This window comes from Mytilus californianus, unplaced genomic scaffold, assembly GCF_021869535.1.
Source record: "Mytilus californianus isolate M0D057914Y unplaced genomic scaffold, xbMytCali1.0.p SCAF_2, whole genome shotgun sequence".
In the NCBI taxonomy this organism is placed as follows: Eukaryota; Metazoa; Mollusca; class Bivalvia; order Mytilida; family Mytilidae; genus Mytilus; species Mytilus californianus.
In genome coordinates, this window is record NW_026262668.1 from 118,869,830 (window position 1) to 118,985,366 (window position 115,537).

The window sequence follows — 115,537 nt, forward strand, 5'->3', positions numbered from 1 at the left end:
TGTATAAAGTTATATAGAACAGACCAAACACACTTGATGTATAAAGTTATATAATAACAGACCAAACACACTTGATGTATAAAGTTATATATAACAGACCAAACACACTTGATGTATAAAGTTATATATAACAGACCAAACACACTTGATGTATAAAGTTATATAGAACAGACCAAACACACTTGATGTATAATAAAGTTATATAATATCAGACCAAACACACTTGATGTATAAAGTTATATAATAACAGACCAAACACACTTGATGTATAAAGTTATATATAACAGACCAAACACACTTGATGTATAAAGTTATATAGAACAGACCAAACACACTTGATGTATAAAGTTATATAGAACAGACCAAACACACTTGATGTATAAAGTTATATAGAACAGACCAAACACACTTGATGTATAAAGTTATATAATAACAGACCAAACACACTTGATGTGTAAAGTTATATATAACAGACCAAACACACTTGATGTATAAAGTTATATAGAACAGACCAAACACACTTGATGTATAAAATCCTTGATAAGTGATTTTTAGAAAAGCTGAACAAATTCATACGAAAATTGTGATATAAAAAGTTTTTTTTTATCAACTCTATCGATTAGCTATTATTTATTTTTTTTTTGTATCTCGTATAGATTTTCTAGATTAAAAATGTGAGGTTAAGGTTTTAAATTGGAGCATATGAAAGATAAACCAAACGGTTGCCGTTGTTCTATAATACGTCGCAATGCTTTTCTTTTCTTTTCTTTTGTTTTTTTTTTGGGAGGGGAGGGGATTTGTATCTTTTGTGAGAGCACTTGCAACTGCAGCTCATATCAATATAATTATTCTCCCAATTAGAAGACAGATCTACTGTTTTTATTAGCATTTCCGTTAATATTCCTCTATTGTGAACCGTGAGATGGTTGGAATCGAAAAAGAATGATGACAGAATTCTATCTGCAGATTTGTAATGTTGAACGTTCACAGGAATGATGACAGAATTCTATCAGCAGATTTGTAATGTTGAACGTTCACAGGAATGGTGACAGAATTCTATCAGCAGATTTACAATGTAAAACGTTCACAGGAATGGTGAAAGAATTCTATCAGCAGATTTGTAATGTTGAACGTTCACAGGAATGATGATAGAATTTTATCTGCAGATTTGCAATGTTGAACGTTCAAAAGAATAGTGACAGAATTCTATCTGCAGATTTGTAATGTTGACCGTTCAACAAAATGATGACAGAATTCTATCTGCAGATTTGCAATGTGGAACGTTCACAGGAATGGTGAAAGAATTTTATCAGCAGATTTGTAATGTTGAACGTTCACAGGAATGGTGACAGAATTCTATCAGCAGATTTGTAATGTTGAACGTTCAAAAGAATGGTGACAGAATTCTATCTACAGATTTGTAATGTGGAACGTTCACAGGTATGGTGACAGAATTATATCAGCAGATTTGTAATGTTAAACGTTCACAGGAATGGTGACAGGATTCTATCAGCAGATTTGTAATGCTGAACGTTCACAGGAATGATGACGGAATTTTATCAGCAGATTTGCAATGTGGAACGTTCACAGGAATGGTGACAGAATTCTCCCAGCAGATTTGTAATGTTGAACGTTCACAGGAATGATGACAGAATTTTATCTGCAGATTTGCAATGTTGAACGTTCAAAAGAATAGTGACAGAATTCTATCTGCAGATTTGTAATTTGGAACGTTCACAGGAATGGTGACAGAATTCTATCTGCAGATTTGTAATGTTGAACGTTCACATGAATGGTGACAGAATTCTATCTGCAGATTTGTAATGTTGAACGTTCACAGGAATGATGACAGAATTATATCTGCAGATTTGCAATGTTGAACGTTCACAGGAATGAGGTCGTTAGACAACTACAAAAGACCAGTAAGAACATTCTTTTTTGATTTTTTTTCATTTCCATTTTGATATTTATTACTTCCAAGTTGACATTTCTCGGTTCTATTTCTCAATTTGAAAGTCAGAAATGTCAAGTTTGAACTGAGAAATGTCAAGTGAAACTGAGAAATGTCGACTTGAAACTAAAAATTGTCAACTTGGAACTGGGAAATGTCGACTTGAAACTAAAAATTGTCAAGTTAGAACTGAGAATTGTTAAGTTTGAAGTGAGAAATGTCAAATTGAAAATGGATATTTTAACAACAGCATACCCCTACCAGTCTTTCGTAAATAACTGATGTAATATTACATTTACTACACTGTATGACATGCTTTTCTTAAAACGCTATAATGAATTAGGTCACAGCACATCATTAACTCTACCAAATTTGTATTTCCAACTCTTTTTTGTTTGTTTGTCATCCTTGACCATGCACGATCTGTTATAATATCAATTAAGGTCTTATGTTTGTTTAGTCAATCTTAACGCATTGATGGCAAAGAAAGCAGAAAAAAATATCCATTGTCTTTCAGAAATCAGTTTGATTTCATTTTGAAATTGTTTGTTTACAAATCAATACTAGTAGTAAAATTATCACTAGAATGAACTAAAAATGAAAGCGATTACAAATGGGGCTTAATAACAAAATAAGAAAATAAATTCAGAAATACTTGTTTGGCGGCCAAAAACAGACGAAATGTGTACATGTCGTATGTTCAATAGAGTCAACGGAAGTCTTTTTGTAGTAGATTTTGTGGAAAACTTTTGTCTAAACAACAAGCATAGTCATGAAATAATCACTGAATAAAAAAGGGAAATTAGATATCAAGAAAAGACGCACAACACCCTGACAAACAAGACAAACAGACAAACAATTGTCTACAAATCCTACACAGAAATCAATTGAACAACATTGATACGCAGGTTCTCCAGGATACTCTGCTGTATCCCCTCCGGATCCACTAGTGATACCAGGGAAACGCAGGTGTTCCAGGATACTCTGCAGTTTCCGCTCCACTATGGATACCAGGGATACGCAGGTGCTCCAGAATAATCTGCATTTCCCCTCCACTAGTGATACCAAGGATACGCAGGTGCTCCAGGATACTCTGCAGTTTCCCCCCCTTTAGTGATACCAGGGATACTCAGGCGCTCCAGGATACTCTGCAGTTTCCACTCCACTAGTGATACCAGGGATACGCAGGTGTTCCAGGATACTCTGCAGTTTCCCCTCCACTAGTGATAACAGGGATACGCAGATGCTCCAAGATACTCTGCAGTTTCCGCTCCACTAGTGATACCAGGGATTGCTCCAGGATACTCTGCAGTTTCCCCTCCACTAGTAATACCAGGGATACGCAGGTGCTCCAGGATACTCTGCAGTTTCCCCTCCACTAGTGATACCAGGGATACGCAGATGCTCCAGGATACTCTGCAGTTTCCCCTCCACTAGTGATACCAGGGATACGCAGGTGCTAAAGGATACTCTGCAGTTTCCACTCCACTAGTGATACCAGGGATACGCAGGTGTTCCAGGATACTCTGCAGTTTCCCCTCCACTAGTGATACCAGGGATACGCTGGTGCTCCAAGATACTCTGCAGTTTCCGCTCCATTAGTGATACCAGGGATTGCTCCAGGATACTCTGCAGTTTCCCCTCCACTAGTGATACCAAGGATACGCAGGTGCTCCAGGATACTCTGCATTTTCCCCTCCACTAGTGATACCAGGGATACGCAGATGCTCCAGGATACTCTGCAGTTTCCCCTCCACTAGTGATACCAGGGATACGCAGGTGCTACAGGATACTCTGCATTTTCCACCCCACTAGTGATACCAGGGATACGCAGGTGCTACATGATACTCTGCAGTTTCTCCTCCACTATTGATACCAGGGATACGCAGGTGCTCCAGGATACTCTGCAGTTTCTCCCCCATTAGTGATACCAGGGATACGCAGGTGCTCCAGGATACTTTGCAGTTTCTCCTCCATTAGTGATACCAGGGATACACAGGTGCTTCAGGATACTCTGTAGTTTCTCCTCCACTAGTGATACTAGGGATACGCAGGTGCTACAGGATACTCTGCAGTTTCTCCTCCACTAATGATACCAGGGATGACAAACAACAGTCTGCAAAACAAAACATAGAAAAGTAAAGAAAAAAACTGGGGGTGATCTCCGACGCTCCGGTAGGTTGAGTAGATCCTGCTCAACATGTGGTACCCGTTATGTTAATGCAAACCTAGTGATAAGTCTAATTCGGTTGGTCACATTAGAGAAAAACTGGACGGTATTGTGGTTAAGGCAATTGGAACATATCCGTAATAATCTGTGAAACAGATATTTCATGACGGTCAACCAACTCGTGATGTTGTCAGTACAATTTTTTGAAGAACTGACTTCAACTTCACCACTTAGAACTATTGGTTTAAGAGTTTCATCGTAAAGAGCAACCCTCTATCGAGGAAATCGTGATAAGAAATGTAAACTCTGGGATATCGTATCAAATGGAAGATATAAACTCCATATACAGGCACTTGTGAAATGTTGCTACATAGAGATTGAAAGTACACAATTGGCAGGCCAAAATCATCTCTTTTGTCGTAAAGTTTCGTTTTCAACCAATCGTAATTGTCAATTTCTAGATGTAGGTCAATATATGAGGCACACTTAACTTTACTAGAACACAAACAATGGCATTACAAATATAGCAAAAATACAGAAAAATAAAACAAAGGCAACACGAACCCCTTAAAAATCTAAGGTTGCACTCAGTTGAACCCATTAAAATCTAGGGTTGTACTCAGTTGCTTCTTTACCATTCATTGTCACCCAGAGAGCATGATAAACTGTCTCACAATAAAATAATGTTCCACAACAGTTTGAATGTGATAAAGTATGAATATTTCCCCCACAGCCACACGGACATTGGTATGAGAAGTTAAGAGAGTATATACTATAGCCTACAGAAATCAAACTAGTAAATTACATTTTTTTTAAATACCTAGATAATTTCAGCTAATTTTACACAACAAACAGAAAAAAATGTACATGTACAAATAAAATTAAATGAATGTAAATACATATTCACCATAATTTAAGATGAACACACGACCTTTTATTCTTAAAAAAGATCTTGAAAATCATATTAATTTTTATAAGGATGAAAATCACACAATTTATCCATAAAAATCAGAAAAGCAAATACATCAGACAAAAACAAATATAACGAGACATATGTATTCATAGGATCATATAAGAACCACATCATGATAAAAATGAAAGATCCTAAACAATAAACAACATTACAAATAAATCTTTGTTATGACAGTTCAAGTCGATAACAATTACTAGTATACATTGTGAAATCATAAATAATGCCGTTGATTTTCTCTTTTGACTAGTTTCACATTTTTTCATGTCAGTAGATATAGGAAGATGTGGTATGAGTGCCAATGAGACAACTCTCCATCCAAGTAACAATTTATAAAAGTAAACAAGTGTGGACACAGATGAATGTGGATAGTATGTTTGGATGTTTGACAGTGTTTTATATGACAAAAGGAGTTCTATGTTTTTCCTATATGGTGTTATTAACTGTGTTGCACGATGATAACCAACCTGAGCATGAGCAGTGTTGTTTATTTAATATTTAGATTTTATGTTCAAGAGGGCATGGAAGAGACACTAATTGCATTAATGACCAAATGATTATGATAGAATATTTTCCACATCTTTGATTTTGGATACATTTTGTAGCTAGGAGAGCAACACATAATAGGGTCAATTTTTCATGTGATTTTTTTTTTAAATGGGAGATGATATCTGAGAACATGATATCAGGAGGCTGTAATTCAGTGGTTGTCGTTTGTCTATGTGTTACATAATATTTGTTTTTCGTTTATTTTGTGTACATAAATAACATAAATGACTATGCGTTATGGGCTTTGCTCATTGTTGAAGGCTGTACGGTGACCCGTAGTTGTTAATTTCTGTGTCATTTTGGTCTGTTGTGGAGAATTGTCTCATTGGCAATCATACCACATCTTTTTTATATGTATTTGCTCACTATTTGTATGGTTCTATTTATATTACTTTGTGGTGGATTGTCAGTATCATTAGTAAAATATTTTGTTAAAATGTCGAAATTGTTTCTCAGATTAGAAGACATTTATTGGTTTTTAGTAATGAAAATGCCTGACATGATGATTGGGGCTAGATGAGCTAGAAAGTAAACTTCTGTGTTTTTTTTTATCAATTCTTTGATAACATCTCCTCCAAAGCTGGCCCAAGCAAAAAAAAGTTTTGACCAATATGAAAACGATATCAAAAAAAAACCTTTGTGAGCATGCTTCAAAGACTCATAACTGCTCCAAAAGTAATCTGTTAGAATTTCAAGCATGTCAAGTGGGTATTATGAAAATCTACTTAATATGTCTAAATATCAAAAAAGTTATATTCAATATGAAAAAGGTATTGCAAAATTATTCTCTTTTCAATTTTTTTTGTTATATGGATACAAATATAAGTGATACCAATACAGTATTTGTTGTGGTATGAAAGTGTAGTAATTAACATTTACTGTAACAATGTTAATTCACACAAATTAAGAAATAAACAAATGAATGAAAAATGTTGAACATGTACAATAAAATATAGTTTTAGAAATCAATTAGGCCAGATAGGCCTTATAAATTTTTTTTTTTTTTTTTAACATACTGAATGACCATTTACACTCAGGACCGAGTCATCAGTAGGCAGTACAGATGTATTAAAACAACCTAGCATCATATTGCTAGTAGCGAGTGTAGCATTGTTGGGTAAATTTGTTCTTTTTTTATAATTTGGTTAATAGACAAAAAATGTTTGGTTCAAATCATAATAAAATGCTTTTACCTCCTTATTACTTACATTGTACATAGAATGGATACTACCCTGACAAATCCTTGTACATGAGAGTTGTCTGTCAAATCTTTATTTCACAAAGAAAGAATTGCATAACAATGAACTGAGGCCAAAGCAAAGCACTTTAATAATACACTTAGACAAAGAGCTCAATCCAGTGATATACTTTGTACTACAGGTCCTTCATGAACATCCTATCCACCAAAACCATATCTCATAAACATGCCATACTACATGGTTCGATCAATAGTCCTGAAAAAGACATGAATTTTATTATCATATTTTAATTATATATACACAGGTTAAAAGTTATATACTCCAATGGCAGTCTTTCCTGCTAAAATGTCATGTATAGAATGTGATATACCATTTTTGGGTCTATATGGGTACTGTCCTTTATATTCATTAGGTCATTTTGACACAGCAAAATATATAGAAAATGTTAACTTTGATCTGGAAATTGAGTTCTTTTTCGCAAAATAAACCCACTAAAACTAAACTTTGAATGCAAAAGACCCCTAAATGGCTAACAGATATTTCTATAAAGAATAGTCCATGATGATTATTGTTATTAAAGAGTTCATGAAATGTACACCGATTCTGTCAGTTGAATGGACTAGAATGAGATAAGTTATATAAACATAAAGGTTTTTTCAACAGTTGTGGTGTAAATTAAATCAGTTTTATTTTATGGTTGACATATTTAAGTATATATGTAGATCATTGGCTTTTCAACACATTGATATTTTACAATATCGATTATCTATTTATTGTTATATTGTTGGTATTTTTCACCTTCCTAAAACAGTTGTAACGCAACATTAACGCAAGCTTAATAGATCTTGATAGGGTGTCCTCACATATTTTGACGTTGCTGAAAAATTTTGGTTGACATATGTATCCTCTTCTCATCGTTTTTCGTGCTATTAAGAATGCATACTGTCGTCACAATTTCCATTGAAAAGGCATGCATAGTACAAATTCATATGACGTACGAAAACATATGATCTGACCATATACATGTACATGTATGTATAGGTTATCAGCTTTTCTACACATATTAGCCAGTAAGCCGCAATGAACCTATTATGGCGAGTGAGTGCAGCTAATGAGCTAAAATGAATCAAATTGTGTCCTCAGTGGGGGATATTTTAAGGGATCTATATGTAGAAAACCTGATCATCTGTTTATCGTTCTATTACTGGCTTTTTCACCTCCCTAACTTGGCCTAAGACAGTTTTTACAGACGAAAGCAAGCTTGATAACTACTTCTCACACACATGTATAGATTATCGGCTTTTCTACACGAGTCATGAATATCGTAAAATGTTAGCCAGTGAGCAGGCCCGCAATGAACCTTTTTAGCGAGTGAGCCCAGCTAATGAGCTAAAATGAATCAAATTGTGTACTCAGTCACAGTTGGTGATATTTTAAGGTATCTACACAAAGAAAACCTGCTTATATAAACCTCAGTGGCGGATCCACAACTTTTCATAAAAAGGGGGTGGCCGCTGACTGACCCAAGGGTTGCCCACTCCCGTCATGCTTCCCCAGTGGCGGATCCGGGGGGAGGGTTCCGAGGGTTGGAACCACCCCTTTTTTTGGACGATCAATGCATTTGAATGGGGACACATAGTTGGAACCCCCCCCCCCCCCCCAACCCTTTGTCCCGAGTTGGGAACCCCCCCTTTTATAAAATGGCTGGATCCGCCCCTGCTTCCCTATAAAATCAACCAAATTTTCCCCACCCCCTGGATCCGTCTATGTAACTGTTTATCGTTCTGCGTAATACTGGCTTTTTCACCTCCCTTACTTGGCCCTGGCCTAGACAGTTGCTTATCTGTTTATCGTTCTGTCACTGGCTTTTTTTAGACTAGAGACTTCATGTGTACAAACCTGACGTTAAACTCGTGTACTATAAAAGAAGAGACAAATAAATTCACATTAAATCCTGTAACATTACATCTAAAGATAATTATAATCCAAAGTAAATTCTTTTACGATGTCAATGGACTAAATTCCCGCGCAAATGTCATCACTGGGATAGACCAAAACGAATTTTAGGTTTATGTATCATTCACATTCCGATCAATTTACTCAGTTAAATAAAATATATGTGTTAACTATTTTTATATTGGTTTTGAATTTAGTTAATCTATCAGAAAAAAGGATTTATTTCTCGCAGATAGCCCTCACTATACACCAACTCGACACTGAAGCTAAAAAAACCTAAAACATAATAGTATATGGAATCGTCGAAACGGATTACCTAATATTGATATAGGTAGGTGAAATATGTAGATTCAGAATTGTGTACACAGAAATAAGATCAGAAATAAAGCCCTATGTAAGGTGAAAACAATAACACAACTGTATAAAATCATTGTTTATTAAATTTGCTTGCATAAGAACCATGAAGTTAAAATTTATAACGATTACGTTTATCCTGTCAACCCCTTTTCTTCATTGCATCAAGGCTTCCGTTGCTTTACATCCAGCAGCAATTCAACCAATCGGGGAATGTTAAGTTGGGACATACCTCTATTTTTGGAAGCGTGATCTTTACATCGAGGCTTGCGTTACTTTACACCGAGGCCACAGTAGTTCGACCAATCGGGGAATGTTTATTTGGGGCATGTGACCTATTGAACTGCAGGTTTTATAATATTTTAATCGAAATTGTAGAAAAATGAAATGTTGTTAGTACATACAAAACAGAAAATGATGAATACTTTTAGTAAAAGATAATTTGGATCCGGGTTCTGTGTATTCACATCATTTGTACAACTCTCCTTACTGATGCCATTTTTTGGAATTTCTGTGACCTAAATGGTTCGCGAAAATTAATATTTTATTATATATATAGTAACCATTATTGGTCAAGGTACGGCCTTCAACACGGAACATTGGCTCACACCGAACAGTAAGCTATAAAAGGCCCCAAAAATTACTAGTGTAAAACCATTCAAACGGGAAAACCAACGGTCTAATCTATATAAAAACGAGAAACGAGAAACTCGTATGAACTGCATAAACAGACGACAACTACTGTACATCAGATTCCTGACTTAAGTCAGGTGCAAACATTTGCAGCGGGATTAAACGTTTTAATGGTACCAAACCTTTAGGCCTTTAATATCATACTATACAGTATGGGATTTGCTCATTGTGGATGGCTGTTTAGTGTTCTATAGTTGTTAACATTCACTTCCTTTGGTCTCTATTGGATAGGTGTCTCATTGTCAATCATACCACTGCTCCTTGTTCTTATAAAACATAAAAATATAAATCCACCAACAGTATTTTTATGTCTATGAACATGAACAATTTATTTAAATCAAGTCACATTCCTGAAACTCCGGAAACATTGACTATAAAACGCACGAGCAAGTGTAAAAACAATCAATTTGAAACCTAGCTAATTCAAACCATATCTTAACAAATTAAAGTAAAACAGAATCCGGAAAGGACAAAAGTATTTCCCTATCTTATTTCAAACAATGTTATTCATTGTTGAAGAGCGTATCACGTCCTGTTTTTGTTAACATCTTTGTCTATAATTGGTCTTTATTAGATAGTTGTCTCAATGGCAATTATACAAAATCTCCACTTTTAATATTGGTCCCTAAAACACTGGTACTAAAAATTGTAACCGAAAGAAGTTGATTCTAGATGGCTTTTATTATAAACCTGAAGATTCTCAAAGGAACTTATGGTAACTCTTCTGTCAAACATCGTTAGTCATGTTTCCGTCCAAACGAAAAGCAAAAATGATTACACTGCGCAAACTTATAGCTGTACATCGAACTCAGAGTTGCGTTATACATTATATAAATAACACATAGCTGAGAGGGTGATAGAGCAGATTGTTACTCCGAGAAAACATTGTCAACTGAGGCGAAGCCAAGGTTGACAATGTCTTTTCGAGGGGTAACAATCTGCTCTATCACCCTCTCAGCTATGTGTTATTTAATTTATTATACTGAATGTTCTGTTATTACTGTCGATTTAATTTCAAATTCAAAGTAATAAACTATGACGTCTTGTACATAACATCCATCCGTATTAAATAAAGAGCATACTTGATCAAGCGTCTCCGTGAAGGGTAATATAATATTTGCCATTGGATAGAGTCGTATTTAATAAAGCGCACACTTGATCAAGCGTCTCCGTGAAGGGTAATAGAGTATTTGCCATAGGATAGAGTCGTATTTAATAAAGCGCACACTTGATCAAGCGTCTCCATGAAGGGTAATAGAGTAAATTAACACCCTCGTATTAGCCAATCAAAATATGGCATTTTAACGTGAAGTATAATGAATTCAAATGAAAGATGATGTACTTCACTTTCAGACTATAACAATTTACTAGTAATCAAGTAATTTTGTAAAAAATAAAAGTTTGAGAACGACACGTTATAAATTTCATGCGTCCGAAGGTATTTTCTGGATTTACCTTCATAAGGAACGCTCAAAGCCGAATATTTGAAAGCCAAGGAATGTATAAGAACCAAAACCGTTGACGAGCTAATAAAGACCAAACAGGATCTTATAGGTTGCTCATTGGTATTGCTCAATCGGTTGTTTTCGCACTCTCAAGGTGCGTTATTTACCTATCGTGTACAAGAGGACAAAAATGATTTACAGATCAATTATAATATTTTATTGCGAGGACAAGTTTAAACAGGAAGACATTTCTAAACATTACAGCAAATATATACTTGCATTCATTATGAAACATTTAAAGAATGCAACATACCACATCTCATTATTTAAGTATCTATATCCCTTTGTTTGGTTTCATTCAACAATATTTAAATTCTTGAATATTCAGACTTTTTGTATGACTGTACATGACAGACATCATCTTCATTCACAATTTGCTTGTATGATGCAGAGGTGTGTGTTTTTATCTAATGATATGACTTTTTTTATTGTTACAAGAGAAGAAATAATGCATACGTTGGCAAATCCGCCATTCATGAATGGTAACTTCCCTAACTCCTCAGTTTTACAACGTAATTATAACCTTTCTACACTGTGAAGCTTCAATTGGATTTTAAAAAGCAGAGAGACAAAACCAGCGCGTGCAAGATCAATAGTTTTTCAACACAATGTTGTACATACTAATCATCTAATTTTTCTTTCACAACTAATTCAATATTTGTTCTCAAGTTATACATGTAATTGATCATTCCATATACACTTCATATATTCCCCATTAATAAATGATTTATATAACATATGATATTATGATGTAATCTATACAAAAACATATATACGAAATATTTGATAGCTTACAAAAAATGTACTTTGACACAAGAAAAGTTATTCAAAAACAGGCCTTTTCTCAATTTTGCAACTATTTCCATAATCTGTTTTTTTCATTCATTCTTATTAGTATTGTGTGTACTGTTGCTGTTTTTCCTTTCTTTTGGGATTGATATTGTCTTTCATTTGTTGCATTTTAATGCCCCTTTGGTATTTGTATTTTTGCTACCAAGAATAAGAAAAATAAAGCGGGAAAATAATATCATGTTTCTTCTGCAAATGACACGCGACTTAAGCAGAAAAATTCGTGCAATCAATGAATACTGACAGAAAAAAAAGGTTGTAATTGCAGAAATTAATATACACGTTTGAGAGGTAAAAATTATTTTCTGGTTATGATAATATAGGGCGACGATTTTACATTACTAGTATTTACATATTTGATAACCACAATGATTTATATGCGGATTGTACTTATAGTTACAAGACTACATGTCGATAATTATTTTGGGCGGAAAACCAGTAAATCATGGGAATTTAGATTTAAATCTCGCATATTAGGCGTCAATGTGAACAGTTGACATTTAGAGTTACCTGACGTATTCATAACATCATAAAATTATAAATATTGATTTTAAATGTTTTTTTTTAAATGTACTATGTGGGCGTGGAGAAATGTCGAAAGTATAGCGCCGGAGTACAAGGGACAGATACTCTACGACAAGTTGGACTGACATCCGAGGTCCCTGGGTTTGGAATACTCAACTCACCACATGAAAAAAAACCATAACAACAACTCCTCAGTTGAAATGTTATTCCATTAGTCACATAAAAGTAAGGAGATGTGGCATAATTGCCAATGAGACAAATCTCCACCAGAGACCAAATGGCGTAGAACTTAGCAACTATAGGTCACCGTAAGGCTTTCAACAATTAACAAAACCCAAACTGTATAGCAAGCTATAAAAGGCCCGGTAATGACAAGTGTAAAACAATTCAAACGAGAAAACAGCCTAATGTATGTACAAAACAATAAACGAAAAACAAATAAGATATACAGCAAAAAACGACAACCACTGAATTATAGGATCCTGACTTGGGACAGACGTATTAAGAATGAACGGGGCCCTTTATAGCTTACTGTTCGGTGTGAGCCAAGGCTCCGTGTTGAAGACCGTACTGTGAGCTATAATGGTTTACTTTTATAAATTTTGACTTGGATGGAGAGTTGTCTCATTGGCACTCATACCACATCTTCTTATATCTATTAAACGTTTTTACATGAAAGATAGATACTAGTACACACATACTTTTAAAAGATTATGAAAAACCGCGAAACAGAAATCAAATCCACCGTCATCCTATTTGGAAAATATTGCCACTGGCTGACATCCATTTTAGTACCTGAGATTATTCTCCACAAACTGATCACTCTTTCTGTATTCATTTATGAATTTTTAGGTGATAAATTTTAAAATATTCACAGAAGTAATATCAGAAAATTTGAAGCCATTTCAATTTTTCGTTCCGATTTTCATCCGCATGTTTTAAAAACAAAAAATGGCCATAATTTGGCAAATCTATAAAAAGTACATTTTGATTCATCTATATAAATTTATAAAATACATATAAAAGCAAAGTAAGGAGATGTGGTATGATTGTCAATGAGACAACTAGGCACCAGACAATTAAGGACGAGGGTGTGCACATATGGAACCCAACAACAAAAGAGCTGCATTTATATCACACTTTCCAATTAGTATCGCTCTCTCAACTGATTCGAACTCAAACTGTTTAGACATCAATCTGAATTCCGCGTGCAATGTGTCTTGAGCCTAAGCAAATATATATATAAATAAAGAGGTGTGATATGATTGCCAATGAGACAAATACCAAGACGTGGATGTAAGGCACTATAGGTCACCGATAAACTTGTTCGATCTCTGCCATTTGTGCCAGAAATAGATTTTTTTCTGCTTAACTCTGTCTGTGTTACAGGGAAATCACACTATTTATACTACTCATGATAATTCATTGAAATTTTGCATGTGAACAGATCATACTTATTAAGATATTTTAGGCGAAAAAAAAATTGGGGTCACCGATGTTGTTTTCGAGATATGACGTCATCAAAACTTAAAGAATCGCGTTATAACGAAATATAGAAATACCGCTCTAAATTGTTAAAAAAAGACAAACTTATTCAAAAACCATTTTTAACTGGAATAAAAACAGTCAAATGTAACTTGTACCTTATGAACATTTATTTGTCTCGGTTTCCTTACTTTTGAAGGAATTTGAACATTTCCCGCCATTTTTAATTGCTATTTATAATAGATTTTTCTTGAAATAAAAAAAAATCTACTAATGTTTTTCCCTTCAAACATCTGCAAAAGTTGCAGCTTCGGGGAAGATTTTAAAAGCATAAATAAAAAAGGGGGGTCACCGATGTTTTAAATCCGCTAAAACGGAAATAATCTTTATTATTGAATTTTGGCGGGAACTATAACCTTTTAACGTTATAGAACGACGTTGCTGGCATAACAGCATTTCTTGCAACGCTTGGGTTGAATTAAACCTTTTCACTACAAAATATAATATCATTTTTGAACATTTTTTAAGGTATTTTGATTATTCATTGATATCTTTATCAATCTATTGAATCGTTAAACATAGATACAATAACAGTTTTTTATAAAGCAATTGTCAAAGTTGAAGTCATCTCATTTTTTTAATTGCATTTGTTGTATGGGGAAAACGAATGTTTGCCTCATGCCGTATTTTAGAATTTTTGGCTTCCAGATAAAGAATCTTCTACCTCGGAAGACTGAGGGTATCCGTGGCTGAAAAGTAACACGTTCCTTTTAGACTGCAGGCAGAATAATTTCGTTACCATAATTTCACTAGCTTGTCCATTCGCACCGGGAAGATAAAACCTGAAATGCCGTGTTACAAATGCCACAAACTCAGCACGTTAAAAGAAACCTATTTTCGGTAGGAATTTAAAATTGGTTCCGTAATTACACAACGCTTCATAATTTATTCGAACTGTGGAAACCAAATTTTTTTCTGAGTTCTATCATCCCGCACCCATTTTTCATACATCGTTTCATGTTCATTGTACATAATATGCTCATACGTATATTCTATTTAGTATTACCGTTCGATTAATCGCTCAACGTTGGTATGTTATGAGAAATACAATGCATCTGATAATTTAGAGTTAATTGACAATAAAATACACATCGCCATATTGATATCAGGAACATATAATGTTCCCAGTTGATATGTATTTAAAAAAATCTTTTAATTTGTAATAAACGGATCTAGTTTTTTTTCTTGTTCTGCTACATCTATCCGTGTTTCTGTGGACATGTCGATATATTTTATCTAACTCTAGTTTTTTGTCGAGCCTTCGACTTTAGTCGAAAAAGCGAGACATAGCGATCCTACATTCCGTCGTCGGCGTCGTCGGCGTCGTCGTCGTCGGCGGCGTCCACAAATATTCACTCTGTGGTCAAAGTTTTTTGAAGTTTTAATAACTTTCTTAAACTATCCTGGATTTCTACCAAACTTGGACAGAAGCTTGTTTTTGATCATAAGATAGTATCCAGAAGTAAATTTTGTAAAAATAAAATTCCTGTTTTTCCATATTTGACTTATAAATGGGCTTAGTTTTTCTGCCAGGAAACAATACATTTACTCTGTGGTTAGAGTTTTTAAATTTTTAATAACTTTCTTAAACTATCCTGGATTTGTACCAAACTTGGTCAGAAGCTTGTTTATGATCATAAGATAGTATCCAGAAGTAAATTTTGTAAAAAAATTTCCGTATTTTACTTATAAATTGACTTAGTTTTTCTGCCAGGAAACAATACATTCACTCTGTGGTTAAAGTTTTTAAGATTTCAATAACTTTCTTAATCTATCCTGGATATGTACCAAACTTAGACAGAAGCTTGTTTATGATCAAAAGCTTGAATCTCGAAGGAAATTTTGTCAAAATTTTGTACCTATTTATCCGTATTTTACTTATAAATGGACTTAGTTTTTCTTCCAGTTAACATTACATACAGTATGGAGTTCAAGTTTTTAAAACATTTATTAGATCCATAAACTATCCTAGATTTATACCAAACTTGGACAGAAGCTTCTTACAATCAAAAGATAGTATCGAGAGGAATATTTTTATTGATTTGTTTCCTCATTTTTGTTGAGCCTGCGATTAACAGCAAAAGAAGGCGAGACACTGGGTTCCGTGGAACCCTTACGAATTTTTTATCAGATGGCAAATGAGAGTGTGGATAACCTTTGATGTAGAATAGTAGTTCGAGTTTTAATTTTACGGAAGCCGATAAGGGCCATTCAAAAAAAAAATTTTATGTCGTAATTACGACATAACATGTCGTAATAACGACATCACTATGTCGTAATTTCGACATCACTATGTCGTAATTTCGACATAACATGTCGTTATAACGACATCGCTATGTCGTAATTTGGACATAACATGTCGTTATAACGACATCGCTATGTCGTAATTTCGACATAACAAGTCGTAATTACGACATCACTATGTCGTAATGTCGCAATTACGACATAGCTATGTCGTAATAACGACATCGCTATATATATAAAAGAATATGTATTATGTTTGCCAAGAGACTAAATGACACAGAAATTAACAACTATAGGTCATCACAATGCCCTCAATAATGAAAAAAGCCCCCGCATAGTCAGCTTTAAAAGAGGGACGAAAGATACCAGAGGGAGAGTCCCCGAAATGACAGCTGTTTACAATTTAATTCAAACGAGTGAAAATAACGGTTTTAATAATGTACAAAGACCGAAACACGAATATGTAACACAGCAACAAATGACAACCACTGAATTACAGACTCCTGACCGCTATCTGATAATAACGACAACCTTATAGTTTAACTTTTCACTTTTTGAAGCGATAGGAATTTCAAAATGGTCGCCAGTAAAGGCAAAGTTTGTAGCGTAAACAAATTCATCTTTTTTTTTGAGAATATTGAACACTTTATGCAATCAAGCTTAATTAAAGTTATTCACTAGCACATCAGACTTGCACATACTAGAACTTTATTTATAACCAAGTCAAATGAGACCCAGTTGAATAGGGGAGCAATTCAAGCTCCCTGGAGCTTCTAATTATGTTTGGCATTGCAGGATCTGAATAGCCCTTGGCTATCTTAGATTTAATGCAATCAGTATGCATCAGCATCAGGGTACAGCTCATGTGCATATCATTTGCATATTTTTACAAATTCTCGAAATTTAGACAATTTCTGATAACAATTCAGCATGCCAAGGGTTAATATCCCTGAGGTTAGAAACCATTTATTTTCAGTTTTCTCTCCAATTTTGATGTTTTTTCGTCTTATTTGGGGCCTACAGAGGTTATCAAGGCTTTGGGATACGCTGGTTTGTTCAAAAACGCAACTCTCAACAAGAAACCAAATGACACAGAAATTTACAATTATAGGTCAACGTACGGCCTTCAATAATGATCACAGCCCATACCGCATAGTCAGCTATAAAAGGCCCCGAAATGACAAATGTAATACAATTCAAACGAGAAAAACTAGCGGCCTATTTTATGAACAAAAATAAACGAAAAACAAATATGTAAATTAAAGACTTGGGACATACACATACATAAAGAATGTGGCGGGGTTAAACATGTTAGCGGGATCCTAACCCTCCCCTTAAGTTTGTAGGAATAGTTGTCCTGGGGAACAGTGGTTAAAAGAACTTGGGGTACAAAGTTTTAATAGGGCTTCAATGGGGAGGACGCTTGAAGAATCTCATTAAGAACCAACAATAGCAATGCAGTAATAATTTGCATCAAGCCTCAGTAGTTACTGTACATTAAGATTCAAGTGTGTACAAATGAAGGTACAGAGATCCTAGGGTCTGAGCACTATGAGTTCAAAGTTTAACATAGTCTTTATTGGGAAAAGCTAAAAATTCATCTTATTCAGATCCTGCAATGCCAAACATAATTAGAGGCTCCAGGGAGCTTGAATTGCTCCCCTATTCAACTGGGTCTCATTTGACTTGATTATAAATAAAGTTCTAGTATGTGCAAGTCTGAGGTGCTAGTGAATAACTTTAATTAAGCTTGATTGCATATAGTGTTCATTATTCTAAAAAAAAAAAAGATGAATTTGTTTCCGCTACAAACTTTGCTTTTACTGACAACCATTTTGAAATGCCTATCGCATCAAAAAGTGAAAAGTTAAACTATAAGGTTGCCGTTATTATCACATAGCGGTCAAGAGTCTGTAATTCAGTGGTTGTCATTTGTTGCTGTGTTACATATTCGTTTTTAGGTCTTTGTTTGTACATTATTAAAACCGTTATTTTCACTCGTTTGAAATAAATTATTAAACAGCTGTCATGTCGGGGACTCTCCCTCTGGTATCTTTCGTCCCTCTTTTATAGCTGACTATGCGGGGGCTTTTCTCATTATTGAGGGCATTATGATGACCTATAGTTGTTAATTTCTGTGTCATTAAGTCTCTTGGCAATCATAATACATATTCTTATATATATATAGCGATGTCGTTATTACGACATAGCTATGTCGTTATTACGACATAGTGATGTCGTAATAACGACATGTTATGTCGAAATTACGACATAGCGATGTCGTTATAACGACATGTTATGTCGAAATTACGACATAGCGATGTCGATATAACGACATGTTATGTCGAAATTATGACATAGCGATGTCGTTATTACGACATGCTATGTCGTAATTACGACATAATTTTTTTTTTTAATGGCCCTTATCGGCTTCCGTAAAATTTAGAGTTAAAGTTCCAGTTTTATTTTTAGTTCGAGTAAGAGTTCTAGTTAAAGCTCGAGTTCCACTTAGAAACTTCCGAGTTATACTGTAAGATAGAATAAATTCTGGTAAGAGTTAAAATTTTGAGATCTGAGATCCGATGAAATTAAAAGAAAGATTGCAGTTTCTATTTTCTGTTGGTGCACCTCTCTTTCTTGAATTGTATATTCTTTTATCACATTTGTGTTTCAGTATGGTATGGTATAGCCTATATACTTTTTTTTGCCAAAACTGATTGATAGGTAATTTGAAAATAACTGATTGAATGTGTGTGCCACTTTCAGCACTCTGCTATATCATGTTGGCCATTTTAAACAAATGGTTGTCCTTTACAGTCATGATCGGAATCTGAATCTCCCTATATCACTGTGTGTTGACATGCAAGTGATCACATTGATCTGAACACGAACCTACATCTGAACTACTAGTTTTTGTTTTGTTTTTGTTTTCATTTTTTTTCTTGATTTTTGCAAAACTTTCAGTGGCAAATATTACATGAATATCAGCACAATTTTTTTTTCTATATGAGATGAATACTCTTTCACAAGACGGACCTAAATGTGAAGGTAACAGATTAGCACTCTGAAAGACATGTTACTCTACATAAATACATGTGTGTGTGTGTGTGTTAAATATTTCTCTTGTTGGAGTCTTGTAAAGCCAAATATACAGTGTGGATTTTTTGTTGTTGTTGTAGGCAGTACGGTCATCAATAGTACAAAAATAACTAGGCATAGTGATGGATATTCCCAGATTGCTCTGACGTCTAGCGGCCTTATTTTTTAACTTGCTGGTCGTACAGTTCGCTATAATTGACAGTTTGAAGAAATACTACAAAATATGATTTTTTTTTGTGCCCAAATTATGTAAGCCTGTACAAAGCATTAAAGGAAGATTGAGTATAATGTACTGCATGTATATAATACGGTGCTAAATTTTCTTTGATTTCGACAGCCAGCAACCGATGTAAAATTTTGTATGCTTCTTTTACAGTGATGTTTAACTGGCGTTATTCTTATATAATTTAATTTTGGATGTAACGCGTCTTCTGATTGGCTGACGTTGTTTTGTTTATCAGCTCATAGACATAATTTTGTCATGTGACCGTGACGTCATCAACGTTTTTTCATGGTTTACTCCGGTTTAAAATGGAATTTAGAATTAAACTATAAGAAATGACTGTAATATTTTTTCTGTCTATTCGAAATAACATAAAAAATGTGGTGTTATTCAGTGTGCACCACATTTTTGATGTTATTTCTTCATAGACAGAAAAAATATTACAGTCATTCCTTAAATAACGTTTGATATTTCAACAAATATGATTACTCTACGAATCACTCGTGTTCATGTGTTTGTGCCCCATACCCCTCTTCCCCCCAAAAAACAGAAAAGAAACAGAGAGAGAGAGGCGTTTGACACCAAAGGAACATCGAAACTCATTGTTCTTATTTACATCCCTCTGTTGGACAGAAAACTACAAATTCCGGAAGCTGTACCGTCTACGCTTACATGCTGTTACTCTTGGTATATTGTTATTCTTATTTACGTCCCTCTGTTGGACAGAAAACTACAAATTCCGGAAGATGTACGCTTAAATGCTGTTACTCTTGTTATATTGTTATTTTTTCCGGTATATTCCCACATACCGCATCGCGACGATACGCTGCCAACAGTTGGGTTACACTAATGACAGGACAATTGCCCGTATTGACCGGATGAGATATAAATAGTCAGAACTTTTTTGTTATTTGATAGATTATTTTAATATTTGAAGACCTTAGACATATTAGACTATATTTTATGAATATTTAACAAAAAAAAGTTGACCGGACGGATTTCACACTCACTGATGTACGCTTTACAATATTGAACTGATCGACAAAAAATGTTACTAGTAATATCTCCTTTGTTTTACAATATTTTTTCATACAACTAAGAAATCTGCGAGATTAATAGTTATCTTATATGAAAATTTAAACTTCATAGTAAAACAAAATGTTTTTCTAAAAAAAAAATTTAACCGGACGGATTTCACATTCGCCGATCTACGCTTTGATTATACTGAAATGATCGACAAAAAGAGTTATAAATATCTCTTTTGTTTTTAAATAATTTTTTTCTTCGTGAAACTAAGAAATCTGCGAGATCAATTAATATGTTAATATATGAAAATATAAACTTTACAGTAAATACAAAAAGTTTTTTCTACAAAAAAAAGTTGAGCTGACGGATTTCGCTACAAATAATAGAGACCAGATCAACAAAAAATGTTGATATTTCTCATATCAAACAATATTTTTCGTTGAAATTAATTAATAAACCTTTAAGAAAAATAATTTTATAAATGGCATTGTATGTAAATATTAACTCAATAATAATAATAATAATAATAATATCTTTATTTAAAGAGAGTAACTCATTTGAATTAAACCCAATCGTAAGGTAATTCAAGACCATATCAAGACCACTTTCGGCTATTTTTTTGCCATACATTTTGTCCGTTTCGAGTAGCATTTTCATTTTTGCACTTAAATCAAAACGTCATTTGCTTTCTCTTGCTTTAGTGAACGTCCCTTTGAGCGGGCCGCCATTTTAGAAATTAGTAACCTTTACGACGGACTCGAAACGGCGACGTCATAATACGGTCACGACACTATAGCGGCGCCGAGAGCGATGCGTATAAACAATAGTGTGATTTCCCTTTATTTGTGCTTGCAGCGTCAACAGACAACGTAGCATTTATTGTAAATTCCTGTAATGTTAATAGTTGGGTGATGTCGGGCGGATGGGTAGCCCCGTTCGGGAAAAGTGGATACTTAACTCGTCTTAACTCCTTCTGCAGTTTTCAACCCAGATCCTTGAAACTTCACAGAAATATTGTAGTCATGTTGAAGTTGAGCAACTGTTAATGAATTTTTATCCATTTACAATACATGGTACATGTACCAGTTTTTTTGAACCAACTCCTCTTACAATTTTGATATCGGACACAAATATTTGTTCTTTTTTTACCTGATTTTATCGTAAAACTATGAAATAGAGAGGCGAAAGATACCAAAGGGACATTCAAACTCACTTTGAAGTGTAGATTGCAATTGTCAAGTCTTCATATTGTTTCCGAAGAGACTGAAAATGGTGGACTGAATTGAAAGTTAATGGGCATCGCATGGAGAAAACCTGCGGTAGACATATCCAGACAATTGAGCTTTGTATATACTTACGTCTGTTTATTTTCAGTCTGTGCAGCACTCGTTTTCTTTTGCGATTTTCAAAAATCTAGCTATCTGAATAAATTATAAATTGTTACATCCCCCTATACAGAAGTCAAATAAAATCAATAAAAAAGACCTATTATAAAACAAAACAAAACGAAAACGAAAACAAGACAGTACAATTTTATCAATAATCATGTAAAAATGAAAAGGCTGAGATTGGCCCCACCACAGGTCAAGGTAAAAATGACAAACAGCATTGGTTAAACTAGAAAATACCGCTGCAGCAAGAGCGGCTTGAATAAAAGAAAAAATGTTATATCACACCGTGTTGCTGAGTTTTAGTTTTCTATGTTTTGTTTTTTATACTGTTGCTCGTCTTGTTTCTTCGTTTTTTTTTGTTTTTTTTTGTTTTTTTTTGCCATGGCATTGTCAGTTGGTTTTCGACTTATGAGAGTGAATACCCTTTTGGTATCTTTTGCCTCTCATTTGTCTATCTTCACAAAAGTTTAAGAAGAAAGGAACCTTTATTTCTATATCTTCATTTACTTTCAATAAGTATAAAGAAAAAAAAAAACATCAATCGGAAAAAATCTTATAAACAATATCAGAAAATGATCTCAACGAATGATTCAAATAAAATTCGCCGTCATTGGGATCTTTGCAAGTGGGAAAGAGAAAGAGGTGGATAAACTATAACATAAACTACGGCAAGCAATTGATTGACGCGTCAAATTGCCTAAAAATATAAATCAGTACATATGACTATGATACGATTTTTTTCTCAAAATTAATGAAAAGAAATTATTAGATTAAGGTTTATTACGGAAGCCGATAAGGGCCATTCAAAAAAAAAAATTATGTCGTAATTACGACATAACATGTCGTAATAACGACATCACTATGTCGTAATTTCGACATAACATGTCGTTATAACGACATCGCTATGTCGTAATTTCGACATAACATGTCGTTATAACGACATCGCTATGTCGTAATTTCGACATAACAAGTCGTAATTACGACATCACTATGTCGTAATAACGACATCGCTATATATATAAAAGAATATGTATTATGATTGCCAAGAGACTAAATGACACAGAAATTAACAACTATAGGTCATCATAATGCCCTCAATAATGAGAAAAGCCCCCGCATAGTCAGCTATAAAAGAGGGACGAAAGATACCAGAGGGAGAGTCCCCGAAATGACAGCTGTTTAACAATTTAATTCAAACGAGTGAAAATAACGGTTTTAATAATGTACAAACAAAGACCGAAACACGAATATGTAACACAGCAACAAATGACAACCACTGAATTACAGACTCCTGACCGCTATCTGATAATAACGACAACCTTATAGTTTAACTTTTCACTTTTTGAAGCGATAGGAATTTCAAAATGGTCGCCAGTAAAGGCAAAGTTTGTAGCGTAAACAAATTCATCTTTTTTTTTTGAAAATATTGAACACTTTATGCAATCAAGCTTAATTAAAGTTATTCACTAGCACCTCAGACTTGCACATACTAGAACTTTATTTATAATCAAGTCAAATGAGACCCAGTTGAATAGGGGAGCAATTCAAGCTCCCTGGAGCCTCTAATTATGTTTGGCATTGCAGGTTCTGAATAAGATGAATTTTAAGCTTTTTCCAATAAAGACTATGTTAAACTTTGGACTCATAGTGCTCAGACCCACGGATCTCTGTACCTTCATTTGTACACACTTGAATCTTAATGTACTACTGAGGCTTGATGCAAATTATAACTGCATTGCTATTGTTGGTTCTTAATGAGATTCTTCAAGCGTCCTCCCCATTGAAGCCCTATTAAAACTTTGTACCCCAAGTTCTTTTAACCACTGTCCTCCAGGACAACTATTCCTACAAACTTAGAGGGAGGGTTGGGATCCCGCTAACATGTTTAACCCCGCCACATTCTTAATGTATGTGTCTGTCCCAAGTCTTTAATTTACATATTTGTTTTTCGTTTATTTTTGTACATAAAATAGGCCGCTAGTTTTTTTGTTTGAATTGTATTTCATTTGTCATTTCGGGGCCTTTTATAGCTGACTATGCGGTATGGGCTGTGATCATTGTTGAAGGCCGTACGGTGACCTATGATTGTTAATTTCTGTGTCATTTGGTTTCTTGTGGAGAGTTGCGTTTTTGAACAAACCAGCGTATCCCAAAGCCTTGATAACCTCTGTAGGCCCCAAATAAGACGAAAAAACATCAAAATTGGAGAGAAAACTGAAAATAAATGGTTTCTAACCTCAGGGATATTAACCCTTGGCATGCTGAATTGTTATCAGAAATTGTCTAAATTTCGAGTATTTGTAAAAATATGCAAATGATATGCAAATGAGCTGTACCCTGATGCTGATGCATACTGATTGCATTAAATCTAAGATAGCCAAGGGTTAATATCCCTGAGGTTAGAAACCATTTTTTTCAGTTTTCTCTCTAATTTTGATGTTTTTTTCGTCTTATTTGGGGCCTACAGAGGTTATCAAGGCCTTGGGATACGCTGGTTTGTTCAAAAACGCAACTCTCAACAAGAAACCAAATGACACAGACATTTACAATTAAAGTCACCGTACGGCCTTCAACAATGATCACAGCCAATACCGCATAGTCAGCTATAAAAGGCCCCGAAATGACAAATGTAATACAATTCAAACGAGAAAAACTAGCGGCCTATTTTATGTACAAAAATAAACGAAAAACAAATATGTAAATTAAAGACTTGGGACATACACATACATAAAGAATGTGGCGGGGTTAAACATGTTAGCGGGATCCTAACCCTCCCCTTAAGTTTGTAGGAATAGTTGCCCTGGGGAACAGTGGTTAAAAGAACTTGGGGTACAAAGTTTTAATAGGGCTTCAATGGGGAGGACGCTTGAAGAATCTCATTAAGAACCAACAATAGCAATGCAGTAATAATTTGCATCAAGCCTCAGTAGTTACTGTACATTCAGATTCAAGTGTGTACAAATGAAGGTACAGAGATCCGTGGGTCTGATCACTATGAGTCCAAAGTTTAACATAGTCTTTATTGGGAAAAGCTTAAAATTCATGTTATTCAGAACCTGCAATGGAAATGCAGGACTTCATAATTTACACAAATCTGTACATGCCAAACATAATTAGAGGCTCCAAGGAACTTGAATTGCTCCCCTATTCAACTGGGTCTCATTTGACTTGATTATAAATAAAGTTCTAGTATGTGAAGGTCTGAGGTGCAAGTGAATAACTTTAATTAAGCTTGATTGCATATAGTGTTCATTATTCTAAAAAAAAAAAAGATGAATTTGTTTCCGCTACAAACTTTGTCTTTACTGACAACCATTTTGAAATGCCTATCGCATCAAAAAGTGAAAAGTTAAACTATAAGGTTGCCGTTATTATCACATAGCGGTCAGGAGTCTGTTATTCAGTGGTTGTCATTTGTTGCTGTGTTACATATTCGTTTTTTTGTCTTTGTTTTTACATTATTAAAACCGTTATTTTCACTCGTTTGAATTAAATTATTAAACAGCTGTCATGTCGGGGACTCTCCCTCTGGTATCTTTCGTCCCTCTTTTATAGCTGACTATGCGGGGGCTTTTCTCATTATTGAGGGCATTATGATGACCTATAATGTTAATTTCTGTGTCATTAAGTCTCTTGGCAATCATAATACATATTCTTATACATATATATATATGTAGCGATGTCGTTATTACGACATAGTGATGTCGTAATAACGACATGTTATGTCGAAATTACGACAAAGCGATGTCGTTATAACGACATGTTATGTCGAAATTACGACATAGCGATGTCGTTATAACGACATGTTATGTCGAAATTACGACATGCTATGTCGTAATTACGACATAGCATGTCGTAATTTCGACATAACATCGCTATATCGTAATTTCGACATAACATGTCGTTATAACGACATCGCTATGTCGTAATTTCGACATAACATGTCGTTATTACGACATCACTATGTCGTAATAACGACATAGCTATGTCGTACTAACGACATCGCTATATATATATAAAAGAATATGTATTATGATTGCCAAGAGACTTAATGACACAGAAATTAACAACTATAGGTCATCATAATGGCCTCAATAATGAGAAAAGCCCCCGCATAGTCAGCTATAAAAGAGGGACGAAAGATACCAGAGGGAGAGTCCCCGACATGACAGCTGTTTAATAATTTAATTCAAACGAATGAAAATAACGGTTTTAATAATGTACAAACAAAGACCGAAAAACGAATATGTAACACAGCAAACAAATGACAACCACTGAATTACAGACTCCTGACCGCTATGTGATAATAACGGCAACCTTATAGTTTAACTTTTCACTTTTTGATGCGATAGGCATTTCAAAATGGTTGTCAGTAAAGGCAAAGTTTGTAGCGGAAACAAATTCATCTTTTTTTTTTTAGAATAATGAACACTATATTCAATCAAGCTTAATTAAAGTTATTCACTTGCACCTCAGACTTGCACATACTAGAACTTTATTTATAATCAAGTCAAATGAGACCCAGTTGAATAGGGGAGCAATTCAAGCTCCTTGGAGCCTCTTATTATGTTTGGCATGTACAGATTTGTGTAAATTATGAAGTCCTGCATTTCCATTGCAGGTTCTGAATAACATGAATTTTAAGCTTTTCCCAATAAAGACTATGTTAAACTTTGGACTCATAGTGCTCAGACCCACGGATCTCTGTACCTTCATTTGTACACACTTGAATCTTAATGTACAGTAACTACTGAGGCTTGATGCAAATTATTACTGCATTGCTATTGTTGGTTCTTAATGAGATTCTTCAAGCGTCCTCCCCATTGAAGCCCTATTAAAACTTTGTACCCCAAGTTCTTTTAACCACTGTTCCCCAGGGCAACTATTCCTACAAACTTAAGGGGAGGGTTAGGATTCCGCTAACATGTTTAACCCCGCCACATTCTTTATGTATGTGTATGTCCCAAGTCTTTAATTTACGTATTTGTTTTTCGTTTATTTTTGTACATAAAATAGGCCGCTAGTTTTTCTCGTTTGAATTGTATTACATTTGTCATTTCGGGGCCTTTTATGGCTGACTATGCGGTATGGGCTGTGATCATTGTTGAAGGCCGTACGGTGACTTTAATTGTAAATTTCTGTGTCATTTGGTTTCTTGTTGAGAGTTGCGTTTTTGAACAAACCAGCGTATCCCAAGGCCTTGATAACCTCTGTAGGCCCCAAATAAGACGAAAAAAAACATCAAAATTGGAGAGAAAACTGAAAAAAATTGTTTCTAACCTCAGGGATATTAACCCTTGGCTATCTTAGATTTAATGCAATCAGTATGCATCAGCATCAGGGTACAGCTCATTTGCATATCATTTGCATATTTTTACAAATACTCGAAATTTAGACAATTTCTGATAACAATTCAGCATGCCAAGGGTTAATATCCCTGAGGTTAGAAACCATTTATTTTCTGTTTTCTCTCCAATTTTGATGTTTTTTCGTCTTATTTGGGGCCTACAGAGGTTATCAAGGCTTTGGGATACGCTGGTTTGTTCAAAAACGCAACTCTCAACAAGAAACCAAATGACACAGAAATTAACAATTATAGGTCACCGTACGGCCTTCAACAATGATCACAGCCCATACCGCATAGTCAGCTATAAAAGGCCCCGAAATGACAAATGTAATACAATTCAAACGAGAAAAACTAGCGGCCTATTCTATGTACAAAAATAAACGAAAAACAAATATGTAAATTAAAGACTTGGGACAGACACATACATAAAGAATGTGGCGGGGTTAAACATGTTAGCGGGATCCCAAACCTACCTCTAAGTTTGTAGGAATAGTTGTCCTGGGGAACAGTGGTTAAAAGAACTTGGGGTACAAAGTTTTAATAGGGCTTCAATGGGGAGGACGCTTGAAGAATCTCATTAAGAACCAACAATAGCAATACAGTTATAATTTGCTTCAAGCCTCAGTAGTTCATTAAGATTCAAGTGTGTACAAATGAAGGTACAGAGATCCGTGGGTCTGATCACTATGAGTCCAAAGTTTAACATAGTCTTTATTGGGAAAAGCTTAAAATTCATCTTATTCAGAACCTGCAATGCCAAACATAATTAGAGGATCCAGGGAGCTTGAATTGCTCCCCTATTCAACTAGGTCTCATTTGACTTGATTATAAATAAAGTTCTAGTATGTGCAAGTCTGAGGTGCTAGTGAATAACTTTAATTAAGCTTGATTGCATAAAGTGTTCAATATTCGAAAAAAAAAAAGATGAATTTGTTTACGATACAAACTTCGCCTTTACTGGCGACCATTTTGAAATTCCTATCGCTTCAAAAAGTGAAAAGTTAAACTATAAGGTTGTCGTTATTATCAGATAGCGGTCAGGAGTCTGTAATTCAGTGGTTGTCATTTGTTGCTGTGTTACATATTCGTGTTTCGGTCTTTGTTTGTACATTATTAAAACCGTTATTTTCACTCGTTTGAATTAAATTGTTAAACAGCTGTCATTTCGGGGACTCTCCCTCTGGTATCTTTCGTCCCTCTTTTATAGCTGACTATGCGGGGGCTTTTCTCATTATTGAGGGCATTATGATGACCTATAGTTGCTTATTTCTGTGTCATTTAGTCTCTTGGCAATCATAATACATATTCTTTTATATATATAGCGATGTCGTTTTTACGACATAGCTATGTCGTAATTACGACATAGCTATAGTGATGTCGTAATTACGACTTGTTATGTCGAAATTACGACATATCGATGTCGTTATAACGACATAGCGATGTCGTTATAACGACATGTTATGTCGAAATTACGACATAGCGATGTCGTTTAAACATGTTATGTCGAAATTACGACATAGTGATGTCGTTATTACGACATGTTATGTCGTAATTACGACATGTTATGTCGTAATTACGACATAAAATTTTTTTTTTGAATGGCCCTTATCGGCTTCCGTAGTTTATAGCCCCTTCTGTATGTCTGTGTATCACAAAATTTTCAAGGTGCAATAATATCAAAACCGCGAAATATTGAATACAAGAGACGTGCCATTTTGATAAGATACCGAAAAGAAATGTCGATTGCAGCAATAATATTTATTGTTTCATTGCATTTAATAGAAAATGTGGATTTTGTGGCAAATCAAGCCAAGATTTTAACAGAAAATCTACAGACTTTATTACAGATATTTTCGTTAAAGCATTTCAAAAATAGATTACTCACTTGTATGTCCATGTTGTACTAGCGTTTATTATTTGCAAAAAGTTTTAAACAACCTTTACAATTAAAAAAAAGTCGTGCTGAGTGACTAAAGTCGAACGCACCATAGAAGGTGTGCTTGAATAGGTCGATATTTTTTACTTGTTTTTAACTAATATCTTTATTTAAAAACTTGTTTTGGGGAAATAATTGCTAGCACAGAACGCAGTAATCTCCCATCTATTAACTACCCAAATGTCAAATATAAGAGTACAAGGGGAAAGGCTCTGTATGTTCTATGAAATTACAATATGTTTAGCATTGAAACAACAAAAAGGGACATAATCCTAATATGGACTGTACAATTCGAGTTCATCTTTTTCAAGCCGACCTGGGTAGTCAAGGTCGTTAAACACAGATACCCAGTTGCTGACCTGATTTTTACATTGTACACGAGAAGTCGATTTTGTCTATTGTAAGTCAAAAAACAACATTTAAGTATCTAATCTCGTTTAAAAGAAACGCTAATACGAAAGCATAGATTTTCACAGGGGCGTTTCCAGGATATTTGAAAGAGGGGGCGTAGAATACAATTTGTTGCCGAGCGGAGCGAGGCGAAAATGTTTTTGGACCTTTTTTTGGCTAAAAAAACATAAAATAATTGTGAAATGCACTAATGTAACAGTTCCTGACTTGGAGCATGTATATTTTATAGTTAAAGTTTCAGGGTTTGATATTTTTTATGCCGAATTCTCTCCATTAGTTGTCTATGGTATATTAAAATGATTGGATGGATCTTAACAGCAGTAGACCAATAACGAGAATTTCCAAATTTTAGGGTCTAGGGCGTTACTTTACATTTCAATAGTCCTAGGCCAGGATTTTATGAACAGGAGGCGTAATTCCGGTTGCCCTGGTATAGGGTCCATGAGAAAGATCAGAAGCTCCTGGATTTCAACAATTTAGCATCAAATTATGAAGTATCATAACAGAATCCATGATAGACAAATTGGTGAAAATAGTCTGACTAAAAGGTTATATGAAATGGGCATGAAAAATGAAAAATAAATCTTTAACGATAGCTTTTTCTGAACTTTTGATATATATATATATATACCTGTTTTGTTAAAATATACCTTTTCACTGTTTTGGTCTTTTGGAAAATGTTGTTTGTGCTGTATTTAGACCCCTTTACCAAGAAATTTGTTTTGCATGCACACGTATAAAACTTGCGGTTTTTATCCAGCGCAATCATAGGTTTGAACGTTGTTTTCAATTTAGTAGATATAAAAAGATGTGGTATGAGTGCCAATGAGACAACTCTCCATCCAAGTCACAATCTATAAAAGTAAACCATTATAGATCAAAGCACGGTCTTCAACACGGAGCCTTGGCTCACACCGAACAGCAAGCTATAAAGGGCCCTAAAAATTACTAGTGTAAAACCATTCAAACGGGAAAACCAACGGTCTAATCTATATAAGAAACGAGAAACACTTATGAACCACATCAACAAACTACAACTTCTGAAAATCAGATTCCTGACTCAGGACAGGTGCAAACAGTTGCAGCGGGTTTAAACGTTTTAATGGTACCAAACATTCACCCTTATCTGAAACAATAGTGTAACATCGTATTCATAATACCCCGTTCTAGATAGTCAAATCTGACCCCTTCCAATGCAAGGCGAAAAAAACATAACCCCATTTCAAACAATTTAGCTGAAAATGCAACCCCGTTTGTCGGAACATACCCGGTATTATATATATAACGAGTATCCCCCGGGTAGATGTTGAATGGCCATTGGGGACGTGTCACACAATTCAACCATTTCATGTATAGATTTACTTACCGCTTTGGTTGTTTAAAAAAATCCAAGTCACCCATCGGATGGGGGAATCAGTATAAAAAGAAATCAGAGTATGTGTTTAATAAATGAATATGATAAATTGCCATATTCAATACAATATAAGCAGATAACGCTAGTTTTTTTGTTTTTTTTGAAAAGGGAGGGGGGGGGGGGTACGCCCATTACGCCCTTACCTGGACCCGCCCCTGTTTCATGTTAGGTGGCAATGTAGAATTTTATATAGGGTATAGTATAGTTTCTGTTATTACTAATCAGTTGCTAAAATACAGTTACAAGGGCGTTTCTATGATATTTTAAAGAGGTGGCGTATAATCAAATCTTTCCCCCAGCGTAGCGAGGCGAAAAATATTTTGGACCTTTTTTTTTGCTAAAAAACATAAAATAATTGTGATATGCACTAATGTAACGGTTCCTGACTTGGAGCATGTATATTTTATAGTTAAAGTGTCAAGGTTTGACACTTTTTATGCCGAATTCTCTCCATTAATTTGTCTATGGTATATTAAAATGATTGGATGGATCTTAACAGCAGTAAACCAATAACGAGAAATTCCAAATTCTAGGGTATAAGGCGTTACTCAACATTTCAATAGTCCTAGGCCAGGATTTTATGAACGGAAGGCGTAATTACGGTTGCCCCGGTAGAGGGTCCATGAGGAAGCTCAGAAGCTCCTGGATTTCAACAATTTAGCATCAAATTATGAAGTAGCCAGACTGATAAATATCTCTCTATTTTAGATTAAGTTCTGGTTTCGTTGAACGACACACAGGAAACATTGATAAATTGCCATATTCCATATTCAATACAATATTAGCAGATTACGATAGTTTTTTTGTTTTGTTTTTTTTTTTAAAGGGGGGGGGGGGGCGTACGCCCATTACGCTCTCACCTGGACCCGCCCCTGAGTTATGTTCTAATTCATAAATTCAAGCGAACATAAATTATTTACAAAATAAACTCAACACCTTTGTATGGGATCAGCTCGCCTGAAAGTGTGCACCAAAGTTTTAATTTTATTAAAGACAAATGCAAATGAAAGTTCATCTGTTACTGTCTGACTAGGCCGCTACAGGTAACAAATACAAAAACCAATCTACAAGAATAAAAACAATTTTCATTATGTATGCAAATACAAATTATGAATCAAACTAAAGATTCTATTCTTACACACTTTATTATTCAAATAAATCAAAAATAACACCAGAAAAATACATTTTGTCGGGTGGGAGGTTGGGAAACTTGGGTTGCACCAAAAGCGGTAACTGAGTGGACAGTATGAAATGAAATTCGAGTGTTTGTTTATTTTGCCATCTTCTGCAGACTGGAAAAAAATGCACATCAAAATCCAGGTAAGTTTTTAATTTTCTGTAACATAAACTACATACAAATTTTATATATCTAGGTTCAGCCATGCCTTAAAACTTTCCTAGATCAATCGGTTTGTCTGTACTCAGAGTAGATTTTGTGCTGTAAACACGGCCATATTTTTCAATTCCTTTGATTGAGCCTTGAATCTGTATTAACCACAATTTTTATTCAGAAGGGGTTTTCATGTTGATAACTTTGATATTGAATGAAGAATGGACTTCCTGGCACTCGTTATAAATGATGTTAACATGAGTATTTGTGATACATAATTGATATTTTTGCTTGGATAAGTAAGTATCAAAACATCCCAATTGCATGCAATATATGAAATACTTCACCCTCTATCATGAGTCAAGTCACTATATATTGCAATGTTAGTTTTCTGGTTATATATGTTTAAAACTGATTGATTGGTGACAGCTGAGTGTGCAGCGGCAAATGTTACAGGCCTATCAAGACGATAACATGTTAATGGGATATAAATAAATTCAAATTCTTTTTTAACCTTATCACAATGCCTAAATACGGCCATATAAACCATAACAAATACAGATAAACAATGTAACCACTTTCATTTGAATCCTTTCACACAACTATTTTACTGATTGGAATTGATTGATTACAACACCATCATAAAGTATGATAAACATAATCAAATAGAGAGACGATTCAGTCTGTCAACTTGTATTTGTTCCGCATACTGACAGAAGTTCCCCTGGATTCTTTGTTATAAACAATGCCATAATATCTGTTCCTGTTGGAACAAATAATGTATACCCCTTTATTCAGTAAGGAACAAATTCTGTAATATTTGTTCAAGTGGAAAATATATTACAGAATATTTCTTACATTTGGAACTTATATTATGAAGGAACTTCTTAGTCTCGATCATCCAGACGCTCAATATGCATGACGAGACTAGGAACTTCTAGAACCTGTCCAATACAAAGAGGGATAACTCTAATATTTCTTATATGTATATGTTGTGTACAAGATGCAAGTTTGTACAAATTATAATTTTTACAGGGTTTTTGTACAAGTTATAAGATTTTGACACATACCTTTTTGCACCAGGTGATAAAAGTTTATCTTCTTAAATTTATCAGCTTAATGTCTTAAATTCAAATTTATATACTTCAACCTAACATTTAGTGCTATTCTCCTTGTCCTAAAATCGGTATTTAGACTTGGTTGTATATATATATATATATATATACACACGAGTCTAAATTGGAAACAACGTTCAAACCTATGATTGCGTTGGATAAAAACCGCAATTTTTATACGTGTGCATGTAAAACAAATTTCTTGGTAGAGGGGTCTAAATACAGCACAAACAACATTTTCAAAAAGACCAAAAAAGTGAAAAGTATATTTTAACAAAACGCATTTGACTAACAGGTCGAACAACTGATGTTCTTAAACCCTGCTGACTGCCATTGACGATTGCCAAATAAATTGATCACCAGATGTAAAATGGATCTTATAATTAATTTAATACCAAACAGAAAACAATAAACTTGCGGAAAAGATGGTATACCGCAAACATGAGGTGCAAAAATTTGTACACCATATCAGAATATTGATTTCAAACATAAAGGCGGCCAGATTATTTATGTTCACTCAGTACAATATGTATATAATATTACAATCGAAAAGAGGGATGTTATTATCCAAAATGTTAAAAGTTCTGGCGAGTGTAGCCAGTAATTTTTTTTTTTTCTTTTTTCTAAGATTTCATATTAAAACAAAATTATATTTATACAGGTCAAAAGGAGGGGGGACGTTCACTGCGTATCCCTCAAAACAATCACTGACAATACTTATTTGCGGATTTTCTGTTAATATTGGATACCTTTGTAAATAATAACAAAAATGTATTTGGGGCAAGAATATTTATTTTCATGTGTGATAAGACAGTACATGGCAAAATTCGTATTGCATGCTGTATCACCACTGTGGTATTTTTTGTCATTCATTTTGCAACGCAGTAATGTGTTATTCTAATGTGGCTCGGCCCTTTAACAGTGCGCATATTTTAACGCATGTTACTAACGCCTTGGAAACGGTCGCTTTGAGGGGTTTTCTCAAAAATAGTTTTGACGACATTGGAACGCGGGCGTGTATGAAAGCACCCTTTCTCGATGTAAACAAACCATGCATGCAAAACGTTCTTCAAAAGCCACAAAACAGGAAATACGTACGGTTAGGACTACAGAGTGGTTTGTTCATTTTTCACATAAAAAGGATAGAATTATACATGATATATTAAAGTATAACATTAAAAAAAAAGAAAATATAAATATTGACTTGTACGACGGTATCTGGTGCGTTCGCTCCAAAAACACATTCTCACCCTACACGTTCGCTCCTTGGATCCGTTCGCACCCTATTTTCATTTAAATACTGGTTGAATATATCAAAAGATGTCTTTTAGATGTATTAGTATATATATGAAAATATTTTGCCAATGCCGCAATGTTTAACCGTAAACAAAGGATAGCGATGTAAACAACTGCATGTCACCTTTCGGCTTTCAAAAACAAGTAAAACCCATATAGTATGCTATAGTATAAAGGCATCGGGGTTCATCTGCACGCTATAAATAATAAATAAATACAAAATAATAAATAAGCTTTATTTAGAGTCGGCAAAGTATACAAACAGAGTCAACATAAGCTCTAATGGGCTTTTAACCGTTTTATCCGTTTGGCGTTTTATAACATTTTGTTACTGTCATAAATCTCTTTTTTACTTGAAATATCTTCATTTCCAAGTATTGGTGGGATCTTATTCCGGAGTATCTGAAATATTTTCCCACAGCAAAATTTTGATAATATATATAGTTACGTATTTTTTATTTGCCAAACATTTTTGAACATAACAATTCCGGAGTATGGGAAATATTTTAACACTGCAAAATTTTGATAATAGTTAAGTATTTTTTATTTTCCAAAATTTTTTTTGGACATTACAATTTTCAAACAGAGACTAAATACTTGACAGTCACACATAACATTTTTATTTAAAGAGTTATATACTTTATCAAATAATGGGCACGAAAATATCTAACAAATTTTCTCGTATCATAATTCTATGAAATTTGGAACTCTAGTACTATAACATGAGACCTCGGGTCCAATGTTTTCCATTTATAATATTTTCCTTTTACTTATTTTGCTATTTGTTAATTTTCTATTTTATGTTGTATCTATCAATATGCCAACAGAGTTCGCATTAAAAAAAAAGAAAGAGGAAATATCTAAAAACTAAAATAATTGATTAAGAATGAGTTATTATAATAGACTAACGGAACTCGAGCAACACATTTTTTATTTTACGCAGAAAAAAAAACCGGACATTTCAATAATTTGCAGTTTTCAACCTTTGCCGGATCATGTAGATGAAAATTGGTCAATAGCAACCGGGACCTTACTAGTATTCCGGCCTTATATATCGGTATATGCTATTATCCCTCAATACCACATGCTTTGCGGCGCAAAATATTTGGCTTGACCAAGTCGGGATTTTGCCTAGGGCACACATCCGCAGTCTACCGGGCAGTTCCAAACACTACCAGTTAAAGACATTATATATACACAAAATCTATACTACTTACTAGGTTCAAGAAAAGTTGGGATTGTAATTTTAAAACTCCGCCCAGTACACAGGGACGCTATAATAGTCGGTGATATTGGCAAACTTTAACTTCTGTCTTACTTTTTGACATGCGTTTTTTTTTCAAAAGGGAAGCTAATAAGGAAAGTTTTTGATTTAAAAAAATTAAAGTGGAGTGTGTCATTGCGGCATGAAATATGCATGACAACTTTTTTAAGGATGTGTGAACACTGGTTTGACCCACCTGCTAGCTGCAAAGAAACGTAATTATCGGCCTATGATGATAATATGGAGATGCAATTTTTTTTAATATTGACTTCTAAATTTGAACTTTGGTGGAGAGTTGTCTCATTGGTAATCATACCACATCTCCTTATTTTCATATCGTAGGGTATAGAAATATGACTTCCCCAATCTGACAGATAATCCCTTGCTATGACAGGGTGTTCATACAGCCGGATGTATAAATACCTCCGGGGGGGGGGGGGGGGGTAGGAGGGGGCACTTCAATACTTAATTGATAGGGGGTGCCGCTGGGGCCCCATCTTTTTCAAAAATTTATATTTCAAAAATGTTTACCTTTTCCCTATAATGCTTGGGTTTCATGTAGTGTAATGTAAGACTAGAATACCAAAGTGTTAAAAGAGAAAATTTGGTTGATAAAATCACACCCGGGAACACCAAGAAAGATGACAGACGAAGAAGTTATGGAAACTTTATTGACCTGATCATATATTTTTGATAGTTTTCCCGACCTTTTCACATATTTTCAAGCTTGAAAAGGTGACCTATTCCAGCGGCACGTCCCATCACCTTGAATATAGGAAGTGCCCCCACCCCCACCCCCACCCGAGATAAATACGCAGCCTCGTATGGTAAAAAGGAGGAATTTTGTCCATACCAAGCATGCATTGTCCATTCATTTTCTAGCGGCAGTCCATATAATTTTTGTGTTAACAAGAGTGCACAAGCTGAAATGTCTCACCTGCTTTACTAATCATCATTCATGATTGGTTTTATGTTGATATTCCTAAAGATAAAGTTTCACTACAAGTATCAGAAAAAATATTATCAATGATCATGAAAATGATCAGGTAAACCAATCCAAGCCAGCCTTACACAGTGGCGGAGCCAGAATTTTTCATGAAAAGGGAGGGGGGGGGGATGACTGCCTAAGAGAGGCCTGCTCCAGTCATGCTTCAGTGATTCCCTATATAATCAACCAATGGGCCCTCCCCCTAAATCCACCTCTGTTACAATCACCCCATTAACCGAATATTTTAAACATATATATAGTATGCCAGTAACAGACAAAACCATGAACATAAGGTTAAGTTCAGATATACCCTGCAAGACAAGCATATTTGTTTTTCATTCATTATTTTGTACATAAATCATGTCGTTAGTTTTCTCATTTGAATTGTTTTAAATTGTACATTTGTCATTTGGAGGCCTTTTATACCCAACTATGCAGTATAGGTTTTACTCATTGTCGAAGGTCGCATGGTGACATTTAGTTGTTTATTTCTGTGTCATTTGGTCTCTCGTTGAGTGTCTCATTTACAATCTTATAACATCTTTTTACTTAATATTTCAATATATACATTTAATAATCATACCATACACCAAATATAATAACCCATAGATTACACAATGTAGCATGTTAAAAGAGGACTTACATTGTACCATTGACCAATGAACCATGCAAATGTGGTCAATGGCAACTGCCAGACAGACATGTACGCCTTACATTTGTGCATCATTGCATACATATAGTTTATCTACTACATGTACTTTTAGTATTAGAAAAAAACAGACAAAAACACAAAAACATGACATTGACAAATGACCTATTGCTAACAGTATCTGATAAACAACCCTAATCAGGTAACTTTAACCTTGATCACTGATTCATGAAATGTGCTTGAGATCTTTGTAGCAATCTGTATTAATTTGAGTGCATATCTAAATTTACAAAAAAAAATTAATCTGGATCATTTTTGTGATACTGAAAATTAAGAAATTATTGTGAGGTTATTATTAATGCAAGTAATGGGACAGGGTGAATATCGCAATAATAAGAACTCGCATTCTGATAACTGAATTATAGATCTTTATGCAGATTTTTTTTGTAATCGCAATAATTTAACTCGCAATTTAGTCCATTCGTCAAAAATCGCAATAATAAATGCACGCAATAATTTCTGAATTTACAGTAGGTAAATATGTTGTCAGTTAATAGTGAGACACAAGTTTTCCCAGACAATATAACTTTTGAAATAGAAACTGAATAGCATATGGATGGAAAACAAATGCCAAATGATGTAAAATAATTCAAGTGGCCATTTAGGTCAGGTGTTGGTTAGGTAAAAGATGAGGCAAAGGCATGTGCATTTACCACAACTGCCACTCGGTATTATGATTTCTAAAATTTACAAATCTCATAGCTACCTTCTGTATTAAAGACAACTGCATATATTAAAGTTTGCATATCATGAATTGTGTTTGCAGCAAAATTCACTACAGACAGCAAAAAAAAAAAAAAATTAATTCAGCTCTATTAAAATTCATTTTTTGAAACATTTTTGATTTTTATTCCTAAAATGTCTATGAGATCAAATTTATAAAACATTTATTAGCATTGTAAATTTCAATATACTAGTAGTTGTTGACATGTATACATCATGTACATGTACAATCATTAGCTGATCAGCTCTATATTTTCATTATTTTTATATCAATATTCTTCATCAGTGTTTTTTATAAGAATCTGTATTCATCATTGGGACAGGTAGGTAAAGTAGCCCAAACAAAAAAAAGTGAGGAACAAATCATGGTAACAAATGATAACCAAATCATATGATTTCCTTATGATTTGAAAGTGATAAAATTTCACATGCAAATGAGCTAACAAATCACAACAACAAATCACAAACAAATTGCTTCCAATTCATAAGCAAATCATAAACAAATTGTCAAGAAATTGTATTGAAATCATTAACAAATCAGAGGATATTGCTTTCCTACTTTAAGCAAATCACAAACAAATTTGTTTCAAATTGTAAAGAAATTATAAAGAAATTGTTAACAAATCTTTAACAAATCAGAATGAAATAATATTCCTACCTCAAGCAAATCGCAAACAAATTGTTTTCAAATTATGAAGAAATTATAAACAAATCGTTATCAAATCTTTAACAAATCAGAAGTAAATCATATTCCTACATTAAGCAAATCACAAGCAAATCGTCAATTAATTGACATCATCATCGATTCACAGATTTAATCATTTACATCTGGATCAAAAATCTGTTCTGCCCCTGAGACCCCCAAACTTTGAAGTGCACTTGTCTTTATTTTACCTTAGCTACTCCTCTGATTGTTAAGGGGTTATTATTTCGGGTTGTCATGAGGGAGCAATTGTTCCCTCTGTGAAAAGTTTCTCTCACTTCTCCAGAATTTGAATCTAACGAGATTTGACAACATGGGCAACCACGTTTACTAGAAGGATGTCGAATACTAGTAGGCGATGGGTCTTAGTCTGGGTCCAAATCTGCTACAGCTCTATACCTGACCAGTCAACATCATGAAAAATTGGAACATAAAACTTGCCAGTGCATATTGTCTGCTGACTCGGGAAGCTACTCTTTAATTGCTTGTTTCGTTCTGTTTACATGTCTTTTACACATTTTTGTTTTTGAAAAGTTATCCAGACAGTACACATAACGAGATATTGAAATGCACAGTTTCTGAATATAAAAGTTTAACACCTTTGACATGTTTGAATAGTTGACTTACAATTGAATTCCTGAAACAATAAGTTAATGACTAAGATACTTACCACTGTCATCATTGATAGTATATCTTACGCTTCATCTTGCAACCTTCTTTGTTCAGTTAATGTAGAATAGTATTTGAAATTTGAATTTGACCTCAACCGGAAGTCAGAGATAAAGACAAACCCAGAAAATCTGAATGCAATAACATTGTTTTCATTGTAGCAAATCATCAATGAATCACACCATGATAGCTAACAAAGTTAACAAATCATTTTCAAATCATTTCCTATGATATTCCAAGTAAACAAATCATAACGAAATCACACAATTTTAGCGAATAAAGTTAACAAATCTTTTTGAAATCATTTCATACGATATTCTAAGTAAACAAATCATAAAGAAATCACACAAAAACAGAAACAAATTGCTAACAAATCATACATTTGAAAGAAATCACAAAGAAATCAGTTTTGGGAATTTGGCGAATTCTGATTTGTTTATAATTTCTTTAATGAATCGCAAGCAAATGGTACAAACAAATTGCAGAATTACGTTTTGAAAGAGATTTGAATACGATTTGAAAGCAATTTGTTCATTTATTTTTCTGTTTGGGAGGTCCTTTTGATCTTGGATTTTTTTTATGGATTTTGACAGCACTAAAGCATATAGTTCCAAATTATAGTTAATCTTGGCTTCTTAAGTGGATTCTGACAACACTTTGCATATAGACACCAAGTGTAGATGATCTTGGGTTCTCTCATATGGATTCTGACAGTACTTTGATTATACATGTAGTTCCAAGTATTGTTGATCTTGGCTTCTAATGTTGTTCTTAAGTTTCTGCACTTTACATATAGTTCCCAATTGAAAGACAAGATGATACTGGCTTCTCGTGTAAATTCTGTCAGTTCTTTGCCAATAGTTTCCAAGTAAAGTTGAACATTCCAGGATCTTTCACAACAAATCACTCCTTCCTCTTACATGTACTTGAAGCCTGAAATTAAATATCAGAGTAATTCTGTCAGAAAATCAACCATGATTGACATTTAAAAGCATAATGTAGTTCATATTTTAAATAAATGGGGAATGTGTCCATGGGACACAGATGATGCCCCACTTGCATATAAAGTTATAAAGGAGCATAACTAAAGAACGGTAAGAGTGACACTACCCAAAGTTTTACTTGATTTGAATTTTGTTGTAATAAGTAATGTGTATAAGTTTCATAACATTTGGATGAGGCAAACTAAAGTTAGAGAGCAGAAACAAAAACTTCAGCAATTTTTCCATTTGTAAAGGGGCATAACTCTAGAACAGTAAAAGTGACACCACCACTAAAAATTCAAACTTGATCTGTGTTTGTTGGTAATAAGCATTGTGTATAAGTTTCATAACATTTGGTTGAGGCAAACTGAAGTTAGAGAACGGACACCAATTTTGGGACATACGTACAGACAGACATGGGTAAAACTTAATGCCCACTCCACTACGGCATAAAAAAATGAAGAATTTGTGGCAACAATAATGAGCAAACAAAATAAAATTACATGCACAGCAAGTGTAAATAGTGATTTTGTTTTTATATATATGTTGAATATAGACTTCTCGGGGCATGCTGTTTCGATGCCAGGGACAAGTTATTTCTATGCCTAAAAATTCTAAAATGCAGCTGAGCTACATTTGTACTCCTCGTCAACCAAATTATGTCGAGGTGTCTTGTAACCTGTTTGGAATATGGGATATACAAATTTTGTGTTTAAAATACTAAGCACAAAACAATAATGAATTTTTCACCTCAAATGTATGTGTTATTTGGTAAAAAAGATAAGCCCTACGTGTATGTTTAAACCTGATACTTGACGTTATGAATTTTTTTATACAAAAGAGAGACAAGGGGGGGGGGTGTTTAATTGTAAACAAATTGTGATCAAGACGAATCCATCAATAAAATGTATTGCCTCGTACCGTAGTGGTTATAATTTACAAATCAGGCCATTAAGATTTATATTCTCAAGAAAAAAATCTAAACAATCGAACCCCTTGAGCGAGTGGACAGGGATAAGGGAACATGGGAATGAGGGATCAGGAAGCGAGAAAAGGGGGTATCATGTGCAGGTCCGTTACCGTTAGTTAGCCTGGTCTGAGTGAAAATAAAATTATCCAATTTGGTAGAAGTAAATCTTATGAAGATTATAAATAGAAAAAAACCTTTGATCTCGTGTGAGTCACTTTATTTTTAAACGATAAAAATAAACTTAATATATCTTTATTTTATTGTTATAGAACTATACTTACAAAAGCATGATTTAGATAAAAGGAAGGGTACAAACAGACTCAGGGTGGGAATGTAAAAGGACAAGAATTCGAAAAAAGGGGTGATGAATAATCTGGGAAATATATTTTGCAATTTTTTTGTCTGGGAGCAAGGGGGATGGAAGTAGAAGTTAGGGGAGAAAATTTTAGAGTAAAAGGGAAGAGAAATGGGAGTTGGGGATAGGGAGTGGTAATCATGAACCCTGTCTGAGGGAAGTTATGGGGTACCCCATTTTACAGGTTGGGAACAAACCGTCTATATGGTGTTCAGGGAAACCCCCCCCCCCCCCCACCTGGATCCGCCACTGGTGTTTAAACCTGTATAGAGGAATAATCCTTCTATAGAGGGATAATTTTAGAGGGATACAATTATCCCTCTATAGAGGGGTATTTTTGTTTAGACTGGATTTAAAGCAAAATTGGGCAGAATGGCATTTTCTACTTATTATGGCAGTAACCTGCTACATTTGATGCACCAATTGATGTACTTAATTTCATTTCACATGCCCAGTTTACTGCTAAACTGACTGAATATACAATCTACATGTATTGTACACCATAATTGAAAGCTGTGATGATCAGGTAAATTCCACTCAGTTATGCCTCACTGAACAGAATTTCTATTGTTAGATTTAACATAAAATTTAAAGGTCAACTGCATGTCCCTTTTGTTGTTGATCAGGTGTTCAGATAGGTATACAATAGATTGCAAGTTCTGTCACTTTAGCAGAAAACTGGGCATCCCAGGCCATTTTTTTAGTAAAGAAATACAGAATACAGTAAAGTGCAATAATTGATGCATATACATGTATAGTGCTATAGATTATAGCAAATATAACTAGAAAATGCCATTCTGCCCTATTTTGCTTTAAATCCAGTCTAAACTAAAATACCCCTCTTTTATCCCTCTATAGAAGGATTATTCCTCTATACAGGTATAAACACCATATAGAGGGTTTGTTCCCAACCTGTTTTACTATGCTGAAAATGGCCATCCCTCCTCTTTGACTGTTTGACACGGATATTTTTTTCAAAACAGGCTATACATGTTCACAACTTGCCAGTTAACAGGTTAAGGGTCAAGTAAACACATAAATAAGATACCAGCCATAACGATTATACATAGAACAGAAATTTAGCCCATGCAAGGTTTCAGCCGCAGTGATTTTCTACAGTAGCGAGTATTTTGAGATAACCCCCCACTTTGTATTTTTCGTGATACTGATAACATTTGGCTGTCTTATATATTAAAATCCATGTTTTCTTAGGTAATGACTCTACCTTCATCGTTGTCTATTCGCCACTAGGTCTGTTATTCATGCACATGGTCGTATTTATCAGTGCAGTATGCTGCTCAGCAATGGCGACCCTAAAATTTCTGTTGTCCGATTAAGGCGCCAGTTTAGAGGGAAGCAACTCGCGCCAGACAAACTTACCCTATTTCACCAAAATAATCAAAATTTCGCTTTTTTATAACAAACAGTAAAATGTTCATCACATTTATATAATCAGCTTTCGTCCATTGATATAATTACAAACATTATTTATTTAAAGACATCAATAAAAAAATCACAATGAAGTAATTAATGGAGTGCATTGAAATCAGACCTCATGGGGTAGAGGGGTTAAACAAAAGCTCGTAACTTTTTTAAAAGCCTGGTGACCCCCATTTTATTTTACATTAAAATGCTCGAAAAGTTCATAGCTTTGACATATCCGTTTTTAAAAAAAATCTACCGGGGAAATTTTACGAAAAATCGATTTAACCAATATTTTTAGCCTTAAACTGAAATTAAAAAATGCCAAATTTAGACATAAATCTGAAAATAAAAGGATTTTTAAGTCTAAAACAACCAACGGGAACTTTTACATTTCAAATTTAATTGTTTTTTCACATAATAATCATACTGACATGGTTCTAAAAGTCTTTGAATTTGATGTAGTGGTTATTGTTGAAAGGGTGTAAAAGTTTGGAAATAGGGTCAAAATCGCACATTTCGCTTCCATTTGAGGGGAAAACGAGCCTGGTGACCCCCTTTTTTCTTTGCATTTTTGGATTCAGCATAAAAAAATCTACAAAATATGTGAAAATAAAAAAATTCTACCGGGGGTCCTTATTGGGGTGAGCTGGGAACAGTTTTTTATGTCAATATATATGTTCCTGGGGTGAGCCACCTTAAGGTGGGGCTTGATGTTATTTTCGCGACGTCAAACTGTGACATATCGGGAAAAGATGCATTTTTCAACTGATTTTTTTCATTCAGACCGATTTTACTTGAAAACGAGTCCATGCACCCCTCTTTTTTAAAATGGCATTAGGTTTAATTACGTATGAAGATTACGTGTACCAATTTTTTATGAAAAAGTCACCGATGAAATTTTTTTAAATTAGATAAATATATGCAAGCGAATAATTCGACCTCATTGAATCCGTATTCATGTGAACTTCAATTTAACCCCTTAGCTAGGGATGGATAACGCATGCATTGTGCGTGTATAGCTATATAAAGGAAAAGAATGTCAACATTGAAAGTGAAACAAAGGTAAATCACTTAATTGACTGGTTCGATCCACTAAAAATCATTCTTATACAGGTAAAAACGATGATTGACATATTTTTTTAATCTATAATATGAAATTAAACAGACCTAGAAGAATCCAATTGCACGAGTTCGCTATATCCATTTATATATCTATATTTATGTTTATATCACTTATATGACCATCGGAGGTCTTCGGAGGTCAACTCGATATTTAATTAGATAGCGTCTAGACTAAATTACACACGAAACGAAGCTACATATTCTCAAGCCCATGCCCTGTTAATTGTTTATTTTAGACTTTTTATAATTTGGATAAATGTTTTACATTGTTACAAATCAAATGTGAGAATTTGAGTCAAATCGGTGAACATGAATTTGACAGCTAGTGCCCCTTTAATATAGGCGTGTGCCAAAATTTACATAATAAAACTAAACCACCTACGTATCATTAAATAAGATTGTACAATGTCAAAATTTATTTATTTATCTTTTTCTTTTATTTGTCTAACCTTTTTTAATTTATCTGTATTATTTCAAACAAAATGTTTCGGGATATCATTGTTACTGTTCATTATTAACTATTTAGTATTGTTCATTTTCTAAATTGTTATGATTAAAGTTTAGCTTTTAATATAGGCGTGTGCCAAAATTTACATAATAAAACTAAACCACGTACGTATGATTAAATAAGATTGTACAATGTCAAATAAACTTAGGTATAATAACACTCATATTGTGAAATCTAAATATCTTAGCTGTAATAAACACCCCTTGCACCATTAACATAGTGGTTCTTTGCCTGTATAATTGGCCTTCTACAGATATATAACTATTACTTTTTTTAATTATTACGGAAATAATAGATGACTATATTTTATCACTGCTTAAGCATTATTATGTACAAATAAAAATGTGTTTGATTGAAAATTAATAATCATAAACATGGAGAAATAAGTGAACTAAAGCATACATCCAAGAGTGTATTTAATTTTAATATTTTATGTATTTAATCCTTTTTATTTTAGTATGACTTGCAGGGAAAATTCAGATATTAAACTGTAAAGCCTCAGCTGTCATATATTAAAGATTTACAAAACGTAAGGCTGAAACTTTTAATGCTGAGTTATTACAGCAAGACGATGAATCGAGTCCTCAGAACGCTAACTTTAACTTACAATATGCTAAGTTGAATCTGTGTTATATAGATATAGGAAGATGTGGAAAGAGTGCCAATGAGACAACTCTCCATCCAAGTCACAATTTATAAAAGTAAACCATTATTGGTCAAGGTACGGCCTTCAACACGGAGCATTGGCTCACACCGAACAGCAAGCTATACAGGGCCCCAAAAATTACAAGTGTAAAACCATTCAAACGGGAAAACCAACGGTCTACTCTATATAAAAACGAGAAACGAGAAACACGTATGAACTACATAAACAGACGACAACTACTGTACATCAGATTCCTGACTTAGGACAGGTGCAAACATTTGCAGCGGGATTAAACGTTTTAATGGTACTAAACCTTCTCCCTTTTTCTGAAACAATAGTATAACATCACAACATAGAAAGACACACTATAAAATATCAATTGGAAGGCTTAACTCAATCAAAAAACGTAAATTAACACACAATGAACGAATAACTTTGATCTGTGATACCTGAATGTAAATACATAGTTAATAAAAAATATAAGGGATAAATAACTAAGGTCAAAAGTAAATAAACAAGTTGAAACAAAGTTGAAGTATGATACCACTGTGAAATGTTAAACAATATTTAGAAAATCATCACTTTTGAAAAAACCTGCGTCATATTATACACAGGTAAATGAAAATAATTTTGTTGTTAAGTATACTTCTTCTTCTGTGTGTATAAAATCTTCCGTTTATGAATACCAAGAAATTTCTTTAATATCAATAAAACTAATCTAACACTTGGTACATATGGGGTGAAAGGACATTATTTAAGGAGAAATGAAATAATTTTGATGTTCATAGTACGAAGAAGTGAAAATTTGTAGTAATTCAAAATAATCAAAGCTGGTATATAGACAAGATCCATGTTAACATTAAATAACAAAAAAAACATTACAACTAGTATCAACAGGTCAAATTAACAAGAAAGTACGATTTGAGAGTACTCGCAGTTACTGACAGCTAGTTAAAAGCCAAAACAATTAATAATAAAAAATCACCCATCAGAGACTGAAATCAACTAAAACACATCCCAGGGATTTAGTATTTTAACGTCACGAACAGTCAAAGAAGACATGACTTGTGCAATGCCAAAAATAAATGTATCGACAGGTAGTAGGATAGTTAGGAGTGACTTCTTTATAGATAAAAATGAACGTGTGTGTGTCTCTATACATTCCGTTTGAAAATAAAATACATATTTAGTTATGTTTTAATTTGCTAATGACAAATTCGATATTAGTGCCAATGTAAACTATATTCAGAGATCTAATTACAACATTGGTACGATAACCCTTACTAATAAGTTTGTTTAAAAGTTCGATGAGTTGACACGGATCACATAGTGATTTCCGCGCTTTAAGTACAATATTACCGTAAAATTTAGGATGTGAAATACCATTTTTAATAAGTTTTCTACAGGTACAGCCAAATTTACTAATTAAATCTTTGTATCTATGAAATGATTTAGTTAAAGTTTTAAGTAATTTATGGTAACGAAATCCCCGACTTAATAATTTACCAGTGATGCATTGATTACGTTCGTTAAAATCTATGACATCACTACACACACGGACATACCGAACGAGTTGGGATATATAAACACCGTATGATGGAGCCAAAGGCACATCGCCGTCTTTAAAAGGAAAATTAACAATAGGGAATGAAAAATCGTCTTTTTTGTCGTAAATTTTAGTATGGAGTTTCCCTTTAGAAATTGAAATGTCTAAATCTAGAAAAGGACAACTGCTGCTGTTTATGTTAGATTTAGTTAAAGTAAGTTCTTTTGGGTAAATTTCGGTAGTATATTTAGAGAACTCTGGATAATTTAACGAAAAAATATCATCCAGATAACGGTAGGTATTGTTGAATGTATCAACCAAATGTAACAATGATGTGTCTTTACTGAGTTTGGTCATAAACTGAGATTCATAGCAATACAGGAATAAATCTGCTATTACAGGGGCGCAGTTAGTGCTCATAGGAATACCTACTACATGACGATACACTTTATCGCCGAAACGTACATATATGTTATCTAGGAGAAAATTTAAAGCTTCAATCATATCCTCACATTTCCAGTAAGTGTATCTAGCATACTTTCCTTTTTCGTTATTACAGAAAAAGGCTTTAAACGAGTTACAGCAAATAAATTTACAATGAGATTTTTCGGAAGACCATTTTATTAAATAGGAAAACTTTTTCTTTATTAGATTGTGTGGAAGTGTAGTGTAGAGAGTAGAAAAATCATAACTGTCAACAGAATTAAAAGGACCATCAAAAGCATGTATTTTATCTAAAACCTCTAAAGAATTTATAACACTCCAAAAAAAATTAATACCATTATTTTCATAAGCTTTATTACAAAAGTTAATAACCAGTTCTTTGATAGTAGTAAGGGAGGTAGTAAGAAGTACTGATAGATTAGTAGTAGAACACTTACTAGATGCGGAGATGAAACGGAATTTAAATGTTTTTTTGTGTAATTTTGGTAACCAGTACATGGTAGGGACTTTCAAATGTTCGGAAGAGGCTTTAAGCTGGGTAGTGGCAGTGATATGCTTGTTAACGATTTGACTCTCAGTGGTGCGTACGGACTAGCTGAATGTATCTAGGAATTGATAATTTCGTTTTGAAGAACTTCCGTGTAGTATATGCGTCATACCACCACTACATTATTGGCTGCCTTGTCTGCCGGTACGAACACAAACCGCTCTGCGAGTACTTTTTATTCTAGAAATGGGAATATCATGGACCCTTTTATTAATTTCAGAATTGTTTTCAAAATGAGATATTCGAATATTAACAGTATTCATAATTTTATTCAAATAACTGTCTAGAGATTTTTTATCAGATTTTTCACGTTTGCACCAATTTTTACAGTAGGCAGACAGAGCGTCTTTAAAGACCTGACGACACTGTTTTCAATCTATTATAGATGGAGGACGGTATTTCGGTCCTTTCTTTAGAAAAGTTTTGACCTCACGGTCTTCGACGATGCTGTGGTCTCTTGTAATAACATGACCATAGGGAACATATCTAAAACTAGATGTTTCACAGTCTCAAGTGGAAGGAACATTATTTTCTATATTGACGTCTGATGTAACTGACGTATAATTAAAAATCAAACTTCTGTTCGGTTTTTTATAAGAATACGAAATAATTGGTGGTTCTATATTATCAAAATATGGAGGTATTTGGCTATAGACGGAAGAGTCATTGAATATGCTAGATAAGTTAATAAAATCAATACCTCTATTTATATATTTTAATTTAAGAAAATGTCGTTTATGATTTTCAGGTTTATCGATACTAGGAAACAGCCTGTGATGACAAAAGGCTGTAATAATACGGGTGTATTCATAAAACGGGCTAAAAAAAAAGAAATTGTATCACACTCCAGAAAAATAGCATATAATTTACTTATTGGTATCTGACCCAGTTTGCATAATACTTGATGTCTGCCATTATTTTTTATTATAGATAACAGATCAGCAAGTGTATAATTTATACGATGTTTAATACGTTGATTACGGTTTTTGCGTTTACCATGAAACCTTTTATTTCTAAGTCGTTTATCAACAATATGACATCGATAGAAGTTTTAGCTATGTTCCCCTGTCCTAATATTTTGTCATTTAGACCGAGAGGAGAAGCTGTTTGAAGTCTTTTTATCCAAAATAATTCGCGAACTTCACGTGATTTTTCAAATTGCTTGTGTGATTCTCTTGGTTGTTTCTGAACGGTTTCGAGGGGTTGGACTTTTATAAATCTAAGATTGTGACTATGCTTATCTAAATGTTGATATATCAAACTTTTGAATTTTTTGGGTCTACGAAAGCGGTAAAGGTGTTCTTGATTTCTTTTGTAATACTCTCGTCCCGTCTGTCCCACACATTGAATACCACATTTAGGTTGGGTTCAAGTAACCACATATATCAGGTTTTGAGTTATGTTGATATTAGTTAGTATTTTAATAACTCGATTCATCATCACGCTGTCTTAATTTTAAATCAATAGCTTCAGCAAAACGTTTTGTTAATCTCTGATATATGACAGCTGCAGCTTTCCAAAAACACAGAGCTGCTTTTATTTACGTCATTTAGAATTATTATACTCCATGTTAAAATGCCAGACTTTGATTGGTTAATTAATACGAGGGAGATAATTTACTCTATCCCATGGTAAGTTTACTTTTCAAGGGTGCGGATTGCTTGATAGAGCAGATTGTTACCCATCAAAACAACGTTGTCAACTTCTCGGGGTAACAATCTACTCTATCACCCAGCAGCTATGTGTTATTTGTATACTGTTCTAGTCTAGACCAGATTCTGACAGTTCTACCCTATACCAGATTCTGAAAGTTCTACCCTAGTACATATTTTGACAATTCTACCACAGATCTGATCCTTACAGTTCTACCTCAGAACAGTGTTGGACAGTTGTACCCTAGAACTAATTCTGACAGTTCTACCATAGAACAGTGTTGGGCAGTTGTACCCTAGAACTAATTCTGACAGTTCTACCATAGAACAGTGTTGGGCAGTTGTACCCTAGAACTAATTCTGACAGTTCTACCATAGAACAGTGTTGGGCAGTTGTACCCTAGAACTAATTCTGACAGTTCTACCTTAGAACAGTGTTGGCCAGTTGTAACCTAGAACTAATTCTGACAGTTTTACCCTAGAACTGAATCATATAGTTCTACATGTGTAGCCACATGTGCAACAGGATCTTCTTACCCCGGGCTTCCGGATCACCTGAGATCACCCCCGGGTGTTGGTGGGGTTCGCGTTGCTTAGTCTTTTTTTATGCTGTGTTTTGTATACAGTTCTTTTGGTCTTTTTCTTTTTTTTTTGCCATGGCGTTGTCAGTTTATTTTCGACTTATGAGTTTGAAAATCTCTGTTGTATTTTTCGCCTCTCTTCAACCATATAGAACTGATTCGGACAGTTTCAGGGTAAAATAGTTCTATGACAGATTATTCTGACAATTCTAAAGAGAGGTTAGAACTGACCTCAACATTATTGGGTCAAATATTGGCATAGCTGCATTTCACAGTAGCAATGGCAATCGTATCCCGTGGAACACATGAACAGTTGTTATGCACGGTAACTGCAACCTTCGTTTTTCAGGTCTTGAATAAATACACTCGAGGCGAGTTGCCAAATTCATTGTAACGACATTTCGTAATAGACTTTTTTTATACTTCCAATATAAACTTACTTGAATCTTTACATATTAAAAGACTATCTAACGATCTAACGAGTTGAATCCCACTTTTTTTTTGGGGGGGGGGGGGGGGGGGGGGGGGGGGTGGGGATTGTAAATCTGAAATATTTCGAAGGAACGAAATGATAAGCAGTGTGAATTCAGGAAATCTCCCGTACAAACAAAATATCTTGAGGGACAAAGTTCTTTTTGATAATTTTTAAATGAAATATCACATGGAAACTTATAACATTTTAAGGGAACGGATTTATATATATATATGTGTGTCCGTGTCCCTTACATGGCTATTTGTAAACACCGACAAAATGTATGAGGTTTTAAAATCACACTAAAAAGCAAGACAATTTTATAATAGTTAATTGATAATTATAGGACATTAATATTACATCTTGTTTTGTAAAAGATTATATTTTAAAACTTTTTCTTCATCTTTTTCGGTATATGTCTCTGTATTTTCTTAAGATTACGCTGTGTATTGATATTATGATACGTAATTAGATATTACGTAGAATACAAATACATTATCTCTCTAATTCTGTTTATAACAAAAACTTAAATACCAACATTTAGCCCCCAAGGAATATTTTACTGTACTTTTGTAAATTAAAACTAAATAACCATCTTAATCTGAGGCTTGTAAATTGGTTTTCAGTTCAGTTTTGTATGCTTCTCTCACGGTTGAACAGCATGTCATCTATCTGTGGGAATTCATCAATCTGGGTAAGTCTTTTTTTAATAACGGTTTTATGTATTTTTAACTGCATTACTTTCTACCTCTGTTTGTAAATTTAATTTTTAAAAAGTGAAGAAAAAGTTTCACATATGAAATTATAAAAGTTTGTCTTTACCGGTAATATTTTTTTATAAAAAGGATCAATTTCTTTCCTCAATCCTATTCTAATCCGAATATTGATTCTGTTTCTCACATTTTGTTTTTATGATTTTATAGAGTGATGAACAACTATCAGCTTCTGGTCCTAACTTTACGGATTGCTTTCGGAACATCGTTCCCGTATGCATATCGGTAGGATGGCTGATTCTTAGCCTACCCTTCTATATCTACAACATTATCAAACGGCAGAGACAACAAATTCCTTTGACATTACTCAGTATTGTGAAAACTGTAAGTTAACACTTGTAGTGTAGTTTCATTAAACGATATTTTATAAAACTTTCTACATAACTTGTGTGTATTTTAAAAATTATTTGTAATCCGATGATAACGTTTATTTCTAGGTAAGATATATATTTTTTTTATTTCGGTCATGTTAAAGATAACAACTCATTTGTCATTTGGTCTTTGTGAAAAATGGTCTAATTGGCAATCCTACATGTACCACATCTCCTTATTATTTAAAAAGAACAAAAAATAAAATAATGCGTACATGATTAAGTTGAATGTGAAAATATTAATATGATATATGACAGATTTTCCACACCAGAAATTATTTTCTTGTATTTGGGACCAATAGATGACGAATATAAATTAATATATATAGTTATCAGAGTTTTATTTTTTTCCCCAAAAAGTTAAAGTTACATTCAAACTTTTTAAATTGATATTTCACTCTTAACAAACTATACACTCACTAAACGCACATTTATTTACTTATTAACTATCAAACTGTACTTATTTAATTGTTTGTTTATTTATATAATTGTGACTAAACATAGCAGTTTAACTTAGAATATAGCAAAGTGCTCTCGACCAATAAAACGTCTAACGCTCGTACTTAATCATGAAGAAAGGGATTATCATTCTCTTACAAATACTAAGAATAATTGATTTATTGTCATGTGAATTGGTATTTATATGTAAAAAAAGAAACGAAAGGTGTTAAATATCCAACAACTGTAAAAACAAATTGACGCCCCAAGGATTTCCAACGTAATGTGTTACGGATTCATTTCAAATTGGAAGTAATAAAAAAAAGAATTATTTGGATTTTAACATTCAATAGATAAAGCTTCATTTCAAATCTATGTCAGCGTCTTGAGAAAATGTCCATGTCCTACATGAACAGTCTAAAGACATTACATATGTAATTCTAACTAAACATATTGAAGACCTTGTGAAGAATATAGACTATTATGTCTAAATATTAATTTTGTACATCACTTAGAGAAATGTCGTCGAAGAGTTAAGATTAAAGGAGACTTGAATATTTCATAAGTTATTATTCTTAATATGATCTTATAATTTGATTATGTAGGTTTCATGTTTTGTTGCTGCGTTCCTGTGCTTAGCTGATATCAGCGTTAACAGATCTCTTGGATATCGCTGTGACAGTTTTACAGAGACTCCATTGATATATTACGTTTGCACTGTTTTCCAGTTGTTAGCTGTTGTAAGTTAATGCACGACTAATTGGTTAATTATTACATAAAGTAAAAGTAAAACTTTATTTTTGAATCGGCAGACTACGAAAGCCTATTAGGGTCACAAAAAAAAATTATTTTTATCTCGTAATTACGCGATAATTACGAGATAAGATTTTTATCTCGTAATTACGAGATGATCATAGTTTTATCTAGTAATAATTATCTCGTATCTCGTAATTACGAGATAATTATCGCGTAATTACGAGAAAACTATCGCGTAATTACGAGATAAGAAGTTTTTTATCTCGTAATTAGGAAATAATTATCTCGTAATTACGAGATAACTATCGCGTAATTACGAGAAAACTATCGCGTAATTACGAGATAATTATCTCTTAAATACGAGATAATTATATCGTAATTACGAGATAACTAGCGCGTAATTACGATATAATTATCGCGTAATTACGAGATAAATATCGTGTAATTACGAGATAATTATCGCGTAATTACGAGAAAACTATCTCGTAATTACGAGATAAAAATTCATTTGGCCAAGTAGATTAAAAGGAGAAAGATTTTTGTAAAAGATTAAAAAAATTTACTTAATTGCATAAATGACTTTAAATGGCAATAACTCCTTAAGGGGTCAATTGACAATTTTGGTCATTTGACTTATTTGTAGATCTTACTTGGCTAAACATTTTTGCTCCTACAGTTTATATCTTTCTATCATAATATTCAGGGGCAGCATCCCAACAACGGGAAGTCTGATTTGTCTGAAATTTTTACCCTGTCATATTTGTTCTAAATGCTTTAGTTTCAGATATATTAACCATAAACTACATTTTACCCCCCCCCCCCATGTTTGATTTTTAGCCATGATGGCTATCTTGGTTGGTGGGCGGGGTCTTTGGATACATTTTTTTAAACTAGAAACCATAAGGATGATTAAGGCCAAGTTTGGTTCAATTTGGCCAAGTGGTTTCAGAGGAGAAGATTTTTGTAAAAGTTAACGGACGACGACGGACGCCATGTGATGGGAAAAGATCACTTGACCCTTTGGGTCAGTTGAGCTAATAAAAACGGGCGTTTTATCAGGTGCCCCGGAAGGGTAATCATGATCTGTATATCAATATCTATATATATATATGTATGTAATTTTATCTCGTAATTACGCGATAGTTATCTCGTAATTACGCGATAATATTGTAATAACGAGATAAAAAATTATTATCTCGTAATAACGCGATAGTTTTCTCGTAATTACGCGATAATTATCTCGTAATTACGCGATAGTTTTCTCGTAATTACGAGATATTTATCTCGTAATTACGAGATAAATATTTTTTGTTTTTTTTTGTGACCCTAATAGGCTTTCGTAGAAGACTGACACACATTTGAACATAAACTCTGGTGAGCTTTTCATCGAATATAATAACAATTACAGGGGGCGGATCCAGAAATTTTTCAGAGGATGTCACCAAAACGAACTTTCAAAATATTTCAATTTTTTTATTGATAGAAAGGTCATATTTAAGATAGTAACAAAACAAATGGTAACATAGGGTTTGCTAAATTGATTCCAATTTCATTTTTCTTCGACCGCAACTAGCTCGTTGGTCTTGTGGGAGCGTGGTCGCCTCAAGTGTATGAGGTCGTGACTTCGATCATCGGCGGGGTCCAACAAAAGACTTGAAAATACGTATTTGGTGCTCCTCCGCTACTCACGCGGTATTTAGGAGTAAGAGCAAAGGTGTGCCAGGGTAGGGTGACATGTCTTACTGCGGGATATTTCCTTGTAATCTAGCACTCTCCGGCTCAGCGTGTCGGTCGTTTTATAATTTACTACTGGACGCTAAACAGCCATCCGTCATCATCATCAATATTTTCTTTAATGTCTGCGAGCAAAGTGTAAATATTAATGTCTGAATCAAATTGCACCTGCATCATTGCTAATTCATTTTGTTATGATTCGCTTATTGCTGCACAAAGAATAAGTCCAGGAGCATGAGCTCTGTATTTGTACGCTTACATTAGATTCGGAACTGGTTACTAGTACTATCGTGCAGACAATTTTCAGAATGACAAATATGTTTGGATTTCCAAACTACATTTGTACTTGCATTTCTCAAAAAAATAAATGGATTAAAATCTTTATCAGATCAAATAGAGAGCGAGCTAATTATGCATTTAAAACTGTTTATTTTACTGCACGCAGACGACACTGTAACTTATGTCAGAAACACAAAGCAGATATACAATAACAAATAGACGCTTTAAAAGGATATTGTGATAAACGGAAGTTGAAAATCAATATACAAAAAAGCAAAATATTTAGTGGTAATTTTTTCAAAAGGTAGACGACTACAGAATGTTATTTTTAAATATGATGAAAATGAGTTACATTGTTGAAGAATTTACATATCTTGGTGTTTTATTTTCAAGAACAGGAAGTTTCACAAAAAGCGTTAAAAACGCAAGCTGAAAAAGCAACAAGGGCTATGTACGATACTTAAAAGAAGGGGAGATTACATAATTTGAACATTAAATGTCAACTAGAATTATTTGACAAAGTAGTTCAGCCGATATTACTGTACAGGTGTGAAGTGCCTGTGGGAATGGGTTACCCCTCTGTTATAGAACGTGTTCATCTTAAATTTTGTAAACTACTGTTTAATCTAAAAAAAATTCCACACCTGACTTCGTGATCTATGGGGACCTTGGTCGATACCCGCTGGATATATTTTTTATCACATTACGAACTATTATTTATTGGGCAAAGCTTGTAACCGTAGAAGAAAAGAAACTTCCTGTTATTTTATACAATCTTGTTACTGGTAGTTAAAATGGAAACATAGCTTAGTGTAGAAATGTAAAGTGTGTGCTTGTTACACCCCAGTTCTATTGTTATACTTCATAGTTTCTGTTTCTGAAACAAGTGTATATTGAATAGATCTATTGTTACGAATGACAATGGATTTTGTCCACAGGGTGTGACGAGCGGGGTTTCTGGAAACCCCTGCTTCTACATCCCGAATGCACAGTCCATTGTTATTCATAACAATAGAAATTGTTTTTTTTTTAATTGCATGAACATCAGAGATTACTAATATTGTTCACTACAAGTTATTTCAAAACATATTAAAAAAACATATTTTCAGGAAATTCCAATAGCGAAAAAGATATCTATTTTGTATTTTGAATTAAAAAAAAAAATAAATATGTCTTTGCTTGAAGCTACAATTTTAATCCCATAAGGCAATGTCTGAAAGAATATACATGTAAAGAACTTTTATTTGAATTATACATTAAAAGCATATAGTTTTCATTTGGACTAAGTCTTAATCATAAAATAAATATTAATGTTTGGATTGTTGAAGACTAATGATGGCACCCAGGGGCGGATCCGGCCATTTTCAAAAGGACTTGCTAACCCAGGATAAAAAAGGGGGGGGGGGGGGGGTTCAGCCATTTGTCCCCATTCAAAAGCATTGATTGTAAAAAAAAGGGGTTTCAAACCCCGGACCCCCCCCCTTTCGATTGTCCAAAAAAGGGGGGTTCCTACATAAGCAATCTGTATTTTTGAATGTTAAGCGTGTCCGGTCGTCGGGTTTCTTATCCAGACACACCTATCCCTCAGTATGTTCGAATATGAATGTTTCTTTAATGTTCAGAAGAAGGGGGGCTTTTTTTTGATAAAACCGTAACATGTGAAATACATTTATGATTACCTTCATTAAACTGATACATGTAAGTACTTTGGGTTATACATATTGCGTTATCTTCAGTCACTTCTGCCAAATACAACGCCCGACTCAAAATGTCGTCCGTCTTATACCCGTCCATATTGACAACTGCATACAAGGATCATGATGTATTTTTTTATGATAAGAATGCACGATACGGCCAACCTTGACCTGCAGATCCATGTTAGCACATGGAATTAACGGGAATATGCAAAACAACAACTTTGAAATTTGTAAAATCTACTCACTTGTTAAAGTTTGAATGAAGATCGTCAAAAGAAGGTTACTGGTGGGGTTTCATTTAAAAAAAAAATTCTTATTAATCATGGTTTGATATTGTCAATAAAAATGCTATCTGTTCTTTTTCATCTAATATTCCATGTAAACAAATATAGGGTTTAGCATCGGGTGTAAGTTAGTTATACACTTCCGGATACTGTGTGTCTGGATAATAAACCTCGACGGCCGGAGGCCGGAGGGGTTTCTTGTCCAGACAATCCTATCCCTCTGTGTATAACTATTACTTAATTGTGGACTATCAAATATATGGAACACTAAATTTTTTTTAGTAACAACTGGTTCTATAATACTGTTAAATTAAGATTAACTGACCAGTTTAGACAGATATGCTATGCTACTTTACAGAACTCTCCAAAAGCTCTAAATTAAAAATTAGTCAAACACAGTCTAAAATTTTAAACCTTCTTCATTATTCTAGATGACAAAAATATTGCTTCTTTTTGAAGATTTAAAACTTTGAATACCAAAATTCCTATTGAAATTGGTAGATGGCAAAATATTAAGAGGGAAAACCGTATTTGTCCTTTATGTAATTCCGGTGATATTGACGTCAAGATTCGTTATATTTTGGAATGTTCGGCAATAAATGAAAGTAGACAATTAAAGCATCATTTTTTGTAAACAGACCAAATATTTTTAAAAATTTCAAGATCTAATTAATAGCAACAACCCGTCTGAACTAACTTGTGACAAGTTGTGCACATTTATACGAATAATTAAGAATGCATAGAATCCCCTGGGTAACCACTTTATGTCTCTACTTTACATTGTACTTCAGTTTTATAATATGTATGTTTATTTATTTGTATTTGTTTTTATCATATACTTATAGAAAATAATGGTATAATTGTATCCATGATAAAACTTATTTGTACATATATTTATTCATTAAATTTGAAGAATTGCCTTAGCCGTGTGATATGACTTTTGTTATCAACTGCTTCCGGTTTATATCAACTGCTTCCGTTTCATATCAACTGCTTCCGGTTATTATCGCATGCTTTTCTGTAACGTTATCGCACGACAGTTCGACGTCATTCGGCAAATTCCGGAAAATGTACCTAAATGGTACGTTTTTTTTTAGCAGAACATAACAAAGTTGGAGAAAAAGAAAATATTAATAATCAGGAAAATATATTATTAAAAAATACAAAACAAATATTACAACAAATGCATTGTTTCAAAGTTTTAAAAATAGTTTTGTCTGTATGTCTTCTGCTGAAGTATATGATAAAAAGAACATAACATGTCGTTTTTCATATCAGACCCCTTATCAGCCCATGGTCAAAATCATCCCTCGAGCCTGTCGGCTCTCGGGCTGATAAGGGGCCAAGAGCTCCAGATAAGAATTCACAAATTGGGGTTTTTACCCACCATTTTTTATGTTATTGGGTGATAAAGTTTTTTAATTGCATTATCAATTCCAATTCACCCCTCAAGCAAATATCAAATTCGGTTTTTCACCACCAAGCTCCTTAATGTATTGGGTTTTTTCATCAACACAATATTGAATATTTAGGCATGTTATAATCACATTATATCAACCACAGATGTGTTTCCATCTTAAATGTGTTTCTTTCTTTGTATATGTGCTTAGCTGTTTTATTTGGTTTATTCACTGACGAGCAATTGTACGTTTAATTTGTGTCCCGTTTTAAACGTTCTGTCAGTTTTGTATTTTCTCAAAACTTATGTAAACTGCAGCTGGTGTCACTAGTTGGACAGTAACTAATTGCCTTTCTAGATCCCATATGATCACCCTACAGTTTATAGTTGGGGTAGGTGTGGTTAAGTGTTTAGATTTTTATGTAATATATGTGAAATTTAAGTGCTGTAAGAAAGTTTTGCCAGTCCTTTCACCTATTTGCCAGATCTACTTTTTAATAAAAATAAAAAGTAGTTCCCAGATTTAAGATATACCCCAAAACCTTGAGATTTATAGGGTGGTTTAATGATGGAGACCACATTCAACTTAAATTTACAAATAATTCTGCAACATCAAGTAAATAAATGACAATGTTATACTGCACTTGCCAATAAGACAACTATCTTAAGCATCCAGAACAATTAGACCAAAACAAAGAAAGTGTCAAGCTGCATAATTTGACGTAAAAAACGGATATATGTATTCATTCGATCATCAACTAAAATGAAAAAAAAAATATATAAACTGTTTTTGTTTAATTAAATTTACATAAATCTGGGTTAAGTTGTCCCTTATCAGAACTTTTGGTTTCCGACGCTTTCCAACTACATATCATGTCATAATTGATTTGGCCTTTCACTTTTTCCAACTGATTTCGTTTTTGACGAAACCCCGTGTTTATCGTTCTATAGCAATTAATGTTCTCGTACCTTTAAACACGCCCGTGCGTTCAATGGACGCTTCCTAAAATCACTAGCTGAGTCTTGTTATCATCATAACTTTCCCTCAGCTATCAAAAAGAAGCCGAAAACATGCTTCTATTCAATATTTTTATCGGACATTTACTTTCGTTTTAATTCATTGTATGTTATGATAAATCCCGAGATAAAAATATGACACCATGTCACACGCTAATTGGATAAACGCCGAGAAGATCGAAATGTTTTCATAAACACGTGTACTTTTTGAGCAACGGAAATTCCAACAGGGACCCATTACAGCTACTTGATGCAGGGCTCTATTTTAAGAACGAAAGGAAATTTCCAATTATAAATATTATAAAAATAGATTTACGCGACGACTGTAATCAGATAAGGGTAAATAACGCAAACGATAGCGAATAAAAGCGTTAAGAACTCATGGTTTTGGCATATAATTGGGTTTTCCTTTGAATTAATTGGGTTATTGAACCCTGCAATGGGCAAATTGCATTGGGTTTTTAATTATTTGTATTGCGTGATCACGCAAATACGCAGCTTATCTGGAGCTCTGTAAATAAAGGGGTCTGATATGAAAAAGGACATGTTATAATCTATATGTATACATTATACTTTGGTTTACGAAAATAAAGATATATATATATAAAACGTTCACTCGCCTGATTTAATCAATGTTTCTTTTGCATTTTGCTAGAAAATACAATCACATTTTTACTTCGGAAGAAAGCCCACTTGTCTAAACAAGTCGGGGTTATAAAAATCAAAAACAGTTTTAAGTTTCGAACCAAAACATGCAAGGAATTCTAGGCATTCATTAATTATTCGTATAAATTTGCGCAATTTAACTTGTTTAGTTCAGACGGGTTGTTGTTATTAATTAGAGCTTATGTTATGTCCTGGATTGTATACTATGCCGACTCTAAATAAAGCTTATGTTATGTCCTGGATTGTATACTATGCCGACTCTAAATAAAGCTTATGTTATGTCCTGGATTGTATACTATGCCGACTCTTAAATAAAGCTTATGTTATGTCCTGGATTGTATACTATGCCGACTCTAAATAGAGCTTATGTTATGTCTTGGATTGTATATGCCGACTCTAAATAAAGCTTATTTTTTATTATTTATTTATAGCTCTATTTAAATTTCGTAGGTATTTATATTTGGGCTGATTTGTGTTATTTTTCTGAAGAAAAAGGGTTAAAAGGACGAAATAAATTTGAAGAAAATATATAAAGGGTGGGCGTATAGGATTTAGAATGTTGATAATAACCAGAACGAATAACAAACCATTTAGATTTTGACACCACAATTGCGATAAATTAATGTTCGTGAAAATTTGGAAATAACCCTTAAACATTTCAAATGTAGACATATAAAATTGAAGAATGGAAAAAGTTTAAAATTGAGAATTGTCTCTTCATTTTCACACCGCACATAAAAGGAACCGAATAAGCAATGTCAAAGACCATGTTTTTTGCCTTGAGGTAAATCAATTATAATTGGATTGGTTGATTGTTGGTTGCTAATACAATTATAATTGGAAATAGAATGACACAACCAGCTCAAGTTGTCCTTCAACTTCACGTTTACTATAGCCATGGGGTGAGGCATGATCTTTTGTCTAGTTTATTAATTGGTATCATAAACACCACATCATATATCATTAAATAACCAAACGTAAGTTGATTAGCTTAACGTCCAGTTTCAAATAGTTCAAACTCCCCTCTTTAGCCTTGGTTCTACTGCTAGATTGGAGAAGTCCATGTTACAGTACTTCTATATCCCAGTCGACCCTTGGGAAACGTAATTTGAACGATCACTAGAACAGCAGTCGATTAACTGAATGTAATAAACAGCCTTAGCGGGACAAACATTATTCTCTCCTTGTTATCTACAGGAATTCAAATAAAAAAATAGGAAAATACTAATATGAAAGACATTTTTTGGTATTACATAAATTGTATATGTAGAATGTTTTAACAATTTAAGATTTACGTGGCCATTATTACACAAGTAAACCGACACAGAGGCGTCATGACTTCCTGGATGTTGTGGATATTTTGGCTGCTGTCTTTTGTTGTCAATATCATACCGCTTGTGTGGAATATTACAAATCAGGTAAATATCAGGATTTGTCTTTCACTTATCTTTACTAAACGAACATATTGATAGACGTATATAAAAGAAAACAATTGATTGCACATTATATACATTAATAAAATCAGATGTGGGATATACTTTAATGAGACAGCAATCCAACAATAAAACAAAAGACATCTAGAGGTCAAGGTACGGTATTTAACAAAAGACGCCTATAAGTGTGTGTTAAGATTTAAGGGGCCTCAATGGATGAGTGGTCTAGTAGTTCATCTACTGTATCACTAGCCTGTTGACACTGAGGTTGTGAGTTTGACCCCGAACGTGGCAGGTGTGTTTGGCTCCAATCTTAATTCACTAAAATTGCCAGTTTTTCTGCCGAAGGTCAGAAGTTCACTCCAGACACTCCGGCTTCGTCCACCAATAAAAAAATGCCTCCACGAAATAGCCAATAGTGTTGTAATTGGCGTTAAACATCAAATAAATCAATCAACCAAGTTTTAAATCGTAACGAGTCTAAAGAACTATACAAAAAATAATAAAGACTATCAAAGATCGGGCATCAGCACCAAATTTAATTCAATAAAAAAATCAACATGTACGAAAAGAAATCAATCGCCGGTTAATTATTTTGTTTTATCGGGATTAACATTGATTTGATTTTTATATTTTAATATATAACTAAGAATGGATTGTAATCTTTAGTCTTGTCGATGCCTTATTTTGGCATTGCAAAAGGTTATGCTCTTCCCTAGACTGATTATAACGTTTTTACACTTAATCAATTGGAGGTGAATTGATTGATTGCTTCGAACTAGCTTTCAGTAATTGCGACTGTTTTTCTATTATAATAACTAAATGATCTTGTATAGGAATTGTAACATTCTTATCTTGTCCTGTGCACATTTTATTTTGTATACTATATATTATTATTTCAGATAACTTGAAATTTTACAACACTCATTGTTCACGAAAAATGTTCGTCATATTTTCTTGGCTTCTAAGGAAGCGAAAAATTTTATATTTGGTCTGGAGCTAAAAATGATATTGAAATTTAGATGTAAGCAATTTTGACAACTGCCGTGCAGTCACTCCCTGTTTACCAATAGTTTGAAATCTTACCACATTCATTGTACAAGGAAAATTTTCGTCAATCAAGTACAATTGAAGATAGTTTTGGAAATCCTCTTCAGCGGTTATGCTTCAGTATACAAGTTACCTCAACAAATTGCTTGCATGACAGACCCGTAATTGGCCTTGTTTGAAAAAGCTCAATTAAAACTTAAATGTATAACTTATAAGTAATTTAACAGAGTTGGCTGTAATATTATATTTTAATTTCACGATTATTTGTTGTGTATATTATAGCATTTTTATACCTTAGTTGAAATTTTATTTTTCAGTTACTAATTTTTACAATCGATCTTTTCTCATTCTTTACATTTGTTTCAGCCAAAGTGTATTAACAGTATATTCCATTATGTGTTCTTTGTTGTAATACTTGTCCAACTGATATTATACAGTTTTACAGACAACCCATTTAAAGATGAATACGAGCATATAGGAAAGGTAAACAGAAAAAAAGTATTAGTTTATCATTGTAAACATTCAATTTAATGAGTGTTCACTTGACTTATTATTATTAATATTACTATTATAAAATTTTTAATTGACAAAAATAAATTAGGCAAGCTTGAGCATTACAATTCATACGGATTCACGATAATTCACATAAGTTATTATTTGTCGTATATTACTATCAGTATCGTTGCACAAATCTTAAGACTCACATTTGTATAATGTTTTCTTAGCTGCGTAGTATCGCCTATTTTAGACGACCAGTTACGAACAAGACACTGTACACTTCTCAGATTTACAAGAACACATTTGACAAGGGAAGTCTCGCTTAGATTCATTTTATATAGAATTTCATTCTAAGGTAAACAGTTTGTTCATGCTAGCAATTTTTGCTTTGTAGACTTCAAATCAAGCCAATTTAACAGATAAGGCTGCCTACCAGGCGCAAGGTTAAATCTAGAGAATGCATCCATACTGCTGTTATTTCTTATTACTTAGTATCCCTTTTTACGACAAATCCACAATTTAACATTAGAAATATAAAGGTGTTCCAGACTTACCGTTTTAAATACAATTTTCCTATACTGTGCATATCGCCATCCTCTATGCAGCGTTCAGCCCATTAGCTCAACAAATATATTGTGCATTTCCCCATTCTCTATGCAGCGTTCAGCCCATTAGCTCATTTATATACTGTTGATATCCCCATCCTCTGTGCAACGTTCAGCCCATTAGCTCATTAATATACTGTGCATATCCCCATTCTCTATGCAGCGTCCAGCCCATTAGCTCATCAACTATACTGTGCATATCCTCATTCTCTATGCAGCATAAAGCCCATTAGCTCATCAAATATACTGTGGATATCCTCATCCTCTATGCAGCGTTCAGCCCATTGGCTCTTTTATATACTGTGCATGTCCCCATTCTCTATGCAGTGTTCAGTCCATTAACTCGTCAAATATAATGTGCATATCCCCATTCTCTATGCAGCGTTCAGCCCATTAGCTCATCAGATATACTGTTGGTATCCCCATCCTCTATGCAGCGTTCAGCCCATTAGCTCATCAAAAATATTGTGGATATCCCCATTCTCTATGCAGCGTTCAGCCCATTAGCTCATCAGATATACTGCTCATCAAATAAACTGTGGATATCCCAATTCTCTATGCAGCGTTCAGCCCATTAGCTCATCAGATATACTGCTCATCAAATATACTGTGGATATCCCAATTCTCTATGCAGCGTTCAGCCCATTAGCTCATCAGATATACTGCTCATCAAATAAACTGTGGATATCCCAATTCTCTATGCAGCGTTCAGCCCATTAGCTCATCAGATATACTGCTCATCAAATATACTATGGATATCCCCATCCTCTATGCGGCGTTCAGCCCATTAGCTCATCAGATATACTGTTGGTATCCCCATCCTCTATGCAGCGTTCAGCCCATTAGCTCATCAAATATATTGTGGATATCCTCATCCTCTATGCAGCGTTCAGCCCATTGGCTCTTTTATATACTGTGCATGTCCCCATTCTCTATGCAGTGTTCAGTCCATTAACTCGTCAAATATAATGTGCATATCCCCATTCTCTATGCAGCGTTCAGCCCTTTAGCTCATCAAATATACTGTGGATATCCCAATTCTCTATGCGGCGTTCAGCCCATTAGCTCATCAGATATACTGTTGGTATCCCCATCCTCTATGCAGCGTTCAGCCCATTAGCTCATCAAAAATATTGTGGATATCCCCATTCTCTATGCAGCGTTCAGCCCATTAGCTCATCAGATATACTGCTCATCAAATAAACTGTGGATATCCCAATTCTCTATGCAGCGTTCAGCCCATTAGCTCATCAGATATACTGCTCATCAAATATACTGTGGATATCCCCATTCTCTATGCAGCGTTCAGCCCATTAGCTCATCAGATATACTGCTCATCAAATAAACTGTGGATATCCCAATTCTCTATGCAGCGTTCAGCCCATTAGCTCATCAGATATACTGCTCATCAAATATACTATGGATATCCCCATCCTCTATGCGGCGTTCAGCCCATTAGCTCATCAGATATACTGTTGGTATCCCCATCCTCTATGCAGCGTTCAGCCCATTAGCTCATCAAAAATATTGTGGATATCCCCATTCTCTATGCAGCGTTCAGCCCATTAGCTCATCAGATATACTGCTCATCAAATAAACTGTGGATATCCCAATTCTCTATGCAGCGTTCAGCCCATTAGCTCATCAGATATACTGCTCATCAAATATACTGTGGATATCCCCATTCTCTATGCAGCGTTCAGCCCATTAGCTCATCAGATATACTGCTCATCAAATAAACTGTGGATATCCCAATTCTCTATGCAGCGTTCAGCCCATTAGCTCATCAGATATACTGCTCATCAAATATACTATGGATATCCCCATCCTCTATGCGGCGTTCAGCCCATTAGCTCATCAGATATACTGTTGGTATCCCCATCCTCTATGCAGCGTTCAGCCCATTAGCTCATCAAAAATATTGTGGATATCCCCATTCTCTATGCAGCGTTCAGCCCATTAGCTCATCAGATATACTGCTCATCAAATATACTGTGGATATCCCAATTCTCTATGCAGCGTTCAGCCCATTAGCTCATCAGATATACTGTTGGTATCCTCATTCTCTTTTCAGCGTACAGACCATTAGCTCATCAAATATATTGTGGATACCCCTATTTTCTATGCAGCGTTCAGCCCATTAGCTCATCAGATATACTGCTCATCAAATATACTGTGGATATCCCAATTCTCTATGCAGCGTTCAGCCCATTAGCTCATCAGATATACTGCTCATCAAATATACTGTGGATATCCCCATTCTCTATGCAGCGTTCAGCCCATTACCTCATCAGATATACTGCTCATCAAATAAACTGTGGATATCCCAATTCTCTATGCAGCGTTCAGCCCATTAGCTCATCAGATATACTGTTGGTATCCCCATTCTCTTTTCAGCGTAAAGCTCATTAGCTCATCAACTATATTGTGGTTATCCCCATTCTCTATGCAGCGTTCAGCCCATTAGCTCATCAAATACACTGTGCATATCTCCATTCTCTATGCAGCGTTCAGCCCATTAGCTCATCAGATATACTGTTGGTATCCCCATTCTCTTTTCAGCGTACAGCCCATTAGCTCATCAAATATATTGTGGATACCCCTATTCTCTATGCAGCGTTCAGCCCATTACCTCATCAGATATACTGCTCATTAAATATACTGTGGATATCCCAATTCTCTATGCAGCGTTCAGCCCATTAGCCCATCAGATAAACTGCTGGTACCCCATCCTCTGTGCAGCGTTCAGCCCATTAGCTCATTAAATATACTATGGATATCCCTATTCTCTATGCAGCATTCAGCCCATTAGCTCAATAATATACTGTGGATATCCCCATCCTCTGTGCAGTGTTCAGCCCATTAGCTCATCAAATATACTATGGATATCCCCATTCTCTATGCAGCGTTCAGCCCATTAGCTCATCAAATTCACTATGGATATCCCCATTCTCTATGCAGTATTCAGCCCATTAGTTCATTGATATACTATGGATATCCCCATCCTCTGTGCAGCGTTCAGCCCATTAGCTCATCAAATATACTATGGATGTCCCCATTCTCTATGCAGCGTTCAGCCCATCAAATATACTATGGATATCCTCATCCTCTCTGCAGCATTCAGCCCATTATCTCATCAAATATACTGTTGGTATCCCCATCCTCTGTGCAGCGTTCAGCCCATTAGCTCATCAAATATCGCCATTCTCTATGCAGCATTCAGCCCATTAGCTCATTAATATACAGTGGATATCCCCTTCCTCTGTGTTGTGTTCAGCCCATTAGCTCATCAAATACTAGTATACTATGGATATCCCCATTCTGTATGCAGCGTTCAGCCCATTAACTCATCAAATATACTATGGATATCCCCATTATCTATGCAGCATTCAGCCCATTAGCTCATTAATATACTGTGGATAACCCTATCCTCTGTGCAGCGTTCAGCCCATTAGCTCATCAAATATACTATGGATATTTCCATTATCTATGCAGTGTTCAGCTCATAAAATCATCAAATATACTGTTGGTATCCCCTTCCTCTGTGCAGCGTTCAACCCCTTAGCTCATCAAATATACTATGGATATCCCCATTCTCTATGCAGCGTTAAGCTCATTAAATCATCAAATATAGTGTGGATATCCTCATTCTCTTCGCAGCTACCAGCCCATCAAATATACTGTGGATATCCTCATCCTCTGTGCATCATTCAGCCCATTAGCTCATCGAATATACTGTGGATATCCTAATTCCCTACAGCATTCATCTAATTAGCTCATCAAATATACTATTGGTATCCCCATCCTCTGTGCAGCGTTCAGCCTATTAGCTCATCAAATATACTATGGATATCCCCATTCTCTATACAGCATTTAGCCCATTAGCTCATTAATGTACTGTGGATATCCCTATCCTCTGTGTAGTGTTCAGTCCATGAGCTCATCAAATATACTAAAAATATCCCCATTCTCAATGCAGCGTTCAGCCCATTAGCTCATCAAATTCACTATGGATATCCCCATTATCTATGCAGCATTCAGCCCATTAGCTCATTAATATACTATGGATATCCTCTATTCTCTGTGCAGCGTTCAACCCATTAGCTCATCAAATATACTATGGATATCCTCATTCTCTATGCAGCGTTCAGCTCATTAGCTCATCAAATATAGTGTGGATATCCCCATCCTCTATGCAGCGTTCAGCCCATTAGCTCATCAAATATACTATGGATATCCCCATTCTCTATGCAGCGTTCAGCCCATTAGCTCATCAAATATACTATTGGTATCCCCATCCTCTGTGCAGCGTTCAGCCTATTAGCTCATCAAATATACTATGGATATCCCCATTCTCTATACAGCATTTAGCCCATTACCTCATTAATGTACTGTGGATATCCCCATCCTCTGTGTAGTGTTCAGCCCATGAGCTCATCAAATATACTAAAAATATCCCCATTCTCAATGCAGCGTTCAGCCCATTAGCTCATCAAATTCACTATGGATATCCCCATTATCTATGCAGCATTCAGCCCATTAGCTCATTAATATACTACGGATATCCTCTATTCTCTATGCAGCGTTCAGCTCATTAAATCATCAAATATAGTGTGGATATCCTCATTCTCTATGCAGCTATCAACCAATTAGCTGACCAAATATACTGTTGATATCCCCATTCTCTATGCAGCGTTCAGCCCATTAGCTCATCAGATATACTGCTCATCAAATATGCTGTGGATATTCCCATTCTCTATGCAGCGTCCAGCCCATTAGCTCATCAAATATGCTGTGGATATTCCCATTCTCTATGCAGCGTTCAGCCCATTAGATCATCAAATATAGTTCGACATCAATATTAAGTCTAAATCAATAATCCTTGCAAATTAAGACACCCTTTATCTATGAAAAATGGATTGACCTGTTGTTGTTTTTAGTCTTGCCTTTTGATGGATAGTTGTTTCAGCTTAATGTGTTCACCGAATTAGTGATTTTTAGTTCCAACTTCTAAGCGTAGGGTATCATGCAGGTATCACAGAAATCCACTAAAAAAGTCCTGCCTTGATATACTAGGTTATTTGACAAATATTCATATAAGTAATTTTGGACAATTGAATTCCGAATTCTGGTACACTTGATATATATTAGAAATAAAATATGGCGAAAAAGATGTATGTTTAAAAAAAACAATGGCGCTTAAGGACTGCAGGCAAGAAGTGAGGCTTGCCATATACTCCGAACAACCAATCGTGCGCAATAGAAAAAAAGGCCTCCTTTCAATGTACAAAACACAAATTATTTCTGGTGCACCAGTCTAAAAGTGTACCTATACATATAATTCTAAAAACAAACGCATCATAATACCAAAAAAAAAAAAAAAAAAAAAAAGACGCATTTACTTTTTGTTATGAATATATTGATTAAACATCTGCTCTATGAGAGTTTAGTTGGAAAAAGCTTGGGGTTTAAGTTACTGATCGATTTAAAAGAAGATGTTAAAATAATTCCATTTTTAAAGGTAACACGATACCAAATGACGTTACGTTATGAGTTATCGTTCCTAACGTCATTGAACAACGTTCATAGATACCAGTCAATGCACCAGGTTCCCTCGTGTTTCGGGCGGTTGACAACACAATACATGTAGGCCCTTAACACTACTCATTTGGGGCCCATTATATCTTGCTGTTCGGTGTGAGCCAAGGCTCCGTGTTGAAGGCCGTACTTTGACCTATAATTGTTTACTTTTTACACATTGTGACTTGGATGGAGAGTTGTCTCATTGGCACTCATACCACATCTTCTTATGTCAACAGACGCTGTTCTTTTATCGTGAAAATAAAATAATAAAATAACCTTTAATTTTTGGTAAACATTTTTTCATTGTAACTTTGCATAGATGCAGAATGCCGAGAGATTTGATGCAATACGTTATTTGACATTGATTGCTTCGATCGTCTTTATCCCATTCTTATTCTCATATTTTACATTTGAATATATAATTTTTTTCAAATGTTCTGTATCTGTTAATAAGCAAATATTGTGCGATTTATCTAAATATGTTCTTATGTATAACAGGCTGAGTTTTTTTTCTGGGTTGAGTTTTTTTGCAATAAATTCTTATTTATGATGCACGCCGTTTCCCGATAAATTTATTTTTTTTAAGTAGAAATCAAAATTGTAGAAACGGAGGATAATATATAAAATACTGGGAATTGTCCCACTACTAGTGCAATTTCGTTAAGAAACCCATTAGTTTAAAATAGTTGCCGAAAAACGCTGCTAGCAAAATAGAAAAAAGGAAATTTATTTGGAAAGGAATACGGATATAATTTAGCGAAAAAAGCACCGTACAAGCAGACATGGAAACTCAGACAGAAAATGGTTTTTTGGAATGGAATAAACAAAGAAGAATAGTTGAACTTTGTTATTTGGCCGCACAACTTTCCCTATTTTCCAAGTGTAACCTGTTTAGGCAAATTATTGGATTGTACATAAGAAATCCGATATGGTTTCGGAATCTTGTAAAAAATAAGTTGCCAGCACTGTTATCGTATAAGCGCAAGTTACACAGGACAGCAACATTGGAATGATGAAAAATTTAACAAAGGCTTGAAAATATGGGATGTCAACACTTAATGTGCACCCGGTTGGACGAAATAAAATTAAATCATTCAGATCCCATTACATATTTTTTTTCATTTGGAAACAAATTATTTCTCGAAATTTACAATCAAACGATTCATTAAAAAACCAGTAGCCCCACAATAAATGAATAGTCGGTGCTTTGATGAAGGTAAACCCAGAAAAGCGCTTCCAACCAGACAAATTATAAAGAGATGTTTTAGTTAACCTATATAATTCAAACGACAGAAACATACTGAAAAAACCAACGAGATTTGAGATTCATATTAATTTACGCTTGGGTGTGTTTTGTTGTTTGGGTTGGACACGATGTGCAAGTACAGATGATGAAAAAATGCACCATTTCACAAAGTGGTGAGACAAAAACAACTCATCAACGATTAACAAAGGTGCCTTTTTGGGGGAGAGGCACATTGCTGACATAAGGGTAAGAAAAAGTCCGAGGGTATTAGCAGTCTTTTAGGGAGATTTTATAACAAGTACATATACAAGTATGTATGTTAAATAAAGTGTTGGTATTTCTTTGTGTGCATAAATGGAGATGTGGGATATACAATAAGACAGCAACTGGCCAATTACCGACACACAAAACCAGACATCTAGATAACACGTGACAAATGCAGGATGGACGAGTATTTTTTTACAACTTATTTAAGATTTAGTAAAGAATCGTTGGTCCCTTGAATTTGAAAGTTAATAAGTATGTTTTTTTATAGCAAGTATGGAATCTATCAAATTATAACATCACATATTCACAACAATAGTCAGTTATCAATTATAATAGTTACATATGTCAGTCTCCTAGTACATATTTGTTACAGTCTTTAAACTTCTTGTATTTCAGAAGAAAACTCAAACCATTATGAAATAAGGAGATGTAGTATAATTGCTAATGAGACATCTTTCCATCAAAGACAAAATGACGTAGATGTTAGCTTGCTTACATTGCTACACTTGAGATCTCCCAATTACCATTCCACTATGAACTGCTTATTCAAAAAGATATTTTGTCACCAAATGCCTTATTTTGGTCCCTCGCAGAGTACATAGTCCGGCTTACTCCTTCTACATGTACAATTACATGCTTGAACTTTTATATTGCAACAAGTGTTTTACTTATATGGAGAGTGCATATATATTCTCAGGATTTTTTATTGTATAATTTTCCACGAATGTCAAAATGTTGAACTTTGTCTTTTCAAGTGAAATTTTGCATACAGTTTGCAAGGTTTGTCCGATTAACTACGCACACAACTCACACGTTTACACTATACAGAGTATACTATATCAAGAATATGTATTTTTACAAGATATTGATTTTATATATAATTTTGACCACTAATAGAATGTTTATTTTTTTTTATGTCTGCTTTAAATGTGTCTTAAAGACACAACTATTTAAAATTGTATTGTATCGTCTTGAACATGCATGAAATATTTGCCACCGGACGTTAAACAACCATCAACCAATCAATTCAAATTGTACTTGAAAATCATTGTTTACTTAATCAAATTTTTGAAGCACTTTATTCATGCATGGAAGTATCGGTGGCATCACCTTTGTCTAGTTTGGTAGGGTTAAGTTGAAGATTCATTTTTTTATAGGCTGAATGTGCGCCCGATTAGGAATAAAACTAAATCAGTAGAATTAATAGAAAATTTACGAAACCGGACAGGGGAAATGAAAACAAAATAACAAACACCATTCAGATCCCGTTACATATTTTTTCAATACCTCTGAGTAAAAATAACGTTATTCTGTATTCAGTAACGTCACCTTTTTCTGTCAAATTCTTTGCATATCGATCAACTTTGAAGCAATTTATCTGAAAACAAGGATGGTGACAAATGTGTTTCTATACATGTACGGATTCAGTTTACAATCCTTGATATTATGTTAGTTTTTAGTCTTTCTCCGTATATAAGAACATAGCCATCCATTGAATAATTCAAAAAATAAGTTAAAAAAAGGACATTTTCCCTATATATCTATGTAAATTCGTTTCCAAAATTGACGTTTTCTTATGAAAATTATAAAAGATCAGAAATAGTGACCCCCATTTTTTATTTCATATTCCGATTAAACTCGAATAAAAGAACAAGTGTGCAAAACATTTAAAAATCGGTAGATATGCAATTTGGTATCTTGTTACCTAAAGAGCATTGAGTTATTAGATATAATCTAACTATTATTCTCACCTAATACTGTATTTACTAAGTTGATGTTAGCTAATGCCCTACTTCAATGTTAGATAAGTGCCATTAACATTATGTGTATTACAGTTGGTACCTCCAAGCAACCCTCCAATTACATATATGCCCCCAGTCATGTAACACGAAAGTAACATAAAAGTCAACGCATAGTTATTTAATCAACATTAATACAAATACAAATAACTATCAGCATGTTTAGCACTCATCCTTAGTAATGCTACTGTGAGAGCGGATTGGAAATCGAACAAAAATGTAAAGCGTGCATCCATCAGCAATGTAATGTAAAGCATGGCTTGGATCTCAAAACGGGACCAAGTGTGCGGGGTCTGCAAAGGAACCATGCGCTACCGCGTCAAATTTAATACATTAAAAATACAAATAAATTCGACATTAAGACCTCAGTCTCTTTATACAGATGCCCTACGGTTGGAGGGTAAATATTCAACGAAATGGCATATTAAGCATAAACGTTTTTAAATACAATCCCAAGAGTAACTAATTAAGGTCTAACTGTAGTTTATAACTCCTCAATTATACTTTTACGGAATTTTTGTAGTAGTATTCATATCAATTTGACAGTGGTTATTGTGTAACAAATACATAAGGTTTTTTTATTGTAAATTATTTTATTACACTTCATTTGTTCTAGCATTGAACATGCACATGTAATTATGATAATTATAGACCTATAACAGTTCTACTGTGTCCTTCAAAACTAATTGATAGACACATAGCTGTACATTTTTATAAATACATAAAGAGTAAAAGTTTCCTGTTGAGTTCACAGTCAGGAGTCAGACCTATGCATTCATGTGTTACTGCACTTACCAAACTTATAGATGATTGGTAAACAAGTATTGATAATGGAGACATTACTGGAGTTATATTCCTAGATTCAAAATTGGCGTTTGATTTGATCTGCTAAAAAAAGTTGGAGATTTATAATTTCGCTAAAGATATTCTTGAAGGTTCACGTCTTATTAATAGCAGAGATTGCAAAAAAGTTAAGATGTTCAAACACATTATCTGATGCGAGAAATATGAAAACCGGTGTCCTTCAGTCTCTAGTCTAGGACCAAGGACAGAAATCAGACACAATGACAATATCTGACAAATTAACACTGATAAACAGATAAAATGTATCTATTATTTTTTCTTAAATTGAAATAATATAATTTTTGTTTATTTTGTCTCTTTTCTCGAATTGTACATGTTAGCGGGTCTTTCGAAAAAAAAATAAAGATTTTTTTTACAATAGAAAATATCCTGTTCTAATTTTAGATGGAATGTCCAGAAACTTACTCTTCTGTTGTGTCAAAGATTTTATTCTGGTGGTATAATCCGTAAGTTATAGCGCTTTATGTTAGTTTGAAGTTATAATGCCTACGCTTTACGTTATTTAGTGGTATAATCCGTAAGCCATTACACTTTACGCTGTTTTGATGGTATAATCCATAGGGGGGGGGGGGGGGGGGGGGGGGGGGGCCCTTTTTGTGGGAAAAATTTGGTTCATTATATAGAGAATCACTGAAGCATGACTGGAGTGTCCCCCCCCCCCTTTAGGTCAGTCAGCGGGCCCCCCTCATGAAATTTTGCAGTTTTTGGTTATTATCTTGAATATTATAATAGATAAACTGTAAACAGCAAAATAATTCAGCAAAGTGAGATCTACAAATAAGTCAAATGACCAAATTTGTCAATTGACCCCGCAAGGAGTTATTGCCCTGTAAAGTCAATTTTTCACAATTTTTCGTAAATTTTTGTAATCTTTTACAAAAATCTTCTCCTCTGAAACTACTGTCAGTGTCAAATTAAACCAAACTTGGCCTAAATCATCCTTAGGGTATCTTGTTGTCTTATTCTTATCAAGATGGCCACCATGGCTAAAAATAGAACATAGGGGTTTACTATAGAAGCCAATGGGAAAATTGTAAAAAAAACAATTTCAAATGGTCACAACTTGAAAATTAATTTAAATAATGATAAGGGTTCTTGAGTTACTATTGTAATACTACAATGAGATGACCTGCTTTTAATTTAACTACTGGGCCAAATTAAACCAAACTTGGTCTCAATCATTATTGGGGTATCTAATACTATTTATTATGATTTTAACCTTATTTTACATGATTTCCAAAACCACAATAGATACAGGTGAGCGACACAGGCTCTTGTGAGCCTTTAGTTTCTTTCTAGCAATGATGACACAGTGAACGAATGGATTTTTTAACTATGCTCAGTTTATTATAAATTTCATGATAAAAACGTACACTTTTAACAAGATACAAATACTTTGGAAAGCCAAATTTGTTATTTTAGTTGCGTATCCGCAGAAAAAAAACACACTTTAAAAAATAAAGAAAGTTAGACATACTTTAAAATACCGATAAAAATCGATATCATTGTTGGCCATGTTGTCTGTTTTAATTTGTCTTGTGCTTACCGATTACCCCCTTGGTCTCTCCTCTCTCTTTTTAAAGTATCATGAATCACTTTCCCGTGAAAAATACTACACCAAGGTTATTACTTCTGAGAACATGTATGATTGTTAGGATAAGCATCTAAATCCAGCCAAATGTGTTTTCCTCTTATAGTTGATGTGTTTCCCTCGGTTTTGGTTTGTGACCCGGATTTGTTTCAGTTAAATCGATTTATGACTATTGAACAGCGGTATACTACTGCTGCCTTTATTTATAATTGTATTACAGTGTCGTTACAATGTGTTACAAGAAGACAATAGTCAAAGAAGATTTGTGGGACAATTTACCATGCCTTAAGGCAGAGCCAGTTGTTGCCGAAATACAGGCATCATGGAGAGATGAAGAAAATCGTTCAACACTGGATAGGTAATTTGAATTCCAATCGCCGCCTACTTTGATTAAAATCAACTACACAACTGGAAACCGAAGCAAATATTTTACCATTTTACTTTCATAAATAAAAAAGGAACCTTGTAACGGGTTTGATTAAAATTTAAAGCTTTTAAGGGTTAGCATCATATTGAACTATATCTTTAATCATATTTCGACCTGGTTAATTCTAGCTAAAATGATAAATACAAAGACCGATAATAATATGTGTCTATGTAGGAATTTAATTGTTATGACGAATTCTTGTTAAATATTAGAATTGCTTTACAACACGATTCAAGATTCAAGATTCTTTATTTTTTATAAAGCAAGTTAATGGTAACAGAAAAGGCCATTAACATTAGAAAATATATACATCCTATACCATTACTGTATTTTCAGCCGTCAATTTGCTGATAAGCCTTCGAAGAATGGACTTTTTAAAACAGGCTATTACGAAATTGGAAAAGAAACCGTTAATCTGCAGAAGTATGACCATTGTCAAATGATTCAACCACACATAAACAGTAGTGTAAATGATAGTAATCCAACATTAAATGGCAGAAGCTGTAAACAAGAACCATCGTTACTGAAATGTGTGGTGAAACTGTATGGATATGAATGGCTGCGTGCTTGTTTTATTCAAATACTGTCAGACGCTGCAATGCTAATACAACCACTGATTCTTGCGTGAGTACAGTATATGTGTTAACTACGTTACTAATTTCACACGATAGTCACGCTTGAATGGTATGCGATGTACTTTTGTTATATTCAAGTTGATTTATTTTTGATTTGGTAAAACTGTTCATATACATGTATTGTATTGAGCATAGGGATATACGTAATATAAACTTTTGATAAATGACAAATTTTCACAAAACAGTCGATTATGGTAGGTGTAAATATATTTGGATCTTTAATATTCATAAGCATCAATTTTTCCGAAAAAAATCTACAGAAAAATTAAAGATTGATCTTTTAAAGCATTGATCATATCTGCCCCCGGCAACAGTTTTTTTTATTCGTGCTACTACAAATGTTAATAACTGAGGTGTATTTCTTGCTTGTATTTATTTATATTTTCTTTCACTCATTTGTGAATTAAAATTAAGGCATATTAATTATTTTATTATAACACGTTGGACACGTCGTTCATTAACACCCCCTTATGTTTTTACTAAAATCACTTGACAACAGACTTTACTTTTTGATCTTAAATCGAAATAATAAAAACTAAATTGTGATTAATAAATTACACCATAATTTATATTTTGCTACATGTATATACAGTAACGAAAACTGATATGTTCGTACATCTTGTCGATACTTATTTGTTGGCATTGCACAAGGTCATGCTATTTATCACGTCCATGCACTAAATCTGTTGTGTACCGATTGATATTTATTTTGGGAAAACATTTTTTTAATCATTTAGTTTTAATCTGCTTTGAACTATCTTTCAATTGCTACGAGTACTCTTAGATCGATTCTTTGTGATGTGTCAAACCCTTTCCAACTGTTTTTTTACAGCTTAATTGTTATTATGTTGTGCTGTTACACTACTGTGTCAGATTTTGGGAGGGTTCACCGCTTGCAAACATGTTTAACCCCGCCATATTCTGTATATGCATGTCCCCAAGTCAGCAGCCTACAATTCAGAAGTTGCAGTTAGTTGCTGTATATGATAGGCCGAGGTTTTGTCTCGTTTGAATTGTTTTACAATTTGTCATGTCGGAGCTTTTTATTAAGGACTACGGTATGGTATTTGCTTATGTAGTCTCTGGTGGATAGTTGTCTCATTGACTATTATATCACATCTCTTTATTTTATTTTTAAAAGAGCCAATATTTCAAAATATTGTTGTTATGATTGTTTTGGTTTAACGTCATAAATTATGTTAAACATATTGTCCATGTGATATATTCATTATTTAAAGACTTCTATGTTTTATATGTAGATTAATAGTGGAGGAAGTCCAAATAACAGATAAGTATACCTGGTATAGTGTCGTACTTGCGATACTACTGTTTCTCCTTTGTCAGCTACAATTGGTGTTTTATTTGCACGCAGAACAGCTTACTCTTAGACTTGCATTGAAAATCAAAACGGCTTTAATGGGAATGATTTATAAAAAGGTATACTATACTAAATGAAAATATAAATACAGAAAAATAAAGAATAGATAAACATGGTTGTTAAAATATAAAGAATAGAGAATACAGGACTTAGTTTAGTATATATGCATGCATTGGTTCAATAATTTCGATAAGATTAAAATTACAAATTACAAATTCATATGACTGATATTGAAAAAAACGTTTCCATCAAATGCATCGATTTGTTATATAATACTATACCGAAACTATAGCCTGAGTCCTCTTTACATTTATTATTTAATGTAATTCAACAGAGATTGCAACAGCCTTAAGGCTAATAGAGGCTATCTTCAACAAAACACACGACATATATACAAAGTAACTACAATCTATGTTACGTAATGAAAGAATTATGATTTACACATACACATATATTCATACACACAAGTTCGCAAGCATATGCACAACCAGTTAGAACTTTCCACTTTTACAAGATAATAAAAACAATGTCAGCTATATCCATATCATTTCATCGTTAGCAGAAATTATTACTATTTTACTTATACAGCTACAGTTTAAAGAAAAGTAAATACAATTAGTTACATTCCCATCTACTTTAAACTTTATGACTTTTTGTGACAAGGAAAACAACCTGTAGTTTTATTAACTAAATAATTAATTTCCAACCATTTCAGACTTTTCAAATAAAAAGCAGTGAGAAAAAAACGTATACGGCTGGTGAAATAATGACTTTGGTCTCCGTGGACTGTCAACGGATTCAAGATGCTTTCCAATTTACTCAACAACTATCATCGTTTTGTATTGTGCTTGTAGTTGGTCTCTATGAGTTGTGGAAGCCAATGGGGATATCATTTCTTGGATGTCTTGGTGTTATTCTTCTTATTTTCTTCTTGAATACAATTTTTGGAAAACTACTGCAAGGTTATTTTGAAGACATATTCATGTATAAAGGTAGTAGAATAAAAATATTCAACGAAGTCATGAATGGAATCAAGGTAATTTAATTGTGTGTAGTGTGCGAACCATTACCAGTAAAACTATAAAATTACATACTTATGCGGTTGGATGTGAAGCTCTGAATTGTTCGTTAATCGTAAATTTTATCAAAACTTTAATCTAAAATTTCAATTTGGTTTCAAGTTGTTTGGAATTTTTATATTTGAATTAAAATTTCAAAATTTCAAAAAGTGAAAATAGTTGAGAATTGTTGATACATGCAATCAACACTTCCAAGTGAAAATAACACTGTTTTGTAATCGAATATGAGTTCGAGTTGAAGTTTACATTCGTTATTTATGTGTGGTTTTAAAAATTGACGATCAAATGAAAAATTCAAATGAAAGTTCGACTCAAATTTGAGCTACTCTTTTTGACATTGCTTATGTTCTAGTTGAAGGTCAAATAAAAGTTTTAGTCAAGTTCCAGTTCGAATTGAAATTTGAAACAAAGTAGAAGTTACGAACAAATTGACCTCCAATTTGGGTGAAAGTTCCATTAAAAACCCTGGAACAAATAGTTGAAGGCCGATTTCAACTTCGAGTTTCAATTTGAGTTATTTTTTTACTTAACAGTAGACTATTTTTGCCCGAGTGCAAGCTTTATTCTGAGTGAATATATCCATATTAAAAAAAAATTTGAAAATTTGATTTCCGTATTGAATTTAAAAAAATAAACTCAAAGCCATGTTTATAAATTTTATGCCATAAAACGTTACGCTGAACTTTACATACTTTATGTATTTGATTATCAATATTGTAAATGAGTTGATACCATCAAAATCATAGAAAATCTTAATATCGAACTGTGACATTTTCTATATTGGAGATCATAATTTTAATAATTCATATATCTTACTGATATCACATATTTTTCAGCTGATTAAAATGTATACATGGGAGCCATTTTTCCTTACAAAAATAGAAAATATCCGACGTAAAGAAATTGATGTACTTAAGAAGATATCGAGAGTTACAATAACGAACTTACTGTGTGTAGATCATAGTCCATTTTTTGTAAGTATCATTTATGTTTATATAGTGGTACTCTCTCTGTAACTCGTGAATAGTTTTGCGCATGCTGTAAATTCTATTGATTAATATACAATGTAGTATCCTTGGAGAAGACGATCTACGTTGGACTAACTTGTGTCTAATCTTTTTTGCAATATTTTTAAAGTAAGCAAAAAAAACTATGTTTTAACTTATAGCTTCGAAATTATCAAATCTATCTATGTAGCATTTTGAATAGGAATTATTATTTATCAATGTTAAGCTGTATCATTTCTGCTTTTTTTTTGCAGACTTAAGTAAACATATGAATGAAAAACGGTTCTGATGCACACATATATATATAACTTGACAATTGTCATTTGTTTTCAAGTTTTGATACTATGTTTGTTTTTGAAACATTTTTCGTTCATATTCAGGAAATTTGACAAAATATATTAGAACTTATTTTGGTAAAAAGAATAACATGTATGGATGTTTTATAAAACTAAGATGCTAATAAAATATGTATTCCAAGGGGAAATGGAAAAACGTCGAAGACGTCAACACCGTGACAAAAAAATAAGATGAATAGACTAACAAACGTCCACAAAACACAATACATAATAATAAAGTTTGACTAACGCGAACCATACAAAAAAAAACCTGGCATGAACTCGTTTGTCATAATTTATGAAAATGGTAATATCTTTTACAAATTTGCCAGAATTCAGGAAGACGCATGGTTCAAACTGATATATAGTTTACATTATGCAGGTTGTTATTGCAGAAACATTTAAGCTCTTACAGGCATAACATTTTTTTGCGCTTATTTACAAATACATTTTTTATGCACTTTTGAAAATAATTTTGAAAGTCTATGACGTCATAAGTTAAGTTGACAAGTATTCATACTAGGGTCTTAATCATTAATGTAAGGACATTGTATTTTACTGTTGTTTCGTCTGCAAATTACACCCTTTCAGATCATTTTGTATTCCGTGTTAACAAGAATTACTATCAAATTCTGATTTTACGATACGCTTAAATGTTATAAGTGGTGTCTCCTTCCTTGGCATCGTCCAGGTTTTACAAAAATGGACTGGCAGAACAAATTAATTTCCTTGGTTTAATAACTAATCAATATACAATAAAATAATGCTTTATTTAAAAACACTCTTGCACATACACATTTTCTCTTTTTCCCTGTCGTTCCTTCGGCATGTGTTATTTTACATGCACCACTCTGTATTGAAACATGTGTAGAATGTTAATTACAATACCCGATATTAAATGAAGTTATAATTATTGGTTGAATAGCATTATTTCTTTTTTTCATTTTTGTTTTTTTACACATTACTCACATACGGGTATAATACTGTATGTATAAGGAATAAATGTTGCTTATTTCAGATGAATTTGTTTATGGTGCTTATATTTACCTTTGTATCACAACAACCATATACAGCAAAGAATGCATTTCTTGCATTGTCCATAATCAATATCTTGAAATTTCCTTTGAACATCATACCGTTTACACTTGGTGGAATTGCTCAGGTAATTGTTACCGTTTATCCGTGGTGGAATCACTCAGGTAATTGATTTCATCGCTTGCATAGTAAAGTTGGCATATCTGAATAACTATTTGTAATCGTAAGTCCATAACTTCAACACAACAGAATCCCACAAAGCCAGCAGGAAATTAAGTTGCCAGTTTCCGTGCGTTGGCATTCTCTTCTCCTTATAATCTTGTAAAGCAGAAAAAAATTTATATAATAAAAAAGCATGGAAACCTATATGGGTGCTACTTATCTTTTTTAATTAAACACTACAAAAAGACACTCAGTAGACACTAAAATAAATAACTAATAGGGAACCTAGATGTGCATATGCCTATACCAACTCAAGAGCCTTGTATTTTATTGCCTCTAGTTTTATCTCAATTCAATCTTCCATATGTGCCAACTTAAATTTTCAAATAGTAAAATTATCTACGATCTAGATAAAAATTAAAAATACGATTCTTTATGTTTCAAGTATTATTAAAATCGGAATTTAGAAATAATATTTCGTTATAAGCAGTCAGTTTGGCCCAAATTTGTCAAAATAAGCTCAAAATCATCGCTGATGTATTGAATCCGTATTCATGTGACCTTCAATTTAACTCTTAGCTGGAGAAAGGTTACGCATGAACTAGGCATGTTCAGCTATTAAATCGAAAAGCATGTCACCATTGAAAGTGAAACAAGGGTGAACCATTTGGTTGACTGATTCGATCCACAAAAAACATTTTTATACAGGTAAAAACGAAGATTAACATATGTTCTTAACCTATTATATGTAATCAAACAAGCCTAGAAAATTCCAATAGCACGTGCTCGCTATCTATTTATATGTATACTTCGGGTTATATGAACGTCGGCAGTCTTCGGAGGTCAACTCGATGATAAATTAGGTGGCGTCTAGACTAAAATACACACGAAATGCGGTTACATAATTATCATCGAGTCCATGCATTCTTAATTGTTTATTTTAGACTTTTTGTAATTTGAATATAGGTTTTAGTATGTTATAAATCAAATATGATAATTTTAGTCAAATCGGTGAACATGAAACTGACTGCTAATGCCCCTTTAAACGATTTTCCATTATACACACCTCTGCGTGTGACAACTATGATATATTTCTCCATTGGATAACCTCAGGAATGAATATACAGTGCACGAGATTATGAGTGTGTGTATGTGTGTGTGTCTTATAATTTTTAATAACAGTTTATAACATAAATATGTTGATGTATGTGTCTTTTAGGCATCGGTGTCAATAAGAAGAATAGGAAAATTTCTCCAATCGCCTGAAATAGATGACTATAAATGTCATGTAAAATCTCAGTCGAATTCAGGTAAGTGGCAGGTTATGAACATTAATTTCAGTTATTTTGATTATCACAGAGTTCCGAAGTGTTGCCGTCAAAGTATGACATATTCCACCAATTCATAGGAACTTAGAAACATTTTTTTCAGTATATATGTATTCAGTAAATCGACCCTTTTGATTTTTAGTTCAATGTATACAGATTCACCACATACATTTTCAGAATCGAAGTACAAATTAATCACGCAATGATAACACAAGAAAGTAAATAATCATTTTAATGATCTAAATTATAATTTTTTGTTTAGAAGTGGTGTAGTTCAAAGTCTTAATTTTCATTGATTTTCAGTGCTAAAATTATACGCTTTTCGTAAGAGCGATCGAAATTCATTTTATATAACATGTGATAGCCAGGGCAATTTTTCTCCAACTGTATTAATTATTCATTTTCGTTCCAGACTTTGCTGTCACTATCAGTAACGGAAAGTTTACATGGGACAGAAGTTGTAATCAAGTAACACTTTCAGGGTAAGTAACAAAGGAGTAATTACTTTCAGGTGAATTAATATAAGATAGAAGCCACAATATATTTCTAAGGTAAGTTATATACAATAGTCATTACAAAGTACTTTCATGTTAAGCTTTACAAATTAAGACGTCAGTAGCTTACCGATGTTCAGACCTCGTAAATCGATTAGGAAGATGTAAATCAAGGTAAAAAAAACAACCTGCGGGAATCGTATCAACTCCAAAAGGAGCGAGAGTGTGTGTGTCGACAGTGTACGCGCCTCCTGCTATGCATGCATCACCCGCAATGCAAATTCACACTCCGTCATCAAGTCAAAATCGGCAATAGGACAGAATCGGTAAAATTACAGATCAGACGACCTGACTGGTATCTAAAGATATTAGACCGCGAAAACATATCGCTCAGTGAGTTGAAACACCTACACATCGTATCGGTCAACTAATTCGTGATAATGACCATAAAACGTATGTTGTGTCGATTTCAGTCGTTCATCTTTCTGAAATACCAGATATTTCTTTCTGTTAACACAATTTGGACGATGAAAATTAAGTTCCTTTATCTAAAAAATCCCGATCCTCTTGCTGGGTATCATTTCAGTGAATGTTCTTTTCAATTACTAGAACTTTAATGTGGCGGAAGTCATCGATGTTGTGGTCGTCCTGGGTTATGAGCCTTGTTTATTTTGGGCACAATTTAAAAAAAAAACATGCCAGGTTTTAGATTGTTATATTGCAATTTGAAGAAAAAAACTGACACTATCAAAGGCCACTCGAAATATTTGTCAACACGATATGACTTCAGCTTATTCGAGTAGTATTGTATTTTGTCACAATTGGTGTACAGATCTTTAGACTTTCATATATATATATATTTATATATGTATTACTATTTGTCATTTTGTTACTATGTACGATATAAATTTGAAACTGTGCATAAAATATTTCTAAAAATAATTTAATGTATCTTTATCTAGCTTGAATACAGAAATACGAGCGGGAAAACTTGTAGCAGTAGTAGGTCTTGTTGGGTCCGGGAAATCCTCGTTGTTATCCAGCATTCTTGGGGAAATGGAGAAATTAGAAGGCCAAGTTCATGTACAGGTAATACATATAGAATTTTGCTGGTTGACTGATATTCCCAAAGGGTATCATCAGCTCAGTAGTCCGTGCTTCGGTACTGACATGATATATAACATGTTTTTTTTTCTTAACTTCTCCGTTGATTAATTATTTGAAACTAAGTTTTCAACTCCCTCAGGTAAAGTTGACCTTAGATGAATTTGGCTTTTCTTTTTAGGCCCCTTTTGGTTATTTAACCCATCACGTTTTCAGGGCTTATACTTTATGGCCTTCACATTTTGGGGTTTGAGCGTTCCTAATGAAGGTAACTCCAGAAAAGTGTTTCGGACGCACGAATTTATAAACAGTATAAAAATGAGAAGATGTCCACCAGAGACCAAGTGACATTAAGGTTAGCAAATATAGGTCACTGAACGGCCTCCAACAATAAGCAACACCCATACCACATAAGTATAAAAGGACCTGACATAACTAATTTAAAATTATTCAAACGAATAAAACTAACGGCATGATTTATGTAAAATCATTTTTTGTCTCTCTCTTTCTCCAAAATATGTTTCAATGTTTAATGAGGTCGGGATAAAGTACCGGTATTGTCTGTATCCAACTAATAAATGTAAAAATTTTCAATAAAGTATGATGCAATAAAAAAATTAAAAAAAAAATGAAAATAAAAAATTGATCTGGCGGTGACTCTTTATCTTACCGTAATAGCCCGTTGTTGTATTTTAATAAATGTTAGTCCATGTATGAAAAACAGTTAACAAAAGGACTTAAGACACAAAGTACAATTCTTTGAGCACTAACATGCAGTTATCAAAAGCTGGTTCAAAGCCAATAACAACTAATAAAAAATCATGTATCTATGACAAAAATGTCCGTCAGTACACATCAAATGAATTTAGCAACTGTACAGTAACAGTAAGAGAAACACATGATTGATCTTGTGCAATGCTAAAATAAAGGTATCAACAGAATGTTGGACTGGAAATGTTCATATCTGTGTATCAATGATATTTAGTTGTTTTAATCTATTAACAGCAAAATCAATGTTTGTACCGATAAAACATTATTCAAAGATCTCATTACACTGTTAATTTGATAACCTTTTAGAATAAATTTATATAAACGATTGATAAATTAATAAGGATCGCGTCAAAATTTACCGGCTCTTTTAACACCACCGTAAAAATAAGGATGTGGTATCCCGTAATATAGGATCTAATAAGTTTTCCAAAATTTCCAAACCAAATCTTTGTTTCAATGAAATAATTTGGTGAAGGTTTTAAGTAAATTATGGTAACGAAATCCTTGACTTAATAATTGACTAGTAAAACGTCACTGCAGACACGGTCATAGTGAACGAGTTGGGATATATAAACACCGTAAGATGGGGCCAAAGGAATATCACCGTCCAAAAAAAGGAAAAGTAACAATAGGGAACAAACAATCGTCACTAAACTTTTGTATAGAGTTTCCCGTGTGAAACTGAAATATCTAAATCTAGGAAAGGACAGGTATTGCTGTTAATATTTGATTTATTTAAAATCAGCTCCTTACTATACTTGGGCCCTAACTTCTCTGTCATTTTGTCACCGTTGAAAAGTTTCATTGGCAATCAAACACATCTTCTTATTTTTATATTTAGATTGTTTTGAAAGAGTAAATTGACGGGTGTTGCAAGTGGAGCAGGATCTGCTGACCATTTCGAAGCACCTGATATTACCTCTGGGTTTTGATGAAATTCGTGTTTCTCAGTCCTTAATTGTCTATGTAGTGTTTTTGTGGACTTATTTGTCTTTTCACTGTATTTTCGTTTTCCGTCATAGAGTTAGCCGTTTCTCTTCGACTTATGATAGATATAAGAAGATGTGGTATGAGTGCCAATGAGACAACTCTCCATCCAAGTCAAAATTTATAAAAGTAAACCATTATAGGTCGTCACAGTACGGTCTTCAACACGGAGCCTTGGCTCACACCGAACAGTAAGCTATAAAGGGCCCAAAAAATTACTAGTGTAAAACCATTCAAACGGGAAAACCAACGGTCTAATCTATATAAAAAATGAGAAACGAGAAACACTTATGAACCACATCAACAAACGACAACTACTGAACATCAGATTCCTGACAGGACAGGACAGGTGCAAACAAATGCAGCGGGTTTAAACGTTTTAATGGTACCAAACCTTCACCCTTTTTCTGAAACAATAGTGTAACATCACAACATAAAATGACACACTATAAAATATCAATAGCTTAACTCAATCAAAGGACATATTAACACCAATGAACATACACTAAACAAATAAATTTGACCTATGATACAATGTAAATACAAAATAAATAAACTAAGGGAAGAATAATAAAAGTAACATGTTATATCGGTATGAAATGTTAAATAATTTGAGAAAAACAATATGCTCGAACAAAAATATCAGCCATTTGCAATAACTTTAAACACAGGTAAATGAAAATAATATTGTTGTTAGGTATACGTGTATAGTTCCAATAGAGAAAGGAAATATTTTTACAAAATAAATAATTTTGATGTTCATAGTACGAAGTGAAAATTTATAGTAATACCAAACACTTATCAAAGCTGGTATATAGACCAGATATAACCCTGAATAACATTAAATAACAAAAATATGAGTCTTGAATGTCCTCGTTAGTTAGTTACATCACCAATTAGAAATAAAAATCTAAACTTATAATACGATACTAACTTGTCATTAAAACGTAGGATTTCAATTTCAGTAATGAATGTCAGAACATTTATATGATTTATTTTTCTTTAAAGCAGCTATAGTCGATAATCTTGTCCTTAGCATTAGCTACGATTTAGACAACACATTAAAATATGATTTTGGTTGTTTAAAAAAGTAAGTCGCAATTAATAGCTACAATTCCTTGGTTCGGTTTTTCTCTTTCTCAGGTCTTTTACATATCTTATTCTTTTTACTTTTCAGGGTTCAGTATCTTACGTATCACAAGAACCATGGATACAAAACCTAACAATCAGAGATAATATCTTATATGGAAATGAATATGTTGATCGTAAATACAGAAGAGTTATTAAGAACTGCTGCTTGAGAACTGATTTTAAAATTCTACCTGGTGGAGATGAAACCGAATTAGGTGAAAGGGTGAGCTTTATGAAATCTATTTTGATCGTCGCCTGAAATTTGTAAAGTTTTATTTTCATTTTTTACAGTACTGGGTCGATACCACTGCTGGTTGACTATCAGTCCCCGTCCGCTCAGTAGTAAGAAACTTCGGTACTGACATGATAAACAACAAACCTTTTTTTAAATTGTCTGTTTATGAATATAGAAGTTTTTAAGAAACGGAGGTTTCAACTCCCTCAGACAAAGGTGACCTTAGATGGAAATGGCTATTATTTTAGGTCCTATTTGGTCATATAGCTCTTCTACTGTTTTGGTTCTTATACATCCTTGGCTTTCAATTATTTGGCTTTGAGCATTCGGAAAGAATATAATTCCAGAAAAGCTCTTCGGACGAATGACATTTGTAAAGTGTTGTTTTCTGTTTTCTTTGTTTCAGCACGTTTACTACAAACTGTACGTTTTCTTTCTACTCAATTTTGCTGAAAATCTTATTATTTTTCTTCCAAATAACTTTTAGTTTCGGTTGAATATAGCAAAAAATTATATTTTGCGTTTTAAGTTTTTTCTGCGTTTTTCATTAAAGTTTGGCAACCCGGCAATTTGTGCACAACGTGATATCTTGTAGGATATCAGTGAAAAGTAAATAAAAAGAAATTCATAAAATAGAAAAAATGAATGCATTGTGCAGGTCAGGCTATCTGAACCATATTTTATTCGTTGTGTGTATTTGTTTGTTTGTCAGTTTTTGTTTATATGGTCTTGGTTTATGTTTTGATATGGTGTACGGTATTTTGAAGATTCCGGCTATCCTTTTACATGTTTTATGGATAAACGGTATTTTGAAGATTCCGGCTATCCTTTTTCATGTTTTATGGATAAATGAATCAACAACATAACAAGTATAGATATATTTAAAAGCTATCAAAATGAAAGAATGAAAGACGATAGAAAACTGATATAAAGATTATGTATGTATTCTTAGGGAATAAATGTCAGCGGGGGCCAAAAACAACGTATCAACCTGGCTAGAGCAGTATATTGTGATTCTGACATATACCTGATGGATGATCCTCTTAGTGCCGTTGATTCCCATGTTGGTAAAGATTTATTCGACAAAGTTATTGGCCCCAATGGAATGCTAAAAAATAAGGTAATCATAATTGAAATAATGTCTAATTGAAATGAGTAGATGTGGTATGATTGCTAATAAGACAACTTCCACAATGGCACAAAAAATGAGGGTCTGAACAACTAAAGGTCACACACGGCTTATGTATGTAGTTAAATCTAAATTGGTTGAATCATTATTTTTCTGTAATTAATGATGTCTCTTTCAGGCAACACGGTTGAAAATGCGTATCAATACACACGCACTAATTTGTTTTACAATTAACCATTTAGGTTCAAATAAATAATATCAGTGACGATTTCGGTTCATTCTCGAATTTGCAATTATGTTTCACGCTGTTAACGAACGAAACGATGGAGTTTTTGAAAACATCGGCTGTAGAAATAGTTTCATGGTAGACGTAAACATTGTAGAAATAATGAATAATGTATGTTGATGCAAGCTATCGCATTGTCAGAACAATTGTGAAGCCTTTCCGACCCCTAAACTTCATGCTGAATTGTGGTACATATGTATAATGATTTGACAATATGTCATCATTTTTTCAATATGAAACTTGTTTTAATGTATCACCAAATTACTGTTGCAAACGATGTGTAAAGTTTAAAGACCAAAGGACAAACTTATGGATATGAAACTACAAAATTGCTGCATTGTATGCTGAAGTGTATTTGGTAAGATGAATATTAAAACAAGCTCTTAAAAAGAAGTGGTAGGTATGAAATACGGTTGAATACAAAAACGTATTTGAGAGATGTTGGGTTTTTTTTCAGACAAGATTTTTCGTAACGCATGGTGTACAATGGCTCCCAAAGGTCGATGAAATAATAGTGATGGACAATGGTAAAATTTCTGAGCATGGAACATACGAACGCTTAATAAGCAATAATGGTCCTTTTTCCCGATTTCTAATGCAACACCTTGTAGAAGAAGACACATCAGAAGACGGAGACGACACAGAATGTAAGTGAACTAATAGGGGAAATAGCTTACTCAAATGTAGCACATTCTTAAAATTCCCTTCATGACCGCAAATTTGCCCTCGAATTACTAAAAGTAATGGGAGTTTAGAGATTAAAACGTTTGATGAGTTACATCAGGCTTTTCAGTATATTCATTTAATTATGCCTGCATATAAAAGAAAAAGGCAATATGCTTTCTGGATTGTGCGTCCATCCGTCAGTTAGTCAGTTAGTCTGTCTTTCCATCCAGTGCGTATCAGGTTAAGGTTTTTGTTTAATGTAGTTTGTGCTCACATAAGCTTTGACACATAGTACCCACGTTCATTTTTAAAATGATTATTAAGAGAACTTTTAAATATATATGCCAAATTAGGGTTTTGCTGAATATTTCACGGTTAAATGAGCATGAAAATGAAATAGTGTGAGCGGGGCATGATGTTCTATGGATATATATTCTTGTTTTTTTTCTTCTAAAATGCGACCCATTTAAGCCGGTATTGCCTGTAGTCCTTTGGCTTGACTAACGTTTAAGCTGATTGAAAATAAGAACAAAAAGATAGGACCAATTGTCCTTGTATTTGCGTCACTTGCAGGGTCAAAAATATAAAATTTGCAAATCCTACTTATACTTCAACAAATCATTTTTAATTAGTTTCATGTGTCTATGAAATCAAAACGTTATTCAAAATTTTACATGGTTTTTTTAAAATTTCGCAACCATGGATATTTCTAGCCAAAACTGATTTATTTTGTATTTTTGTATTTTTATTATTATTTATAAAATATTTATAGTTGAATTTGGACAGACATAAATTATTATCATTATCATGTATTTGGGTTTAATTACTGATATAACAAACGACACAAATGAACAATTAAAACACATATTAGGAATCGAATAGATCGACCTTTCATATTAGTATCGTTTAGGGGCATACGATACAGTTTTGATCCCACAGAGATTTTTTACGAAAATTTGCATATAAAATTGAGAATGGAAATGGGGAATATGTCAAAGAATCAACAACCCGACCAAAGAGCAGACAACAGCCGAAGGCCACCAATGGGTCTTCAACGCAGCGAGAAAATCCCGCACCCGGAGGTGGTCCTCAGCTGGCATCTAAATAAAATTGTGTACTAGTTTAGTGAAAATGGACGTCACACTAAACTCCAAAACATATAAATGAACTAAAATTAAAAAACATACAAAACTAACAAAGGCCAGAGGCTCCTGACTTGGGACAGGCGCAAAAATGCGGCGGGGTTAAACATGTTTTGTGAGATCTTAACCCTCCCCTATACCTCTAGCCAATGTAGAATAAAGAAACATATAGCAACACGCACAGTAAAACTCAGTTCAAAAGAAGTCCGAGTCCGATGTCAGAAAAGGTAACAAAAGAAACTAAGCAAAATGACAATGATACATAAATGAACAAAGGACTTCTAGCAGTTACTGACATGCCAGCTCTAGACCTCAACTAAACTGATTGAAAGATTATGTCTTCATCATATGAAAATCAAGTACAATCCCTCCCGTAAGGGGTTTAGTATCATACCATCATAAAATGTATGAGAAGAACATAACCCGTATCATGCCAATAACTGGTTTTGGAATAAATGTGTTTATTTCCGATGCAAAGACCCTATGAGTGAATCAATATTAATACAAAAATATGCAATCCTTAATGACTTGACAACGATATCGTAACTATATCCTTTCCGAATAAGTCTGTTTAAAGGTTTGATTAGCTTTTGAGGTGAATGCCGACATTTTTGTGCTTTGTAAAGAATATTATCATAAAATATTGGATGTGAAATACCCGAACGTATAAGATGTCTGCATGTTGATTTATATTTACGAATGCTGTCCTTGTACCGATGACAAAATTTAGTAAATGTTTTGACTAGTTTGTGATATCGAAAACCCTGGCGTAATAATTTTTCAGTAATACAGAGATTTCTTTCGTTGAAATCAAATACGTTGTTACATACACGAGCGAATCGAACAAGTTGAGATATATAAACACCATAAGATGGTGACAAAGGAACGTCACCATCTAAAAATGGATAATTAACAATAGGAAATGAAAAATCATCTCTTTTATCATAAATTTTGTTATTAAGATTCCCGTTAAAGATATAGATATCAAGATCCAGGAAAGGGCAGTGTTCATTGTTAGTATTAGCTTTATTTAAAGTCAGTTCAGCAGGAGAAATCTCTTTAGTGTACATACTGAAGTCGTCATTATTGAGAGCTAATATATCATCTAAATATCTAAAAGTGTTATTAAATATTTGAATCAGATGTTGTTTTGCTATTTTTCACCTCGTCAATTCAAATATGTAATAATAAATATACTTTCGTGTGCTACTTTTAGAGATAAATGGGGTCAAAATTTAGACATTTACTAAAGATTTCGGTTTCCTGGAAATTTCTATCTTTAAATAGAAATTTACCTAACTTTTTTGGGGTTTCAAAAGTAGAAATAACCGGATTTTATAAAACACATTTGGATTCTTTGTAAATAATCCATTTTTATTGAATTTCCATGATTTTAGAAAAAACGGCTTTTTTGCTGTACATTTATTTAATTTAAAAAAATCGTCCATGATTTGTTCATAAAATTTGGTACAAATAATTTTTAAACATAATCAAGCCAAAAGTCATTTAAAAAAAGAGGGGTCTATGTACTCTTTTTCAAGTTAATGATTAAAATTAGTCGAAACGTGCATATTTTACCAATATGTCACAGTTTGACGTCGCGAAAAATAAGATTTTACGTTAGCAACGTCATTACCTCCCCTATAACTGTATCGTATGCCTTTAAAAATATGAAACCTACACGAAATAAACGACCGTGTTTAGAAAGTGTCTTCGATCACTTTAATTATAAAGAAGTACATTTTAAAGCCATATTCAAAATAGCTATGCTCACTTTGACAGTTCAGCAAATTAAAGATGAAATGTTTGAAAGAGTAACTGTTACTTCTGATGGAGGGATGTCTGATACTCTAACATCAGACTGTGTGATGTCAGATGAGGAATATAAAACACAACGTACGAGGTCACGAAGGTAAAGGGTTATTTATTTTAAAGAATATATTTTAGAAAGTCTTTGGAATTTTTATAAAGTTTTAAGAATTTAAAGCAATTCTTCTTAAACTTTATTTTTTAGTTACTAGTAGTTATTTTTGAAATGTGAAATTTTGTCAATCATGATTTGGGACTTTACCGGTCAGATTTAAGGCAATTTTTTTCACATGAATCACATTAACTCGATTATCCAAAGATAAATTTACTTCAAAATAAACTGTTATTGAGATAGGTGGAAGTAGGCTCTGTTTCAATTTTGAAATATTTCAGACAAATTGTATACACCTGTGACAGACGTGACATAGTATGGTACTTCTCTTCATCCGTCTGTCCACACACTGTGGAATAACTACAGTAATGTGATCAAATGTCCTGTCCTGAATTGGCATGGACAATTTGCAACTGGACACTAAGTAAACAACAAACATTGATTAAATTTCAGGAAAATTGTGTGAAATGTTTGAATCGCGGGAAATGGGAAATTTAAATTCGCATCGGACGGGCGTATCTTACTGTAGTCTAGCTTGTTATTTTATAAATAATGTAATGTCAGCTTTCTATATTGTATAACTGGAATGATATTTTATCAGAACACGTTAATGTTTTGAAATTCATTTGAAAGTTTAGTCCTGAATTTGATTTTATATGTATTTAGTAGTTCATTTTGATGACAACTAAGACATATCCATTGAGAAATAATCTAATGATTTTTAATTTCTTGCTAAATTAGGACCCTAGCAAGACAAAACAGTCGCAAGCTTAAGAGGCAAATGTCAAAAGATGGTGGATCACCCGAGCAACAAGAAAGTCAAACAGCAAAACAGTTTAAAAAAGATGGCGTGTTAGTACAGGATGAAACATCTGAGAAAGGATCGGTATGCATCAAATTATAAGTTAAATATATATATATAAATACGGAGAAGTGGCATGATTGCCAATGAGACACTTTTTCACCAGAGACAGACACTAAAGGACGAGGTTTTAAATAAAGTCAACAGTGGTTCAAATCTCATGAATAGATTAAAAAGATAGGTACATACAAATAAACATACGGTACTGTACACCATTTAACAATGAGACAAAACCCTAACCGTAGAGTAAGTCATAAAGTCCACAGTATGACAAAATGCGAAACAATGCAAATGAGAAAACCAACGACCTGATTTTTATCATTCTATACAAATTCAATTAATTTTACTCAATTAGGTTGTCGTGTTATCATAGATTATACTATCATAGTTGAATAAAATATTTTTCATTTGACAACTTAATAGTTAATGTTTCATTGTCATAATATACTGAATTTAGCTTGATCAGTCTTTTCCTCTGTAATGATCTCGACGAGATTTATCGCCGAATGTGTACTTACCATACGCAGCACGACGGATGCCATGTGTGGAACACGGTTTGATTGCAATTCCGGAGCACATGAGATAACCCCGTGTTTTAGAAGGGATTAGTTTTCGAGTCTACGGTTTTCTTATGCAGTGTTTTGTAGACAGTTGTTTGCTATTTTCGTCGATTTTCGTTTTGGTTTTGACGGTCGTCCTCCTCTTTTTGATAAGGTTAATTCAATATTGAAATTATTAAAAGTGTATTTGATCGAAGATAAGTCCCAGATTTAAGTTTGCTTTCTAACTTGATTTTAATTTCAATATATCTGATATTTATATTAAATAAAAAGAAAGTCAGATGTTAGGCACATACATTTATCGCTTCAATAAAGATTGGTTTATTGAAGCAAGTTGATGATCGGGAATTTTCAGATATTTCTTTAATTCAATGGTTGTTTTTTTATAACCGCTTTGGGTTATGTATGAATGTATATGAAATCACCATAAAATTCTACCTTATTGAATGTGATAAACCCTAACTACCACGGACAGAAATTTTGTCATTCTAAGTAATATTTGGTGTGTAAAATACTTGTAGGGTGAACCTATCCGTCTGGTTTGGTTCATTTGATCGTGACCTTATTTTAATTGACCATTTATATTATGTAAGTAAAGTTTACATGATACCTGTTTAACATTTAACTAAAAAATCACAAACAACTGAAGTGTAAGTAAAGAGGAAATTGTCGTCTAACTTATAAGAAAAGATATTTTGATAATAACATTTAAGACTTCTGGTCAAACATGTTTGATACCATTATCAAAAAAGGACCATAACCAAAAACTTCCATCAAATTGTATATATATACAAACTAGCTACACATGCTCCTGTCAGAATTGATAACTTGCCAGTGCTTGTATTTTTTTGTAGGTAAAACTAGCAGTTATTCTCACTTACATCAAGTCAATGGGTGTATTAGTTACACTTATGGCATTCATTTTCCTATGTGTATACCAAGGCTTAGGAATATATTCAAATATCTGGATTACATACTGGACATCTAATTTGTATTTATTGAATGCTTCAAATCGAAACACCGACATATACTATGAAGAAAAAACTTACTACCTTGGATTGTATGCTTTGATTGGAATATTACAAGGTGAGACTTAATCACATTGCATTTTCATATTTTGACAGGCTTGATCTTGTTACAACAGGGTATTATAATATAAATAAGCAGTCATATTATATTTAAAATTGTGTGGAAGCGGATGGTTTTATAAATTCACTATCTTTTTGCATGTAATAATTTAATATTAAACTCTTTTATTTAGCAGGTCACGTTAATTGTCACTACTAAGAAGATTATGAAAATAACAATTTATAAATTTCATGCGTATGTTTTAAATAACTAGGTGTGTAATGTAATTCTCTAATCTTTTTCAGGAATTGGTTTTATACTTTTTCAAGGTTTCATAGTAAACGGTTTTATACGAGGAACAAATAGATTTCATTCAAAGATTTTGAACAGCATCCTCCGATCACCGATGTCATTTTTTGATACAACACCTACAGGAAGAATCATAAATCGATTTTCCGGTGATATCGATATATTAGATGACAGATTTCCACGTATCTGTAATTTTTTTGTTATTTCCCTGTCAACTTTGATCTCTACAATGATAGTTATAGTCATGAAGACCCCATTGGTAATGGTTGTTATCGCTCCTGTAGCAGTTTTATACGTTGTATTTATTGTAAGTAAAACCTTGTTTTGGGGTGTAAATGGTATGACCATTGTTCATTGTTTAAGGCAGGACCGTGACCTATAGTTGTTTGTATCAGCTTCCTTCGTTCTGTTGTGGATTGGTATCTCATTGGCAATCATACCACTTCTAATTAATCATAAATATATATACCACCAAAACCAAAAATAAAAAAGTGCTTGTCTCAAAAAATTGTAACCTCTTTTATAATAAAAATATGTGAAAAGAAGATATCAAAAAACCACAAAAAATTATGTATCGAAGATGAACAGACCGTGACAAAGCGGCCTGAAAATAAATGACAAAGAATTAGAAGCAAATCTTCATAATATGTCTTTACCATTTTGGCAAATTTAAGAAATTTATATAGCACCTATATATTCTATCTTATAACGTTCTCTTCACAATGACCTGCACCGTTGTTCAGTAATTTTAATATGATTCGAAAAAAAACCTTACATCAGAGTTTGCTTTATTAAAATGTTTGTAAATGCCATTTACACAAAGCCTGTTCACTCTCCTAGAACGATGATTCTGCTCTGCATTTCTCCATAAACCCAGTGACACCAGTATAAAGACTTAATGTGAAAATCATCGACTGTAGTTGTTTCAACAAGGGATCCTGTATGTTTCATTTAATAAATCATTTGTTGGATACGATAATGATTTTTACTAAAGAATATGTAAGATGTTTTGTATACACCTGTAGTTACATTAGCCATCTCTTTTTGGCGAAATGAAGGTAAGAATTTCACTTGAAGTATCCGAACGTCTTGTATAGTCACACGCCTTAGAAAGCTAACAAACAATTAATTGATTAAAATCATTGATGTAAAATAGGTTTAGACAGTACAAAAACTATGACATAAAGTAAGGGATACTTAAGCCAACTGTACTTGTACTTTTAACTCGTCGAAAATACAAGAATTAAAAATTGTGTACGCTAGACGCGCGTTTCGTCTACAAAAAGACTCATCAGTGACGCTCGAATCAAAAAAGTTTAGAAGGCCAAATAAAATACGAAGTTAATTGTTTGTATCTGATGAAGTTCATAACTCTATGAACACGTATTTCATTTTAGAAATTTTATTTGCCTACATCCAGACAATTAAAACGGACAGAGGCAGTGACCAGATCACTCCTGTTAAGCCATTACAGTGAGACTATAAATGGCACAAGTGTTATTCGTGCCTATAACTCGGAGGAAAGGTTTATTGACGAAGTCTATAAACGACTTGATCTGAACTCATCATTTTATTTTGCCGCGAACACTGGAATGGGGTAAGTCTAATTCTAGAGTTGTATAGCTTTGTGTACTTTGTATAATTAACTTCTGGAATATTTTTATTAATTTCAACAGTTGGAATATTTCCATCATAAACATCGTTAAACTCACTACTTCATATGTGGTGCATCAATTACTGATGAGCGTCTCACGTTTAACTGTAAACAAATATTTTTTGGATTAGATTTTTCAATTCCATTTTCTCATTTTTATATTATAGCAAGAGCAAAATGTTTTGGCTTATTTTTTTTCCTTTTGACAACCATTATCATTGCATGAATGCATACAAGTAAAATTACAGTGGATTCAAAGTAATGGAATAGCCTTCATTCTATAGTCGCAAGACAACGCCGCAGTTACGTGTAGTTATTAGAAGAAATATTATATAATGATAAATTAAATTCACTTTTTTTAATCGAATGACATCAAACGTCTTTATCAATTTTTTGTATTAAAGGGCAACTTAACTGGAGTTTATTTGCTCTATCACTTGTAATTGACAATGTGATTTAAAAATGTACTGTTTTGCATGAATTAAAAGATACCTGCCACCCACAGAGCATAAAGCTTGATGATTTCATCTATTACATACTTTCAATAAGAACTGCTTGTAATCTATAAGTTGCAATAAAAGTTCAAGAAACGTGCAAAGTTTCTTGTGATGTGTAAGATAAGTTATAAAATGATGATTTTATTTATATCGTCCTTTACATCTGGCCTTGACCCTTCCGAAATCATTAAGCTCCACTGTAGTTTTTGATGAGGATGTGTTCAAAGATAATATGCCTAAATGTTAAAGTTCATTTAGAAATAGATAGCTGTATTTTAGATGGATTGGTATGAGAATACAGACGTTTGGAAACTTGGTAGTTTTAGCCGCTGCACTATTTGCTGTGCTCTCAACATCTCTTTCCGGAGCAGATGCCGGCCTGTCATTGACGTATGCATTACAGGTGAGCAACAGCTTTTTTACAACATATAAACATGGTTTTTGGTTTTAAAATTGTTTAACCGGTTTTTTTTTTTAGATAAAAAATCAGCAAAAAGTACACGAATCATTTATCGCTTTAAACACACTAGTGTTTTGAACCCTTAAAATAAAAATGTTTTATCACAATAAATGTGCAGTTCGAGGGAGATCTGTTGGCATTGACAGCTTTCCACTTTGATTTGTATGTACCCATTACAATCAAGTTATTAAAATTGTAACTTTTCTGCAGATAATAGTAAGCATGAATGCTGTTGTACAGACTGTCAGTATTTTACAAATGGACATTATATCAATGGAGAGAGTAGATGAATACAGCAAATTACAACCAGAGGTAATTTTTATGACCTTTTTGTATAGATGAAATGAAGTTTTGAATGAGATATAATATTTTTTATAGAGTTGATATATTCTTGTCCAAGTAAAATAAACATGCACGTATTAATTAAATTTAAAATGGAGGGATTTTGCAGCGTTCTACGTGTTTTTCCGTGTGTCCCGAGTCACTTTTAAATGTCAAACATTTTCTGAATTGAATTGTTTCATATATTTCATGTCGGGACCTTTTATAGCCGACAATACGGTATGGGTTTTTGTCATTGTTGAAGGCCGTACGGTTGCCTATAATTGCTTACATCCACTTTTTTTGAACTTTGGTGGATAGTCGTCTCATCAGCAATCATACCTCACCTCATAATTTTTATATATAAGAATATCATTAAAACAAAATATTTAAAGAGGAACTTTTTTGAGTAGCCAGTACCTTCTATGATCAATTTCGCACAAAAACCTATAAAATAACAGAAGCTTGTGAAATGAGAATAAAAACTTAACAGTCACATATATTTGAAAAGTGTCATAATAGCTTTCACATATATACGAAAAATGTCATAATAGCTTTCACATATATACGAAAAGTGTCATAATAGTTCTCACATATATACGAAAAGTGTCATAATAGCTCTCACATATATACGAAAAGTGTTATAATAGCTTTCCCATATATACGAAAAGTGTCATAATAGCTCTCACATATATACGAAAAGTGTCATAATAGCTTCCAAATACATAGACGGCGTGCACAAAGCTGAGTCCACAAACGTAACGTCTTTAAATTACTTCAATCATTTACGACGTCGGCATTTTTCCCCAGAAAACAAACGTGTAACAAAAACACTGGACACTTAGTTTATTACATACTTTAAACATACACGTTCAACATATTTCTTTTTTTTTAGCAACAAAGTGCAGCATATGCACATTGTGGAAATATAAATAAATATATGCTAAGAGCAGTGTAATGGGAATAATAAGCGACTATGTCGTGGACCCTATTCAGAAAATAGCGTTAAAACGTCATTTCTTTAAATTGTAACATAATAGCTGGACATTAAAAAAATTCAGGTGTTCAGCCTGGACTATCAAATCATTCATATTTTGCAGATTTGTTTAAACCTCTTGTTATGCACATTTGGAATATCAAGTTATTTTGAAATAAAAAAATAGCAATTCAATATTTGTTCTTATCTATTCTTCCATTTTCGAATATTAATCCTTCCAAATTACTACTTCTTACACATAACGAACTACATTTCAAACTCATCCACCATGGCCGTTTTTGATTTTTTTTGCGATGAATTTCGTATGACGTCATAGTCCGAATCCGAAAAATTCTATTATACGTAAATGCGGGAAAATATGTTGAATTTGTATAAATTTTAGGTCGAAAACTCTATTTTATGCTTATTTTATGTTACAAGTTTCACATAATTTAGCCGTTTTCTCTATGTTCGTTTCATACTTTATAGATTTAATTTTGATAACTTTATAAGTAATGTGGATTTTAATGGCTAGCATTCATCATTTTATCATAAAAAAAAACTTCCTATTGAAAATATATTTTAAACACGGTTGTATAAAACTACTTTTAAAAGCGCATTTTACAGTTGCCTTCAACTTTGTGCACGCCGTCTCACGAAAAGTGTCATAATAGCTCTCACATACATACGAAAAGTGTCATAATAGTTCTCACATATATACGAAAAGTGTCATAATAGCTCTCACATATATACGAAAAGTGTCATAAAAGCTTCCAAATACATACGAAAAGTGTCATAATAGCTCTCACATATATACGAAAAGTGTCATAATAGCATCCAAATATATACGAAAAGTGTCATAAGAGCTATCACATATATACGAAAAGTGTCATAATAGCTATCACATATATACGAAAAGTGTCAAAATAGTTCTCACATATATACGAAAAGTGTCATAATAGCTCTCACATATATACGAAAAGTGTCATAATAGCTTCCAAATATATATGAAAAGTGTAATAATAGCTTCCTCATATATATGAAAAGTGTCATAATAGCTCTCACATATATACGAAAAGTGTCATTACAGTTCTCACATATATACGAAAAGTGTCATAACAGCTTCCAAATATATATGAAAAGTGTAAAAATAGCTTCCACATATATATATGAAAAGTGTAATAAGAGCTCTCACATATATACGAAAAGTGTCATAATAGCTTCCAAATATATATGAAAAGTGTAATAATAGCTCTCACATATATACGAAAAGTGTCATAATAGCTCTCACATATATACGAAAAGTGTCATAATAGTTCTCACATATATACGAAAAGTGTCATAATAGTTCTCACATATATACGAAAAGTGTCATAATAGCATCCAAATATATATGAAAAGTGTAATAAAAGCTTCCACATATATATGAAAAGTGTAATTATAAAAAGCCAGTATGAAACATTAACTACTGAGTAGTGAATTTAAGTTCCCTGTTAATAGTATGGAGCAAGTTAATGAATATTGAAATTTAAAACTAATGTGTTGGAAGCAGTGCATACATTTACCTTTATCATAAAAGTTATTTTGCAGTTAAGAGTTTAAAAGTTTGTACTTCAACATTATCTCTACTTGTTTTAACAGTATTTTTATAACTTTAGTTATTATTGCGTTACGTTCTCTTTTTTTTCTGTTCTCCGTTTTCTGCAATCATATGAATTAAGGATCAATTGAATGGAGATGTATATATCTTTTGCACATGTACTCGCTCCTTTTGGTGGTAAATGCAATTCCCTCAGGTTCTTTTTGTTTTTACGAAGTTTAAGTTTTGGTAATCTACTGTCGCCTTAATTTACTAAAAGCTGTCTCTACTGCACCTGTTGGAATAATTTTTTGAAATTAATCTAGAAATTTTTCATTCATTTGAAATAAGCAATTGCTTTATTTAGATTTTTGGATTCTCCGTAATGTTCAATTTGAGTAAAGAATTCGTTTCTTACATTCAAGCGGCAATGTTGAAAATATTGAGTTTTTTATAGGCAACATGGATAAGCAACAAAAGACCAGTTGACGACTGGCCAGCAAATGGAGAAATTGAATTTTTGAACTATAAGACCTGGTATAGAGAAGGGTTAGACTTAGTATTAAGGGGTGTTAGCTGTAACATCAAACCTGGGGAAAAGGTAAGATATTTTTATCTTTTTTTAAGAACACGTTAACTGATTCCTGACGACATCGATATGCACATGCTAAAATCCTTGTGTTTTTATGTATACGTTTATATTATTGATGTTTGTGATTGCAAGTTACCATACCTCAACTCACGGGTTGGGAGGTATACGGCTTTCCGTTGATGCCATTTGAATAAAATACACTTGGTTCCTTTATCTGACATTTTTCTTGATATTCCCACTGGGCATCATTCCAGTGAATTAACTGTTCAATCACTTGTGTTGTGGCCTGACTGTCTGAGGTGTTGGCTCACTTAGAGATATTGCTTCATTGTGATATTGCCTGTATGCCCATTGTAGCGTTTATAAAATATGGCTGCTGTAACTCACCAACATCGCCACAAACTGAACATTTCAGAATATAAATAACATATGAAATTTTGCAGGTTATATATATATATTTATATATTTGTTTATTTATCTGATTTGATCAAATCACTTGAAAAACAGTAAACAATATCAACTTATTTAGATCGACAGATACAATATAAAAAAAGGAAAACAACATTTTATAAATGTCATGCGTCTCAAACGTTTTTCTGGATTTACCTTCAGAAAAGTTGTTTAATAATTTCTGTGTGTGCTTCATGTCATGCTTTGCTCTCCATACCTTTCTTGTATAATTTATATAATTTTGTAGATAGGCGTGGTCGGACGCACAGGAGCAGGAAAGTCGTCTTTAACAATGGCGCTTTATAGACTAATAGAGAGAGTAGATGGTTGTATTAAAATTGATGGAGTTGATATTGCTGCTATTGGATTGCACGATCTTAGGTCGAAAATTTCTATTTTACCTCAGGTATGGTAATCTTAACGATAAAATGTAGGAAAGGTTTATTTATCTAAACAAAAGTAAAGTATTTACTGAGTACATTTGTAATTAGTTTTGTTGAGTATAAATTGGGCAATAGCCCAACTTTAAAGAAATGCAAACAAATCACGTGCATGCATTATTGGGTAATTTATTATAATTGTTGGTGTTGTTTTGTGTTGTGCTTTGATTATTTGGTATCTATTTTGGGGGATTTATAATATTTTCTCCTTTTTTTTTCGTCTTTTTTTTTCGTCATTTTTTTTTTTTTTTTTTTTTTTTTTGTTCCTATGAGAAAAATCATGGCAGGTTTCAGACTTTGATAATGCAAACTTATTTAAGTATCAAAACCTATAAATTAAATCAATTGAATACTGGAAAGCACATTAATTAAAGATGGTGTTATAGTGAATAGTTAAATAAGGCAACTCGTACAATTAAGGTTCTTATAGAATTTTCTTTATTTTTAAAAGGATCCAGTAATATTTTCTGAGCCATTGCGAACAAACCTGGACCCAAGTAGCAAATTTACAGATTCACAAATTTGGAGAGCATTAGAGTATTCAAATTTGAAAAGTTTCATAACTTCTCAATATGGCGATTTGATGTCAGAAGTAGGTGAAAGTGGTCGAGATCTAAGGTATCTATATAAATCAAGTTTATTATTATACGGTATTATTCAGTTTGATATTGTTTTATATGTGGCTGTGTTAGTTTTGTCTATAAGGTCAGTATTATAGGATTAAGTGTTATTTTTGTTGTTCATTTTTCTATCTTCTTTCTGTTCTGCACTGATCAAAATTTAAAAAGTTAAGAGACAAATGTTCTAAGAACTAGTTTAACCCCGCCAAATTTTTGTATGCCTGTCTTAGGATATATAACAAAGTTGTTTGTCCTTCAGGAATTCTTTTGTTTTGTTAATGTTAGATATTCATAGTCTGTAAGAGCATTCCCTTCCTGTCAGACTAAGTTGAGAGTTATACATATGTTATTGACACTTATCCATTGTTATATAACCTCTATATATCTTTTTTTTCTTCTTTGGTTGGGTTGCTGTCTTGGTGCTGCCGGCCCCAAATTTTCTTGAGCTTATACTTTATTTTGCTTGATATTATCATAAAGGAATCATTGTATTGTTTAAAGCTGTTTTTGCGTAGAGATAGTTAACTATGTGTTATTTATGTTCTCATTCATTTTTCAACCGAACATAAAGTATTTAATCCTTAAACCACAACACTTAGGCTAGTACATAAAACAAAAACACCCTATCATTATGGGATCAGCTCGCCAGTTGTGCAGCTAAATTTGTTTAATTTATTAAACAAACATATAAAGAAAGAGTGCGTCACATATGACATGTGCACTGGCCGCTGCCATGTTAAAATATCTACAAAGACAAAACGGAAATAGTCAGTATACAAATAAACGAAAAATATATATTCTCCATACAAAACGTTATGGGTGGGGAGGTGGGTTAGCTGCACTGAAAACTGAGCTTCGAATGATTATATACTGTAGTTTGATGAACAAAGAAAACTATTCCCGCTTTTGAAATTCGTGCAACATAAGTTGCAACTTTAAACTCAAAATTTAACATAAGTTAAAGGTCCCATTCGGACCAATGGTCAATGTTTATTAAAATAAATAAACAAATACACGTCAATGTACACGTGGATAAGAATATAGCCACGTGTATTAGATAATAGGGTTAAATACATTTATGATTTAAACGAGTTGGCTATATTGTCAATTCTGTTTTAGCTTAACACAATACTAAATTCGATTTCTTTACTCGTCGGAGCTGATGATACATATTCTGTTGGTTCTCATTGATATGAATTTCAATCATGTTTTTTATATGTACAGCGTGGGACAACGTCAGTTACTTTGTTTGACTAGGACCTTACTGCATAAAACAAAAATACTGCTGTTAGATGAGGCAACTGCTGCTGTCGACATGGAAACTGATAAGATCATTCAGCAAACAATAAAATCGCATTTCTCTGAATGCACGGTTTTATCTATAGCTCATCGGATAAATACAGTCATCGATTATGACAGGTAGGATTGTATCATAATATGTATAGTAGCGTAGTCATGCATGCATGTTAGTTGGTGTTCCACATTATAAAAAAAAATAAAGACAAAATTGCTATAACTTTGAATTTGTTGTTGACATATTACGCAATCTTGGTACCTTTGTGTTGAAGTTATAACTTTACCTATGATCCATACTTGGCCTTTACACGTGATATTCTAATACAGTATTGTTTAGAATTGAATTTGAAGGTGATGGAAAATGTCATGGTTAACAATCTAGATTTTTGCCTTTGCTTGTAATCAATACTTTTATGTATCCGAAAGTGAATTATGCAAACTATTTGTTACAGGTATTTCAAAGTAGTCTATTTTTATTAGAGAGTAATATCTTAATAATAGTAGAAGACTTCTGCATTGGAATTAGTATATATGACTACGAAAAAGTTCTCCTTAAGTTACCGCATGCAATCTAAATAAATTCACCAGGATTAAAATTTTGTACGCCAGACGTGCGTTTCGTCTACAAAAGACTCATCAGCGGAGCCCGAATAAAATAAGTTAAAAAGTAGTGTATAACGATAGTTAAATTATAGCTTGTAATGCAAGAAGCGAGCTGATTAATATATAAAAAGAAGCTATTGGTTTCCATTGCTCCCTTGGATAGTTCCTAGATAAAACAAATACTTTTTTTAATTGATGTCGGAAAGCTGCCATATGTATAATAAATATTTTTTAAACTTAAATTGGAACTCGGTTGTACGAAATGTAAATCAAGCTAGTATCATAGTAATTATCGGTCAGTTTGGCGAGCATGCAGGAAAATGCCACCTTTTTTTAGGGTAACAAATCTCCTACAGTTTTATAAAAAAGACCCATCCAACATTCTAGAAATGATTGTAAATATATTTTAAATTAAAACATTTGGATAATTTTTACAACATTCTCAAAGACGGGTAACCGTTATGTTTCAACAACTTCTAATTGCAGTTTTTAAAGTAGAGGCTATAAAGTATCAGAATGTTAGTGTTTGAATTTAAATTGAAAATATAAATTTCGATGTGTGTATACATTATATTAATTGCATTATATAAATTGTATACACTGTATCGTTCTTCCAGAAAGTTGCTATTGAAATTTCAGAAGACAAAGGAAGATCCTGGCCACACCTTTAATTATATGATTTGAATCCTTACTATTAGATTTAATTAAACGATATATTTACATTGTCAAAAATAAGAAATTAACTGATAAGTTATAATTTACAATAAGGTTCAACCAATTACAGTAATTTTCATAGTAAGTTCTGAATTAACGTTTTATTTTGTTTCAGAATAATGGTTATGGATAATGGTGTTATAGCTGAATTTGATACGCCCGAAACCTTGCTACAAAACAAGGAAGGAGTGTTTTATTCCTTGGCAAAAGAGGCCAATCTTATATGAAGCGCCATATTTGAGTCCATATACCATTTTTGTCGATTTTAACTTAATCGTTGATTACACCTTTCAATACATATGCTGAATTGTAGCATTATTTTGCTAATGAATTATTTTTAACATATATTATGAATTATGACAGAGTTATTCTATTGGTATCATGCTAGTCGTTTGGTTAGTCTTTTTAAGTTTGATTATATTTGATACTAGTTTTCTTACCCTGTTATAAAATATAAAACATGTGCATTTTTGTACTGTTACAAATTACACTATGAAACAAAAGATGTTGTGTATGCATCAATGCCAAAGCAAGCAGACGACATTAAAACATCCGGAGGTCGACATACAGTCTACAACAATGAATTTCCTATGACAAAAAAACATTTAGATATAACGTAAGACCATCTCTTACAATGTGCCTTATACAGCTATATACTAATATGGCGGGGATAAACCTGTTTTTGTTTGCATAACCTATCTATCCCATTAATAGATAATAGGTTCAATATAAAAAATAATATGAAAAACGTACAGAAAAACATCGGTACAGAAAAAGAACTTAAGGTCTATGATACCGGTATCACAGACAACAAAATCTCCGGTCCAGAAAATGTATGCTAAATCATACAGAAAGTTTATGATACCGGTATCCCAGACGGCAAAACGTTAGGTCCTTGAAACCTATGCTGAATTCTTCCAAAGGTTATGATACCAGTATCACAGACAACAAAAACTCGGGTCCAGGAAACCTATGCTAAATTATTACAATGGTGTATGATACCGGTTTCCCATACAACAAAAACTCAGGTCCTGGAAATTTATTCTAAATTATACCAAGGGCCTATGAAACCGGTATCACAGACAAAAAATTCTCGAGGTCAAGGTAACCTATGATAAATTATACCATATTGAAAATGCTGTGATACTTAAGGCAACAAAAATACAGAATCATATGGCCAGGGAAAAAATCACTTGAAATTAATTAATGAAGAAATAAATTGGTTAAATCTATATTGAAATGTTTGACCAATATCCTAAGTTACGTTTTAGTTAGTTTGTTAGTTCGTTTGCTTTCAAATTGGCAGGATTGATTGATAAAACACATGCTTTATTAATCATGTAAATTAGATTAAAAATGATGAGAATCTCTTTTTGAAGTAAAAACATTTCATATGGTGCATCAGTTCATATTTCCTGTAAGTTCATTGTCTTTTATGCTGCAGTGTTACAATCCATACATTTAATTAGTTTTATATACTTTTTATTTCGTTTTATCACTCATTGGTATTTGAGTTTTATATATTTGTTATTTTTCTTTTAAAAGTTATAATTACGTTATAATATAAGAAATATTATAAAACAATTTATGTTATTTTGTTTTAAATAAAGTATATTTGGATATTAAGTATCTAACTATAATCAAAGGTTCAAATTTAAACTGCCCGAACATATGTCGATGACGTCAGCAGAGAAGACCGATTATGCAGCATAACGTACAAATATAGGATTTCAACCAATAAACACTGTATAGTAAATGAAATTAAGAAAACTACAGATTTTCAATTAAAGGGAATTAGTTACTTAACGGATTAAGTCGACCTTAGATAAATTGGTTATTTTATTAGGACCTCTTTACATTACTTCAATTGTTTTAAAGCTGTTTATGTAGTTATACATCATTGACTTTGTTTCAAAAGAGCATTGGCTACGAATTTGACAAAAAATCAAAATATGGTTTTGTTTTGTTTCATTTTGATACCTATTAAGTCTGTCTGTTTTGTTCCCACATTGTTGTCAATATAATGGAATTTTATGCAACAGTCATACAAGTGAGAGGTTTAGTTAGCTATAAAACCAGGTTTAATCCATCATTTTCTATATAAGAAAATGCTTGTACCAAGTCAGAAATATGACAGTTGTTTTCCATTCGTTTGATGCTTTGAGCTTTTGATTTTGCCTTTTGATAAGGGACTTTCTGTTTTGATTTTCCTTGGAGTTCGGTAATTTTGTTATTTTACTTTTTTTCAAACTTTTTTAAAAGCGAATTGTGAAATAATATATCACTATAAGCAGTCAGTTTTGGTTGTAGTTTTTCCTAATTATGCTTAAAAAACATCAATGATATATTATTGGCTTGCAAGTTAAAAATTCAACTTATTCAATCCGTATTCATGCGAACTTCAGTTTTAACTCTTTACTGAGATGTGCTACGAATGGGCTAAGCATGTTTAATTATTAAAAAAGAAAAGAATGGCAACATTTAAAAGTGAAACAAGGTAGCCACCAGGAAGATCCCTTTAGCTGACTTGACTCTGTCTAAAAAAAGTCATTCAAAAACAGATAAAACGATGATTTACATATTTTTCTAAGACATGAAATCTAACAGACTTAGACAAATCGCCATTATACGATTGCACGTGCTTGCCTGTGTATTTATATATATATATAATTCCTACGAGACGGTAACACCTCCTGAAACGAAAGCTGATTTTTTATCAGCTATAGTTAGAGGAAGGGATAAGGCGTCTGTGCAATGCTAGGCGGTGTTGTCGTAGAAGTATGAAGTGAAAAGTACAGGTTCCAGCCCCGGTCTTGGAGGAAGTAAATAATCAGATCTACCCTTAAATTGTTAGGTTGATTTTCTAGACAATTTATAAATATTCTAACGCCTGGTATTTCTTAATCACAAGAAATCCGATGGACAAGGTATAATTTACAATTGTCACTACACATAGGCAGACATACATATATATAAATTTACAGTGATTGTATGCTTCTAAAAATAGAATAGCATCCTGTAATTATACTGAAGAGATGAGTAGATTATAATTCCTGTACACTTAAAAATGCTTTGTGTATTGCGTTTAAGATGTCCTTGTTTAATTCCTACGAGAAGGTAACACCTCCCGAAACGAAAGCTGATTTTTTTATCAGCTATAGTTAAAAGAGGGGATAAGGCGTCTGCGAAAAACTAGGCGGTGTTGTAGAAGTATGAAGTGAAATGTACAGGTTCCAGCCCCGGTCGGGGAGGAAGTAAAGAATCAGATCTACTCTAAAATTGTTGGGTTGATTTTCTAGGCACTTTATATATATATATATAACAACATCAGCCGAGATGAACTTTTACAATATAAAGACAAAAAGGTCAACAAAAGAGTGCCGTTTGAGCTGACTTACCATCCCAAGTTATCACACCTAATCCGCGAAAATTGGAAAAAAATCGAAAAACATCCTAAACTATCCAAGATCTTTCCCGAGCCACCTGTACTGGCTTTCCGTAGGCCCAAAAGCCTTAAAGACTTGCTGGTGAGAGCTGATTTATCCTCTAAATCAGGCTCTTCGTCTGTGGACTCTTGCAAGGGATGCGGAAACAAACGATGTCTGACTTGCAAACAAATACTGAATACCCAGACTTTTAACAGTCACTCCACTGGTACGGAATACACCATATTTTGCAATGTTAATTGCAAGACTACAAATGCTGTTTATCTTCTACAGTGTAAATGTGGTAAACAGTATGTTGGCGAGTCAGAACAGCCATTTCACAAACGAATGAACGGACATCGTAGCGACTATGAATGCAAGCCAGACCTTCCTCTCAGTCGACATTTGAGATCCCATGGCCACACTAAGGTAGATCTCAATCGACTGACCATTACAATCATAGACCACAACACTGCTTTGTCTAGGAAGGATAGACTCACTCGGGAAAGATTTTGGATAAGAAAATTAAAAACTTTGGCACCAAATGGAAATGTGTAGTTCTAATTCGCTCAGTGCTTTTCATTTGGGTTATATTACATATTACTACGCAGTCTCTGTTTCTATTCCTTTACCTTTGTCAACTCTAAAATTCTAGAATTATACCAGTTTAAATCGCAGGGTACTATTCATTTGGGATGTATAAGTGCGCAGCCTCTGTTGTAATTACTTTACCGTCGTCAAATTTGAAATATTATTCCAGCTCAGCGATGTTCATTGGGAATGTATTTCTACGCAGTCTTAATTGTAATATCTTAACTGTCGTCACCTTTGAAATTTTAGAAATGTACCAGTTCATATTGCACATTACTATTTTTGTCAGAAGCATATCTATGCAGTCTCTGTTGTAAATACCGATATAACCTACGTCATTTTTGAAATTTTAGAATTGTGCAAGAGTTGTTGTGTTCGGTTTTAATTGTATAAATTTAATTATTGTTATAGTTAAATCAGAATAGATTGATTTGATTAATTTTACATCATAATCATACTGATGAAGGATATCTGTTATCCGAAATATTTATAGATACTTACATTTAATATCTTTACTTTTTTTAATATTGGTGTTGTTTTGTACACTTTTTATGCGTTTATATATATATATATATATATATATAGACATTAATTGTCGAAATCCAGATATGGTGTACTAATTTGTACACCTTTTGTTTGTGGTATACCATCTTTTCCGCAAGTTTATTGTTTTCTGTTTGCTATTCAATTAATAGTAAAGATCCATTTTGTTACATCTGGTGATCCGTTTATTTGGCAACCGCCAATGACAGTCAGCAGGGTTTAAGAACATCCGTTGTTCGACCTGTCAAATGCGCTTTGTTAAAATATACTTTTTCCCTTTTTTTGGTCTTTTGGAAAATGTTGTTTGTGCTGTATTTAGACCCCTCTACCAAGAAATTTGTTTTGCATACACACGTATAAAAATTGGGTTTTATCCAACTCAATCATAGGATTGAACGTTGTTTTCAACTTGCCAAATAAACGGATCACCAGATGTAACAAAATGGATCTTAATTATTATTTTTTACCAAACATGTCGTAATGTTCTATCGTATTGTTTATTTGTGTGTTTCTCTGTCCTGTATGTTCTTCCATTTATTTGTATTGTAGTCCTGTCATGTAATGTTGACATTTTAGTGTTATATTTAACATTGCCATTAAAACGGGAGGTTTTGCTAGCCACAAAACCAGGTTCAACCCACCATTTTTTTCTAAAAAATGTCCTGTACCAAGTGAGGAAAATGGCAATTGTCATCGTATAGTTTGTTTCTGTGTCTGTTGCATTGTCGTTTGTGTTTTGTTCACTTCGTGTTTCTGTTTAGTTGTCGAAATGTACTATATTGTATTGTTTATTCGCGAAATTCTCTGCCCCGAATGTTCTTGCATTTATTTGTACTGCATTCCTGTCATGTAATGGTGTCATTTTAGTGTTATATTTAACATTGCCATAAAAGTGCGAGGTTTGGCTAGCCACAAAACCAAGTTCAACCCACCATTTTTTCTTAAAATGTCCTGTACCAAGTCAGGAAAATGGTTATTGTTATCTCATAGTTCGTTTCTGTGTGTGTTGCATTTTAGTGTTTCTGTTATGTCGTTTTTCTCCTCTTATAGTTGATGTGTTTCCCTCAGTTTTAGTTTGTAACCCGGATTTGTTTTTTCTCAATCGATTTATGAATTTCGAACAGCGGTATACTATTGTTGCCTTTATTTAGTATGTTATAAGCCAAATACGAGATTTTAGTCGAATCGGTGAACATAAATTTGACAGCTAATGCCCCTTAAACAACAAGTATTTATTGGTATTTACGTTACCATAAGAACCTCTGTTCAGTAGTTCCTTTGTAAGCAGAAACCCACTTTCTAGGAAACTATGATTTTAACATATTGAAGCTATGACTTAACTGGTTGACATACACTCCTTATTACAGGTTTCTCGAATGTTGCTTCATTTAATTTAAAAGTTAACGCGAAAATTGATCTATGTCTTTTGTCGAAAATTATGGTCCTCAAACAGCAGGCAATGTCCATTTCTAAGCGAACGTCAACGTTAGAATCAGAAAGACACTGTATATCTTCTCTCTTTTATTCCGTGATCAAGAGGATACATTGAATCACAATTTTACCATGCATTAAATTATAAAGTTAAAACATCATCTTTATTGGAGAACGTTGAGTAAATAATGGCTCTTTTTTGTCTACAGTCTGTTAAAAATACCCACGACCAACAAATCTGTGTTTTTTTTTAATATTTTCGGCGATACTCAATAACAGATCGTCTATTTTGTCAATTTTCAGTTTTTCAAAATGTTGCTCTTAGTATATAAGTTTAGTGGATAAGTTTAATTTTATCAAAGTTGTTACAAAAGCATGAAGTGTATATTAAAAAATAGTAATTTGCTTTTAACAAAACATTTTAACAGGAAAGATAAAAAAAAAAAAGTGGACCGCATGACATACCACACAAACCACCAACATCCGACTCATCCAAAAGATAAAGACGCACAATTAAAGACAACAAAATTGAACAACATATGGGCGATATAGATTGAGTGGTACAAGCACAAAATATTGTGGAGTAAAACCAGTGTGTAAAGCAAAACATCCCCATTTGCCTATCAAGATCATATGTCGTTATAAGGTGAAATCAAAATAATAATTACCTACACAATCCAGCTCCCAACAGGATGACCACTAACTTGAACAATGACATGAAAATATGCTTGTCTTAAATATCAGAAGTAAGCAACTTGATATACAATCCATAGGTTTTAATCAAATTATCTTGAACTCGAATTTTCATTCTCCAAAAATCAAGGAAAACATGATGTTATGGAACTTTTGATAATTGCCAGCATATTCTATGTAATAATACATCCCTCCCTTTAAAATAATGCTTTGAATTCTAACCAAATCTAGCTGATGGTTTTTTGTGATTGTCGTGTGAATATAAATCTCCTTTTATAAAATATTTATATTTCCTCTGGCTTGTTTTATTATGGGTCTTAAGTAATCATCACTTAACATTATTTAGAGAGTGTTTCATCAATGTATTTTTGAATGTTTTGAACGAATTTCAGAACAAAAATATATGTTGATATGACAACATTCTCCCCTCCACACTGTGATATGTCTATCTACAGTGAACTTGGTCACAACCATAAAAGGTTCACTTCATTATAATCATGCGTACTGAGTTTCAATGTGATGTGACCAAACATCCTGGTAAACTACCTTGAGGCAAACCTTTCGTCCCTCTTTTTTAACCTGATATGGATCAGGCATATGGACATGCAGAGAGTAAAGCATAATGCCCCCTACTATTGCAGGCGGGTCATGAAAATAAGAAAGATTATGCTTTATTATGACAGATTACATAGCATAAATCTGCAGAGTAAACGAAGAAAACAACTAAACAAAAATAAGTATGGTATGAGTTGCATGTTAACAATACGTGTTTTGGATTATCAAGTAGAATCAAACAAACGAATGTAAAATGATAATTGCCTTTTGTGTTGCTACTCAATATTGTGCCAAGAAGACGTTTTTAAGGTACTCTTATGTTTGTTCTGAAGCTGGTTTACTTTGTGGTTGAAGGAAGGAGATCAATTTTAACTTATATAAGCATTTGGCAAAAGTCTTTATTACTTTAAGGTACATACAGTATATTTTTTGTAAGTTACTCTCTGATCGTTTTGTACCTTATATATATCTTTACATTAAGATCAAAGTATTTTAACAGATATGCTATTCATAGTAATCAATACCCTGCAAGTTTAATAGAATTAGAAATATTCCTTGTGATCAGAAATAAACACAAACGTATGATAGAAGTTATATTTAATATATGTTCGTCTAATTTTAATTGTAAAACGTATGATTTAAATCCATTCAAACTAAATCTGCGTCGTGTGCCATAGAGTAAAAGATACCATCTTTATTTCTCAGCAGTTTGTCCGGTGCATCAAATTCTACAATAGCACCTTTGTCCATAACCATGATCCTGAAGAGTACAACAAAGCAATTACACATAAAGTGAAAAACTTTATCTATATCAAATCCAGTTTAGTTCAAATATTATTGCAAACAAACTTCCAAGTTCTTCAGACGAACAATCAAACGGAATTACAAATATTCTATATACGATAGAAAATGTGTTATGTAGTAAAATCTTTGAGTGAGTTAGCTCTGCTATAATTTGGTGTATATTCCCTTTTGTACAATTTGGTTCATTTAAGGTAAATGATAATGAGATTAATTTAAATTCTTTATATTTTCAACATCTTTAATTTATATCTATGTTTACCTGTCATAATCCATAACTGTATTCAATCTGTGGGCTATTGATAATATAGTACACTCAGCGAAGTCGTCATTTATTGTCTGTTGAATTAAATCATCTGTTTCCATATCAACAGCAGCTATATTTGTTTTGTGAAGGAGTGTTCGAGCTAGGCACACCAACTCTCTCTGGCCAGTACTAAGAAATATAAAAAGGGATTAGTATGTTGTGTAAGGCATTGTTCGAGCTAATGAAACCAAATATCTCAGGCCAATACTAAGATAAAAAAAAACTAATTTGTTTTGTGAAGCTGTATTCGACCTAAGCGAACCAACTAAAAGTTAAATGTAACAAAGCAATTGAGTGATTAACAAACTCATCAAATACGTGCGTTTCGTCTACGTAAGACTCATAACTGGCGCTCGAATAAAAATAGTTGAGAAGGCAAATCATATATATATACAAAGTTGACGAACATTTATAACTATAGTCCGAAAAAGTGTGCCAAGTTAAAGAATGAAACTGAAAAATCATTTGTAGACATTTGCCTTTGTGTGATGTACAACATATTCAACTTGTCAACAGTTATTTGAAAGAGATTACACGACCCTGTTCTTCTACCTATTGTATTAATGGAAGGTTGGAACGATGGTCCGTATTTTTAATGATAGAGCTGATTAATCTTCTTTCAATAAAATAGTATTCAAATTATGATAGCATTTATACATTTGTATCAACTTTATTTCTTCTTTTTTATCTGTGAAAATAATTCTAGAGTACCTTAGATTATTTCCTCCTTCTCCAAGTTCTGACATAAGTTGCTTTGTCTGGTTCATGGCAAAATCTTTCAAATGAGCACTTCTAGTGCTTTCCATATTTCTGTATCTGAAAATTGTCCTAATGGATCTAGGTTTACTCTCAATGTATCGGAAAATAATACTGGGTCCTACACAATTATAAATGTGTGTTCATATAATTCATGCCAATGTAAATGAAAACAATAATTATTACTGAAATGTTCACTTTTTCTTTCTTCTGAGACTTTAAATTTTAAGGAACCAATCACAGTTTATTTTCATAAATTATCTGAAATATTATAGGTGCGTTTAAAACATTGGTACATAGAAACTTTCATTTTGGATTACTTGCAAGAGGTAATTATCTAATTGAAGTTAATCGGGTTATTTAACAATTATTTATAGTATGTGTTAATTTAAAGGAGGGATTTGAATAAACATTTAAGGAAATGGTT

At 33.3% G+C, this 115,537-nt stretch overlaps 1 protein-coding gene across 1 annotated transcript; it reads left to right on the plus strand.

Annotated features, from left to right (window-relative positions):
* The first annotated feature begins 29,856 nt into the window (after positions 1-29,856).
* On the plus strand, positions 29,857-107,630 carry LOC127730853 (ATP-binding cassette sub-family C member 3-like). Its single transcript, XM_052239456.1, has 31 exons — positions 29,857-29,932; positions 52,032-52,099; positions 52,329-52,502; positions 53,593-53,727; positions 62,109-62,237; positions 63,669-63,785; positions 74,549-74,610; positions 75,976-76,113; positions 76,519-76,806; positions 78,077-78,254; positions 78,911-79,231; positions 80,111-80,248; positions 81,635-81,778; positions 83,033-83,123; positions 83,554-83,623; positions 84,598-84,724; positions 87,675-87,851; positions 88,816-88,983; positions 89,736-89,925; positions 92,869-92,998; positions 93,749-93,893; positions 95,284-95,515; positions 95,803-96,113; positions 97,204-97,403; positions 98,237-98,360; positions 98,628-98,729; positions 101,751-101,894; positions 102,583-102,741; positions 103,227-103,393; positions 104,620-104,814; positions 106,124-107,630. The coding sequence occupies exons 2-31, from the start codon at positions 52,043-52,045 to the stop codon at positions 106,233-106,235; spliced, it is 4,725 nt and encodes a 1,574-aa protein (XP_052095416.1). The 5' UTR covers positions 29,857-29,932; positions 52,032-52,042; the 3' UTR covers positions 106,236-107,630.
* Positions 107,631-115,537: the final 7,907 nt, after the last annotated feature.

Coding starts and splice junctions, on each gene's coding strand:
- LOC127730853 (XM_052239456.1), top strand. CDS start 52,043: ATGCTTCTCTCACGGTTGAACAGCATGTCATCTATCTGTGGGAATTCA. Junction 80,249..81,634: donor TAGATCATAGTCCATTTTTT/GTAAGTATCATT, acceptor TGCTTATTTCAG/ATGAATTTGTTTATGGTGCT. Junction 83,624..84,597: donor AATCAAGTAACACTTTCAGG/GTAAGTAACAAA, acceptor ATCTTTATCTAG/CTTGAATACAGAAATACGAG.